Source organism: Chelon labrosus, assembly GCF_963514085.1.
Source record: "Chelon labrosus genome assembly, chromosome: 22".
NCBI lineage: Eukaryota > Metazoa > Chordata > Actinopteri > Mugiliformes > Mugilidae > Chelon > Chelon labrosus.
The window spans coordinates 23,285,079-23,411,442 of NC_140355.1; the positions used below are offsets into that span (position 1 = coordinate 23,285,079).

At 44.7% G+C, this 126,364-nt stretch overlaps 1 protein-coding gene across 1 annotated transcript; it reads right to left on the reverse strand.

The window, feature by feature from the left end:
- Positions 1-52,244: 52,244 nt before the first annotated feature.
- Positions 52,245-115,602, reverse strand: gfra2b (GDNF family receptor alpha 2b; the record flags this gene model as incomplete). Its single annotated transcript, XM_084571774.1, has 10 exons — positions 52,245-53,363; positions 54,441-54,488; positions 59,354-59,538; positions 61,196-61,336; positions 61,546-61,655; positions 76,080-76,267; positions 76,721-76,920; positions 93,631-93,708; positions 111,013-111,312; positions 115,533-115,602. 10 exons carry the CDS (start codon positions 115,600-115,602, stop codon positions 53,217-53,219), a joined length of 1,467 nt encoding a protein of 488 aa, XP_084427900.1. The 3' UTR covers positions 52,245-53,216.
- Positions 115,603-126,364: the final 10,762 nt, after the last annotated feature.

Here is a 126,364-nt window from a genome sequence, read left to right on the forward strand (position 1 = left end):
TGACGACACGTCTGTACCGCCGCAGTTGCCGCCGCTGCCGCCGCCGTCCTCCCCGCTCCAGAATAAACTTTAGTAGATGTAAAGTCAGACAGGACTCACACTTTATTGGATTAAAACACTTTAGCATCACTTGCCAGTTCATTAGGTACACCTGTGAAGTCATTCTACTCTGAAGAAGTTAAACTGATGTAGATGGTGAATCAGCTGGATGATGATTGTGGAGGATGGAGGTTGTGGAGCTGTTAAACTGTGTTTCTGTTATTTAGCCTGAACTCAGCTTCATTTATCAGTCTCACGTAAACTTTCTAACCTTCTGTTTAGATTTTGTTGTGGAAAGAACAAACGGAGGAGAAAACTTATTTTAATGAGCCCTCGCTGTGGAATCAAGGCTAACAGGATTAGCGCCGACCTCGTGTGCTTCGGTTTGCATCAGATGAACACGTCGGACGGTCTGATCGCACCTGTCCTCTCATCTATTCAGTTTAATCTCCTCAGGATTTAGAAGTAAACCCAGAAACATGTGGAGATCCAGGACAACAGTTTAACGTCTATGGAGCTCATCCAGTTAAAATGTTGTGTTTTTTACTAAATATTAAACCTGGTGTCCTGAGGAGCAGCCTGATAAAGTCGCTCCATTCATTCTTCCTTCCTTCCTTCCTTTTTCCTCCATTTGTTCCTTTCTTCCTTTCTTCTTTCCTTCCTTTTGTCTTGCATTTGTTCCTTCCTTTCTTCCTTCCTTCCTTTCTTCCTAGATGGACAGGTGAGACCAGGTGAGACCAGGTGTTGATGATCTGATTAGTTGTTTTAATCATCTTCAAGAATAAACGTGGTAAACTCTGAGGACTGTTCATCCTCCTTCTTCATAAGCTCCTTGTCCTTCATGGTCTTTAGTGATTGATCACTGCGTCTCCTATCAGCACTTCCTTCATAATGATCCTCTCTCAGAGCCACGAATATTTATCTGATGCATTTGTGCTACTGAACTCTGAATGTCACAAACTCCAGAGAGGAAAAGCAGAGCTATAATCTGCTGACTGGAGGGAGGGAGGAAGGGCTGCATCCCATTTACCCTCAAATGAATTTGTCAGGACCGACTGATTTCACTGATTGTTGGGCCGACAAAGAGGAGGTTTATTGAATGTGAGACGGAGAGAAGAAGAAGAAGAAGAAGAAGAAGAAAGGAGGATGAGGAGGATGAGGAGGGCGGCGCTGTCAGAGAAAGAGACATCAGTGGCTTTGACAGCTCTGTGAGAGAGACGTTGCAGAAAGAGATGGAGGGAAACAGACACGAGTGGAGCTGACAGGCCGCAATCAGCTTCAGCGTGAAGCAGAGAGCATGCTGGGAAACAGAGCGGCGCAAAGACGCTACTCTGTCAACACGGACAAAACACGAGTCTGCCAACACGCGCCACACACTAATTTGTCTGTCAAAGCAAATACATCAGCTAATTAGGAAGTTCAGTGACGGCGAGTCAACAGGTGCAATACTTGTACTGTCTCGTCTGTTAATACAATTAACACCTCGCTGGGTATTTGACTAAACAGCTCCGTCAGGGAGGCATCACAGCTGATGGTGTGTTTACAGAGATCAGGCTCAACTTTGACAGATCAGAGCAGTGACCCTGAACGCACCGTACGACCAGTTTAACTCTCTATCTGGGATTAGATTCATTTTAACAAACCAGCAATGAACTGATCCAACTAACGAGAACCGACTTCAACCTGATTCAGCTTCTTCCTCTGAGAATCACCTGGGATCACCACTAGCATCATCATTAGCATCGCCATTAGCATCTGCTCTGGAGTCTCTACTGAACGCCTGATGAAGACATCATGACAGCTCCCAGGATCTGACCACCAACCAACAATCAGACTAAACTCTCTGCAGATTAGAACCCTCGCTTTAAACATTTCCATTAGCATCTCCACCATAAACGTCACAATTAGCATCAGCGTTAGCATCACTACTGGCATCGCCATTAGCATCATGAAAAACATCACAATTTTCACGTCCTTCGACATCGCCATTAATGTCACCATTAGCATCATGAAAAAATTCACCATTAGCGTCACTGGTAGCATCTACTTTAGCATCAACTTGATTTACAACAACAACTGCCTTTCAAGTGTCAGTGTCGCTGTTTAATGAAGGGCCCAGATGCATCATTGACGTCATCATTGCAGCCCAAGAACAAACACGTTTCAGATTTAATCATGAGGCAGTTTTAGAGTTTCGAGGTCACGTTGACAAATATTGGAAAATCCAAAGTCATGTTGCCGTAGCTTCAGTAAAACTAAAGTGTTGCATGTTCCAACCAAACAGGTTCCATGGTTTTCCATCATGCATTGTCAACAACTATTACCTCTGCTTATTTGGTGCAACTAAATTGCCCATAAAGGGTCTTATTGTATATGTGGAAGATGCTTCTCTCAAATGAGTAAGAGGATGATTCAGTCTTGTCTTGTTCAGGTTGCTCGTGTCTAATTACGCGTTTTCCTGGTTGTTTGTGGCTTGAAGTCTCTTTGAAGTCATTTTTATATTTCCCTCTAGTTGTTCTCAGTCATGTCTGGTCCTGTATTTCAGTCGGTAATCGACTGGTGGCCCGTTCAGAGATCCCTCCATGGATCTACAGCAGCACCCACATGTGCAGACCCCGGGGCCCTGCAGTCTGAGGCTCTGAGGCTCTGAGAGCGAAGCTTCAAGGTGAAGCCGGTTGGTTTAAATTTGATCCTATTTCCAGATATTCGGCATCTGACTCCTGCACTGCCGCCGCCACCGACTGAACGGTTATCTGCTCATTTCTCTCCTCTGAGTCCGAGCCAGGTGAGCCGGCTTTCTTCTGGCGGGTGGTTCAGGCCGGAGGAGGAAGTTTAAGTTTGGTCGACTTTCCTGTCTCCTACCTGCAGGCTGCCTGGTGTCTCGTTTGACTGCTCTATTTCTGGCTTCAAGGACACAGGGAGGGAGGAGAGGGAGGAGAGGGAGGAGGTAGAGCGGTGTTTGTATGTGCAGCTGCAGCAGGTTGGATGCCGTCACCTGAAATCAGCTTCAGAGTGTTTTCCTGGTCCTGACGTACGAGTTTATTTCAGAGATAAAACTACTGATCGTCCATCTGTTCATCGGCCACTGATTTAAATGACGTGGACAAAATAACAGAAACGCTGTCAGTACTGTGAAGTTTAATGATCCGAATCAACTCTTCATCTGTTTCACTTTATTTGGGGGAAAAAGTTCCTTCTCACCGTGGATGACGTAGTCTGCAGGATGGTGAAGGTCACCTCATCACCATGACGACACATCTGCATCGCCACCGCTGTCCTGGCCAATGAAAGCTCAGCCCTCCAGAAATAGAAGTCGTTCTAATCTAAATAATCTTGAGTTGATGTAGAACCAGAGTCAGAAAGGTGGTGATTCACCTGATGATCATGGTGGAGGATGAGGATGGAGGTTGTGGTTCTGTTAAACTGGATAGATTTAAACTGTTATATAACCTAGCCCACTGACTGCTATGTCAAAATATTAGGAACATGTGTCAGTTCAATAGTTCTACAAAATGAAAACACAGTTGAATCAACATCTCTCTCAGTTATTAGAAACTAAAGCTGAACACCAGAACCTTCATGGAGACTAGATTTAGAGCAGGACTGGTCTCATTGGTGTACCTAATGAAGTGGCCAGTGAGTGTATATATGTTGTCAATTTGTTTTAAAACATGTAAATAACACAAAGGGATTAGGCTTAAGGAAAGGACAAAAACAATCCCTCTACATAATCTTAAAGGTAAAACTAAGAGGATCTTGAACAGAGCCTTGTGAAACTCCAAAAACAGAAGTCTTGTAAACTCAAAGGTTTTTTTTTTTTTTTTTGTTCAGAACAAGTGAATGTGAACATTTTATTTTAGTTTATTAGAAAGCACAAGTTGCTTTAAAAACTTAATTCACAGACTAGAAAACAGCTGAATCAACATCTCTCTCAGTTATTAGAAACTAAAGCTGGAGACAACGAGTGTACCTAATGAAGTGGCCAGTGAGTGTGTGTCTTGGAGCTTGTGGCGCCCCCTTCAGGCCGAATGAAGCCTCAGTTTCAACAGAAACGTTCTGCCGCCTGCTTTCTGTTTTACATCTGCAGGAATCTTAAGGTTAAAGAAAAGACTTCTGCAAAAATAAATTAAAAAACAAAATGAAAACTTTGTTTTTTGGTGTCTTTGTTGTGTAAATTCTCTGCAGATATAATTTGTTACGTCTCTCAAGTCTTAAAGGTTGGTGGAGGTGGAGATAAAGAGCGTGTCTGAACGAGCTGTCGTCTGCTCTCCGTGGTATTTTACAGCTTTTACTTCTTGTCCTTTGGTCGTCGAAGCTTCTGTTTTAACTCCGTGTTCACGGTTTGGTGCTCGAGGGCCGCCGCCACCGCCGCCGCTGCTGCTCTGGCGTCCACGCAGGAGGCCCCCCCATATAAAGCTGTTTAATCCGTCACCTCTGATAATAGCCCCTGTGGGGAATTGTTCAGTTACACTTAACAGGTGACATTTTCACTTCAAATGTCCGCCCGTTCGTCCCCTCCACCTTATTTACCTCAGAACGCCACGGAAGGACGAGCGGCTGCATCATTAGCGTGCCAGCTAGCCGCGAGTTAATTGCCGCCGCTTTGAACTAAGCTGTACAGACAAATGATCAGGTGTGGTGAGGCTCTGTGCATAGGTGGAGGCATTAGTCACAACATCCAGTCAAAGGACGGGAGGAGATAAGAGCAGCAGTAAAGGGCATCAGCAGCCAGCGTCCCGAGTCACGTGTTACTGTTCTTCTTTTTAAAATCACGTTAAACCACAGACACTAAATATAGACGGTGGAACTGCTCCTTTAAAGTGAAGTCAAATCAAGTAGAGCTCCCCCTGGTGGCTGGCTGCAGTATAGGTCATAAGCTCCACCCCCTCCATGTTAGTGGGCGGGACTTGTATCCCCGAGAAAATAGCATCAGTTTGACCAATGACAGGAAGTGGAGACATGTTGTCCATATTTATATACAGTCTATATATTAAAACTGCATCATGCAGTCTCCTCCAACCAATCAGAGACCACATTAAGCCCCGCCCCAAAACAATCTGATTGGTCCATCAGATCTTTGCTGGAGCAGAATCAGTTCCTAACAGAGAGATTCCAGATCAACTTTCCCTGACACAGATTATTAGTAGGTGGCGTCAAGGTTAAATCAGTTTTGTTGAGTTGAAGAGTTTAGCTTTAACGTCTCTGGTGAAGGACACTGATCACATGGTTCATGTTTGTTCTGCAGCTCCTGATCGGGTTTTCCTGTTGGAGCCGGATCAGCTGACGGCCGTGAAGAGACGGGTCGACACTGAGCTGGACCTGGAGTTACAGGTACAACCATAGTTAATAACGTTACCACCATTAATTCATAGTTAACAGAATATTTTACTGATGTGGAAATAAAATCACATCCAGACATGTTCAGAGTTAACCCTGAGGTCGTAGAGTTTCTGTTATATACTTAAAATAATTCTTTATTTTATAAAACGGTCTCACTTTCCGATCACTGATCAGATACCACAGACAAATCAGACATGACTTTGAGTCCTCCTATCCTTTCCTCCCTTCCTTCCTTCCATCCTTCCTTCCTTCCTTCCTTCAATACATTCTTTCTCCCTTTCTTTCCTTCTGTCTTTCCTTCCTCCTTCCCTCTCTTTCTTCCTTCATTTGTTTGTTCCTTCCTTCCTCTCCTCTTTCTATCCTTCCTTCATTCATTTCTTCTTCCCTTCCTTTCCTTCCTTCCTTCCTTCCTTCTTACTTTCCTTCCCTACAGCCTTCCTTCCTTCTTTCTTTCTTTCTTTCTTGCCTCCTCTCCTTCCTCCCTTCCTTTCCTTCTTTCCTTCCTTTCCTTCTTTCCTTTCCTTCCTTCCTTCCTTCCATCTCTAAATAACTACGATCATAAATAAATCAGATCTTAACATGTGAGAGTCTTTCCATCTTGTTCCAACATCTGGATCATGTCTCCAAGTCAACCAGCAGCTGTTGATGGTTCTGATCCAGCGGTAGGTAGAGATCCATTAGAGACAGCAGCTGCTACAATATTCTACTGACCACATGATGGCGCTGCTGATTTACAGACACACAAACTGAGATCAGATCTCAAGTGCTGGCTGGGGACGCATGTGGAGACACATTTAGATTAAGACCAGGTGGAGACACATTTAGATTAAGACCAGGTGGAGACACAGGGACTTAGAGATGGACACATCTGTTGTATTAATTTAATATTTAGATTCTACCAACTAATACATGTCGTCTCCTGGTGGCGTAGATCTCTGTAGATCTCTGTAGATCTCTGTTTTAATGCTACGTTCAGTAAAAACATTTAACTGCAGCTGGTTCGTCCTGGTTTCTCAATGATTCCTCTATATGAACCAAAACGGGCCGAGCTGAAGTGATTATGCTGCGATATCAGGGGACCGTGAGAGGAGACACAGTTCTCGTTAACAGTAAATATAATGTTTGCTCTGTGGAGTTTCATCGGACGCAGGACGATGTTTAAAGCTCCAGAGACTCAGTCTGCACAGGATCACGTCTTCACACGGTCCATGATAAGAATTCATCATCTTAACTCAGAGATGAATCACCTCCATTCTCTGTTTGAAGCTGCAGTAAACAAACAACAGATAGGAGTGAGGAGACCATGGATCCTTTACTTTAACACCAGCTTTGATAACTGGACAGAAACAATTAGAATAAAACGAGTGAAAGTCACCAGAAGGAAGAATCAGAATCAGCTTCTTAAAGAGGAAATAAATACACATTATTATCTAATCATGGAGGGATATTCTAAAAGAAATAGACTGTAAAATAATACTGATCAAGACATGATCCAGATAATAAAGGTCCTGATTCACTGTGGGTCTATGGATAAGAATTTACTAAAAATATTAAGTCTTAAACAATTTCTTTGAAGGATTAATAAAGTATTCTGATTCTGATTCTGAAGTAAAAGTCCCCAAAACAGTCAAAAAAAACCTAAACTGTCCTCATAACTGCTCCAGTTATTGAGGTAACAGTGACTCAGGAACTCCTGCAGGTTTCTGACTTGAGTCTAATAAAAGTTCAACATTTGTGCAACAATTCAAAGAGATGAAAGGCTGCAGACAGATTAGCTACGCGGCTTAGCCAATCAGGTGCTCTACAGACGCAGATCCAAAATGGAGGCGCGTGTCAGGAAGGAGCAGCACAGTGGCTCTGATATGAAGCCTCTCTGCAGCAGATAACTTTCCACTGAGCTCAGCAGTCAGTGATGGAGCATGGGACACGTCCATGAAACATGAAAGTGTTTGTTGTGTTTTCAGGACGTCAAACTGTTCAGAGGAAAAAACAATAGACAGGATAATAACTGGTTGTTATCAGAGCATGAGTCTGGAGGACAGAGCAACTTCCAGGAAAGTTTATCTGGAGTCTCTCTTTTAGGAAATGATCTGTTGGGCCAATCAGATAGTTTTGGGGCGGGGCTTAATGTGGTGATGGACAGAAGAGTAACAGTAGTCATACACGTCATCTGATCACCGTGTTTGAATAGGCGCGTTCGACTTGATGCAGATCTGTCTGAGTCTGACTTGACGTGATGCATGCTGGGTAGAACAAGTTCATTTTAACCAATCATATTCGAGATCTATGAGCATGACAACCCAGCATGCATCACGTCAAGTCAGATCTGCACAGATCTGCATGAAGTCGAACGCGCCTATTATCTTTATGTTACTATAGTTACCTTGTTTAAGCTAACATAGCAGCTAATGCTAACTTGTTTAAGCTAACATAGCAGCTAATGCTAACTTGTTTAGGCTACCATAGCAGCTAATGTTAACTTATTTAGGCCAACATAGCAGCTAATGCTATCTAGTTTATGCTAACATAGCAGCTAATGTTACCTTGTTTAGGCTAACATAGCAGCTAACGTTATCCTGTTTAGGCTAAATAAATGGCTAACATTAGCTTGTTTAGGCTACCATAGCACCTTGTTTAGGCAGCCAGGTATCCCAGAATGCATTTCACCCTTCATCTGGGCTCATCTGACGCTCCAATCCTCCATCATCATGGTGGATCTGGTGGTAGGAACCAAAATGGTAGACGGTGTTTGGTGGAACTCTGTGTTTGAGTCACGTGTCAGTCAACTGGATCAGTGGCTCCCATTGGTCCAGATCAGCTCAGCCTGGTCCCGCCCACTTCACATCTCTTCCTGTGTGGCTACAACGTTAGCCTCAGTGGCTTCTAGATGTCAAACGGTTGCCTAGCGACAAAGTTCTCATGACTTAACGTCAAATATTTCATGTTCCTACGTCGTAACCCTGAGCTCAGAGGTTCTGTTTGTGTTTCTGTTGACATGTACAGACACAGATTGTCTGAAGCTACAGATTAAAGAGTTCCACATGTCTCTAAGGAATACGATGAAAGCACCGAGGGAAGAGGTGGAGACGCTTCAGATGATGCTCTGCATAAATCTAGTAAAGACAGAAAACGAGGCGCTGCTGCTGCTGGTTTTATTTTCATTTCCAGCGTCTCTGACCTCCTGACACGTGTCGGCGGCGAGGACAGCTCATCTGCAGCCGCTCGGACATAAACAGCCGATGTTTGTCCGACCTTGGAAACCCATTAAAGGCTCCCAGAAGAAACACAAGGAACATTTAGTTTCCTCATACAGTATGCAGCCGCTCAGTTTCCCATTATTTCCCATAAATGTGTGGCCGAGCTGTGTTTTTATTTATTTATTTTTTATTTTCCGGCCTGGAGTGTGTTTGAGATTGACCCGAGCCCAACTCTTATCTCAGATTGATCAGTTAGACAATAACCCGCCTGGGCAGCTACAGACCATAATAACACAGCTTTTAACTCTCTCTCTCTCCTTCTCTCAACTTTTCCAGTTTTCTCTGTCTTGTCTTCTTTTTGCCTCCCCCTCCTCCCTCCTCCCTCCTTCCTCCCTGCTCCCTGCCACTCGCCTCCTCTCCTCTCTACTTATTTCTGACAGTTGGACAGGTCTGTAAGATGCTGGAGCATTTCACACAATGATACCCATTTACAGCGAGGAGTGCTCATAATGACTTCAAATCATCGATAATGGTTCATAATAGCCACTTCTATCCTCCTCCTGCAGGCATTTCAAATGTGCACTGTATTTTTTTTTTTTTAAGGGCAAAACTAAATGTGTGTGTTCACGTCTCCAGCTGGTCATGCTATATGGTTAATGTACATAAACTAGGATGGTAAACATTTGACTGAGTTGATCTGGAGCTCTGCTTCCACAAAAAAAAAGGAGATGATGGACTGGAGAAAACACAAAGCTGCTGTCTCTAATGGATCTCTACCTACCGCTGGATCAGAACCATCAACAGCTGCTGGTTGACTTGGAGACATGATCCAGATGTTGGAACAAGACGGAAAGACTCTCACATGTTAAGATCTGATTTATTTATGATGGAAGTTATTTTAGAGAAGGAAGGAAGGAAGGAAGGACGGAAGGAAGGAAGGAAAGGAGGAAAGGTGGAAGGAAGGAAGAAAGGAAGGAAGGATGGAAAGGAGGAAAGAAGGAAGGAAGGAAGGGAGGATGGAAAGGAGGAAAGATGGAAGGAAGGAAGGAAGGAAACAAGGAAGGAAGGAAAGGAAGGAGAGATGGAAGGAAGGAAGGAAGGAAAGAAGGAAGGAAGGAAGGAAGGAAGGAAGAAAGGGAGGATGGAAGGAACGACAGAGGGAAGGAAGGAAGGAAGGACAGATGGAAGGAAGGAAGGAAGGGAGGGAGGAAAGATGGAAGGAACAAAGGAAGGAAGGGAGGATGGAAGGAAGGAAGAAAGAATTGGAGGGATGGAAAGAATGAAGGATGAAAGGAGAAAAGGAAGGAAGGAAATGAGGAAGACAGAAGGAGGGAAGAAAGGGAAAAAGAAGGAAGGAACAAATGAATGAAGGAGAAAAGGAAGGAAGGAAGGAAGAAAGGAAGGAAGGAAAGAAGGAAGGAAGGAAGGAAGGAAGGAAGGGAGGAAGGAAGGAAGGGAGGAAGGAAGAAAGTTTCCACCCTCAGAGTCACTACAGAGAAACAATCGTCTCTGACATTAAAGCTCCTTATTGAGGAGACATCTCTTCCACATTCATCGTCCTTGGTTCTGATGATCGTCTGACTTCAGGTCAGTGTTTGTTCTAAGAGTCCGTCTGTAGAACGTCTGCCTCTAGATAATGAAGGTGTTTAAAGCTCTCAGTTATAGGGTTAGACACTTCTACTAGCAGCAGGATCTAAGAAGCCAGGACTGGAATATAGAAAACATTTAGATGACATTTATTATCTACACAATCACCATGGTTACCTCCAGAGCTGCTTCCTGCTAAAACTTCCTCTGATTTTAACTTTAACAACACGACCGAGCGTCTAGACGTCCAGGAGGTCAACACTGGGTTCATGCTTCAGCAGGAAATGATTTATATCTAATTAAAGATGTCATCCTTCAGAAACACAGAATATTAAACATGGTTCCCAGCTGTTAGCATGCCAACATGCTAGCATGCTAACATCCGTGCATTTTTCTGTTTTTTCAAGTTTAAAACCAGAAAACTAGAAAGAAAAGTTTTGTGTTTTTATTTTTTTATTTTTTTATTTTTAAAAATCAACCTTTGTTTTATTCTGTGGTTTAAACGGAAAAAGAGAAAGTTAATATTAGACTATATTAGATTTTCTTTCCACCACTCACCTCATTATTTTCAAATCCATCTCAGCCTTTTCGATAAAGCTTTAATTTAAACGGTCATCCATCAGCTCTTGTGGGTTTTTCCTCTGGCAGGTGTTCAGCTGAGAGTCTAATCTGTTCTTCATCGTCTCAGAGCTTCATCACTTTCCTCGTGTCTCTACGAGTCGATCCGACGCGAGCAGCAGAGACGTGTCCTCTTTCTTCCAGCAGCGCTAACCCAGAGTACGCCTGTTAGCTTAGCATTTAGCATGAAGACTGGAAACATCTAGTCTCTGTTTCAACTCATGTAGAAAGTGTTAACTTCAAACTATAGACCAGTTTTTAAATTGTGTTGATAGGTCAAGTAAAACTAAACTTATTAAAAATAATCTACGCCAGGATTTCTCCTGAATATTGTCGTCGTGTTTGGTGCAGGAAGAAGTGCTGGAAAGGAAACCTCTAGCAAGTGGAGGGTGCTAGCTGGCTTTTCTTAAAACTAAAGGTTCATGCTGCTTTAAACCGTGCACTGACCATAAACTACATCTCCCACAATGCATGCTGATTTTGTCACCTGTAAACGTGACATCATGCTGCTACTAGACTACAATGAACAATATAAACAAAACTGTCCAAAGAAGAGAAACGTTTCTGCAGGACGACATAGTAGATATGTCTGTTGTCTCATGGGACAGTGTCTGTGGTGAGGGACGACGACATAGGTCTTCACTGAGACACCAAACAAACTAAATATGCTAAACGTAGCCTCCAGCTAACTGTCCAGGAATTAAAAGGCAGCCTGTAAACCTACAGCAGGATGTGATCCAGACGTTCTGAACCATCCCAGCAGCTTCTACCCTGAGCTGGATCAGGTCAGTCCTGGTCCTGGTGCTGTGGTGGATCCTGGTTTCTATTGGTCTTCTACTTAGAGCCTGTACCTCTGCTGTACTTTCAGTCCTCGTCCAACCACTGTCAGGATTTCCTCCGTTCCGTATCCTGCAGAGGTTTGATGCTCCACGTTCTTCTTCTCCTCCTGGGTCTTTGCAGCTCTCTGGTCCTCGGCCTCTGAACTCGTTCTTTCTGGATTCCAGTTATTTTCTACTAAAGCAGCGCTCATCAGTAGAACACAGAGACTTCTCTAAGGAAACCTGAAAAGTATTCCAGCATCTTTTCAGAGTTTGCAGCTTCACCCGTAGCTTCTTCTTCTGATTCTTGGAACCAGTCGTCTTTATGAAATGTGCCGTTTCACGTATTTACTCAAATATTCCAGGTCTCCATGAGGCCTTATGAAATGCAGAATGATTATTATTATTATCCAGGTGGGAGACAGATCTAGGAGAGGGTCATTTTTATGCAGAAATGTAGAAAAATACTTTGAAGTGTCTCTGTAAATATAGACTTATAAGATGTCTGGAGAGATTTATTTAGAGTCACGGTGTCCATGGCCTTCTGCAAAACTCAAGAGAGAGAAGTAGTCCTGCCGCCTGGACCGTTAACCCCTGACGGGTCAGGGGTTAACGGTCCGGGCAGCGTTGTCGTGGGCCTAGCGTTCTCGTCCTGGCGTCCTCGTCCTAGCGTCCTCGTCCTAGCGTCCTCGTCCTAAACAGGTTTACACAGAAGAAGAGAAGCAGGATGAAAGGACGTCAGGCAGCGAGGAGGAGATTGAGGAGGTGTGATGAGCTGCTGAGTTTGGCGGTGTTGGCGGTGTTTGTGTTGTTCATTTCCTCTCTCCTGTATGAGCTCATGCCAGAATAAGCTCATTACCATCACAGGAGCCAGGGCTGGAATTCAGAAATTCATTAGTTGGACGATTTGCATTCACTCTGCTTCCTTCCTCTGCAGCTCTGTGTGTTGTCTCTCCTCGCTGCAGGCTCTCCAGCCCTCTCCTACCTGCTACCCCCCCCCGTCATGGTTTCTCTTGTGTGGCTGAATTAAAATGCCCCCCCCATCCACATTTCCTCGCTCTGCTGAAGGTTTGAGCTCCGGCGCGATTCATGTTCAAAGAACTCCGGTCTGAGAAGCAGCGGCTGACAATTACTGCAACAAAGGCATGACCGACAGGGAGAGGAGCTTTAATTGAGTTAAAATTGAGTTTCTGAATAGATCATTGTGTTAATTTTAGAATAAATACACTTCTCTCTTCTTCAGCAGCCTGTGCTCCGGCGCAGGAGAGTGGAGAGATGAAATCGTTTCTTTCACTCCTCTCATTCTGTTTCTTAGCCGTGATAATCAGCTGAGAGGAAACGATACGATCCACAGACCGGTCTGAGTCTGACTGATCAGCTGATCCTGGTCTGAGTCAGACTGTGATCAGCTGATCCTGGTCTGAGTCAGACTGTGATCAGCTGATCCTGGTCTGAGTCAGACTGTGATCAGCTGATCCTGGTCTGAGTCAGACTGTGATCAGCTGATCCTGGTCTGAGTCAGACTGTGATCAGCTGATCCTGGTCTGAGTCTGACTGTGATCAGCTGATCCTGGTCTGAGTCTGACTGTGATCAGCTGATCCTGGTCTGAGTCTGACTGTGATCAGCTGATCCATCAGTGAACGGGAATAAATCTACTGGAGCAGATTATAAGAAAGGGCCGCGTTCCATTTAGATCAAGACTCGTTATGGTACCTGGTGTTAGCGTCAGTCACAACATCACTAATTATAACCTCCTTCCTTCCTTGTGTCCTTCCTTCTTTCCTTCCTGCTCTCCTTCCTTTCTTCCTTCTTTTCTTACTTCCATCCTTCCTTCCTTCCTTCTTTCCTTCCTTCCATCCTTCCTTCCTTCTCTCCTGGTCTCCTTCCTTCCTTCCTTCCTTCCTTCCTTCCTTCCTTCTTTCCTTCCTTCCATCCTTCCTTCCTTCCTTCCTTCCTTCCTTCTTTCCTTCCTTCCATCCTTCCTTCCTTCTCTCCTGGTCTCCTTCCTTCCTTCCTTCCTTCCTTTTTTACTTCTTTTCTTCCTTCCTTCCTTCCTTCTTTCCTTCCTTCCTTCCATCCTTCCTTCCTTCTCTCCTGGTCTCCTTCCTTCCTTCCTTCCTTCTTTCCTTCCTTCCATCCTTCCTTCCTTCTCTCCTGGTCTCCTTCCTTCCTTCCTTCTTTCCTTCCTTCCATCCTTCCTTCCTTCCTTCCTTCCTTCTTTCCTTCTTTTCTTCCTTCCTTCCTTCCTTGTCCTTCTCTCCTTCCTTCCCTCTTTCCTTCCCTCTTTCCTTCCTTCCGTCATGTTAGCATGCCAACAGGTGAGCTCGTTAGCATTTAGCATGGCCGTTTTACATCCTGGGACCTCTGTGTGTTTCTGGTTTTGTCTCTCAGATTTGGGACGGGAGCTCACGTCCTCCTGCTCAGATAGAGGAGGTGATGGTCAGACCCGTCCTGACTGACTGCAGCAGGTGTGGATGTATCTGCAGCTGTTTCTCAGCATGAATCAGGGATCCTCCTCTCGCTCTGTACATCCCTACCTCACCCCCCGTCCCTCACCCCCCGTCACTCACCCCTCATCCCTCACCCCTCATCCCTCACCCCTCGTCCCACCTGCCTCCTCCTTATCGGCGGCTCAGAGCTGCCGTGGCGTCGTCTCTGCTCTGAGTTCTTGTCTCTTTCTGCCTTTGTTCTCCGTCCCATCTCCGTCAGACAGGATTCTGTGTCTAATCACTTTCACCCTCCCCGACCCGTCTCTTCTTAATACCCCCCGCCCCCCCCCCCCCCGCACCTCCCTCAGTCTGGCGTTGTCTTAAAACCTGCCCCTGCCAGACTCTGCTCTGCATGGCTCCTGTATTTGTGGGAGTTGTCATTGAGAAGATAATTAAAGTGAAAAGGTGACGTGTTTTCATGGCCTCCTGCTGGAAGTTTCTGTTAACAGAACTAATGAAGAGTTATTTAAAACAGAGAGGAGGGAGCGGCGCATTAGTCCAGGAGGGGGCGCTGGTGTTTCTGTTGAAGGTGAAGCTACATTCATCAAGATGTTAGTGTTTAAGTTCTGACCTCAAAGACTTCAGCATCAGTAAACTTTACTGGCCGGCGCTAGCAGGTTAGCATGCTCACTCACTTTCTAGGTTCAATGGTGGAGGTCCTAGCGGTTCTTTAAAAGGTTCTAGTGGCAAGTTTGAATGTTCTACTATGCGGTCCCTAGTAGCCCAACATGTTCTAAAATGTTGCAGTGGTTCTTTAAGATGTTCTAGAAAGCTAGATGAAGTTGGTTTGCTATAAAGTGGCCCTTTAAAAGAACCATTCTGTGGTCCCTGAGAGGGTACAGCAGGTTCTTTAGAAGGTTCTTGTGGTTCTGTATGGGGCCCTAGTCCAGATAATGATGTATTGTGGGTAAAAGTAGCTGTTGTTTATGTTCTGCAGGTTCATCCCAAGGTCATATTTGTTCTCTAAGAGCTTTCGTGATGTTTTGTTTATGATGTTCTAAGGAGAATCACTGGTCACTGAGGAGGCCCTATCGGTTCTTCAGGAAGTTCTAGAGATCATTCTGGACGCTATGCAGGAACCCCTAGAAGTTGATGAGGTCCAACATGTTCATTAAGGTTGCACTGATGCTTTAAGATGTTCTAGGAGTCTAGATGACATTTATGTGATACCCTACGCATTATCTAAAAGACTCTGTTGGTTCTTCGGGGGGTTTCTTAAAGTCCACAGGACGTCTGTTAGCAGGACGTGTCCTTCTGATCATACTCAATGAGGGTATACTGTGGTTTTGTCCCAACTACAAAATAAGACTCAATTAGTGATCAAACCGTTGAAACTCTGTGTTGTTTCTTATTTAGACGTAAACACACGACAGACTCACGTGCGTCTCTCTCAGATAATCTAGGAAGTTCATTCATAACGAAGGACGAGATAATCCACGTCCTCTGTTTATCTGAGCGTTACAATGCCGCCGTAATTACCTCGTTTCTGCACATGTCAGCAGAGGGAGTTCAGCGTTTGGGTAACACAGCTCATTAGCAGGCGGCCGCTGCACTAGCTACCATGTGTCCGGGCTATTACTGCAGCTACGCTACCTGCTACACAACGGCCAGTCATTTCCCACCGCAAAACAGGAATATGATTGCATCCTGTCACAGCGGCGATTCAGATTAACTCCTGCTGTGTGGCTCAATAAATGCCCAGAGAACAATTTCATACCTGTGGAATACATTTTATAGAAAAAAATAATAATGTATATACAGAGTGAAACTGCTCATGGGAGGGACTGCTGCCTTCCACCAGATACTGGAACCATCTGTTCCAGCTTCAAGCAGCGGAATAATTTCCATTTAATGTCAGAACATTGCATGTGTTTAACATCTTACTGTTAATTATGTTTTAGTTAATCTTTCAGAATATTTTAATTCTACTGGAGCCAGAACTGCAGCGTTGAGAATTTAAATAAATAAGGTTGTAAAAGTCATGAAAGTCTAGAAAACAAACCAACCAACAAACTAACCAGTGTGTGTTGTGGTCGTATCTTAAAGACCTCATTGTACCAGATCATCCCAACAGATCACTTCCATCTCAAAGGTCAGGCCTGCTTGTGGTTCCTAGAGGTTCTAAAGTAGAATGGGAGGTAGAACCTTCAGCTATCAGGCTCCTCTCCTGTGGAACCAGCTCAGTTTGGGTTCAGGAGGCAGACACCCTCTCTACTTTTAAGGCCAGGACTAAGACTTTTAGATCAAGCTTATAGTTAGGGCTGGACTGAACCATCCCTTAGTGATGCTGCTATAGGCCTAGGCTGCTGGGGGTCACGTAGAACGTCCTCTGCTCTGAGATAAAAATATTCTGTTCAACTGTTGCTGCAAACAGGTGATTATCAGACGTCTGGTTTGTTAATCAGAGCTGCTGATAAATGTTCCTCTGTAAACTAACAGCAGCTCTGATCAATAAAACATGTTCTTCAGTTCTGTTTGAACGGAACATGAACCTCTTCCTCTGCACGGCGCTGAGGGCTGCAGATGAGAATCTAATAAAAGGCAGCGGAGAAAATGTCTCAGCGTCTCTGTGTAATACACGGAGGTTAAACGGGAAGGAATTGGCTTTAGATTGAAGTGATTTGTGTGTTTTTAGCCTCAAGTTCCGCCGCCGCCGCTGCAATAATTCAATTACTTCAAAAAATCAGACCAGACTGAAGCAATTCCCGCTCAGGACACTCTCTCCACGCTCAGGCCTTTCTGGGGAGACGTGTCCCCCCCTTCATCTCTTTCATGAGCGAGAGACTTCGGAGGATAAGCGTGAGATCAAACACAGTACCGGTTAAACCGCAGCAATTACACTATCCACCTGAGGGAGGGAGGGGAAGAGGGAGAGGGGAGGAGGGGGGAGAGAGGGGGGAGAGGGGGGAGGACAGATAAAGACGGGAGTGTGTGAGAATAAGTGTAATGAGAACAGATTGGAGATCAGGAATTCAGAGCAGCTGCATTAAATGGTTCTGGGAGACAGGGACGGTTCAGGTGACGTGTTCTAATAAGATGTGATTGGATGGAGCCTCAGCTGGGTCTGGACGCAACCAGGCAACACGGCAATGCAGCAACATGGCAACATGGCAACAGCAACATGTCAGCAACACAGCAACATGGCAACATAACGGCAATACAGCAACACAGCAACAACGCGGCAACACAGCAACATGGCAACACAGCAGCAACACAGCAACATGGCAACATAACGGCAACACAGCAACACAGCAACAACGCAGCAACAACGCAGCAACACAGCAACCACACAGCAACACGAGAAAACACAGCAACACAATAATACAACAATACATCGGCAACATATCAACCACGCAACAACACAGAAACACGGCAACATAACGGCAACACAGCAACACAACAACCGCACAGCAACCACACAGCAACACAGCAACAACCATAAACAACACAACATAGCAAATGCGCAACACAGCAACCACAAACCTTCCCCCCTCCCTTCCTTCCTTCCTTCCTTCCTTCCTTCCTTCCTTCCTCCTCTACTTCCATCCTTTCCTCCTTTCCTCCTTCCTTCCTTCCCTCCCTCCTCCCTTCTTTTCTGATGTCCATGGTTGCCGTCAGTCTCATCTTGATGTTTAATCATGAGCTGGACACGGAGGAGGACACGGAGGAGGACACGGAGGAGGACATGGAGGAGGAGATGGAGGAGGACATGGAGGAGGAGATGGAGGAGGACATTGAGGAGGAGGACATTGAGGAGGACATGGAGGAGAAGATGGAGGAGGACATTGAGGAGGACACGGAGGAGGACATGGGGGAGAAGATGGAGGAGGACATTCAGGAGGACATGGATGAGGACATACTACTACTTCTTCTCCTTCTGAACACAATAATCACCTCCACTCTGTTGACTAACAGTGGTGAAGTCTGGTAAGTCTCTCCTCCTCCTCCTCCTCCTCCTCCTCCTCCTCCTCCTTCTTCTTCTTCTGTTGTATTTCCAGTAGATGTATAAACTTGTGCAGAGGCCTCAGAGTGAGTGTCTAAACCCAGTAATCTCCTCTTCCTCCTCCTCCTCCTCCTCCTCCTCTCTCTGTTGATGGTAGATGATTACAGGTTGGCAGGGATTTAAAGTCAGGAGATGTGGAGTAATGACACAGGAGGAGACTGCTCCTGGAGGAGGTGAAGTACATGAAGAACTAACTGATCACAACTGCTCCTCCTCAGACCTGCTCCTCCTCAGACCTGTTCCTCCTCAGACCTGCTCCTCCTCAGACCTGCTCCTCCTCAGACCTGATTCCAGATTTCTTCAGCAGAGTAAAGTTGGAGGAGATGCAATGACTTCATGCTAAATACACTTCACAATGGTTAGTTCATTTACACAGACCTCCTTCTCCTCCTCCTCCTCCTCCTCCTCCTCCTCTTTCTTCTCTTCTCTTCCTCCTCCTCCTTTTTGTCCCCCTCTTCTTCCTTCCTTCTTCTTCTCCTCCTCTTCCTTCTTGTACTCCTTGTAGTCCTCCTCCTCCTCCTTTTCCTCCTTGTTCTCCTCCTCCTCCTCCTTCTCTCCTATTTCCAGTAGATGTGCTGCTTAGACGTGAGCACATGTAGTTTATGTGGTCTCCATGGTAACAGCTGATCAGGCCCGGAGACGTAATAACCTCGGGCGTCTCCGTCCTATTAGCTGTAATGATTTACATGGTGGGGACGCCTTTGTGTCCCTGGAGGAGGACGAGTCCCCACGTTGTGTTTGTGTCAACACATTTACGTCCCCACATCATAAATAATAGAGACGTGGCTCCACAACAAATACCCAGAACCATCCCTCATGCTCCCAAACAGCCGCTGCTGTCTCTAGACACACATATATATACAGCATATATATAAATATATATATAAATATATATATACAGTCATGTGGTTGTGTCCAGTGTCCTTGACCATTAATTATTGTGTCCTCTTGTGGCTCAGTGACGTCTCAGAGTCCAGAGTATTTCTCTTTATAAGCACATTTTCAGTTTAGAGATTAAAATAAATATTAAAAACTACAGAGAGGAGGAGGAGGAGGAAACTAAACGTTATAAAGTCAGACCTGGAGGATGAATGATGATGGACATGAAGAGAGATGAGAGAGACAAACAACGAAGAGAACATGGTGGAAGACAAGGAAGAGAAGAAGAAAGAGAAAAAGAACAAAAAGGAGGAAGTGAAGGAGAAGAGGGAGGAGGAGGAGGAGGAGGAGAAGGATAAAAAGAAAGAGGAGATGAAGTGAATGAGGAGAAGAAGAAAAAACAGGAGGAGGAGGAGGTTGAAAGAGAATGACTAGGACATGGAGGAGAAGAATAAGGTAGAAGAGAAGAGAAGAAGGAGAAGAAAGATGAGGAGGACATAGAGGATGAAGAAGAAAAGAAGAAGAAGGAGTAGGAAGAGGTAGAAGAAGAAAGGGGGTGAGGAGGATGTGGAGGAAGAGGAGAACAAGGTGAAAAAGGAAGAGAAGAGGAAGGAGACAAAGAATGAGGAGAAAAAGAAGAAAGAGGAGGAAGTGGATGAAGGAAAGAAGAAAATAGGAGTAGGAGGAGGTACAAGAAGAAAGACAGGAGGGTCAGGAGAAGAAGAAGGAGAAGGAACTGAAGCAGTACAAGAAGGAGGAGACTAAAAACGACCATGGAAGTGACCATGGAGAGTTTGGGAGGAGGAGCTAATGATCAGTGAACTTCCTCATTGAACTTTGACCTTGACCAGCTCCTGCAGTGATGTCCTCATCCCTCAGAAAATGGTCATGGAGTTTGACCCAACGTGCCACAACTTAACCCCCCCAACACAACCTCCTCCCTTCCCTCCTCCCCTCCTCCCTCCCCCATTAACGGCCTCACCAGAGAAGTCATCTCCACCTCTCCCTCCAGCGTTACACTGGTTTGTTTCTGGTTAGCTCTCATGCAGCTTGGGTTCAGCCTCATGCTTCCTTCATGTTTCCTCTGAGTCTTTTAGCAGTATTTTAATTTTTCTAATCGTCAGGATCTCAGAGTGTTTGGGTGGAGAAGTGGGTCGAGGGTGTTGGTGCTACGGGATGAAACGTGTCTGGTGGTACTTGGTAACGAGGCAGCTCCAGTAACGAGCCCCAGATTTCACTAACGACTGTTCTGGGATGTAATATATTCACAGCAGCCTCCTCTGTCTTACTTGTCTTTGACTGAAGAATAGTTTAGCTCGACTTTACTGGAAACTTCTCTCCCGGCCGTCACGTAGTCTGTTTGTTCTTTTCTAATTGGATCAGTCTGAACATGTGGACGCAGCGCAGAATATTTCTCTAATTAGCAAACAACCATTTGTTCATTTGTTTATTCCTTTTCTCTGAGGCGTCACTGCTGAAACGCTCTGTTAGACATGTTGTTACTGAAAGTTCCTGCAGAATATTTAAAGATGTTCTACTGCTAGAACCAAGAGAGGTTTTACTGCTGGGGATCAAATTAAACAAGTCCTCTTCCTCAGGTTTAACAGTTTATCTTTAATTTCTAACTTGTCAGAAGTATTTTTATGCTGCTGCTTCTGTATTATGATCTGAATCCTTCACCTACCACTGGGACAACTACCCTCCCTGGCCACTTTATTAGGTACACCAGTGAAGTCATTCTAATCTAAATAATAAGGTGCTGTTAAACTGGACTGATTTAAACTGTTATTTAGCCTAGCCCACTGACTAATATGTCAAAATATTAGGAACACATGTCAGTTCAATAGTTCTACAAAATGAAAACAGAGTTGATTCAACATCTCTCTTAGTTATTAGAAACTAAAGCTGAACACCAGAATGGAGCCTGGATTTAGAGCAGGACTGGTCTCACTGGTGTACCTAATGAAGTGGCCAGGGAGTGTATGTTGTCAGTTTGTCATAAAACATGTGAATAATAAAAGTTAGGAATCAGGAAATTAACTGACAGAAAAAAAACTCCCTCTACATAATCTTAAAGCTAAGAGGATCTCAAATAGAGCCTTGTGGAACTCCAAATAACAGAAGTCTAGTAAATTTTGAATTTTTCTAACTTACAAACATTTTACAGTGACGTAACTTCAAAGGTTTGTTTTTTAAACTGAATCAGATTCAGAACAAGTGAATGTGAACATTTTATTTTAGTTTATTAGAAAGCAGGAGTTGCTTTAAAAACTCAACTCACGGACTGGAAAACAGTTGAATCAGCATCTCGACAGTTATTAGAAACTAAAGCTGGAGACCACGAGTGTACCTAATGAAGTGGCTAGGGAGTTTGTCATAAAACATGTGAATAATAAGAGATTAGGTTTAAGGAAATTAACTGACAGAAAAAAAAAAACCTCCCTCTACATAATCTTAAAGGTAAAAGTAAGAGGATCTCAAATAGAGCCTTGTGGAACTTCAAAAAACAGAAGTCTTGTAAATTTTGAATTTTTCTAACTTACAAACATTTTACAGCGACATCACTTCAAAGGTTTGTTTTTTAGACTGACCCAGATTCAGAACAAGTAAATGTGAACATTTATTTTAGTTTATTAGAAAGCAGGAATTACTTTAAAAACTCAAAACAGTTGAATCAACATCTCAACAGTTATGAGAAACTAAAGCTGGAGACCACGAGTGTACCTAATAAAATGGACAGTGAGTGTATATATGTTGTAGTTTGTCATAAAATGTGTAAATAATACAAAGGGATTAGGTTTAAGGTAAGAAACTAGCAGAAAAATCCTCTGCTTTTTTTTTTTTTTTTTTTTTTTCAGTTTTCATTACAAACTTGAAATGCAAAAAAATGCACGGACCCAGAAATGCATTTATAATTCATTGGAAGCTGCAGCACTAAAGTTATCCTGAACCACAGAAGCTTTAAATTCATTCCTGCTGTTCCTCCAGCCGTCAGTGAGTACAGGCGTTTATTACTTTTCATTGTTATTCATAGTTTCATTTGATTAAACGTGTCTCTCTCCTGGTTCAGTCTCGAGTCCTCTCCACTGGACAAATTTAGACGGTCATTCATATTCAGCTCATTTGTGTCGACACATATGCAAATGTTCATGTGTTAGTGTTAATTTGTGTTTGAGGATCTCAGCTCATCTCAGCACTCTGTGAATTCAGATCATGAACAAAATGAAGAAGAACTGTTTTCTTTATTTTCATTTATTTCTTTTTTCTCCTGCCGCTGCTCAGAGATGATGAATCTTGAATGTGACGAGAGATGAAATTCATTTGTCGAGTCGTAACCAACACAATAAGGTCACAGCTCGCCCCCCCGCTCTCCTTCTCTCTCTCTCCCTCACTGTGTGGTCGAGTAAATCCCAGCTCTCAGTCAGCTTTATAAATATGTATTCAGAATACTACAGGTTCTGTTTGTCTGCCCCGTATTCAATCTGGGAACTATTAGGAGCATTGTTATCCTGTAATACATTTATTAATGTAGCTCATATCTGTACAGGAAGCGCGAGTAGGATCCGTCCTGCATGTCGTCGTATATACATTTAAAAAAACATTAATTAATTAATCAAACGAATTCATAGAAAACGTCAGAAACATCTTCATCAACATGATAAACACTTCAGATCAAGAGAAGATCAAACTGTTGTCTTCTCTGAGAATGTGCGAATATATAATCTAGAATATTTAATCACTAGTTAAAATAATGAAGAGTCCAGGTTAAACAGGTCCAGGTGTGAACACTGATCTGGTCTCTAGAGTCCAGGTTAAACAGGTCCAGGTGTGAACACTGATCTGGTCTCTAGAGTCCAGGTTAAACAGGTCCAGGTGTGAACACTGATCTGGTCTCTAGAGTCCAGGTTTAACAGGTCCAGGTGTGAACACTGATCTGGTCTCTAGAGTCCAGGTTAAACAGGTCCACGTGTGAACACTGATCTGGTCTCTAGAGTCCAGGTTAAACAGGTCCAGGTGTGAACACTGATCTGGTCTCTAGAGTCCAGGTTTAACAGGTCCAGGTATGAACACTGATCTGGTCTCTAGAGTCCAGGTTAAACAGGTACAGGTATGAACACTGATCTGGTCTAACCTAACCTCTCCTTCATCATTCCTCCCCTTCCTTCTCCTGGTCTCACCTCCTTCTTGTTTCCTCCTCCACTTTCCTCACCTCCTTGTCCACCACTTGTTTCCTCCACCTTTCCCCTCTCCTCTTCCCTCTCAGTTCTCTTAAAGCTTTTGACACTTTACTGCTCCACTCTCCTCCTCCTCCTCCTCCTCCTCCCGTCCTCGCTCTGTCTCTTAGCTTTCAAAACAACGCCGACCTTTATCCTCTCCGACTCACCTGAGACGGGGACAGAGGGACGAGCAGACGTCAAACACTAATGGCTTGTCGACTTTATTAGGATGCACAAACACACAGCGAGGAAAACAGTCTGCGTTTCCATGGAGAGAGAGAGAGAGAGAGAGAGAGAGAGAGGAGGAGGAGGTGCTGACAAATATGCAAGCTGCAGATAAACATAGAGGTGAAGAAGAGCAGGAGAGGAGGAGGAGGAGGAGGAGGACTAAAACTACAAACACAACTTTAAAGCAGAGAGCTGGACAGATCCAGGAAATAGAATAGAACTGAATGTTTTTAATGTCATGTGCAGTTCGTGATAAAATATATATAAACATGTTAAAGGAAGGAAGTTTCTTTACAAGTCTTCCTTCCTTCCTTTCTTCTTACATAATAAAATATATTATAACGCCCACCGATCAGCCACAACATTATGACCACTGACAGTGAATAACATTACCATCTTGTGACAGTTCAGTGTTCTGCTGGGAAACTTCTGGACCTGGCATTCATTGGTGTGGATGTTCCTTAGACATGTAGCACCCACCTAGACCAGACCAGGCACCCCCCCATCCCATAGCAATGACACTCCTTGATGGCAGCAGCCATCCCCAGCAGGATGCAGCCTGACACAGACACACACACAAAAACACTTTAGGAACAACTAAAAAAAAAAACATGAAGAACAGCACAAGGTGTTGACCTGGCCTCCAAATTCACTAGATCCCAGACTGATCAAGTATCTGTGGGATGATCCTCAGAGGCCCAGTGTGAGGATTTTGTGACAAGGGTGCAATGAGTCCTCTAGTATATTTGGGTTTTCCTGAGGCAGCCTGAGCTCCAGTGAGGGGTGAGGTCAGTCTGGGGCTCAGTGGACGGCCTTTATTAACCCCTGGAAGGATTTCCACTGTGCTTATGTGCAAACAGTATATCATGATGCTCTCTACTCTCTAATACTTGGTCATGAATCAGACTCAGAGCTCCAGCCCTGCAGCCCTGATGCTGATGAACCCTCCAGAACAATCTTCTTCTCTCATCTCTGAGCTGATTATCAGAATCAGATGCTCTCTGGGAGCGTTCTCTGTGATTCTCCACGCTGGACGGCTTCAGGGAGGTCGACGGCATCACTAACTTTACAGTCTGCTTTTACTGCACGCTGCTGAAGTTCATCAGCTAATTAGATCTCTTTGTTTCTCAGAGTTTCCTCTCCATCTCCTAAATGGCAGCTTCCACGCCTCTCAGCGACAACACGTCTGATCAGAATATCACCTTCAGTTCAGCCTCAGCTTTTGTTACTGAGGTCAAATATTCCCAGAGCTGAATGTCCTGATCGAAGCGACTCAGTCTGATTCCAGAGACACGAATAAATGCTGCAAAATATTTAGAACAGACAGCCAATCAGATAGCTTCTCTGGTTCAGAGCATCCAATCAGAGGAGATATCTATGTTGTTGGCAGTGACTTAAATTAAAAGTATTGTTTTATTGTTGTTCTGTCGCGAGTCATGAAGTAGAATTTGTTGGATGAATTTAACACAAAGACATAAAATAAACTCTAAGTATGATGTGTTGGAGTTTCTCTTCCTGTAAACACCTGGATCTCACGTTCATTTGTCTTCGCCAGCAGGTGAAACCTCGAGCGTTTCAAGCTGGGACTGTTTCAAGGAACAAATCAGCTTTGGACCAGTTTCTCCACGACAGCGTTGTTGCCCAGAGTGAAAATGAAAGCAGACCCCCCCCCCCCCCCCCCCCCCCCCCCCCCCCCCCCCCCCCCCCCACCCCCCCCCCCCCCCCCCCCCCTTCTCCGACGGTGATTGCCTTCTAATCCGTCTTGTGTCCAACATGTGGTTCACAGATGAAACGGTTCAATCTGCTGCTGGAGACCAGTCTGAGCCAAACACTGAGTGCTGCGTTCAAGGACAGTTTGAAGATATTCTGTCTGAGACGTTTATGAGGATTTATATTCAGAGGTTTGATCCATGATCCTGGTCATCTGCCCCCTGGTGGATTTAACCAGGCTCTGCAGTCACTAGCTTTTGGCAGCCATTTCCAAAATGGCCGCCTTCATGGATTTTGCCTTTTTTTTCCCTTCCTTCCATCTTCCCTCTTTCCTTCCGTTCTTCCTAAACGTTTCATGTGAGCCACAGGATGGTTACCTGTTTAAATATAATCAGATTTTACTGGTGATTGTTTGAATTAGTAGAAATGATGTTGGGACGGGTTGAACGTTGAAAAAGAGACAAAGAGACAAAGAGACAAAGAGACAATATTTAACTCCAGCGTTTCTGTGATGAACCTCCTGGCTGAGATGAAGGCTGCTCACAAAGAGCCAGACGAGCTGTGAAATAAGACTCTTCCTCTTCCTCTTCCTCCACAACAACCAGGACGGACCCCAGCTACATCCTGCTGCTCCATTGTCCCTCTGCTGCCAGGGGCCCCACATTCACCCACATTCACCCTCACACTATTTACATGTTGTCATCTGTCAGCGACAATAACACGACGCACAATAGACACAACCAGATCAGCCCGAGAGGGAGAGGAGAGAGAGGGAGAGGGAGGGAGGACAGAGGGGGAGAAAGAGAACTGATTTAAATGGAATTAGGAAAGACTGCACACAAACACACTACACACATCTACACAAAGACACAACACACCTATATAGACACACACTACACACACATAGAAACACACACACATATACACAGTGTGTGTAGGAACGTGATAAGAAATGCAGAATCATTCATCTGCTCCCTGGAAGTCTTTTCTCCCCCGTCCTCCCCCGTCCTCCCCCCTCCCTGCAGCCGAGGCTGGACGCTCTGTTCTGGTCCGGTCCTTTCACGTCCAGCCAGACTCCAGGTGTGTTCCAGGCACCTGTTTGTGTTTTAAAAAGCCTGAAAGCGTTTGGCTGCCTCAGATAAACACTGACATGCTAACATTAGCATTTAGCTCAGAGCACCACAGGCTCACTAAGCTGTGAAGGTTTCATCAAACAGAGACCACGAAGAGGGCGACATCTACCGTTGGATCGGGACCAAGAACAGCTGCTGCCTCTGATAGGTCTCTATCCTCTGTTGGCTCAGAACCACAAACAGCTGCTGTCTCTGATGAATCTCTACTTACTGTTGAATCAGAACCACAAACAGCTGCTGTCTCTAATGGATCTCTACCTACTGTTGGATCATAACCAAGAACAGCTGATGTGTCTGATAGATCTCTACCTACCGTTGGCTCAGAACCACAAACAGCTGCTGTCTCTAATGGATCTCTACCTACTGTTGGCTCAGAACTACAAACAGCTGCGTCTCTGATGGATCTCTACCTACCGCTGGATCAGAGCCATGAACAGCTGCTCTCTCTGATAGATCTCTACCTACTGTTGGCTCAGAACCACAAACAGCTGCTGTCTCTGATAGATCTCTAGTTACTGCTGGATCAGAACCATGAACAGCTGCTGTCTCTAATGGATCTCTACCTACCACTGGATCAGAACCATCAACAGCTGCTTGTTGACTTGGAGACATGATCCAGATGTTGGAACAAGATGGAAAGACTCTCACATGTTAAGATCTGATTTATTTTAGAGACAAAGCTCAGATTAGACCTGAACCCTGGAAGCTTTGGTGCCACCCTCACCTTCCTGCTGTGAGGTTACTGTGCTCCACCAATAACACGACTGTACCAGTTTTATAAAAGCATAAACTGTCAGAACTACTGACGGCCACATGAACTGAGAAGAAAAGACGTCAGAACAAAGAGAAATGAATGTCGACAGAAAAACGTTCAATATTTTCGTCTCTCTACCTGTTTACCCCCCCGGCTCTCTCTTCCTCTTTCAGCCTCTCTGATGTGAGGCTATTCACTCTTTGTTGCTCTCTGTTTAGCTGCTTTCCTTCCTCAGGTGATTCATAAATACTTCTTTCAGCTGCAGCCAAACCCTTCTTTTTGTTTGTTAATCTTCACCTTCAAACTCTCTTTTAACTCGCTCTCTCCTTCTTCCTCGTTCTGTCTGTCCTCCACCCTCCCTGTCTGTTGTTGCAAATCAATACAGCTTAACCTTTACCTTCCTGTCTTTAACCTTTTCAACTTGGTCGTCGTGCAGGTGTATAATGTGATTACTCACAGCTGGGCTCAGTGTGAAATGAAAGAGGAGACTCTGATCGGACTTATCTCGCTGGGTAGCAGGTGGATGTTCACGCTGGAAGTGGAAGTAAGCATTTTTTTTCTTTGCTGCTGCTGTTAGGTGCTTTTAAGAAAAAAAACATTCATAGCTTTGAAGTTCAGGGAGGAAAACATAAATTAAAGGAACATCGCTGCAATGAGAGGGAGCAGAAATTTGACTGTACGAAGCAGAAATTGGGTCCTGCAGGGAGTTTTAGTTTCATTTGCAGCGTCAAAGCTTTTGTGAAGAGAGATGTAGGGCAGGCTGATTGTCTTCTTCTGCATCTTCTCATAAAATCTCCTACAAAGAGACTTCAGGATGCCGACCACTAAAAGTCAAATGAACTTATTTCAGAAGTAAAAGTCTGCTATTGGCGTGTGACGGCCTCAAATCTATCGTCCCACGCTTGAACCTTGTCAGAGCGTTGTTGTGTTTAGCTGTGACTAAGCAGACGGACTGAACATTAGCAGTTATTAGACAGAAGGAAAAAACTCAATGACATTAAAAGGTGGAAACACATTCACTGTTACTTCCTGTTTGTTTTCTGAAGGCCGTCAGTCTCGTTTTCATTTAGTCTGTTTAGTTTTATGAAAATCCTTCTGCCTTTCAGCAGCAAAACAGATGCAGTTCATCTGACGTCCTCTAGAGGCTCCACCAAAGAGTCACGGATAGAAAGAAGGATGAAAGGAAGATATGAAAGATGGATGAAAAGAAGGAAGGATGGAAGGAAGGATGGGGAAAGAAAGAAGGAAGAAAAGAAGGAAACGTGAAAGGATGGAAGAAAGGATGGTGGAAAGAAGGAAGGGAAGGAGGAAGGAAAGAAGGAAGGAAGGAAGGAAGGAAGCGTTGAGTTCCTTTTTATTTTTTTAATTCAATTTAAAAAGCAGTTTGCATTTAGTAAATAAATAAATAATTTGTGTTTGTCAAAGAGACTAGAACGTCATTGTCCTCATCTGGTTGCTGCAGGCCAATAGTCCCCGGTTAGTACTCTAATTGTACATATAGTGTGTGTGTCTGTGTGTGTGGTGTGTGTGTTGTGTGTGGTGTGTGTGTGTGTGTGGTGTGTGTGGTGTGTGTGTGTGTGTGATCACCGATAGTGAATCCAATGAATTGTGTTTTGTGAAGCGTGGGAAAGCTCTGCTGATTTGGCCAATTATACCACGGCTAACAAAAGGTCATCATTTCATTACAGCACAACACAACACTGCCAGAGTCCTCCCGACACACAGGGAGACAAAGAGGCAACAGAGTTCAACACAAACACAACAAAATATTCAGAGAGGCGTGAGCATCAGAAGAAATGTCAGCCTCCGTCGTCCTCGGAGGAAACTCTCATGTTTACTGCTCATACAGCTCGTACAGATGTGGCAGCAGTTACTGTCATTACAGAGTCACAGTTGTTCTTCCTGTTGGAAGTCTCTTTATGTCAACACATCAGACTCTTCACCTGGAACCTTCTGTCAGACTCAATTAGCTAAATATTGCTTCAACGTCTTCTTCCCCCGCACGTTAATGATTTGTCACACTGGGAAACCTCTGCTTTATTGTCAAGGCATCAAGCCGACTTCAAGGAGTTATCATGTTGCCTCTTGTCTGCTAGCTGGGAGGCTAGGAAACTAGGAAGAGCTACAGTTAGCTGGGAGGCTAGGAAGCTAGGAAGAGCTACAGTTAGCTGGGAGGCTAGGAAACTAGGAAGAGCTACAGTTAGCTGGGAGGCTAGGAAGCTAGGAAGAGCTACTGTTAGCTGGAAGGCTAGGAAGAACTACTGTTAGCTGGGAGGCTAGGAAACTAGGAAGAGCTACTATTAGCTGGGAGGCTAGGAAACTAGGAAGAGCTACTGTTAGCTGGGAGGCTAGGAAGCTAGGAAGAGCTACTGTTAGCTGTGAAGATATGAAGCTAGGAAGAACTACTGTTAGCTGGGAGGCTAGGAAGCTAGGAAGAGCTAGTCTTCCAACCTAGCTGGGAGGCTAGGAAACCAGGAAGAGCTACTGTTAGCTGGGAGGCTAGGAAGCTAGGAAGAGCTACTGTTAGCTGTGAGGATATGAAGCTAGGAAGAACTACTGTTAGCTGGGAGGATAGGAAGCTAGGAAGAGCTACTGTTAGCTGGGAGGCTAGGAAGCTAGGAAGAGCTACTGTTAGCTGGCCTTTCCTGAATCATGCTGAACACCAACACTAGTTAGTGACGCTCATTGGCAGCCTGACGCCTTGTGTCTCGACCCTTAATGATATAAAGATTATTTTTTATTTAGGCACGTATTTGGTATCCATATCGACTCATAAAAACATCTGATCGATTTTTAAAATATCTGCCACTTCCTCTGGTCAGAACTCTGGATTAGAAGCTCCAGCTCTGAGAGCAGCGTCAGGATTTAAAACGTCTGAGGACAAAGAAGAGCTGGACTAGATGGAGGAGACACCACAATAAAACTGTTTTTAAAACCAAAATACGTTGAAATGAACTGCTACTGAATCGATTCAGGATCTGACGGCAGCACTAAGGCGTGTTTGTGCATGTGTTGAAGCAGCGACACCGTGTATAAATCCACCTGCCTCGCTCTGAGTCTGTGCAGAGCTTTGTGGGAAAGAAAAAGAGCCTGCGTGAACAGAATGTGAGTATTAGCTGTTCAGGTATTAGTCCACAGAGACTCCGGGTCAGAGGCAACATTCATCTCTCAGCCATTTTTCTGCTGAGCTGTAACATCGTTCTTTCTCTTCTACACTCACTACATCTACACTCTGTAGACATACAGGCGCTGTCCGGGCTTTAGCTTTGAACACAGCTCGCTGTACACTCAGGAATCTGGTGTTAAACAGAAACTGCAAGAAGCCGGATGAATGCTTGGTATCATCCGAGGAAAAAAAAGCAAAGATAGAAGGACAAAAAATAAAAAAATAAAAAAATAAATAAAAGCACTTACCGCTGACCTTCTGTTCATTTCAGAGCGGCTGTGAAAGCCAACTAATAACAGCTTACAGGCAGCTCCTTTACTTTAGTCCAGGAGAATTACTGCATCTACACTTTAACACAGGTTTCTGCAAATACCTCCATCCACATTTAAACTCCAAAATAGGGGGTTCTCCTCCCACTGAGCCTTCACAGAAGACACATGGGCAAAAAAAACACGGAAGAAGAAGAAGAAGAAGAAGGATTCTTGCTGCATTGATCGCGTTGTTTTTTGCAAACAGATATAAAGCGTTGTCCTTTATCAGATGAATTGATGGTACTCTCAGAACCAGATCAGCCTCAGATCAGAAGAGACTGTAAGCTGCAGTTCAGACAAACTAGCACAGGTTAAAAACACCACGGCTGTCAAAGGTTGTCTCCCAACTACTATTCTAGAAAATTTGTCATTCACTGCTTTTAAATAAGAGCTCAGAAAATGGTTAAAAACAAATCAAACCTGTGAACATGTACATAGTAGCCCCGCAATACAAAGCGTTGGATGCAGTGGTGTAAAGCAGCCACCACTGGACTCTATGGATGGATGAATCTGGGTTTGGTGGTTGCCATGAGAACGGTACTTGTCTGACTGCATTGAGCCAAGTGTGAAGTGAAGTTTGGTGGAGGGGGGGGGGGGGGGGGGGGGTTATGGTGTGGGGGTGTTCTTCAGGAGCTGGGCTTGGCCCCTTAGTTCCAGTGAAAGGAACTCTGAATGCTTCAGCAGACCAAGAGATTCTGGACAATTCCGTGTAATTCCCAACTTTGTGGGAACAGTTTGGGGACGGACCCGTCCTGTTCCAACATGACTGAGCACCAGAGCACAAAGCAAGGTCCATAAAGACATGGAGGAGAGAGTTTGGTGAGGAAGAACTAGACTGGCCTGCACAGAGTCCTGACCTCAACCTGATAGAACACCTTTAGGATGAATGAGAGTGAAGACTGAGAGCCAGGCCTTCTAGTCCAACATCAGTGTCTGACCTCACTAATGAGCTTCTAGAAGAATGGTCAGAAATATAAAGACACTCCTGAACCTTGTGGAAAGCCTTCCTAGAAGAGTTGAAGCTGTTATAGCTGTAAAGGGTGGACCCACGTCATATTAAACCCTCTGGATTAAGAATGGGACGTCACTTAAGTTCATATGTGTCTAAAGGCAGATGAGTGAATACTTTTGGCAGTATAGTGTATTTGTTATAATTTCCAACATGAACCAAAGTTTGATGTTTAGCTGAACCATCCATCTGCCCCGACCTCCTCCCTACTTCTGCCTTTCACAGACGCTAAAAACTAGTTCATGTTGACGTCTTTTTGCAGTTTATCTCAACCTGTTCATGACTGAGTCAGACCAGTATCTTGCTAACTAACATAAACAGATCCAGATCTAGCCAGCTAATTTATATCTGATAAATTTAAAGTGATTCACGTAAAAAAAATCTTTTCATTATAAAGGAGCTGATATACTTTCCCTGAATCTGTTGAGCAGAGACGGAGAAAGCATCGCTGGCCTCAGGTAATACTGAAGTATCACCGTCGTGTTTGTGGCTGAGAACACGTTCAATTATGTAGCTCAAAGGTAATTTAGCTGAAATTAGCAGCACACAGAAATATAAAGATAACCTTGAGGAGACAGAGCTGTGGAATCGGTTTAATTTCCTCTGATTCTCCTGTTTGTCACAGACACAGAGTGAAATACATTCATTACTGAACTCACTGCATCTGACGAAGGAAAGAACAGAAAAGAGTCGGGTTGTTCTGTGTGACCCAGCAGAAGGAGAAGGAGTCGGGGCGGGAGCAGAGATAGGCAGAGATTTAGCTGAAATGGAAAAAGGAATAGACTGTTGATGTGTTGTTGTTGCTGTGGCTGGGTCAGGATGGATGTAATGTCATCATCTGGAGAGAGAGAGAGAGAGAGAGAGAGAGAGAGGAACCTGAAATTGAAAAAATCATGGAGCAGATTCTCTGTTCACTCTGAGACCATCTGCAAATGGTTTCTACGCGTTTAGATGATCAGACATTTAACCTCTAAACACCTTCAGACTCAGATCGACCCCTCACATTCATCTGGTGACCCTCTGAGAGGACCTGCAGACATAGTTTGGACACCACTGGACTAAACCCCTTCACCGTGTATAAAACAAATACTTTGCTTTCGATCATTTAAACAAATTTTTACTTAAAATGAATATTGATCATGAGGGAATCTGGAGTAGCGCTGCAGTTATCACTTCATTATGTTTAATGTTTACTCTGTGTGTTAGTGTAGATCATGTGTACGATCAAGGCTTTTCTATTTCTATTTCTATTTCTATTTCTAAGTGATTTTTTGTTGTTGTTTTTTTTTAATTGAGTCCAGAGATGACAGAGGAGGGAGAGCCGACAGAAGTCTGTGTGTTTTATTGGACTAATTACCAGTGTTTGCTCATTTAATTTCCCAGGGTGCCTCTGTGCAGATGGTCAGCGTAAACTGTTCAATGAGCTCAGCTGTTCAGCCGCCGTTAGCTCGCTCTGTGTGCACACACTCACACCCAGGTCACTGTTCATCGTCCATCACCCTCCTCCTCCTCCTCCTCCTCCTCCTCCTCCTCCTCCTCCTCCTTGTGTTTCTAGAAGTTTCTTGAGTTTGTGTTTCTCTTATTCTGAGGCGAGCGGCGGCGTCTGCAGCAGGAACAGACCTGATCCACTCTAACTCCTCCTCCATCAGATCTCCTCTCTTTTCATTTCCATCTCTGGCTCTGGTCGTGCTCGGCTCATGAATGTGATGGCAGAGTGGAAGGGTTAGTCGTTCGTGTGATTATTTCAGTCAGGAACACTGTGGTACAAGATGAAACCGTTTAACGTTCGCAGCTCTGCAGCCAGACGCTCGCTGCTTAGCCAGCAAGCTCGCTGCAGGAATCCACAGAGAGCAGAGCCAGGGCTGCAGCTCTGAGCCGTATGATCACTTTAACAGACCATAATAATCCCGGTGGCCCCTGGTGGAGCCGGTGGATTTCAGACCGGATGTATCAGCAGTTCGGTGTCGCTGTGCTGATATTTAGCTGATCTGTGAGAAGCACAGAACAAACCAACTGATCTAGAGTCGTTGATCCGTTATTCTTCAAATGATCAGAAAGAAACCCCTCAGATTTATCTGGTGACCCCGAGAGGGCCCTGAACCATAGTCTGGGAACCAGTGGATGAAACTACTTCACTGTTTATGACACAGATACTTTACTTTTTACCATTTAAACACATTTTACTGCAGGTTTAATGTAAAGTTTAACTGGAGTCTCTCTGTTAGGAAACTGATTCTGCTCCAGCAAAGATGTGTCAGACCAATCATATCCTTTGGGGGTGTGGCTTAATGTGGTGATGGACAGAAGAGTGACAGTAGTCATAGACGTCATCTCATTCCTCCTGACAGAAGCATGAACATGTGTTGATGGTCTGTATCTCAGTGGACCGTCCTTTAGTTTACTCTAAATGTTTTTCCATCACTGATAGACGATCCTCAAAGAAATAAATCAGATATCGTCTATTTAATATGGACTAGAGGCTGCTGCAGGGTCCCAGTCTGTGAAGACTCTGGATCAGGACCAGGACCAGGACCAGGATGAGTCCAGTGTGTTCAGATAGATGTGGTTAAAGAGAGGACTGAGTGTAGAGAGAGATTCTCAGCAAACATCAGAGAGTGAAGCTGAAACTGTGCCAGTCGCTCAGTCACTGCCAAGAACCAGGAAGTTTTCTAAACTGACAAACTGAACATATGGTGAGAGGAGGCCTCCATGAAAACACTGGGAACGGTCTGTGGTCACATGACTCCAGCATGGGATCAAGTCTCCTGAGGAAGAAGAAGAAGAAGAGGATGGATGGAGATTAGAAAGATTGATCCTAATTCCTCCTGACTCCCAACTGGTTCAACACAGGTCAAAGAGTAGAGCATTAGTGGAGACCAGAACTGGTTTAGAACCAGAAACATCACGATTTAACCTGAAGGACGCTTAACTTCCTTCCTTCCTTCCTTTTATTCCTTCCTTTCCTTGCTTTCCACCCTTTCTTTCCTTCCTTTTATCCTTCCTTCCTTCCTTCCTCCCTTTCTTTCCTTCCCTCCTCCTTTCCTTCCTTCATTTCTTTCTTTCTTTCTTCCTTCCTTCCTTCCTTCCTCCCCGCCTTCCTTCCTTCCTCCCTGCCTTCCATCCTTCCTTCCATCCTTCCTTCCCTCCATCCTTCCTTCCTTCCCTCCTTCCCTCCTTCCTCCTTCCTTCCCTCCTTCCTCCTTCCTTCCTTTCATTATTCTTGTATATTTCAGCTGCTTCAGTGTTTAATAAAGAATCTTCCTCCTTGATGCCGATCATCTGAGAGGAGGAGTGATTAGAGGAGGCCGGTGTCTCTCCTTAATCTCTCCGTGGTTCCTCAACCTTTAAATTAAACCTGCTCCTGTGGTCCTCCTCCTGCTGACTGCTCCGGTTCTCCTGGTTCTAATTTTTCTCCAAGGACTAGATGGATATGTACCTGCTGAAGACCTGCTTAGATCTGATCACCACCTGGTTGTGGACTTTCTCTGTTCTAGAATAATAATAATAAAAAACACACCGGCGGTCGACCAATTAGGTTCCTCCTCTGCTCCGTGGTCTCCCTGGACCTCCTCGTCTCCTCCTCGTTCAGACGGGGAGCAGCTTGGGGCCCCGCTGGTTTTAGAGCAACCTACTTACCAATGTCAGAGCGTCAGAGCGCCTCAGTATTTAGGTGAAGACACGACCAATTTATTTTGCAGCGATTACAGTCAGCCTCAGCTCCCTCCTCACCCGCTGTCTGTTCCTCCTCACCCGCTCATTAATTCTCCTCTCTAGACGTTCTGTTGCCTCACGCTGCTATTTGTGTCGCTGATAAAACCCAACGCCGTGCACACGAGAACACACGAGAACGCTTCACTGCAAAAACATTAAAACACTTCATCTGACGACGTCCTAAATTTAATTTAAATATTATTCATTAATATTCTTTTAATCTAATGATTTGAACAGAAATAGAGAAAAGTTTAGACATTGATTCATGGTCGCCAGAGGATGAACCCTGCAGACACTCGCTCTGCGTTTAGTTTATTAAAATAGTCTGTGATGAAACTGAACCTAACGTTGATCCTCTGAGTTTAGATTAGCTCCAGATTAGCTCCAGATTAGCTCCAGATTAGATTCATGCTCCCCTCAGGATGAACATTTGAAACCTTTTCCTTTCATTGAGACCTGAGTGTGTTGGAGATTAACTGTTTCCATGGAGACCAGATCAGAGACATGTTTTTTAAACTTTACTGATGAGGAGGAGCATCAATAGAACAAGAGGAGGAGGAGGAGGAGAAAAAAGATGGACGATGAGGAGAAGAATGAGAAGAATGATGAGTAGACAAAGTTAAAGAGATGATGAAGAGGCAAGAGGAGGAGAAAAAGGAGGAGGAGGAGGAAAAAAGGAACAAGAAGAAGAAGAAGGTGAAGAAGGAGGAAAAGAAGGAGTAAGAGAAGAAAAAGGAGGACAAGGAATCAGGGAGAAAGATGGAAGATGAGGAGAAGACAAAGCTGAAGAAATGATGAAGAGGCAGGAGGAGGAGAAGGAAAGATGGAGAAGTAGTAGTAGTATTAGTGTCTCCTCCATGTCCTCCTCCATGTCCTCCTCCTCCATGTCCTCCTCCATGTCCTCTACCATGTCCTCCATCTCCTCCTCCATGTCCTCCTCCTCCATGTCCTCCTCCTCCATGTCCTCCTCCATGTCCTCCTCCTCCATGTCCTCCTCCTCCATGTCCTCCTCCATGTCCTCCTCCTCCATGTCCTCCTCCAGTCCTGAATGTGTAGAGTCTTAGAAGACGACCAAGATGTCTCCACGTCTCCATCGTCTCTGTCCACATTGATTCCATCTTGGTTCATCTTGTTTTTCTACCTCCATGTTTCTGTCCCTCACCTGATGATGATTAGTAGAGGTTACCATGGTTACCACAACCACCTCCTCCTCCTCCTCCTCCTCCTCCAGGAGGGGTACAGTAGTATGGATGTGTTTTCTAGATATAAACATGATTTCCTGTGATATTTGAACCTCATCAGAAGTTGTTCCTTTTAACCGATGAGTCCTCAGAGGAGCCGCTGGTCTGGAATCAGTTTGAGTCGTAGTGAGGATGAAGATGTTCAGATCCTTGTTGATGAAGTGTGTGTGTGTGTCTGGAGCTGGAGGCCGTGAAGCTGTGTTAGTCATGACTCTGAATGAACTGAATGGTCCATCTCTGAGCCTGTGTGGCTCTCTGGGCTGAAGGCTGACTCAATTCCTCCTGATTTGTTGTTTCAAACACAGCTCTGTGATAATCGCTGTGAAATTAAACCGCTGACTGTGTTAAAGAGTTGTGACGCGGTGTCTGGGGGCCGGGCCGGGCCGGGCCGGGCTGGAGGAGGACGGGGTGCAGATATCAGTGTGATCAGAGCTGGATGCTTCTGCTGCTGCTGCTGCTGCTGCTCGGGGGCCAGATTACCATCGTGCTGAGCCTGGTGTCCCATTAAATCCTCCGTGTGCCTCACATACAGCTGGCGTCCCGTTGAAGGCCGCTGGTGGGAAATAACGGAGCGGTAACGTGACGGCGCTCGTCCTGAAATAGCTCCCAAACAGAGACAGCAGTGGTGCAGCGTGTCCCCCTGAGGACAGGGACGTGGTTAGAGGAGCTTTAGCCTGTTCACATAGAAGTGCTTGTGTTGTGCCTTTGAGGCTCCGTGTCAGAGACTCATTTAACGGCAAAAGCAAACGTCAGAGACATTAGAAGAGGAAACCAGACCCCCCAGAACCCCACGGCCCCCCCAAGCCCCACGAGCCCCCCCGCCGCTCTGATAAAGGTTAGCATTCTGCTTAGCATAAAAGAAAGTGAAGCCTCAGTAATGGGACCAAGACTCAGGCAAAAAACACTCATCACTAATCAGCTCAGATAGGAGGAAGAGGAGGAGGAGGAGGAGGAGGAGGAGGAGGAAGAGCAGCAGCAGGAGGAGGAGGACGGGGAAGAGCAGCAGCAGGAGGAGGAGGAGGAGGAGGAGGAGAAGGAGGAGCAGGAGGAAGAGCAGGAGGAGGAGGTGTCCAAGGACCTGACCTGTCAAAGTTGGTGCTAAACATTCACAGATTCTTTTCCAGACGTCTCTGAGAGTTAAAGTTGATCATCATCATCATCATCATCATCATCATCACTGAGCTCTGCTTTAACCTGGAGTGTTTTTAATCTGTGTTCTTTACAGACATTATTCCATCTTCCTGCAGCAGCTGTTTACAACCATCTGGTTAATGACTCCTCATCTCATCAACATCAAGACGAGAAATAAATAAATTAAATTAAAACATATAAATCTATCCCCGTTAAGATAGATCGTCAAAGTGACTCTACTAATGCAGCATCTGCATCCATCAGATCAGTTTTCTACATTTCTGCGTAAAAATAATTAAAAACGTCCTGAAAGAGAACAAAGAGAACAAAGAGAACCTGATCAGACACAAATATTATTCAACTGGGTTGGTTTATTGTTTGTTCATATCTGTGGGTTGTTTCCAGATATGTAATATTGGTTCATTATCCTGAATAAATCAGAAACCCTAATATCAGCCTCTTACAAATAAACTAATTCCCAAAGAGAGAAAACTGATGATGATGATGATGATGATACAGTTTATTAGACCTTCAATGACCTCCAACCTCATCCACCTCTTAATACGATGGTTATGACTCCACTGCTATAGAAACCATCAACATCATCCAGATACAACAAAACAGGACGTAGCATCGTAGACAGGTGTCTCATATAGATGAATGTCATTACTACACTACACATACGTCAAATCCAGCAGAAGCTTCAATGTCGACCCAATAAAATGACAGAAATATACATAACAGATGTAAATATTATTCATTTAACTCACCAGAACTTTAGAAACTATTTAGAGTTCTCCTCAGAGCCTGTCAATCAAGGGTAGCGCTCATAGTTGCTGACCTGGGTCAGGCTAGCTAGCTCCAGGGTTGGGCGGCCTTTCCTCACAATATCCAGCTTTTCCGCCGTGAAAATGTCTTTCTAAGAAGATCTGCAACCAAATGGATAGCCTCTCCTGGCTTCAACAGATGAAGTTGCTATGTTTCTATAATTATTATGTGATCAGACTGAGCAGGATGTTAACAGAAGGTCTGGTCTGATTTCAGTCAAAGCTTAAAATGAAAAGTCATCAACAGATGGACTGATTGATTCATTCATTCAGATATAAACCTGCTGTCAACTCTTCAGGACACCCTGGTCCCCCGTCCCAGAGAGGCAGGGGAACTCTCTGTGACATCGTCTGTGACATCATCTGTGACATCATCTGTGTTAATCGCCGTCCTCATCATCAGTAGTCAGATCAGATTTCATCTCAGTGTGATCGACACTGAAAACATCCTCTGGCAAAGGTTTAGCTGCGTCCAGCGTGGAACCGTCTGGTCTGAAGGTGACACTGAGCTGGTCTGACGGGACGGACAACACTTTATTACTACAGAGGACAGAGCTGCTGCACTGGAGGATTCATTCTGTTAAAGTATCATAACATAGAGCATCTGAAACAAGCATTAAAACATGTCCAGTGTGTGGGCGGAGCCAACTCTTCTTCTTCTTCACGCTCCAGTCCTCATCATCATCAGGATCTGGTGGTAGGAACCAAGATGGTGGACAGTGGAGAACTCAATCACCTGGATCGGACGCTCCCATTGGTCCAGATCAGTTCAGCTTGGTCCCGCCCACTTCCTGTTTCCAGAGGTTTCCATCTTTTCCTCCTTCCTTCCTTCCTCCGTTGCTTCCTTCTTTCAATCTTTCTTTCTTCCCTTCCTTCCTTCCTTCCTTCCTTCCCTTCTTTCCTTTTTTCCTTCCTTCCTTCCTTCCCTTCTTTCCTTTTTTCCTTCCTTCCTTCCTTCCTTCCCTTCTTTCCTTTTTTCCTTCCTTCCTTCCTTCCCTTCTTTCCTTCCAAACAAAGCCTCCTGATGGCGTTCACTGATGGACCCATGGAGCACTGCTCCTCTGCTCTTAGCATTATATTTTTATTTTTGTATTTCATTATATTACATTTTTATTTTTTATTTATTTATTTTTTAAAGTATCTTATTTTTCTATTTGTTATTTAATTATATTATATTATTATATTATTCCATATTTATTTTATTTCCATTTATTTTATTATGTATTTATTATATTACTTTGTTCATAAATTCTATTTTTTATTAAATTTATTATTTATTTATTTATTATATTATCTTATTTTTCTATTTGTTATTTAATTATATTATATTATTCCTTATTTATTTTATTTCTATTTATTTTCTACTTGCTTTCAATCTTTCCTTCCTTTCTTCCCTCACAAGGAACAGAATGATGTAAATAAGGAGCGTCTAGAGATAATCCCTGTGTTCCTGATGAATGTTTGTAGATTAAAGTAGTGTGGAGGTGTGATCTGATCTTTTTGTACCTTCAGAGCTGTATTATCTCTGTTTAAAGGTCCTGGTGGAGGGAATAAGAGGATCCGTCACCCACATGATGAATATCTGCTGCATGAGAGCGGAGCCAGGAGGAGGAGGAGGTGAGGAGGAGGTGAGGAGGAGGAGGAGGAAACCCAGAGAGGAGGAGAACGAATGGAGGCGTGAAGAAGAAAACACAGCGTAGAGAAATGACTCTGTGTCGGAGACGTTCTACAAATGAAGACCACATTACTCCTCGAAGCTCAGAGCAGATCGTCCTCAAGGGAACATCTGTCCCGTCCTCTGTTCCAGATGTTACTCCACATGTCGGCATCATTTACTTTATTATACGTTAGAACTTATTTACTGTGAGAGCAGAAGGTTCCTACTTGTTGAATAATGTTCAATCTGCTTTAACAGTTTATACAGATTATTGCCTTGAGAAGTAATTAAAGCTGATTTAATCATTTATATTTATTTGTTTTTATTTATATTAAGAACCAAAGCAGCAACGACCAGATCTGAAACAGGAAGCGCCATAGACCTCCATGTCTGAAGGAAGGAAGGAAGGAAGGAAGGAAGGAAGGAAGGAAGGAAGGAAGCTCAGCTGATTAAATCAGATCAAGGATTAAAGATCTGATGAGTTGAGGGGGCGTGGCTTCTATGATTGATATGGGTGTCCTCCCAGGTAGCTATCTTTAGCTCCACCTCTTTGACAAGTGTTGAATCAGCTGGGAGTCAGGAGGAGTTAGGAGGAGTCAGGAGGAGTCAGGAGGAGTTAGGAGGAGTCAGGAGGAGTCAGGAGGAGTCAGACCAAGATGGAGACACCACACTGAGCTTCAAGGTTCTTCCTCCTTTAGAAACCTTTAAGAGTCTTGTTTCTTGTTAGTTGTGTTCCTACAGTCTCGTTAGTGTTCTTCCTAAACTTCAGCTGAAAACAGGTTTTTATTTTTTCTCAGATAAATACATGAGGAGCATGTCTCCTCTCTTACTGCCTGGTGGAGGTGAAGAGGAGGTGAAGAGGAGGTGAAGAGGAGACGAGAGGCTGGGACACTGTTGTTGTTTCAGGAAATGAACAGAGAGAGAGAAGACTTCCTCTCTTCATCACCTCCTCATCCTCTCACTGTGAAAATGGATTTAACACAAAAACAATCCGTCACCCAGAGGAAGCTGCTACAGGTGGAGGAGGAGGAGGAGGAGGAAGGATCTGCAGCTAGGACGAAGAAGATCAGGCCAGGATAACAACACCACATCTGAATGTGAATGAAGAAGAGGAAGGAAGGAAGGAAGGAAGGAAGGAAGGAAGTTAGGTCCTCCAGGTTAAATGATGATGTTTCTGGTTCTAAACTAGTTCTAGTCTCTAGAGATAATTCCTCATGATGAATGTTTGTAGATTAAAGTTGTGTGGAGGTGGAATCTGATCTTTTTATACATTCAGCTTGTTGATAACACACACACACACACACACACACCCACACACACACACCCACACACACACACACACACACACACACACACACACACACACACACACACACTAACAGCCTGGATGCTGAAACATATTTGTGTTGTGGTGTTTTTTAATGTCACCTTTAAACAGGATGAAGATGTTTAGTCCTGAAGCAGACGCTTTGAAGGAAGATGAAAAGAAACAAAAGGAGTTTAAACTGAAAGAAGAACGTCCCTGGTTCACATCCATCCAGTCAGACGGGACTGGAAGAGCAGCCTCGCCCCCCCCCCCCCCCCCAGGCCTCGTCCTGGTCCTCTGAGTAATGTCTGTGGTCAGTGGAGGGGGGTTGGGGGGGGGTTGGATTTGTTGCTGATTGTCTTTCAGCTGGTTTTTATGTGACTTGTTATCAGAAACCAAGGAGAGCAGCTGAACGTCTGGATTAAAGCTCCAGCTGGAGGTGGTTCTGGATTTATTCCTCCAAACATCACACCTGGAACAAACATCACTCCTCAGCACGACTTCTAAAAATAAACTCAGTGAACCCAACGTTTCCTGGAGCTCAGAGTTAGTGACGGTTAATTAACTGGAAATAAGAGATTCAGCTTCAGCTCAAGATACAGAACAAGAAATAAGATCTATCTATCTATCTATCTATCTATCTGTCTATCTATCCGTCTATCTATCTATCTATCTATCTATCTATCTATCTATCTATCTATCTATCTATCCATCTATCCATCTATCTATCATCAGAGGTTGGTTCTTGGTTCTTGGTCTTGGACCCGTTGACCTTTGCTCTCTGCCATCATTCAGGACTGAAGCTGCTCCAGTTCTCTGTGACCTCCAGAGGCCCTCGTCCTGTCCCGTTCATGTGTTCACGTGGAGCAGCAGTGATCTCAGCTCAGAGCTCTTCATGCTGTCACTCTGTCTCTCTGTCATCAGCTGATCATGTTTCATGTCATTTCCTGTTCCAGTTATTTTTAGCGTCTGCTCCCACATCACATTTCACAGTCTCACTGCTGCTTTACCTTTACATTACATGGACGGGCCCCAGGGACACGCTTGGAAGAGATCCCTGGATCATAAGAGCAAGACGCCAGATTATTAGGAACGGTGTTCACCTTGTGTCTGTTCTCTGTTGGTTTACAGCTCTCTCTCTCTCTCTCTCTCTCTCTCTCTGTTTTCTAGTCTCAGCTGATGCTGGAGTCGTTCTGTGTTCTTCTTCTTGTCTCTGGCTGGTTCTGCTCAAACAGAGCGTCTCTCCACCAGGTTTAAGCCGTAGAAGCAGAAACAAGGTCTCAGGTTCACGTGTCAGATCTCTCCACAGTTCATGTATTCACCTGCATTCAGTCATTAGATGAGCAGCTCTGTGTGGAGACTCATTTAAATGTCCCAGTGTTGATGGTTTCCAGACTGAAGCCTCTACATCTTCCTCCAAAACCTCCCAACACTAGGATCCATATTTCCTTTCATACTTTAACCACTCAGTCTGTCCGTCGTTAAAATCAATCAAGTCTGAGCAAAGAAATCATCCAGTAACCAACCACAGCAGTGACTCCTCACATCCAGCAACGAAGCCTCCTGATGGAGTTCACTGATAGACGCATGGAGCACTGCTCCTCTGCTCCTCTGCTCCTCTGCTCTTAGCTTTATATGACTGTTTAATGCCTTCATTAGTTTTATTATAGTCATTATTTTCTTATTTATTTATTATTTCATTTTTCTATGTCATTATATAAAATTTTTATTTTATGTATTTTATTTTTTATTCATTTTATTTTATTTTAGTACTTGGTATTTAATTTATTATTTATCAATTGATCAATTTGAATTTTTTATTCATTTTATTAATTATTTATTTTATTATATTACTTTGTTATTTGTCTTTTTCTATTTATGTTATTTAATTATATTATCCCTTATTTATTTTATTTTATTTCATTACATTACTTTTTATAATTTAAATTTGTCTTTATTTAATTTCATCTGTTACACTCCTCTGCTCCTCCTCTGGCTGTGCAAGTGTCTTTGTCTTGTGCTTAATCACCTTAACCTGTCACACCTGAGACGACTGAACACAGAGCTGCAGAGGCTCGTCATGTCTGACCTCTGTTCTTTTTGTCTTTCTTTTAATTAAATAAAACCTTACTGTTCCAACTCCGTCATGTGTCTTCACTTTATGTTGCGCCTCTCGAGCCAGGTCGTAACACGTTCTTTAACTTAATATTTGTTTTATTTTACAATTATTTTATTTTATTATATTATGTTGTTATTTATCTTGTTTTTTTAATTTATGTTATTTAATTTATTCTTTATTTATTTCAGTTTTTTATTCATTATATTTTATTATATTTCTTATTTTAGTTTAGTTTTTTTTACTTATGTTCTTTAAATATAATATTTTTTATTTTTATATATGTATTCATTTTATTTGATTTTATTACCTTTTTAATTATTTTACTTTTTATTTATGTTTTTAATTATATTATTTTTTATTCATTATATTTCTTATATTATTTTTTTAATTTTTTTATTCATGTTCTTTAAATATATCTTTTATTTATTACATTCTGTTATATTTCTTATTTTATTTTATTTTATTTATTTTGTTCTTTAAAGATATTATTTTTATTTATTATATTTTTTATTCATTTTATTTGATTATATAACTTTTTCATTTATGTTATTTAATTCTATTCTTTTTTATTCATTATATTTTATTACATCCAGTCCATCCTCCTCTCTCTGTCCAATTAATTAAGTTTAGAAGGAGGCAGCTCAGATAACGCTGCTGCTTGTAAATGAAAGACTCTGATGATGATACAGGAGGCGTCTTCCTCTTCCTCTTCCTCTTCCTCATCAGTGCAGAAGCAGAATGTGTGAGATCAGACTCTGACGTCTGCAGCAGAAAGAGAGAAGAAATAAAATAAAACTAAAACAAGAGAATTAAAGTCAGAGCCACAGATCTGGTTTGTTTCTCTGATGAAGTCGACTCTTCCAGGTTCTGATTGATTCTGAGGTTTCTCTTCATCACAGCAGCTCCCTGTGACCTGTCACCTCCTCCTGGACGCCTCCTCCTGGATGCCTCCCTGTGACCTGTCACCTCCTCCTGGACGCCTCCCTGTGACCTGTCACCTCCTCCTGGACGCCTCCTCCTGGATGCCTCCCTGTGACCTGTCACCTCCTCCTGGACGCCTCCCTGTGACCTGTGACCTCCTCCTGGACGCCTCCCTGTGACCTGTCACCTCCTCCTGGACGCCTCCTCCTGGATGCCTCCCTGTGACCTGTCACCTCCTCCTGGACGCCTCCCTGTGACCTGTCACCTCCTCCTGGACGCCTCCCTGTGACCTGTGACCTCCTCCTGGACGCCTCCTCCTGGACGCCTCCCTGTGACCTGTCACCTCCTCCTGGACGCCTCCCTGTGACCTCCTCCTGGACGCCTCCCTGTGTCCTCCTCCAGGAGGAGCAGGGACTTCACTATTCATCAGTTAAATTCATTCAGGTTTCAGAATCACAACGAGACAGAATGAGGAGCACCAGGACATGGAGGAGGTCGGGGTGGATGGATGGATCAACCAAACATCTTCTCTCAGCCATAAACCAACGAGACTAATCCTTTTGATCCCTAGAGAGGAACAGAAACTATAAATGTAAAAAAAACTGTTTTTAGTTTAAATGGAACTCAGATCGGAAATGTTATCAGGAGAATACATTTATTTTTTGATGATCAGAATAAAATAGAACAGATAGAAAAATCAATCTTTAGTTTTCAGGCTCAAGTTTTCTGTTTTCATTTTATTTATTTTTTAATAAACTGAACAAATATTTTCCAGAGTTAAATCCCCAGATGAACATTTCCAGTCCAGCAGACTCTCTGACTCTGACCACAGATAAACGGTGACGTAATGAAGCGTGAGATGAACTGGTCGATGGTGTGTTTGTGTTTCAGAGGTTTCATTTATTCTGGTTTTATTTTTAGACGTTGTTCCTGCATCACGTCTCACAGCGTGGGGGGGGGGGGGGGGGACCAGTGCCAGTGCATCGTGGGTAATGTCACCGTGGAGCTGGTGTATAAACGACCTTCCTCTCCACGCGTCGCCGTCGGTGTGATGAGTGTCTGTCAGAGATGTGGTGATTGCTGCTGACATGTTCAGAGGTCCTCCACGGCCCCGTCACCTCCGAGGGCCCACAGCTACTGTCGGCGTCCAATCAGAGCGCAGTAGGTCCTGGTCCTGATCATCAGTGTGGGGGCGTGTTTGATCTCCTCGTCTTCACTCAGGCCATCACTTCCTCCAGTCTCTGTGTCTCTGTGTCTCTGTGCTGGATCAGCTTTGAACCATCGACGCCATGACGGCTCCTCAGAGCAGGTGGAGCTGCTGCTGTCTGGCTGCAGCATAGGTCATAAGCCCCGCCCCATGGAGGCATGGCAGGGGGCGGGGCTAAAGGACACGTCACATATATTTTAGCTAGTTAATATAAAGCTACTGAATGAGTAACTGACCTGTCATTAGCTAGCTAGCTACATTAGCTCTGTGTGGAGTTAGCGTTTACACAGTGTGAATCCATGATGGAGCTGGATTTAAATGTTAACGGATCAGCCAGAACCTGGATCCAGTTCTAGTCTCAGTTTGACCAATGGGAGGAGGAGGAGGAGAAGTGGCGTCCATCTTGGCTCTACAGTCTCTGGTTGAAACCTGTTCAGATCTGGTTTCAGGGTTAATGAATACATTATGTCTATAGAAGGTCCTCACAAGGATAGAAAGAGGAGGTTGTGTGTAAAGGAACTTCTCCTCCGCCTCCTCCTCCTCCTCCTCCTCCTCCTCCTCCCGTCACCTCCTTCCCGTCTAGTTTCTATTTCCAACCTTTTAATCCTCTCCTCCTCCTCCTTTCAGATTTCACAGAGTCAATGTAGAGGCCAAAATAAAGTCTGTAAACTACAGAAGCTTCTTTTAAATTATTAAAACTACTGTTTGTTTCTGTTTGAGTCAGGAATGAATTAAAATGTGTGCTGGGGGCCAACAGGGGTCCATCAAACTCTGTAACATGTCACAGTCTGGATTAGTTGCTGCTCTTTAAACCTCATTGTTCTCTCTTTAACCGTCTCATTATTAGTCATTTAAAGAAATAAAGTCACAGAGAAGCCTGGTCTGCTCTGTCTGAGGCGTCATCAGATCATCTGAAGCTGGACCTGCTCTCATTCTGTCTGTTTATTATTTATTTTGCGTTCGTCCTCTTCCTCTTCCTCTTCCTCTTCCTCATCCTCGTGTCTTCGTCTCTGATTGGCTCACGACAGCGTGAAGAACAGACCAACTGTCGGTTAATGAGGCAGGAGAGCTGGAGTCGCCCCCCCCCCCCATAGACTTGTTGCTATAGCGACAGAGAGACAGTGTGTGCCTCCACACATTAACGGGACGAGCTTGTTCATCATTTATCTCCAGTTTTTACAGTTTTATTTTTTCTGGATCATAACAGTCCGGTCTACAGCAGGAGGCTGGGTTCAGGTTCAGGTTCAGGTTCAGGACTCAGACGACGCCACAGACACCACCATTCAGACCAGGTTTATTTCTACAGCGTCTAAAACTAAACCAGAGCCTGAAACCTAGAGAGGAGGAACGTCTCGTGGACCAGTGGAGAAAGAAGAAGAGAAACATGTGACTGGACTAGAGAAGATAGAACTGGATCAGTTTTTAAACTCATGTAAAGTTGAAGGAGACTGAAGCTCAGGCCAGAGGGAACAAGAACGAGATGCACAGCAACATAAATCAGCTGAGATCTGGAGGCAGCTCTGGGTTAGGGTTAATTCCTGAAAAGGTCTGACTGGATGAGTTCTGGTTCTTTATTCTATAGACGACAGCAGAGTCAGCAGAACGTCTGCTTAAAGCACTGAACGGAATATTAACAGAGTTTAGGTTTCATGTTGGTCGCTGAACAGTTTTCAGGCTGGAACTGAAGCCACAGAGAGAACCTGGTGGAGAGAACCCAGCATTAGTAGAACCCAGCTGTAGAACCCAGCAGTAGAACCCAGCAGTAGTAGAACCCAGCTGTAGAACCCAGCAGTAGAACCCAGCAGTAGAAGAACCCAGCTGCTGCAGAGATGCACTGACGTCTTAAACAGGGATTTACTTTATTTTCAAAGCTTCAGAAAGGAACAGCTTCTCTGACTCTGACACACTCTCAAATAAACACGATTAAATGTGTGAAAGCTGACGGCCTCGTTGGGCTGCACAGATACCCCCCCCCCCCCCCCCCCCCCACACACACACACACACACACACACTCACACACTCACACACACACTCCAGTGTACCTCTGTGTTTGGAGGTGAGTCGTTTGTGGGCCGGGGTGTCAGCTCTCATTAACCCGCCGTCCGGACGTCCTCCCTGCAGCCTCGCCCCCACTCACCTGACCTCATCTGGTGGCTGATTATGCCTTCACCCCCCCCCTCCTCCTGTGTCCTGGTGGAAACAAGGAGGACCAGTGACACTGTCGCTGTGAGCTGAACTGACATTAATCATTCTAGTAAACGTCCAACACGGTTAAACTCTGAGCAACAACCTGCTCTGAGCCACAGGACACAGGACGGAGGCTCCTCCCATCAACCATCCATCAACCATCCATCACAGATATTTGATCAAATCAATTAGAAAGCTTTTCTCTTTAACGTGCATAAACAGGAAGTAGTAAACCAGTCCATCCATTGATTTCTATTCTGATAAATTTAAACGTCTCTGAATATTGAATCATGTTCCGTCTCTGTGACCTGGAGCTGGAGGTCTTCAGGTATCATGAACCAGAATCCTGATGGTCCTGTTGGTTCTGCTGTGAGGAAGAGGTTTTACATTCTGAGGCTGCAGAGGGTGGAGGTCGGGGCGGATGGAGGGATCAACAAAGATTTAAAAATAAAACATGCAAGTCAATGGTTCCCTGAGATTTTGCTGTATTTTTTCATCATTAAATTTTCCCTGATAAACAGAAACTATGAACAGTTATTAGAGCGTGACGGTGTTTGTCTGTCGGTGAAGACATGATTAAAGAAACTGACTAATAATAATAATAATAATAATAATAAAGAGAGGGGAGAGACAGAGTGATTAGGGACGGAGGACGGTTCCTTACAACCTGCTATCAGTGTCGTCTGAATCCAGCGGAGAGAATCAGTCGGTGGATTAAAGACGTGAGGACACGTCCCACTCACATGTCCAGATTCTGTTATTGTCTTTGTTCACTCGTCTCATTGTTACTGTACGTGGACGGTTTCTCTTTATCTCAATAGTCACGACTAGTTCATGATATTCAACTAAGTTTTATGAATTTTAAAAAATTCTAATTAACCCATTTATGATTTCTGTGTTCATTTAACTCATGTCTCTAAGTTTTGAGTTGAAACAAGAAAATAGGGAAGAGGAGGAAGAGGAGGAGGAGGAAGAGGAGGAGGTGTGACATGATATAAATACTGGGAAATAAATATAGAGCCTTCTGGTATTTTTGCATTTTTTTAATTAGACAGAACTATTTCTATAAAGTGGTGATACCTTTAGAACATGTCTCCATAAATCACAGAACCACAACGTCAACAAAAACTGAGCGATGCATTTCAAAGTGAATCTTTTCTTAATGTCCTCGTCTCGTACGGCGTAAAGCGAGGACCTTGTTTCAAACACCAACCGTTCTACATCCTGTCACGGTATTTTAAAATAATCTGACTGAAGTTTTAATGAATCACCTGTAACTGTGTGACCGTGTTCATGAAGGAAACAAAAGTGAAAAGACGGAGACGTCACCAGCTGTTGTTACAGATGTCGTTTTTATTTAGATCTCCAGACACATATTACGCTGCTGTAGCGCTGTTGAAGTTTACAGATAGATCAGCAAATTTACAACTTCACCGTCACCTTTGTCCTCCACTCGTGAGCCTCCGTCCCGCCCCCGTGATCGTGACGACACAAAGCCCCGCTAGCGCCCCCTACATGCTGCAGTACCTCAGACAGCAGCTGGGTAGTAAAGGTCTTTGTGAATCCGCTTTAATTCATGGACATTAAATGAACTCTGCTCTTAGTGAATCGTTGTCGTGGCTCAAACGGTACATGTGGTGTTCCACAGGGATCTATTGTTGAGCCTCTTTAATTCCTCATCTAGATTCACAATTAGATAAATACTACTGACAAAAACAAACTGTTAGAGTTTTGATGTTTTTTTCTGATAGTTTGTCTGAGGCTGATGTTTGAATTTTTCCTCTGGGGACCATGAATATTGACTTGTCTGACTTGTCTGTGGCGCTAATGAAACTTTAAGGGGATTAGAAAAACACATTAGGCACAATCCTCTGGAGAACCTGAATAGTCTTTTAATTGTGCAAGAGGATATTTGATAGTCTTATATCTTCTGGAGAGCAGGAATGAGATTAGTATTTATTGCATACTAACAAATTTAGAGGGCACCATAGGGTACCCATAAACATTTCTCCTCTGGGGACCACAAATATCGACACTTTACTGACTTGTCGTTGGCGCAAGTGAAACTTTTAGGGGATTAAGAACACATTAGGGACAATCCTCTGGGGAATCTGAGTAGCTAAAGTAAACTTAATCTATTTTATCTTCTGGAGAGCAGGAATGAAATGAATGAACATTTATTTCAAACACAAACTTAAATCTGGACTAAAATATTAAACTATGATTACGGCACCAGAGAGGGATTAGGGTGAGCGTAAACATTCATCCTCTGGGGACCATGAATATCGACATTTTACTGACTTGTTGGTGGCACTAATGAAACTTTTAGGGGATTAAGGAACATATTAGGGGTTATCCTCTGGGGATCCCAAATAGCTACAGTAAATTTTCTGTCTTTAATTGTGAGTAGTCTTTATCTTCTGGAGAGCACGAATGAGATTAGGATATATTGCAAACAAATTTAGATCATCTGGAAACTGAAAGAAAGAATCTAGTATATTGTTGATCAACTTTAAATCTGGATTCAAACATGAAACTATGATTGTGGCACTAAAGTGATGTATGGGTCAACATATCTCCTCTGGGGACCATGAATTGACTAACCTTCTTGCCATGGGAGATTTGGTGGAGAAATTTGAGATCTTTAAAAATTCAGAGGATCAAAAATAAAATTGGGATTCAACCTCTGGGGATCCTGAATGGTCACTGATGGCTAACGTGGCTGTACTGTCATAGAGTGAAGTGAGGCCACACCAGAACACCAGAGACTCTTCGCTCTGTGTCGTCCGGCTCGTGGAGGACGACGGTAGGTGACGGCGAACTCCAGCCGCCTGAACTGGCGGCCGTCGTACAGCACAACAGGTTCATGGTCCGCGTCGTGGTAGCTTCTATGAAACATAAAAAACACCCCACAGAGTGGCCAGAGGTAAAGTACACACTGAGAAACACACACTCCCACACACATGCGCACTCACAGGTTAAAACACGTTTATGGAAGCAACGCCAACAGGACGAGATCAGGAAACAGCTGATTTTATAGCTCTGGGTTATTTAAAGTGGTTTGAAGTCCAGCGCTGACATACAGGAGTTCATCTACAGTCTAACCTGCCTCTTAAATAAACTGATTGGTCCAAAACTTTCTTACACTGTAATGTAAATGTCGTCAATAGATTCAAATATTTAATCACGCTTAATAGCATGACTTTCATAGTTAATGCATATTAATCGCACTTTTCTTTTTAAATCTGTTGTGAATAAACCTGAAGAGATATTTGTACAGTTTTTATTCCTCTCATCAACATCTGAGCTGCTCAGTTCATAAAGATAAATTCTACTACAACTGCACTTTAGATTCTGCTTTCTTTCCACAGCGTTTATCACTTCCTGGTGTCTACAGTCTGACTGTGTGAACAGCATCAGTAGCAGATAAATTGAAATGTGAATATATTCAACTATCTGGGTACTTCTTCTTGTATTCTGTAAATATTTGATGTGACAGAGTTAAAAGACAGAGAAACTAAACCAGAGGCTTTGAGCCAGTTTCATTTCATCTGTCGTCAGACTGAGTGTAACTCATCCAGAACCACCAGGCTCTGATCCAGAACTCTGCTCCAGTTGGTTTGAATTATTTTAATAGTTTATAAAGCGTTATGTGGCTCAGACCCAGCTCGTACTGTAGAGCTACTAAAACAACGTCCCAGCCTCTGGTCTGCCAGCATCCGTCCCCAAAAAACGTCTCTGGATCCAGTTGTCTCACATGTCTCACAGCAGTGGACCGTGGAGGCTGAACACGACAAAATAAAACATGAGTTACATTTTTTAGTTTGATCAAATATTTAACTATTTCCAGTGGGTTCAGTGGGCGGGACAGTGGGCGGGGCCAAACTACAACACTAAAATACACGTCAAATCATTTTCAAAGATGGTTTCTGTTATTTTAGGTAGTTAATATAATGTTGATGAATGTTCAAGGGTCAGTTTTTGGATAAGTTTTATTTTAGTTATTTGACGCTATAGAAACAAGATGTGACATAATGGTGACTACCAGTTGCCATGCCAACTACTCTGTGGTCTTGCGTGACCATGAGAGTTGGAATGAATAAATACATAAATAAATAAACTAGTCCAGTGTATAATCCATCATGTCCTTGTACCAGGTGGAGGTAGAGCAGAGCGTAGTATTAATTAAACTAAAACATGAGTGAGTCTGGAGGAAGTGTGGGCGGGGCATCAATATCACGGCTCCACGTGGCTCCGCCCTCAGACCGTACTGATCAGACTCTGGATCCAAACTCACAAGATGGCGCCGCCCGTATCCCCGGGAACATAGAGTCAGTTTGACCAATGAGAGGAAGAGGAGACGTGGTGTCCATATTTATATACAGACTATGCTCTTAAACCTAAAGGTGACTCAGAACTTAAATCCAGCAGGACGAGACTCTAACGAGCAGCAGGAGAATCAAACCACCTGGATCACTGAGGATCCTGTCTGATCACGTTTCAGCTGATTCTAAGATTCAGATCCTTGGTTTGCTTCCACACACAGATACACACTCAGACACTCATGCACAAACACACATACACACTCTTGCGCTCACACAACTTTACATTTACATATGTGAAATATACACTCTTCCATTGAAACTGCGCTGGATGGGATTCTCTTTTCTTTTTTTTTTGTTTTCATATTCCACATTAAATGAAGTTTGTACAGAATGTCGACAACAAAATTCAGATAAAGACCCGCGATAAGCACACTGACCGGTGTAGGACATGAGTGTCCATGTGGGGACCCTGTTTACCCGCTGACGAGGTCTGAGGGGACGTGACTGACTGTGTGGACGGTGTTTGTGCTTCGTTTGGATGTGGGTTAGTCCAGAGAGGGATGGACTGAGCTCCGTCTCTCTCTTCAGACTGGTTGTCCACGGTTGTGTGTGTTGTGTGTTAGTGTGTGTTTGTGTGTGTGCAGTCTGAGCCGGTGTCCCTGTGTCTTCCAGCCCAGTCGTCTCAGATCCAGTTATCTGGAGGCAGTGAGTCCGAGCTGAGCTGCACAGAAAGGTCCTCGACCTGCAGACACCAAGAGATGGAGATGAAACCCAGAGAGTCTGTCTGAGGTGTACCCTCCCTCCGTCCTCCTCCGTCCTCCTCCAGCTTTGTCCCTCTTCGTCCATCTTTGTCCTCCCTCCTCCTCCTCCATGCTGGGTGAGTGTGGTGCAGAGACACAGTTAATCTGAACGTCCTCCAGATACTTTTCCTCCTCTGAAAGGCCGTCGTTGTTTTTGTTGTTTGTGCGTCTGTTGGTTGACATTTAACAGTGTGTGTGTTTGTGTTAGTGTGTGTATATGTATATATATGTGTGCGTGTGTGTGTGTGTGTGTGTGTGTGTGTGTGTGTGCATATGAGTTCACATTTATGAGACGTAGCGTAGAAACGTTGGCAGGACGAACACACACACAGTCATGGAGATGTGGTGGAGGAGGGGAGCTGATCGCCGGCTGCTGCTGTTCTCTGGCCCCGCGGAGTCCTGGGAGTCCATCGACCCCTGGGACAGCAGAGCCTGGACAGAGACAGGGACAGGGACACAGGTGAAGGTTTAAGTTTCAAGGTCTGAACTATTTACTGAGAACTTCATGTTTCAGACTTTCATGGGAATATTTGAATAACTGGTTTTTAGGACGTTGTGAGGAAACGTTTAGTCAGAAACACGAGGGACAGTGGATTTCTTTTGGTTTTGCAAAACCAGAAACAAAAACGGGACAAACGACTGTTATCAGGATCAGAACCAGAACCAGGACCAGAATACCTTTCTTTTACTCTGCAGTCTAAAACCAAAGAGATAAAGTTAATATTAGACTTAATTCTCTTTCTACTAACGTGATTTATAAACTAAAACTATTCTCCTTGAACCAGGAAGTAGAACCTACATGTGGAGGCTGACGGAGGCTGGTGGAGCTGCAGCTCAGCATGGATCTACTTTCAGATGTGTGTGTAGTTCAGAGTTCAGGTTTCATCTACTGATGGTTTGTGTTTTACTCAGAGTATAATCATCATGAATTAACGTCCAGCAGCGTCGCCGTCTGCAGAGGTGAACGGAGCTCAACAGATTTTATTCTGCTTTAATATTTAAAACTTTATCAGCCAATTATTTTGCTTTATGTGCTGAGCAGCTAATAAAACATTTAGCTCCATGAATGTTTTATTTTCTAATGACTGGATTTATTAAACCCTGACTCCTCGTCGTCCTGGAGACGCTCGGTGTTTCCTCCTCCTTCCTCCTCCTTCCTCCCCCGTTCAGTTACGTAATAAAACATTAATGAAAACATCTGGATCATAAAGAGATAACAGGTTCACCTGGATGAGGAGGAGGAGGAGGAGGAGGAGGAGAAGGAAAACGAGGAGGAGGAGAGGGAGACGAACCAGAAGGGGAAGGAGAAGGAGAAGAAGGACGAGGATAAGAAGCAGAAGGAGAAGGAGAATAACCAGAAGGGGAAGGAGAAGGAGGTAAAGAAGAAGAAGGAGAAGGAGAAGGAAAAGAAAGAGAGGGAGGAGGAGGTGGAGGAGAAGGAGAAGTGGGTCACTGATCCACTTCCTGTTGCGCCTCCTCTCAGGTCTAATAGGAGTGAAAGCTGCTCACCTCCTCACACTCAAAGTCGTCAGAGGAGACGCACTTCTGTCCTCCGTCCTGTAAAACAAGAAGCATCAGGTCAGAGACATCGTTACTCCTCGTTACCTCCGCTTCACTAACGAGACATTTACTGTCGACTGTCGCCATGACAACACCTGAGACTGACTGAGGCTAAGCTACAGCATCAGTCCAGGTGAGAAAAAAACACTATGGGATGGAAAGAAGGAGGAGGAGGAGGAGGAGGAGGAGAAGAAGAATGAGAGGAAGACATAGAAGAGGAGAAGAGAAGTAGAAGAAGAAAAAAGAATGAGGACGAGGAGAAGGATGAGAAGGAGAGGAAGATGAAGAAGGAGAACCAGGAGACAGAAAGACAGAGGAGGAGAAGTAGAAGAAGGAGGAAGATAAAGAGAGGAACACAAAGAAGAAGAAGGAGAAGGAGGAGGATGAAGGAGGAGGATGAAGGAGGAGGATGAAGAGAAGAAGTGTTTAACTGACTCAGACTCATTCCTTCCTCTGAACTCTGAGTTAGTTTTTATCTGAAGCTTCAGAACCTTTGGACACGTCCCAGATCCTGGTTCCTTTCATTTCCTGTTAATTCACAGAACCCAGGTTCCATTAGTAACCACTCATTCCTACTGTAGGTTACTCCGCCTGTGTCGGTTGTTGCTCTGCGTCCACAGGCCGAGGACGTCGTCTCTAAGTGTCCACTGACCGAGGACGTCATCACTAAGTGTCCACCGGCCGAGGACGTCATCACTAAGTGTCCACTGACCGAGGACGTCGTCTCTAAGTGTCCACCGGCCGAGGACGTCATCACTAAGTGTCCACCGGCCGAGGACGTCATCACCAAGTGTCCACCGGCCGAGGACGTCATCACTAAGTGTCCACCGGCCGAGGACGTCATAAACTGAACCCTGTGATTCGTCAAACCTTCTGAGGAGCTGTTAACACGACACAGGTTCATATCAAAGGTTTAACAGAGTTCTTTCACCGTTTGTTTGACATCAGTCACGCGTAATAAACCACAGAGACTCAGATCAGTGAATGTCTACTGTCTATGTGTGGTGAAGACATAAGTCCATGAGGACCCATCACATCAAATCCTCCCAGCGTCTCTGTCTTCATGAGGATTTTACTCTAACAGAACAAACAGTGAGGAGGAGCCACGTGGGAATGGAAGCGTTCTGAGAGGAAACTGAAGATAGATCAGTGTGTTGAAGAGTTTCAACCGTTAGAAGACGACGACGTCCCAAAGCTACGTCAAGAACAGCTTCAAAATGTTGCTGACGTACAACAAAGAGCAGCTAGGGCTGTGTAGCTAGAGATGATAAAAGACAGACGTCATGACGAAGAAACAGAGACTAAAAGTTAATGGATGAAGACACTGGATTAGAGTAAATATCTGACTTTGATGTTCAGCTGTTGGTGACGTCGTAGATTTACTTTAAATCAGAGACTTTCAGTTGTTGTTGTTTTGTTCAGTTAAAACCTCGTACAGACCTCACATTAATGTCCTCTAACGTGTCCACTGAGGACATGTCCAGTCACGTGGAGGTGGTCTGGGACACATTAGAGTGATCTGGTCTCTAGTGTCCAGGTTCTTTCTTTCTTCCCTTCTTTCCTTCCTTCCTTCCTTCCTTCCTTCCTTCTCTAAATAACTACGATCATAAATAAATCAGATCTTAACATGTGAGAGTCTTTCCATCTTGTTCCAACATCTGGATCATGTCTCCAAGTCAACCAGCAGCTGTTGATGGTTCTGATCCAGCGGTAGGTAGAGATCCATTAGAGACAGCAGCTGCTACAATATTCTACTGACCACATGATGGCGCTGCTGATTTACAGACACACAAACTGAGATCAGATCTCAAGTGCTGGCTGGGGACGCATGTGGAGACACATTTAGATTAAGACCAGGTAGATGGACAGGTGAGACCAGGTAGATGGACAGGTCACTTCTTCTTCTGTGGTGTTAAACACGTCCAGACATACTGTACCACTGATACTGCTAGAAGCTGGAGCTGGCTGTAGAGCGGAGGCTGGATGTGTTTGTTTCTCTGGTCATTAAGGCTCAGTCAGGCCTCCTGTCTCCTGTGGCTCCTCAACACAAACACAATCTCCACTATCATTGAAACGCTCCACAGTAATGATGACACTCACACACATTTATCTCCATCTTCCATCATCTGCCTCTTTGTGAGCGCTTCATTAGCATATCTCCTCCCGTCGCCTGGGTGGGAGAGCCAATCAGATCTTATCGCCCAACGAGGAGGAAAAATATTCTTTTCATGGACTGAGGAACCGTCGAGAGCGGCCTGGAAACGCTGCACGCCGGATCGTTATCGAGTCCCCCGAGATATACGCATGCAAATCCACAAATATGCATCTGTGTGCAAACACACAACAGTGTTCATGGAGATCATTAGAGCGCGCAGATAGAGGCTGTTACCGCGGTAACCTCCTCCGACACCGGAACGCCTCTGCAGGTCTGCAAACTACAAACTGGCTGCTCAGCACGGCTCACAGGGAGATGACAGCTCTGCTCATGTACTTTAGGAAAATAACACAAGTCACAAAACAAATCCACAACAGCCTGCGACGGCGGCACGCAGCATCCACAGGGACACGCATCCTCCTCCATCTGATCTGTATCCGTCTGTTTCATTTGTCAGATGTAACTCCATCTGTGCTGCTGTGTGACCGTGGAGGCTTCACATTCACCAGGTATTTAGAAAGAGCTGACGGAGAGGCTTCTACCTGGAGCAGCTGACGGAGGAGTCATGCTGTCACACGCTTCTAACGCTCTGCTTAGTTTTATTTTGGAGTTCAACTAAAGTCTGAGTCAAATAAATGCAGCTCTCAGCAACAGCATCATCAGGCACCAAAATATAAAGCTTCATCAAAATAATAAGAGAAGAAAGTAAAACGCTGCTGTGACTGTAAATGCTGATTCTGCTGAGAGCAGGTTCTGTGGTTCATGGTCGTTTTCTAAACCAAAATATCTTTAAATGATGGACTGAGGAACCAGCCCCAGTCTGACTGAGGTATCTCCATGGAAACCTCTGTCCTGAAGCGTCTTGGTCTCCGGTCAAGGTACAGGGGCCCAGTGGCTCGTTGGTCTAGAGGTATGATTCTCGCTTTGGGTACGAGAGGTCCCGGGTTCAAATCACGGACGAGCCCGAAAAAGGGTCGTGGTTAGAGGTGCAGCTTGTGATTGAAGGGTCCCAGGTTTGCAGCCCACTGCTCCAACTGTACACACTACTGTGTGAACAAAGAGGTTAAAGCAGGGACATAATTTCCCTTTGGTGATCAGTATTAATTATTATTATGCATGTAGCGTACGTACATATATATTGAATAAGCAGCAGTAACCTGTGCCATCTTGTTTCAGGCTGCAGCAGAAACAGGTCCTGCTGAGGTTCTGTGTAATTACTGCACAAACAGCCAATAATATTACTTCCATCCATCTCTGTCTGAAATGAAACGACTGGCTCCTCTCTGGTAAACATCTGCACCGCCTCAGTCTCGTCATGTGAAGGGAAGCCAGCAGATAAAACTGGCCCCAGACAAGGATGCTGCGAGGATGTCTGGGAGCTGGACATAAAGAGAAGCGCCATCGACCCTGAGGCTGAGTTTAGACAAGCATCACAACGAGAAGCTGCAGCTCCAGCTCCTCTGTACTCAGACGTGTGATGAAACAACATCTAACACATCATTAGATGTTTGTCCACGTTCTCCCCAGCAGTGAAAGGAAACACGTCGTCTGTAACTCCTCCAGTGAACTAGGATGAGTCTGAACGTCGTCCTCTGCAGGGTTCAACTAAATCTGACTGGTGCCGGCAACAAACCACGAGAAGAGCAACATGTTTACAGTCACGGGTTTCTGGCAATGTCACTGTTTAACCACCAGAACTGTCCACCATGTCCCCCACACATGTCCCTTTGGTAAGGTTCAAGTCTCTGGACATTAATGGACCATCAGAGAACCACTGACTGGAGACAGGATCACAACAGGGTTCTCCAGGACCAGGACCAGGACTAGGACCAGGACCAGGACTAGGACCAGGTCCAGGACCAGGACCAGGACCAGGACCAGGTCCAGGACCAGGACCAGGTCCACCCTCTGCAGCCTCAGTAGCTCTATCAGAATGTAAAACCTCTTCCAGCCAGCATCAGGGATTCTGTTACCAGGAGGGATGTCCCAGTTTAATTTAAAAAAGTTAATTTAATTCAATAACAGATAACATTTGCATATATATATTATATATACTATACATGATTCTATATTTAGAGACGTTTTTCATGGACAGCTGAACGGTAGAGAAAGAGAAAAAAGATTTTCTAGACCTGCTCTTTAGTTTCAGTCAAAAGATTGTTAAAGAAAAAACTAAACTTATTGGAACAGAAGTGGATGTCTGAGCTGAAGCTCTGGAAACAACAGACACGACTCCGTACATAAGAACCTTTATTCTCTGTCTCTGCCTGAAAACATCAATAAAAACTAAACAGTGCAGATTGTCCATTATGTCCGAGACACATGACAGATGAGACGATGGAGGAGACACCTCAAACCTCTGGAACCAAAGAGGACGGTAGATTTAGTTTGAGGTAAAACAGATTTTAAACTTTCAGGTCAGCAGCTATGAGCTACCCTTGGTTGACAGGCTCTGAGGAGAACTCTGAATAGTTTCTAAAGTTCTGGTGATTAAATGAATTCTATTTACATCTGTTATGTATATTTTTGTCATTATATTTGGTCGACATTGATGCTTCTGCTGGATTTGACGTATGTGTAGTGTAGTAATGACATTCATCTCTATGAGACACCTGTCTACGATGCTATGTCCTGTTTTATTGTATCTGGATGATGTTGATGGTTTCTATAGCAGTGGAGTCATAACGAGGTACATATAAGTACTCACCTGCAGGTTGGCACAGGTGGAGAACATACAAGCACTGTCCATGGGTTTGATTGCGTTCCCGTGCAGAGAGGGGGCGGGTTTGGAGATGATTGGCGGCTGGGCGGGGGGCAGGAAGGTGGACGCCGGCTCAGTCACAAGGAGAGTCCCTCCCTCTGAGCCGTAACCGAAAGACTGGATGGCGTTTTCTAAAAGAGAGAGGGGAGACGGAGGAAGGAGGTCAGAGGGAGGAGGAGGAGGAGGAGGAGGAGGAGGAGCAGAGGGAGGAGGAGGAGCAGAGGGAGCTCCTGTCTGCTTCTCCTCTAATAGCAGATTAATTAATTCATTTACTGTACGACTGTTTATTATGTAGATATCTACGTTTCATTTATTCTCTTGATCTACATTAATTAATAGATTTACACCACTATCAGTCTGTCCTGGACAGTCAGTATTAATTTATTCATTATCAAATAAATAATAATAATAATAATGTATCCCAGTAAAGGCCTCACTAGAGGATAAATATTTCTTATTAATAATTTTATTTTTATTATTTACAGCTAAGTGTCTGCAGGTAGCAGCGTCCTGAATGAGACATTAGTAATGAACTCATTAACTGATCATTGTTTTATAGAGGGAAGAATTCATTGATTAATCATGTGTTCATTGTCTCCGTCTCCGTCTCCGTCTCCGTCTCCGTCCTCCGTCCTCTGTCCTCCGTCCTCCATCCCGTGCAGCATTCAGTGACGTTACATAACAACAACAACAGTAATAATAATGATGGAGACATCCAGGTTCCTCTTTGCCACGGGGCGCATCGTGATCATGGTTATACATGTTCATGTTGGAGTCAGGAAGAAGAGGAGGAGGAGGAGGAGGAAGAGGAGGAGGAAGAGGAGGAGGAGGAGGAGAGAGGAGGAGGAGGAGGAGGAGGAGGAGCAGAGGTGATGTTGTAGCTGGGTCAGTGTTCGTCTCCACTTTACAGTGAGCCGTGGAGACGTTAAAATAAATCTATGAAAGTCTTTGATTATGACGTGATGATGCAACATGTAATAAAGATCAGCTGATCAATGGACTGATTAATAACAGAGTCCTTCTAGACAAACTGTCATTTATTAATATCTGTGACATAAGTCATGTTTACATGTGATTTACACACACACACACACACACACACACACACACACACACACACACACACACACACACACACACACACACACACACATACACACACACACTTGTTTCTATTCTATTTAATTTAGTTTGTTTTTCTTCCTTATTTCATGTTTATGTATTTTAACTCATGTCTTATCCCTGAACTCTGAATTTACCTCTGTGGGCTAAATAAATGACAGTCTAGTGTAGTCGGGTCTAGTCTAGTCTAGTTTACTCTAGTCTAGTCTAGTCTTATTTTATCTAGTCTAGGCCTAACCCTAGTCCTAGTCTAGTCTAGTCCTAGTCCTAGTGTAGTCTAGTTTAGTCTACGCTAGTGTAGTCTAGTCTAGTGTAGTTTTATTTTGTCTAGTCTTATATATCTAGTCTAGTCTAGTTTACTGTAGTCAAGTCAAGTCTAGTCTAGTCTAGTCTAGTCTTATGTAACTTGAATGTGTGCAGGTATGTGAATATGTTGAAACACAGTAAACTGAGATAATTAGTTTATTGATCCATCAGTTAATTAATGAACTCCATCAGCTGATTGACAGAAAACCAATCAGTGATTATTCGTTAAATGTGAAACATTATCAGTCGTTCTCTGTGGACTGACAGACCTGATGAGCTCCTCTTAATTACCAGAGGAGATAAGCTGCAGAATAATAACCAGGCTGTGATTGGTTGGGGGTGTGTGTGGGGGGGGCTCACTGAGGCAGGTGTTGTGGGTGAAGTCTCGGTGGAAGGCGTCACACTCCTGCTCCAGGTGGCCGGTGGCCCTGCAGCTGCACCACAGGCCGATGGTGATGTTGGAGGGGCTGCTGTCGCTGTAGTTGGGCGTCACATCTGAGCCTGACGTGGAGGAGGGAAGCACAACGGAATGACAATGAGGCTGGAGATTAGCCGGCAACAAGGTGGAGAGGATTTATTTCTGCAAACTGGGAATTCAATCACGGGCCGACTTCCAGAGAAGAAACCAGAGAGAGAGAGATTCACACATGAACAGCCTCTGATTAATGGAGGAGGAAAAAGGTTTGGAGTTAATAATCTGTCAGACGTACCGATGAGGCCCACGTAGGACATGAGGCAGCCGTGGTAGTTATCATGAGGACAGCTGGTGACGGTGTGAGACGTCATCTGGCAGTTCATGTGGAAATCAGCCAGTCGAGACCTAGGACAGGACGGAGACAAGATGGACAACGTCACGGGACAAAGGTTTGACGGGATCCGATCTCTGGCTGTCTGGAAAAAAGGAGCAGAGGAAGGAAGGAAGGAAGGAAGGAAGGAAGGAAGGAAAGGAAGGAAGGAAGGAAGGAAGGAAGGAAAAGGAAGGAAGGAAGGAAGAATGGAAGGAAGGAAGGAAGGAAGGAAGTTAAGATGGAAAGAAGGAAGAAAGAAAGGAAGGAAAAGGAAGGAAGGAAGGAAGAATGGAAGGAAGGAAGACAGAAAGAAGGAAGGAAGGAAGGAAGGGAAAAAAAGAAGGAAGGAGGGGAAGGAAAGAAGGAAGGAAGGAAGGAAGGAAGAATGGAAGGAAAGAAGGAAGGAAGAAAGAATGGAGGGATGGAAGGATGGAAGGAAAGGAAAGAAGGAAGGAAGGAGGGGAAGGAAAGAAGGAATGAAGTAAGAAAGGAAGGAATGGGAAGACAGAAGGAAGGAAGGAAGGAAGGAAGGACAGGAAGGAAGGGAGGAAGGAAGGGAGGAAGAAAGGAAGGAAAGGAAGGAAGGGCAGGAAGGAAGGAGGGAAGGAAGGAAGGAAAGAAGGAAGGACAGAAGGAAGGAAAGGAAATGAAGGAAAGAAGGAAGGACAGGAAGGAAAGGAAAGAATGAAAGGAAGGAAGGAAGGAAGGAAGGAAGGAAAGGAAAGAAGGAAGGAAGAAAGGAAGGAGGGGAAGTAAGAAAGGAAGGAAGGAAGGAAGGAAGGAAGAAAGAATGGAGGGATGGAAGGATGGAAGGAAAGGAAAGAAGGAAGGAAGGAGGGGAAGGAAAGAAGGAAGGAAGGAAGGAAGGAAGAATGGAAGGAAAGAAGGAAGGAAGAAAGAATGGAGGGATGGAAGGATGGAAGGAAAGGAAAGAAGGAAGGAAGGAGGGGAAGGAAAGAAGGAAGGAAGAAAGGAAGGAAGGAACGAAGGACAGGAAGAAGGGATACAACAAGGGAAGGAAGAAAGGAAGTAAATAAGGAAGGAAGGAAGGAAGGAAGGAAGGAAGGAAGGAAGTGAAGCCAGCATCAATGAGCAGATAATAAATTCTACTAACTTCCTGTTTTGTTGAAGCTAATCTGATCAGACTCTGTAGACGTCTGTGACTTCTTTATTGTTTAGTTTAAACCATAAATATTAAATGTTTTGTTGACCCGTCCATCAGCTCTTAGTTGTTGTCACAGCAACCCCAGCCAGTGGAGTCATGTTTACAATAAAATATAACGTCTGTGGTTTAATGAACAAATGAATTCTGTTTAGGAGACGAAGAAGAAAAGCACCATGAGATGATCTCATTAAAACCTCCAACCTGTTAGAGAACATTACAGCTGTTTGTTTCCTCCTCTGACTCCAGTGACATGTCAGCTCAGCTCTATACAGCATCTATACTGTATAGAGTATTTATATGTATATTTATATATATTTATGTATATCCGTCCAGCAGTGAGAGCAGTAATGAACACCGTCCTCCAGGAAGGAAACAGGAACTCAAGCAGACTGAGCAGATGCACAGAGTCTCCCCTGAGAGCAGCCAAGCCGTGTGGAAATAAAAGGCTGATTCACGGCGTAGTTTGGGAGATTATCTGCATCTCCAGCGAGCGTGTCCTGCACTATCCACTACATCATGCATATGTTAATGCACAACAAGGCTGTCACAGACAATAACTGTGAAGCTGCTGAGCTTAATCTACCGCTTGTCCTACTTCTGTGTTCTCCATCCTTCCTCTCTCCTCCTCCTCTGTACTTCCTCTCTGCTGCGTCTTTCCTTCTTCCATCTTGAACGTGAGGAAGGAAACAGCCACGGCGACGGGGAGGTGGATCACAGACGTCTGATCCTGTGTCCTCTCACGTCCATCTCTGCCCCGTCCAAGGAGCTTTATGGACTCAGGACATTTACTTCAGGTTGAAAGTAGCATGAAACACGTCTGAGTGCATCGCTGCATCAAATGTATGTGAAGGCGTCTGATGATGTTTGACAGCTGGTCACACAGAGGTCAGGGTTTGTGTCTATACAGCCCACGACATGAGTCATTACAGGTTAAATATTCTAAACTGGTGACCTGAGGAGTGATATAAGTGAAGTTCATTAAAAACTAAAACCACTAAAGGAGTCGGTGCTCAGAAACATTTAGTAACAGCTCTGCAGAGGAAGATGAAGCTGATGATGATGATGATGAGGAACTAGTTGTTAGTTTTAGAGCAGAACCAGACGATGACACAGACTGATGATGAATCTACAAACACAGCTGTAGCAGCTAACCTCTGACCTCTGACCTCTGACCTCCAACCAATCAGAGACATTCACCTGTAAACTGATTCATCTCCACGGTGCTCAGATGATGAGTACAACATGTTCAATTGTGTAAACTGAAATAGGACAATGTTAGCCACTTAATTAGCCTAAACTAGCTCATAAACATATCCGATTCAATTCCACGATGCTCAGATGACATGTATGACTACTAAGCCCCGCCCTCAAATGATCTGATTGGTCCAGCAGATCTTTGCTGGAGCAGAATCAGTTCCCATCAGAGAGACTCCAGATAAACTTTCCTCTGCTATGCCTGAGTATTCATGTCGGCCGAAACATGTTAGCAGCTTTGTTAGCCATTTACTAAACAAGATAACACTTGCTGCTACATTAGCCTAAACAAGCTAATGGTAACGCCATAAAGGTATATGATTCAACTCCTGTTACTGTTCTGTCCATCATCACATTAAGCCCCGCCTCCACAATCTGATTGGTCCATCAGATCAGAGCAGGAGCAGAATCAGTTCCCAAAGGAGAGACTCCAGATAAACTTGTGGATGTGGAAGTTTTTCTGGTCTCAAACTCAGCCGGAAACAAGTCTCTAGAAGTTTTTGGTTTGTCCAGAATCAGAACGTCCGTCTGTCCTCTGTCCTCTGTCCTCCTCTGAACCGAGGAGCTGTGATCAGTGATTACTGAGGACCAGTCTGGTTTGTTGGTGTCACTCTGTGAAGCTACCTGATATCCATCAGTCTGACTCATATTCATTATTTAGAAAGAACAGTGGAAGCTGCTGCAGTGTCCTCTGAAGCGGACGTGTCCTGAGTCATCCTGACAACAATGTCCATCCTGCACGAAAGACACAACCCTAATACACACCGACAACACACACACACACACAGCTTATACTACCTTAGTGAGGACACTCTTTGACACTGGCCCTCACAGAGATGGACATGGCAGCACTTAAACACACACACATGTGGTGACACCTTCACCCTTGGCTTGTCGGGGCAGATTCATGGGGGGGGGGGGGGGGGGGGACTCAGACGGCCCAACAGTCCTGTTTGTGTTTGGCAGCTATTTATTTCAAAGAAACACGAGGAGAGCGTTTCCAGACACTCGTGACTGACTTTTAAAGGACAGCGCTGTAACGCTGGCATCGATCAGCTGTTTCACTTCACGCTGTTCTAGTCCCGTCAGTCATTTCAGAGCAACGTCTCTGAGAATCACATGTTACTGTCACCAGAGCTCCATCAGGCTCATTTTATTATCTCTGACTATTTCAAGTTTGGTTTTAGACTTACAAATAACAGACAAAAATGCTAAACAAGTAAATTCACCATTTGATGATGAAGAAGAAGAACTAGAATGAGAAGAACTAGAAGGAGAAGAACTAGCAGAAGAAGAAGAACTAGAAGAAGAAGAACTAGAAGGAGAAGAAGAGAAGCAGAAGAAATATAAGAAGAACTAGAAGGAGAAGAACTAGCAGAAGAAGAACTACAAGAAAAAGAACTAGAAAAATAAGAATAAGAAGAACTAGAATGAGAAGAACTAAAAGAAGAACTAGAAGAAGAATAACTAGAAGAAAAAGAACTAGAAGGAGAAAAAGAGAAGTAGAAGAAGAAGAACTAGAAGGAGAAGAAGAGAAGCAGAAGAAGAAATATAAGAAGAACTAGAAGAAGAACTAGAAGGAGAAGAACTAGAAGGAGAAGAACTAGAAGGAGAAGAATAACTAGAAGGAGAAGAAGAACTAGAAGACTCAAGTGCTGGCTGATGACACATGTGGAGACACATTTTAATTAAGACCAGGTGTGAACACAGTGACTTTGATGGACAGGTGAGACCAGGATGTTGATGTGAGGTCTGAACAGGTCTGAACAGGTCTGAACGGGTCTGAACAGGACCTGGATGTGTTGAGTCTGAGGGTGTATTCACACCTGCCTTGTTTAGTTCGATTAAAACGAACTCAAGTTCGTTTCCTTGCTTGGTTCGGACCTTTTTGACTGGTGTGAATACAATCACTCGAACTCTGGTGTGGACCAAACAAGCGGACCGAGACCCAGCTGAGGAGGTGGTCTCGGAGCGGTTCCTACCGAACCCTGGTGCGGTTCCTTTATGGTGTGAAAGCAGCCCGACCTCGATCCGACCCAAGTTGCAAAAATCTACCTTTTCGGATTTGACGAGCTCCCGTAGTTTCCCGTAGTTTTCGCGCATTATGGGAAATGTAGGATAGCCCAGTGACACACACAACAGAGAGACACGTGAAGCAAACAAACGCAGGTAGGTTAGGTAGAGATGAGCCGTTGCAAAATAACGAGCATGATATGGTTAAACTCATGTTGCAACGGTCTTGACGCTCGAGCACAAGCTGTAAGTTTATAAACCATATTGCTAGCATAATAACAAGTAGACCTACAGTACGCAAAGTCTCCATTGTAGCCTATTTACGTGGGACATTTGGCTTCCTTCTTTACCCCGCCTATACGTTTACCAGCCAATGGCTGAACGACCTTAGCACATGTGTTTTTGTTTATAAATTCTGGTCCGGTTGCAATTAATCACAGTGTGAAAGCGAACCGCACTAAAAAAAAAAAAAGAAAAAAATAATTGGTCCGGACCAAAGCAAGTGAACTAACGGACCTTCCTGGTGTGAATACGCCCTCAGACTTGAGTCTAATTAACGTTGAGTACTTTTCCTGCAGACTGGATGTAAACCTGAGAGCAGGACTTCCTGTCCTCTGTGGACGCTACGACCCAGAATAGTAAAACGATATCAAAGTTTCATCTGTAGCTTGTAACTGTGAATATTTCATGACGTATTTTAATATTTGATCACACATTATAATTAATCTCATTACTGAATGACTCTGACTGAAACACTGTGGGACTCAAACTCATCTCTGGACCGGTGACCTGAGTGTCAACTGCTCCAGGGACATGTTCCCTCTGAGACCAGGACAACACACCAATCTGGTCTTTAACAACTCTAACTGACGTCCACTTAGAGCCGGTGACGTATGAAGGTCAGAGACGGAGATGATTAGAGCCAAACACACCAGAGATGCAGCCCAGTGCTTCAGAACGCTGCTGATCAGATCCCGCCTGAGCTGGCCTTCATTTCCTCACAGGCCTCGTTAAAGATTCATCTAAACTAACGAACCAAGGCAGAGAGCGTACTGTACTCTCCCTGACCCGACCGTGTTCCCTCTGCTCGTAATAAGAGAGAAAAACATGAAAAAATAAACAGATGTAGATAAGACATGGTGAGGTTACAGCTCTGATGCAGGGAGACGTTCATGTGTTCGATGTGTAGTTCATTTAAAGGACCGGCCCTGTGTTTGGTGACTACACTGATCACTGGTTCTCTCTGGATCTGGACCCAGATTGAGCCCAGACTGTCTGATAATTAAAATCCATCTGTGATAAGTGGGATTTAAACTCTGGTTGATTACATCTGTGCTTCTGTTTCTTAAAGGTCTACAGATACAGTTTGTGGTAAACAGAAGGTCAGTTAGTTAACTCCCTCCTTGTTCTTTAATCCTTCTTTAATTAAACTTTAAAAGGAGCTGAATAAACTATCAGCAGCGACCCCCACAGAAACACAGAGGACTCTCCTTTTCTTCCTTTCTTCGATGGACACCAGAGATAATTTGCCGTCGTCCTGACATTTCCTGCTGCAGCGGCTGGAACGATGCTCTCCGTTACGCCTGTGAGTCCACGAGAAGGTGAAGGATATTAAAAATGAAATTACAGCCAGGCGGAGTGCGTCTAAATGCCCTCATTACCGACTGCCAGGCGCCGCTGGAGCAGACTCGTCCAATTATCTCCGGCGTAAATACAAACACATTTAAAGCGTTGACGGTGCTCGTATGTACGCATGTATGAACAGGGCCGTCTGTTTGACCCGGACTCATCAGTCACAGCGTTATTCAATTATCATGTCTGCAAATAACTGGAACAAACATTTACTCTCCCCGTTTCATTCACTGTGTAACACTGAGGTGTTCTGTAGATTTATAACAGGCTGACAGAAGGACTGCTCATAGAAACCATACCTCCACAGTTTTTAATACCGGCTCACAGCTTGGGATAAAAACAGATTTCCAGGTGTGTGTGGGCGGAAGCTGGGCCAGAGGTTAAATAAAAATAAAATAAAAACCATCCAAATTGGTGGAGAACCAACTAAGAGCAGAGAGCAGAGTTTCCTGGTGCTCCTCAGAGCTTTAAGGAAGATGGAAGTATGTGGATCGATACGAGCCTCAGGTCAGATGAACCATGTGGTCCCGTCAGGTTAGAACCAGGAGGCACATGGAAGAAAACTTTCAAAACATTTGAAATCGAAGAGGATGTGTTCAACCTCCACTCAGTGAAGAAACTGGATCAGTGGAGAGAACGAGGTGATTTGAGTTGTGACAACAAACTCCTTCAAATGTTGTTTCTAAGCTGAAGAACAGTTCCCAGAAAAGAGGAGGAAATAAAATAGGTTTTCTCTGGAGTCTGAATTGAATATCGAGTTGACAGAAATGTAATACTCCGGTTAGAAGAGAATCCAGAAGGAGAACAAACCGTGTGACCTCTTCCAGCTCAGACAGGGAGGATGAAAACTCTCCTCGGTCTAATGACCAGAGCAGGGAGAGGATGAAAGTGAGAAGAGACAAAACATTTGTTGTTTCTTCCTGTGTTCAACTGTTCTGCCAGCAAATCCACACAGAAAATAAAAGTCTGTGCTTTAGTGTCTGCAGACAAACTCTAACAAGTGTCCATGAGTCTGTGATGATGGTGACATGTCGGCAGCGTCAAGAAAACGATGGAACAGGAGAGTTATCTATTCTATTTCTGTTCGCCCAGATATGATCCTGATATTAGAGACATGTCCAGAAATAACTGATGGATCTTCACGTCCACGTCTGAAGTGTTCCTGAAATATTCCAGGACCAAAAAATAACTATCACAAGGACGTAACGGGACACACTGTATGATACGACACCACTCTCTGAGGTACATGTTGGTAAAATAAATGAGAGCAGCAGAGTGTCCCTGGTAATATGTACACGATTTAAATGAGATGAGATGAAACGAGATTAATCAGAAAAGTGTCCCTCATTTAGATGAGATGAGATGAGATGAGATGAGATAAAGTAAATCAGAGCAGTGTCCCAGTGACTGACACAACTGAGATCAGTTGAGATGGGATGAAACAGAATAACATCATTTAGAGCAATTATTCTGAAAAAATGAGAAGATATTAAATAAAAGAGATGAGACGAGATGAGGCAGCATAAAAGAATTCAATTATTTTGTGAGATGAGATGAGATGAAAGAGATTAGATGAAATAAAATCAGAGCAGAAAAAGTGTCACTCATGACTGAAACAATTGAGATGAGATGAGATGAGATGTGTTGATGGTAAAATGATTGGAGAACATTTTCAGAAGCAGTCAGTGGATCATAGTTTGACACAATTATATTGTTAAAAATAAAGAACATTAAAATCTTCTTCTATGAAACGTTCTAACGCTGGATGAGGAATCTGAGGTTCTAGTTCATCTGAGAATCAATCATATTTCATTGATTTTGTTAAATGACTGTAATGAAATGAAAATCAACAGACGTAATCATTTCATTCCAGTAGATGGAGTTTCACAGTTGAGTCGTCACATTATTCTCAGTACCTGTGTTGTTCAGCTACAGGACGCCTCTACACCGTCCCAGCAGCTCGTGTCTAGAGACTGGAACACAAGTAAAGGATTTCTGCCCTCCAGGAAAAACACTTTCTACTTTAGTAATCTGTGTGAAGCCACCCGTTAAGACCTTGGCCAGGGTCACACTCCTTATAGACTAGTTTCCATCAGGACACATCTGGTACTTTAGAGATGTATGTGCATCAGGTTGCTCATACCTGCTGTAATCAGCGTGGTATGTATGCAAACACATACATGTGCAGTGAGGCGAGCTGAGCTGCTTCTCCAAAGCCGACTGCGGCGGCGGCGGCAGCAGCAGCAGCTCCAGCTGAGTGGTGTTTTAAGGCGAGGGAGCCAATCTATCGACGGCAGCGCTCCATTACACGGTCAGCGAGGTGAGGTGGTGGCGTGATGGAAATAGCTGCCTCCTTTGTGTAGGTCACAGAGGACGGCGGCATCGCAGCAGGCCCGCTCGCTTTCACTCCGGCTGTGTGTGCGTGAGTTTACACAGAAAGCATCCCCTGATTCATCTCATTTCCTCGGCGCTCGTCTGAAAGCGTCCGCTTGGTTTACAGGACAGACGAGAAGCGGGGAATGAGTCTTTAAAAGGAAATCAGGGCGAGCTAACCCGGCGGAGATGGAGCAGGAAGCAATATAACCAGAGGTGTGACCAAGGGCAAGCTATCGTGATGCTGAGCGAGAGCGGCAACCGGCGACTCATCAGCAATGCAAATATGGAAATATGCAAATGAGCCGTCCCACTCAGGGACTGTTAATTAAAGAGAACATCAAGACAAAACAAAGCAGCTAATCACCAAACACAGACAGATGTACGCACACACACGGAAAAAAAGCAGAGATGAGGAAACTAATCACATGAGCAGCGAGGTTAAACAAAACCTTCAGAGCCAACGTCACAGCAGCACCGACGCCTCAGTTCATCTCCATTAATCACAGAGCAGCCTGCTACCTGCTGCTCAGCCTCACGCCACAAACACATGGGCTGTGTTTACACGACTTAATGAGACGCAAAGAGAGACTCCTCCGAGGGTCACGAACAATCACACGACCACGACATGACGGGTCATCTTTTACTAAACTCTCTCAGACATTAACAAACAACGTCTGTCTCATCTCTTCTGGTAATCAAAGAGCAGCAAATACCTGGAGCACATCAGTGTCCTCTATCTGTGAGGTAACACCAGGTAAGATGAGATGAGATACAACCCAACACAAGATGAGTTGAGATAAGAGAAGATCAGATGAGGTGAGGTACAATGCCCGGGTAAGTTAAGAAGAGAAGAGATGAGATGAGATAAGGAACAACAATGAGATAACATGAGATAACATGAGATGAATGAGATGAGACGAGACGTATTTCATCTTGTCTTGCCAAGATACAATGAAATAGTGAGTTGAGATAAGAGAAGATGAGATGAGGAACAACGACAAGATGAGACGAGACAAGATGGGATACAGCAAGATATAACGAGATAAGAAGAGATGAGTTGAGATAAGAGAAGATGAGATAAGTTACAACGTCGAGATAAGATGAGACGAGATGAGATGAGATGAGATACAATGAGACAGAATGAGATAGGACGAGATGAGACAAGATGAGATGAGGTACAATGGCGAGATAACATGACATGAATGAGAGGAGATGAGATACGAGATACAACAAGATAAGAGAAGATCACATGAGGTGCAATGAGATGAGATGAGATGAGATTCAGTCAGATAAGAAGAAATGAGGTGTGATGAGATGAGATAAGACGAGATACAATGAAGTAGGAAGAGATGAAGTGAGATGAGACGAGATGAGACAAGATGAGAAAAGATGAGATGATGTACAATGAGATACGACGAGATAAGAAGAGGTGAGGTGAGATGAGATAGTTGAGATAAGGTACAACGACGAGATAAAATGAGATGAATGAGATGAGATTTTACTTAAACAGAGTGTGTGTGGTGCTGCTAGCCTGTCAGCCTGTTAGCGTGCTAGCTAACATACTGGTGTGAAGGAGGAGCAGCCTCTAGTTCTGTGGCCTGATAGAAAAGGCTGAAGGTTTCATTAGTGCGTCACTCCACATGTGTTTTTAAAGTTTAGTTCCTTGAAGTATAAAAGTGACAATAAAGACCGACCCTGAACGTTTTTATTAGCTCCGTATAAAGAAGAATAAAATGAACATGTGTCTCAGCTACTTGTTCACTTGAAACTGAAAAACTTTGACAAAGGACTTTGTGTGAACATTTGAGTTCTTTGGGTTCTCATTGAACTCTAACTGTAGGTGTGACTGCACTCTTTTTGAAATGCTAATAAAGTTCTTTAAAAAGCAGAGCCTCAGTCCAAAGACCCTCTGGAGCTCTCCGTAGGCTTCCTGAGCATTACTCGTGGCAAAGACTGTATTTAATTACTGTTTCTGTCAATCAGAGCCGTCCCCTCAGCGGTCGCTTCCTCCTGCCGGCTCTCAGCCTCAGCGGGAGACCAGGCGCCCTCCGACGCCGTCAAGACCCAGAGGACCCGTGGGGTTCTGGTGATTATGTAGCAGCTCTCCGCTCTGCGTCTGAGAACGGTGGCAGCTAATAGAAAAGGAAGGAGGCTACTCTGGATTCATTTTACAGGCAATCAAACATGATTCACGCTCCACCAGTGATGGCGGAGAGAAGCCGTTAACCTGCCGCAGAGCACATTGTTGTCTGACTGATGGAAGGATTGAGGGAGCTGAGATGGAGCTCGTTTGGATTCTCTTCTTCTGTGTCCACTAACTCCCTCTTATAGATTAATACTGACTCATACAGTCATCTGAGCTACTTCTGTTCTCTTCTGGATGTCACATGTTCTCGCCATCAGAACAAGAAACACCTCCAACAAACCGGAAACCTGCAGCTCTCTAACAGGAGACGATTATCTGAGACTGGAGGGACACGGTGGGTTTGGACTGTGAACTGTGGATGTCCTGGTCGCTATCAGAGACAGTCCACAAGCTTCAAGCCTGATCCTTTCTATTTACATGTTTTAGGTCTACCATAAACCAAAACCACGTCCCTGTAGCATCAAAACATTTTCTCCTCCTTCTTCTTCTTCTGTTTTAATGGCGGTTGGCTAGCGACAAAGCTAGTCAGAGCTAGTTAGTTCTTCTTCTGCTGTTTAAATTGTGTTTGACTAGCTTTGTCACAAGCCAACCACCATTAAAACAGAAGAAGAAGAAGAACTAGTTTAGTCAGTAACTAGTGTAATGTGGATGTGTGGTGAGGTGGTAGTAGTTGATGATCTAAACAGAATCCATGGAGTCCACTCAGTCAAAGGCTGCACCCAAGCAACAACAACAAACACTGAACGTTTAAAAGAAGAGAAAAGTTTCCTGGAGACAGCGTCAAGGAGAAACATCTTCCAGAGAGGGTTAGGGAGTTTATGGCAGCGTTGGATGACCAGAACATTTCTGGAGTAGAGAACACAAGGTACCAGCTACCCTCTCCACACTACATTAACTTTGACTGAAAGATTTATTGGACTGAATCCAGTCCACTCTAGGAGAAGACAAGGAAGACAAGGACAGACTTTAGGAAGCTACAGGAGACCACCTCTAGGAGAAGACAAGGAAGACAAGGACAGACTTTAGGAAGACACAGGAGACCAACTCTAGGAGAAGACAAGGAAGACAAGGACAGACTTTAGGACGCTACAGGAGACCAACTCTTGGAGAAGACAAGGAAGACAAGGACAGACTTTAGGAAGACACAGGAGACCAACTCTAGGAGAAGACAAGGAAGACAAGGACAGACTTTAGGAAGCTACAGGAGACCAACTCTAGGAGAAGACAAGGAAGACAAGGACAGACTTCAGGAAGCTACAGGAGACCAACCCTAGGAGAAGACAAGGAAGACAAGGACAGACTTTAGGAAGCTACAGGAGACCAACTCTAGGAGAAGACAAGGAAGACAAGGACAGACTTTAGGAAGACACAGGAGACCAACCCTAGGAGAAGACAAGGAAGACAAGGACAGACTTTAGGAAGCTACAGGAGACCAACTCTAGGAGAAGACAAGGAAGACAAGGACAGACTTTAGGAAGACACAGGAGACCAACTCTAGGAGAAGACAAGGAAGACAAGGACAGACTTCAGGAAGCTACAGGAGACCAACTCTAGGAGAAGACAAGGCAGACAAGGACAGACTTTAGGAAGCTACAGGAGACCAACCCTAGGAGAAGACAAGGAAGACAAGGACAGACTTTAGGAAGCTACAGGAGACCAACTCTAGGAGAAGACAAGGAAGACGAGGACAGACTTCAGGAAGCTACAGGAGACCAACTCTAGGAGAAGACAAGGAAGACAAGGACAGACTTCAGGAAGCTACAGGAGACCAACTCTAGGAGAAGACAAGGCAGACAATGACAGACTTTAGGAAGACACAGGAGACCAACTCTAGGACATTTAGGATCAGGACTCAGTGTTAAAGCAGAGCCTCCAGCTGCTGTTCCAGATGTTAAAAACCCCCTGAGATTATTAATAAAGCATGAAACCATGAACCCTGCAGCAGGACTTTCTCTTCAAATATTCGTTCAAATGAAATGAAACTACTTTCAGCCTCTGACCAAATATAAATATGTTGTGTTTTAATGTGAACCCTGCTGCCTCCACATCCTCATTAAGTCAACCAGATAAACCTCCTCCACCTCTGTGACCTCTGGTCTCCTGACTGAGCACTAAACTGAACTCATCAATAAAATCTAGACTAGAGAGTAAAGATGTCTAATAATAATAATAATCCTCAAAAAGACTAAAATCTCATTTTATACCTTCTGTAAAAATGAACTCTCTTCTCAGTAGGAGTCTATTCTTTTATCTCCGTCTTTCTCTTCCTGGATTCGTCTTGAACTTTTATCAACTTTCTACAGAAACTCATCTGATACTGATGTTGAACAGTCTTAGTATTTCTCAGCTGCCGGTGTGTAAATGTCACTTAGAGCTGTCCAACATCAGGCAGCAAGTCTCCTGTTGATGCTCATTCTGCAGAGGACGGAAACTCTGGTGTCCAAGAACAGAAACAACATCCTATATAGAGATATACGACAACAAGAGGAAGGAAAATATGAGACAGGTGTTGAGAACAGATCTTTAGAGTCCAGGTGTGAACACTGATCTGGTCTCTAGAGTCCAGGTTAAACAGGTCCAGGTGTGAACACTGATCTGGTGTCAGTCCACATGTGGAGGTGGTCTGGGACACATGTGACCTCCTTCCTTTGGTAGTGTGAACACACAATGAGTCCTGGGTCACATTAAAGACCACCTACTCAACAGGGCTGATCTGAGGAAGAGGAGTTTAACTCCTTCATTCAACCACTAGTAGAAATGTGTGAGAGTCTTTCCATCTTGTTCCAACATCTGGATCATGTCTCCAAGTCAACCAGCAGCTGTTGATGGTTCTGATCCAGCGGTAGGTAGAGATCCATTAGAGACAGCAGCTGGTACAATATTCTACTGACCACATGATGGCGCTGCTGATTTACAGACACACACACTGAGATCAGATCTCAAGTGCTGGCTGGGGACGCATGTGGAGACACATTTAGATTAAGACCAGGTGTGAACCTGTAGGGAGCTGAGACACTAAATGCTAAAGAACCGTCCTCTGTCTCATAACACCTGTTTCATGTGCGTGGTTTGATTTTACGTCCTACTGAGCATGCTCAGTGAGTCCTAAACGTCTTCCTCCAGATAACCAAGACTGAACCCGTCTCCCTGCAGCAGATTGTTGTTTCTCCAGATGGTACTCAGAGTCTTTGAGGATTCTGGATATACCTCCAGAATGTGGTTCAGTGTCACAGGACCACCTCAGAGGATTTAAAGGTCAGCTGGTGTTTATATTCTCAGAATGTAAATGTTGTCCTCGTGTCGTTGACGTCCTGCTCTGCCAACTCCTTCTGTCTCCTGTCCTACGGGTCAGTTTGACTTTTGGTCTGTGTCCAGCTTCATGACTATTCATAGCTATTCATCATGAAACACGTCAGACCTTTAGTTCATTCATTCATTACAACCTTCTTTCTTTCTTTTTCTTTCTTTCCTTCTTCTCTTCTTACCTTCATTCCTTACTTCCTACTTTCCTTCCTTCCTTAGTTTCCTTCCTTCCTTAGTTTCTTTCCTTCTTTCCTTGATTCGTTTCCTTCCTTCTATCTCACAGTAGACATCTAGGAGGACAGGTCTTGATGAATCTCCAGAGGATGAACTTCAGGACATTTACCATCAGATCAGGAGGCGTTAGCTGCTTCCTGCTCTCACTGAGGGAGTCTAACCTTTACAGCCAGTTATCAATCAAATGTGTAATTTCGACCTCAGATGTCAGATTTCTTTCTAATTACGCTCTTGAGCAGCTGATTTCACTGATTACTTCCTCCCATGGCTCCATCATAATCAGCGCATCAGGCCCAACACTCCTGCAGAGCCAACGCCGCGGCGGCCGCTCACCTGCACAGGGCGTCCGACCGACAGATGTGTCTCAGCTCCAGACAGGTGGGTTTGTGCCTCTCCTGGTGGGAGCAGGACGGGACGATGGTGCGGCGGCGGCGCTCGGCACACGCCTGGTCGGGACAGGAGCAGAACAGCAGAGGGTAGCTGAGCTCCCATGACACCCGGTCGAAGAACTGACGCAGAGCCTGAGACGGAAAAGATTAGAGTCTGATCAGGAAGTTAAAAGTTTGACTGGAGGAAACTACAGCTGGTCCTCGTGAAGACAAAGTGTGGACGCTGTGATCATTACTAAAAGATCCTGTTTGTATTTTATTACAGCACTCAGTCTGTTTCCTGCATCTTAATGGATATGGATCAATATGTTAACACGTTTCAGAGGGATGTTGTGTAACGAGGATGTCACGTCAATCGATGCGTGTTTTAATGATCCCAGCGTGGAGGCTGCAGGGTCTGGAGATCCTGGACAGTAAGAACAACGTGGGACTACATCTCTGTGTGGTTTTTAAGTTCAGCAGATATCATCATGAACTTCCTCTGGTCTACATAGAGGACCAACAAAGACTCAGTTTAAACATCTAAACGCCACATGTGCATTTGAAAAACAAACATTTTCTTAATTTATAAAACTCTGCACCGACCTTCTGACACCTCTTCCTGCTGCACGGCTCCTGATTGGCCACAGAGGGCTGCGGGGGCGTGGCCTTGCTGCAGATGGAGTTGTAGGCGGATCGCAGACGTTTGCACGTCTCGTTCAGGTTGCACGCCTTCGCCGCGTCCAGGCAGGGGTTACAGGGTTTCCCCGCCTCAGAGCAGGGGCCCATCTTAGACAGAGACGAATCTGAACAAAAAATAAAAAATAAAATATGAAGATGATTTAAGGTGACCTACAGAGTCACCTCCAGAGGTTCTGGAGTCACGGTGAGCTGTAATAGGAACTTTAATTCCTCTAGAAGAATCCTGTTGGACCAGAAGAAGTAAAAATAAGACGTAAAATGACCACAGATGGATCGATATAAGCACAAAAATGATAAATTTCCAACCACAGACTCAACGTCATCATCATAGAGTCTAGAGCTGTTCTGTTATTAGAGGAACAGAAACACATTTCAGATGTAATTAAGGACAGATTTATGACTTTAAACTGATTCAGAGACACACAAGTTAAGAATCAAACTGAGATTTCTCTGAACTGGTGCAACAAAGAGTTAAAACTCATTTAGTTAAACTCTTTTAGTAAAACGGTTCAATTACACAGTGATGGTGTTAAAATATCTCCTCAGATATTTAAAAGGAAAGGATTCAGGAAAGTAGAGACTTAATGAAAAGTCTTCTCCTGAGGGGAACAGATTCATGGCTCTATGAAACGGACTAAACAAACAAATACAGGAATAAAGATGAGAATGTGTTTACACTTAAACACAGACCCTGACTAAAGTCTTATCCAAGCTGTAGGAACAAATAATAACTTGACTTAGTAGTTGATCAACTGGAATCAGAAATGTTTTATATGAGGCCTCTAGATTAGACTAGTTATACCAAAATAAAGTCTCATCATTCATTGATTTTTATCATTGAATTAGGACAGAAAGGTCAGATTATGCTTGGACATACACAAAGAATGTACGGTAGACATTATACTTTATCTACACAAACAGGCTACAATAACATCAGAACATAAAGTCATGGTGTCTTGGGGAAAAGAATTAATATCCTGTATGAGGACTGCATCCATACGTCACAGCAATGACTCAAAGAACTTATTGATGAAGTCATCAGGAATGGCAGAGGAAGCAGTGTTACAGGACTCCCAGAGTTCATCAGGACTCTGTGGTCTCATCTTCAAAGCCTCCTCCTTCATGCTCTATAATGTTCACATCTGGCAGCCGTGGCCTACTGGTTAGCGCTTTGGGCTTGTGACCGGTTCAAACCCCCGGCCGGTAGAAAGCGGCTGAAGTGCCCTTGAGCAAGGCACCTAACCCCTCACTGCTCCCCGAGTGCCGCTGTAGCATGGCAGCTCACTGCTCCGGGTTAGTGTGTGCTTCACCTCACTGTGTGCTTTGTGTGTTCACTAATTCACGGATGGGATAAATGCAGAGACCAAATTCCTTGTATACACAAGTATACTTGGCTGAGAGACCTTAATCTAAATCTAAATCTAATCTAAATCTAATCTGGTGACTGGGCTGGCCAATCCTGGAGCACCTTGACCTTCTTCACTTTCAGGAACTTTGATGTGGAGGCTGAAGCATGAGAAGGAGCGACATCCTGCTGAAGAAGGTGCCTTCTCTTGTGGTTTGGAACGTAATGGGCAGCAAGAACTTCTTGCTTGATGTTTCCATCCACTCTGCAGACCCCCTCCCCCCCCCCCCCCCCGCCCCCCATACTTGATGTGACCTGAAACCATGATCTTTTTCTTCCACCAAACTTGATTGTTTTCTGGGTGAATCTTGGGTCCATGAAGGTTCCAACGGTTCTTCTGCAGTATCTGTGGCGATTAGGATGCAGTTCAACAGATGATTCATCAGACAAATCAACCTTCTGCCACTGGTCCACTGCCCATCCTTTCTGCAGCCAATTTTGTAGTTGTCTTCTGTTTAATGTTGGTCTGTGAGGACTAATTCAGCCGTGGAGAGTTTGTCAAACTGTTCTTGTAGATAGAGGGGTTTGAATGATTAGTAATAAAGTCATATGCCATTTTAAGTTACTATGTCCTTATGTGACAAGACTCTTGTGAGGGACTGTGAACTGATTCTCTGGTCATTCATGTCTTTGTACAGGACAGTTGGTGTCTAGTGGACGTCCCAGGTCATGGTAACCCTCTTGTGTATTTCCCAGTGAAAAGAGAAGTACTTAAACATCTGTCATGTTTGCGGTGAACACAGTCAGTGAAAAACTTTCGGTGGGTGGTGGAAGTCGGGCTGGTTCTTCTTCTTCTAAGCCGCTATCATCATGGTGGATCTGGTGGTAGGAACCAAAATGGTGGACGGTGTTTCCTTCAGACGCTCCCATTGGTCCAGATCAGATTAGTTTCTCCTCTCATCACTACAGCTCTCTGACATCTCTCCTTTCTTTCCTTTCCCCATAAAGAAAAGCTTTGTTGGAATCAAACTGAGGCTTGTTCCTAGCGCAGGTTGACGTTGCAGAGATAGGACCAACGTCTCAGATGCACCACTCTGACCCGGAGCAGCTGATCTGAAGCCGTGGACATGTGAGCGCTGGCTGATAACGAGCCGCCGCCACCGAGAGCCGATAAAATCTTAAGTGGATCTTAAGTGGATCGTAATAAACGTCTAACAGGTCTCTGCTCACGGCCTGAAACACATCAGAGGGACAGATATCAGCTAACGAGCTCCTCTTTCAGGATAGAAGACACGTCCACAGCGTTTATTAAGGCGTCTACTTTACTAGATGTTGAAGGTGTGTGATGTTCACATCAAGTCCCATTTAAAACCTTTCATTTAGTTGCTGGTTTATTTGTAAGAGACAGTGAAACGGGTGCAGAAGCAGCGTCTGGCATCCTGTTAGCATGTAGCATGTAGCCTCCACCCTGAGCTAGAAGTGAGACGGCGTCTGCCACCTTCACCTCTTCCTCTGATCACACCACAGTGTGAACACACATGCACAAGGACACCACCCAAACACGTCCAATTATACGACTCTAATGAGACAGACTCCTGTAACCTGGGACCAGGACAATCAGTCCACACCTTCAGATTAATGCTAATGAGAGTCAAAGGATTCCTGCAGGGACTAAACCTGTCAGGACGCTGAAGACTAAAAGAAACAGAGCCTCTGAACTCAAAAAACACAGAAAAAAGAAATGTGTTGAAAAACCTCAGTTTAGCTTAAAATCTCACGGGTCCATTTCTGTGGACACGTCCTGCTCAGTCTGAGGCTGAACGCTGCAGTGCTTTTAAAAATGTTAAATTAATGTTGTTCCTCATCACAGAGAAGCTCCAGGACGTGAAGAGAGAGGGTGACACAGAGGCCACCGCTGAGAGCTGTCATCACCTCCAACTGATGTCCCAAACAATTAAATATGAACACGACCACAATTAACACGTGTGTGTGTGCGCACGTGTAGGTGTGTGTGTGTGTGTGTGTGTGTGTGTGACCTACCGCTGACAGCATCACCTCTAACTCCAACCATCACTCACATGTTCAACTGAAGCTGGTGATATGAAGCAACAAGTTGACGTCTGACACTTGATACTAGGTGACGAACGAGATACAACTTTTTTTTGTCACTCCTCTGTTGAGGTGACGCATCAACCAATCATATATCAGATGAAGCTTTAATGTTGCTTGCAGTCTGAACCATAGTCTGCACAACCAGGGGACAGCTTTACAGCATGTGGAGCTCCCCCTGGTGTCTGCCTGCAGCATAGGTCATATAAGCCCCGCCCCCTTCATGTTAGTGGGCGGGACTTGGACTAAACTAAAACACTAAAGTACACGTCACATATAGTTTAGCTACCTAATATAATGATGTTTGTTCAAGACTCAATTTTTCTGAAAAGTTTTGTTTTAGTGATGTGATGCTAAAAACAGGAAGTGACATCATGATGATTGACAGTTGTCATTGACAACCGCTCCATTTGAATTGGTGGTGTAGGGACGTGAGAGTAGGAACAATAACAATAATAATGATAATGAGTTCAGTGTATAATCCAACATTAGTTAGATATCAGGGAGCGGGGGTGTCAAACATACGGCTCAGGGGCCAAAACCAGCCCACCAGAGGGTCCAATCAGGCCCTGAATTATCTTTATCAGGGATGAATCATCGGGGATGAATTATCTGGGATGAATTATCGGGGATGAATTATCGAGGATGAATTATCTGGGATGAATTATCTGGGATGAATTATCGAGGATGAATTATCTGGGAGAATTATCGGGGATGAATTATCGGGGATGAATTATCGGGGATGAATTATCGAGGATGAATTATCGGGGATGAATTATCTGGGATGAATTATCGAGGATGAATTATCTGGGATGAATTATCTGGGATGAATTATCGAGGATGAATTATCTGGGATGAATTATCTGGGATGAATTATCGAGGATGAATTATCTGGGAGAATTATCGGGGATGAATTATCGGGGATGAATTATCTGGGATGAATTATCTGTGATGAATTATCTGTGATGAATTATCGGGGATGAATTATCGGGGATGAATTATGTGGGATGAATTATCGAGGATGAATTATCTGGGATGAATTATCTGGGATGAATTATCTGGGATGAATTATCTGGGATGAAATTCATCACATCTGACCAGTTTCCTCAAAGTGTTTTAGTTGTGTGATTACAGAACTTTAAACCATAAAACCTGAGCTGGTTCTGGGGCCCCCACAAAGACAACATGGCCCCACGATGTTAGCATTAGCAGCGGTTCATCCCCCGCAGCGTAATAAAAACAAGAAGCACACACAGACAGAGTCAGTGTCTCAGTGTGTAGGAGTTTACAGGACGGGATGTACTGTAGAGCCTTACAGCGTTTTATCATCACTGACAAAGTCCGCTCTAATGGAACATGTTTTCTCTTCAAACTCAAACATCTACTGGCAGTTTACCCTCCACACACACACACACACTATAACACACACTATAACACACACTATAAGACACACAGCCCTGAGCGCTACAGATAAACTGCAGCCGTGTGTTTCCAGGAAAGCCGGAGCTCGTATTGAGCCGCTGTGAATGAAACCAGATACCGAGCGTTTCTTCAGCGGCTCAGAGTAAAAATAGAGAAAGCACCCTCGTGATGTTCGACACCTACACATCCTTCAGCAAAACACATTCATTCGTGTTTCAACACTGTCCTCTGGTGTGTTTACAGACGTTTCTGACGGTCGACAAAATCCCAGGAGCGAGTCCTGTACGAAGAATGTGAACCCTACGGCTGGTTTACGGCAGAAACAATCAGCTGTTTAATCAAACTAACGACTAAAACCGAGTCCACAAGATGAAGGATGATGATCGTACCTTCAGAGGTACTATTGGTTTTACAAAAAGACAATTTTAATTACAGTAAAAGTGGAGACATCCCAAAACTAAAACCTGGAGCTACAGGGGACACACAGGGTTCATTCACAGGCGACTGAAATTAAATGAATAGCACAGAGAAAACGGTTCAGTGGAGACCAGAGAATCTCACATTTGTCAGATCTATGGTTCCAGTCAGTTTGTCCAGAGGAAGCAGGGCAGATATCTGGGAGACGTGAGTAATGACATCTTATGTACCTGACCTAGCTCACCGCTAACCGTCCTAGACTGTTCACAAAACATAAACAACTCTTAGAGGAATCAACCGGCGTCTAATTCTAATACTTTCTCAAAGAAACTTCATCCATGAACAAACCTCTGCATCGTTCAGAGTCTGGACGTGGCGCTAGCAGCAGACGATGAAAACTTTTCACTTTATCCTTCCGAGCAGAAAACGTCTGACAGACAAGAGGCCGGACTAAATCACGTCTGAGCTGTAATTTGGTTTGTCTCAGACGGTAAACTCTGATCAGAGCCGCCGGCCGCCGGCGTCTCCTGACGGCAGCTCCTTCTACCCTCAGATCAGACGGATCGGATGAGCCCGACCTTGTCTGTCGGCGTTTGGGAGCCCGCCCAGGTGATCAAAGACGGAGGAGACGGCCGCCCAATCCAATCACAGCATCAGTCAGGTTTACTGCAGCTCCACTTTAGATAATGTGAGTACAAGGAAGACCACAGCGGCCGGACAAGCTGACAGGAAGAGTGTTGACTCTGGATGTTGTTGGGAAATACTATAAGACACAGGAGGATGGGTTAAAGGGTTCTGGAAGGAAAGGAAGAGGCTGTGATAACATACACAAACTATTGTAAGAATGTGTGAAGCCTTAGAAATGAGATTTGTAAAAATCATCTGGACATAGCCGTGAGGCTACGGGTGCGGAAAGAAAAAATCCACCTACAAATGTTTTTCATTAAAAGTAGGTGGAAACATAAAAGCTGGATTCATTTCATCCCTAACCCTAACCCTTTCATCCTGGTAGATGCCGTATGAAGACGTCTTTAAGCCTGTTTATGTCTCTGTCTGTTTGCTGAAGAGCGTTGGACTCAGAGGAATCCTACTGGGAGATGATTCATTGAAATGTTTCTCAGCACCAGAACTAATCAGAGGGAGTTCTGCTCCATCGATGTTCAGTCTCTTTGTCTCTTTTCTGAGAAGAACCTTTCAGTTTCTGCAGAGACTACAGTTTCTGTGGAGGACCAGGAACCCTGAGAAGCTCCTGCAGAGTTTATTCCACCTGAATCAAAGCGTAGTGACTCAGGTCTGTTTGTTTTCACCACATCATCTTCTCTGAGGTCCTAGAAAGACTCTGGAGATGTTTGTTTGGTCCGACCTGGTCGCTCTCTGCAGACTGTGAAAGACATTTCCTCCAGAACCGAGCAGAACATGTCAGAGTTGTTGTTGGAACATGACATGAGAGGTAGAGGTTTTACAAGGCTTCAGTGAAAATGACTTTAATGTCTCAGAGATTCATTTAACCTGTGCGGTGATAAAAGCCACGGCTGTCAGCAGCTGGAGCTCTGTCTCTACAGGCTGCTTTAGAGAGAACATGACATCTATTAAAATCAGACACAGGATGAACAGAGCTCCTAACCTGACGCAGCCTTACCCAACAGAAACACTGGCTTTGGTCACGTGACACAGACGCTGAGGTAGAAAACTCAGACTGGGTCAGGACGTGGAAATAGAGCCAGAGTCTCCTGTTCTGGGCACGTCCCAACCAGACAGGTAAAGGTGTTGAATATCTGACTTAAAGAGACTCTGACATGATAAGATCTGATTCATTTATGATGGTAGTTATTTTAGAGAAGGAAGGAAGGAAGGAAGGAAGGAAGGAAGGAGGGAAGGAGGGAAGGAAGCAAGGAAGGAAGGAAGGAAGGAAGGAAAGATGATGAGATGAGATGATAGATGTTGAACTAGAGGAACCAGAGAAGAGGAGTATATCTGAGGAGACGTTGTCGTAGTTTCATTAAGTCCTAAAGTTGCTGTCTCTGCTGCAGAGTTACATTAATGTGTGACTGGTTGTGTGTTAGTGACGAGTTAAAACTAATAAATATGTCATCTCTTCTCTGTAATCTGTTCAGTGGTCTACCCCACTGGGATAGGCCCCCTAGAATGAATGAATGAATGAATGAATGTAATCTCTCATGACTCTTTCCTTCCAGCTGATCAGGAGGAAGCTTGACGTCCTCCTCCTCCACAGACGGCTCAGATAAAGCCTCCGTGTGCTGATGCTCATACAGGACGTCCCGTGACGTCCTCCTCCTCTTCATCCAGACACGGGCCGTCTTTGAAGTGGGACAATACATCCAGAGAACACGCACGAGGCTTTAACAGCTCATGTCCATGAATTTAAATGCAGGTATCTCTCTGAAGCCCTCGTTACGATGCGTTCAGGAACACACAGGAAACCCGTGCTTCCAGCCCATGAATAATTTGTCCAGTTAATGTCGTGCACTCAGTTAAATGAGCATGTTTGGTCTCTGAGGAGCCGCTAACGCCTCCTCACATCCAGGGTATTGATTCAGTGAGCGCAGGCAGGCCTCCTCTGCTGGAGGCTGACTTGGCTGAACGCTCTCTGCAGCTCGCTGCACATACAGTTAGAGGCTCCACTTAATGAGCACAGAATAAAGACTTCACAGCAGCTGCAGCTGCTCCCCACTGTGCAGGTTAATAGGAGGATCTGGGCCTGGCATCGCTCTGCAGCACTCGGTTTATTTGGTTTATTGTTTCCAGGAGGCTGTAGCTCCTGTTAATGCTCCAGCTCCTTATTGGAAACCTGACACTAAACACCTCAATGTTTCACTGCAAATACACAAAGGAGAGACTTGAATGAGCTGCTGCTGCTGTTCTGGAGACCATTTACAAACCTCTACTTAATAACGTCTCATGTAAACATCACAGAACCGTAGTTACTGGATCAAAGTGGAAAAAATAAGAGAACATGAGCAAATAGATCTAGAATAGAACCCTACCTCCACCACCTCTAGTTCAACATCTATCACCTCCAACAACAATAATTATAGAACGATGACGACACTCCAGTAGGAACATTAACAACCATGACGACCAGTCAAGAAATAAAGAACTAAACTTATGTTCCACAGTTCAGGGAGCACGCAGAGCAAACAGAGCAAACAGAGCATGTTCATGGTCCTGAAACAACAGGAGCTAGTGACAGACTGTTCTGAGGAAACAGCTGTTTGGGTGTTTGGTTGTTGATATCAAGAGAGAACATTAACGGTGAGAGATGATCCAGCTGGTTCCAAACTCTGGATCATCTCTCATTTCCTCCTTCCTTCCTTCCTTCCTTCCTTCCATCCTTCCTTCCTACCTCCCTTCATTATTTCCTTCCTTCCTTCTCTACACATTTATATTAAGACCAGGTAGATGGACAGGTGAGACCAGGTGAGACCAGGTGAGACCAGGTGGATGGACAGGTGAGACCAGGTGAGACCAGGTGAGACCAGGTGAGACCAGGTGAGACCAGGAGAGATCAGGAGAGACCAGGAGAGACCAGGTAGATGGACAGGTGAGACCAGGTGAGACCAGGTGAGACCAGGTGAGACCAGGTGGATGGACAGGTGAGACCAGGTGAGACCAGGTGAGACCAGGAGAGATCAGGAGAGACCAGGTAGATGGACAGGTGAGACCAGGTGAGACCAGGTGAGACCAGGTGGATGGACAGGTGAGACCAGGTGAGACCAGGTGTTGATGTTAAAGGACGTTTCATGTCTTGTTTCAGTTTGTTTTTCAGTTTTAACCATTCAGATCTAACGTCAGGTTGCTGTAACACCACTGAGGACACTATGAGACACTTTTTGTCCTGCAGCTCTTTTAATTTAAAACTTTTAATTTCACATATTTCTAATTTATAAATAAACTCTGAGAGCTGCTTTCATCTGTTGAACACTTTAGTTCCAGTTAATGAGCAGCTTGTTGTCATTTAAATCTGTGGTCCTCACAACAGGAGGTGGATTCAGTGTTAAGTTATATTTTACTGTGATTGCGAACAAAAAGAAAAACATTATGTTTTAAATTAAAGATATTTTCTCTTAATCAGGACGAAGCTTTAAATCCTCCACGCTGCAAACAGGAATGAAGCTCTAATGGAGTCAGAGCAGAGCCGTCTCCTCTTGGTTTGGTCACGCTCTTTAACCTGAGGCATCATCTCTGAGCTCCCCTCCTCCTCCTCCACCTCCTCCTCCTCCTCCTCCTCCTCCTCCTCCTCCACCTCCACCTCCTCCTCCTCCTCCTCCTCCTCCTCCACCTCCTCCTCCTCCACCTCCACCTCACCTCGACGCATCGCCTGGCTCACATTACCTTCCAGCGGAGATGAGGAAGGAGCAGGAGGAGAGCAGCGTTTGAAAGGGAGCAGATATATATAGAGAGAAAGAGAGCAAGTATCCAGGGCAAGAGTGCGGGCCAATTAGAGAGTTGCCCCAGGACGTCCTGTTATCTTTGTCACACACAGCCGCAACGGGAAACGCACATAAAGGCCTGGCCTGGGGTAGACGCACACACACACACACACACACACACACACACACACACACACACACACACACACACACAAAATGTTTCATTAAAACCTGTGTGCTCCACATAAATGTACATATATAAATATATAAAACACATATATTTGATATGTATAGACGACACAGACGTGATCTAACGAGGTCAATGGAACTGGAGGGAGAAAGGAGGTACAGGAGGTAGAGAGGGGGAGGAGGGGGGTAAAGGGGTGAGACGGAGAGAGAGAAACTAAAAAGAAGGAGTGGAGGCAGCAGACGCTCTGAGTGGTTCATTATAGAGACGACGTTCACACCTCATCAGTACAGGTTAGACTGGAACAGGTGTGAACACTGAACCTTCCTTCTTTCCTTCCTTTCTTCCTCCATCATTTCCTTTCTTCCCTCTTTCTTCCTTCCTTCCTTCCCTCCTTCCTTCATCCATCATTTCCTTCCTTCTTTCTTTCCTTCCTTCCTCCCTCCCTCCTTCCCTCCCTCCTTCCTTCTGTGAAACAACTAACATCATACATAAAGACGTCATCATGAGCCCCAGTCATGATGCACATACAAGAGCTGTCCATGGTTCTGAAACAGCAGCTGTTCTAGTTCTAGTAGTTCTAGTTCTACTGCGTCCCAGATGATGTTGTGTTAATTTGCATAAAGAGTCCAAAGCAGAGATCAGATCTCAAGTGTTGGCTGAGGACACATGTGGAGACACATTTTAATACCAGGTATTTAGAGACGGACAGGTGAGATGGGACAGCCCAGGACGGACGTCAATGGTCTGAAACGGGCCTGAGTCACATTTTAAACACCAGCGCCGACAGCATGGTTCTGTCTGAAGAAGGTTTGACACCTGCAGTCGGGTTCGTTCTAAAAGACAAAGCTGTTAATATATTTTAGTTTACGTAATGTGAAGTCAGAGGTAGTTTACTGATTAGAGTTTAATCTGGACCCTGGAGAAAACAAGACGTAGAAAAAGAGCTATGACTGAGAGGACGTGGTCCTGGAGGACCTGGAGAAACTGGACAGTAACAACATGTGAGACGACTAGAAGCTCAAAGACCGTCTGGAAGTTTAGTTTTAGAGGTTGATATGAGCAGAGACACAAATGCTAGCCATTAGCATCGCCATTAGCATCTGTTCTGTTGAGTCCTTGTTGTGTCTAGGAGAGACTGCTGCTCTGCTCTAGAGTCTCCATGTCTCTACTGATTCTGCTCCAGATCTGACGGGCCAATCAGGTCACTTGGGGGCGTGGCTTAATGTGGTCATACACAAAAGTCATGTAATTTGAAGGAGAGGTTGTGAAAGTCTTCGAGGTGTTAGTGAAGTGAAGTATGAACCAGGTCTGTGTGTCGTCACCTTCCTGCTCAGAAGTTAACTCTTCACTGATTCATAGAAAACAGTTTGTTGTCTGTTAATTTAGTTTCTGATGGTCTCCTCTCTGTCTCTCTCTGTCTCTCTCTGTCTCTGTCTGTCTGTCTGTCTCTGTCTGTCTCTGTCTGTCTCTCCCAGTGATCTCCAAAGAAAGAAAACATAATTGCGTTGAGCTGAAAGTGAATTCTGCTGCATGGTGTAGCACCAGGCTAATCCTCATCTCAGCAGAAATCCTAATGCCCCTGTTAATCCCGGTCTAGCCCATTAAAGACACAATCAAACAGCTCCCAGTGATTATCTCAACTCCAGTTTGTTCTGTTGTCTCTAATTTGACCTCAGAACGTAAAAACACATTTATATTTTAATTCCTTCAAATCTCTCTACGATCCATCAGGTTAGAGGAAGCTAACTTTGGAGAGTTTTAGTGTTTGGAAACAATAGAGAAACTGAAGAGACATTTACTAATGATGTTTAAATGGCAGCTTTATTGGACATTTCAATTTTTTTGAAATGTCCAATGAAGTGAACACAACAAAAGCAGCTGATGAATGAAGGAATGTCAGCTGACGAGTGAGAGGTGAAGCAGTTAAAATGACAGGAGATGAACCGATGGACGCACTGAAAGCAGCAGAGAAAAGATCTGAGGTTATTGAACTAGAAGCAGAACAGACGTCAAAATGAAAGCAGTCAAAGATGAAAGGAAAAGCTAAGAACCTGGCGACGCTAATCACTCACGACATCTGCCTACGATCTCTTAAGATGAACCACAGACTGAATAAAGATGGACGGAGGAACTGCTCCTCTAAAGTGAAGCCAAAGCAAGTAGAGCTCCCCCTGGTGTCTGGCTGCAGTACAGGTCATAAGCTCCACCCCCTCCATGTTAGTGGGCGGGGCTTGGGCCAAATTAAAACACTAAAATACACGTCAAATAATTTTTTTTTCCAAGGATGGTTTCAGTCATTTTGGGTAGTTAATATAATGTTGATGAATGTTCAAGAGTCAAACTTTTGGATAAGTTTCATTACAGTTATTTGACGCTATAGAAACAGGATGTGACATAATGGCGACTACTGGTTGCCATGCCAACCACTCAGTAAAGCAGTCCAATGGGACTTTGAGAGTTACAAAAAAGTAAGTCCAGTGTATAATCCAACATGTCCTTGTAACAGGTGGAGGTAGAGCAGAGCGTCGTATTAATTAAACTAAAATATGAGTGAGTCTGGAGGAAGTGTGGGCGGGGCATCAATATCACGGCTCCACGTGGCTCCGCCCTCAGACCGTACTGATCAGACTCTGGATCCAAACTCACAAGATGGCGCCGCCCGTATCCCCGGGAACATAGAGTCAGTTTGACCAATGAGAGGAAGAGGAGACGTGGTGTCCATGTTTATATACAGACTATGCTCTGATCATTCTTATCCAGCCTCTCCAGTCACTAGCTTTTGGCAGCCGTTTCCAAAATGGCCGCCTTCAAAGACTTTCTAGTTTATGTTACGAATATTATTAATGTTATGTCATAACAGGATCCTGTTCTGGAATAAACCAACAGGAGGGTTTGAACTGTTCCAGATCCAAGCAGCTGTTTTATTATTTCTGTTGTTAAATGTTAACTATTGAGGTCAGTAAATTTCCATCAAAGCTCGAAGCTTCAAACATGAGACGAAATAAAATCCTGTGTGAAAATCCTTATCAGCTCCTCAATGGACAGATTATCTCCTCTGTCTCTCTGAGCTCGTCTCTCGTTTCCTCTCCTCCTTTAATTGTCCCTCACGCCTCCTCTTGTCTCTCCTTTTTCTTGATTTCTCCTCCTCCTCTCATTTATCATTGATCCTCAGCTCGTCTCCTTGTTTCTTCTCCTTTTGTTGTCTCTCTGCTCCACAACTCTTTAGTATGTTAATCCTTTCCTCTCCTCCTTCTCGTCTCCCTTCATCTCCTCCTGCCTCCAGGTTACTAACTGATATCAACATGTTGAACTAAAGACATCAGTTCATCAGTTCATCAGTTCATCCTTTACAGTGTCCTCATGGACGTTTGGACGTTTGGACATTTGGACAGCCTCAGCCCTTCCTCCAGTGGAGCTAAAGGAGACACATGCTGTCTATAATGGATTCAGATTAGCATCTTGAATCAGATGAAGGCGATGATGATGATGATGAAGACGATGAGGAGCTGTTTATTTAGATGAGCGTTGATGAGCCTTCAGCTCCACAGTGATTGGCTCTGATTAAGAGAGCGTCTCTGGACACCACCGAAGAAGAAACAAACAACCCTGACATCCACATCACATGAATTTAGATCCATTCATTCAACGTTAGAGCTGAAATGCACCCTGGGAGTCGTAGTTGTCTCCTCTCCACAGCTTCCTCTGGTCTTTGACTCTTCACAGAGGAATCAAACGTTTTCTAAATGAACTCCTGAACCAACAGAGATTCATTCAAACACTTTAAAGTCTCACCTCCACAGCGTCTTCACTTCTACGCAGCGCTACGTCCTCAGGAAGTCAACACATTTGACTACTTCTCCCAAACTGGCTGCAGGTTCATTTTAACAAGTAATTAAAATATCTGCCACTTTATTAAAGAGCTTTGTTTAACAATGAACCTCAGTCTGACAGCAGCCTCAGGACGTCTCTACAGTCTCTGGATCACCTGTCAGCGTCCACTGTACTTCCTGTTTCACCGTACACATGGCTTCAGGTTAAATTAGTGTTTTAACTCTTTAAGGGTTTCCTTTAACTGTCATGAATGAAACCTGCCTTAAAAAAACACACGATCCAGTCTTAAATCAGACGGTGCTGATGGATGATGGATGATCCACTAATCAGCATTAAAGTACCAGTAGAAGATATAAAATAAGATCAACACACATATGTTGTGTTCCTCTGACCTGAGGCTAAACCACAGCGTTTAGGGGGTCATTTACTAAAACGGATAAAGAAACTTTTAGAAGAACGTGGATGTGAACAGAGCTGGAGCTTTCTGAGCAGATCAGATGCTGAGAAGAGGAACTTGAATAATATCACTTCCTGCCTCAATTCAATTCAAAACTGATTAATCACGACTAAATATTATTAATCTATCAACAGGCCTGTATGAGTCAGTTACTGACTCTGTCAGACTGGATGAATCCGTCCATGGAAGACTCAAACACTGTTAAACTCTCTATGTACCCCCCCCCCCCCCCCCCCCCCCCCCCATCCACCATCACATCTCCATATCCACAAACACTCCTTCACGCCCAGCCTTCTCCTCCAATCAATTTTCAACACTCTAGTCTGAAACACACTTTAATGTTCCAGTGCTCTTTCTTCTGCCACTGCCATTTAACACACTTCTACATTATCCTCTTATCTCTCTCTCCCTCCATCTCTCCCTCCATCTTATCTGCCTTCAGCATTCAGACTCTATGGATCAGGATCTGGACGTCGTGTCTTCAGACTGCAGCTCTCAGCTGATCTGACTGGAAACACGTACGGAGGTAGATGTTTGCTGCTGGAGCCACGGCTCAGAAACAACTGGAATGATGATCAGCACCTGAACATGGCATGTGTTCATGTGTCTGAGAGAAAGAAAGAAAGAAAGAAAGAAAGAAAGAGGGAGGGAGAATGACAGAAGGAAAGAAGGAAGGAAGAAACGATTGAAGGAAGAGAAGAAAGAAGAAAGAAAGAAAGATTGTGACAGAGAGTGTTTCTGAAGTCTCATTGGCTGCAGCTCTCCTCTGACCGTGTGTTTGTACTTGTGTTAATCTGAGAGAGCAGAAGCCAATTTACAGAACTCAGTCTATTTCACAGCTGTTTGACCACACACACACACACACACACACACACACACGCACACACACACACACACACACAGAAAGTGTGGTAAATGACGATGTATTGCTCGGGGCGTCTGACATTTAAACACTCCTCTGAAACATGTGTGAAGCTGAGCAGCCGCTTTAACACAGAACAAACAATCAGAGGACTGATGATGGAGAGAGAGAGAGAGAGAGAGAGAGAGAGAGAGAGAGAGATGAGAGAGAGAGAGAGAGAGAGAGAGAGAGAGAGAGAGAGAGAGAGTCACCATAAATCATTTAATTCTGCTGGAGTGTATGTATATGTGTGTGTTGCTGTTGTTATTGTCGTTGTTGGTTGAGTGTGTTGCAGCAGGGATCCTGTGGTGATAAAACTGAGTCATCAGCAGACGATGATTCTGACTCTGAGGAAGGAAACATCGTCTGTTACTGAGACCAGTGTCTGAACACAACCGTCCACTGGTCCAGGATGTTTAGGAGAAACATAGTCTGTATATAAACATGGACACCACGTCTCCTCCTCCTCTCATTGGTCAAACTGACTCTATGTTCCCGGGGATACGGGCGGCGCCATCTTGTGAGTTTGGATCCAGAGTCTGATCAGTACGGTCTGAGGGCGGAGCCACGTGGAGCCGTGATATTGATGCCCCGCCCACACTTCCTCCAGACTCACTCATGTTTTAGTTAAATTAATACTACGCTCTGCTCTACCTCCACCTGGTACAAGGACATGATGGATTATACACTGGACTAGTTTATTTTAATTTATTTACCACGGGACCGCTTTACAGAGTGGTTGGCATGGCAACTGGTAGTCGCCATTATGTCACATCCTGTTTCTATAGCGTCAAATAACTAAAACGAAACATATCCAACAAATTGAACTCTTCCTAAACCTGAATCCTCTCTCCACTGGTGAGTCTGGTTGGTGGTCAGAGTCTGGGAGGAAAGAACTCAGCAGAGACTCCAGAGCAGATGCTAGTGGTGATGCTAGTGGGGATGCTAATGGTGATGCTAGTGGCAATGCTAAAAGCTAGCATGTCAGCTCTGCTCTCCATCAGTGTGTCTCTGCTCATATCGACCTCTAAAACTAAACCAGGTAGATTTCCAGTAGCGTTCTGCTCTGAGTGCTAAGTGTTAGCAACCGTTAGCAGATGAATAATTAAACCAGACTCAACTCTATGGATGAGAACTAACGACAGAATGCAGGAAACAACGTATTTCCTGTTTACACTGAATAAATCTGAACTCTGTGATCAATCGTTTGACTCTTCATTCAGAGGTTTCATGCTAAATGATGTTATCAGGACAAAGTGTTGATCATTAATCAGGTATGTGGTGACGTGCTGCTGGTACTTCCTGCTACTTGTTGGTAGATTCTTTGATCAGTGTTTTTAGTCACTGTAACTGAGTTTAAAGGCGCCCGCTTCGCTTCACATTTGGAGAATTTTCTGACCTTTAATGGACTAAAAGATCCACCAGTTAATTAAAAACTAATCCACAGATTAATCCAGAGTGGAAATAACCATCAGCCTTCAGCAGATTCCTGCCGACACATCTGAGCCGACGCTATGAAACAGTCTGTGATGAGGACAGGACCAGAGGTTATCACTCTGCCCTTTAAACAACGAGAACACTACGCTGTGCTCAGACTCTGTTTTCTGGAAGCGCTGCTTCAGCTCGGTCTCTAAGACACGCATTCATTCACACGTTCACAGATGGAGAGAGAGCAGTTCATCTCAGATATCTGCTCCTCCACCCACCAACACCGGTCTCTTCAATCTGCTGCTGCAGCAAACAAACATTACCTGAGATGATGGAGGCGTGTCTGAACTCCTCAGAGAAGTGGATGGGCTCGTACGGAGACGTCTCGTAAAACTCTTCACCTGAAAGACAGAAAACAGGAGAGGGATGAGAAGATACACACTGGACTATCTGGATCTGGATCTGGATCTGGATGTGGACCTGGGTTTGGGTCTCGGTCTGGATCTGGATCTGCCTCCAAACCAGAGGGTAGAGCTAAAATGTACAGAGCATGTGCAGTAGTGACTCCCCCGCAGTCCTGGTATTTGAAGTTTGGTTTTAGACTAATATCAGAAGAAGGAAGGAAGGAAGGAAGGAAGAAAGGAAGGAAGGAAGGAACTAAAATCCTTTGACTGTCTTCTGTGTGATGAAGTGTGTGAAATTCATGCAGGTCAAACCAGGAACCAGGTCCACGAGGCTCATCCCACTTAGAGGACAAATCCAGTTTATTCTAACCCCCTTAATGTTCCCCATTAACCATCATCAGAGAGTTCATGGAGGCTTGATTCCTCTCAGTCACTAAAAACCTTTTAAATGATTGAATCTGACTCCAGTCAAAGTTAACGTGACCTTAGTGGACGCAGAGAAAACATTACTGGACGTACGGCAGCGTTTATTAAAGCAGAGCAGCTCAGACAGAGAAGAAACATGAATCAACATCTAATAGACACATAATATTAACACATAAACGTCAGATCCAGTCCTAGGACAGTAACATCAGACAGCAGCAAGAGTAAAAGAAAAGATCATTTCAGTCTGATTGTCACCAAAATAAAAAACAACTTTTATTCCTAAAACCATCTGGATTAAATATGAGTTGGATGATGTCCGAGGTCAGAGAGAACAGCTGTGAGACGAAGAATCTGAGGCTGTAATGAGCAGAAGATGTTTCACCATTTAAACAGAAATAAAACTAAAAGCTTATCCACCAGCACAGCTTGCTTTTCCTCCAGATGGTTTGAAGTGTTGGTGTCAAACTGACTTCTGGCTCTTTGAAAGGTCGGCTACTACTTTTATATATTTATATATTTTTACTACTTGTTTTTCTGAAATGTGACGCCTCGGAGGCCAGAAGCCGGCGCTGCATTAAATGCCACCTCCATTATTTAGTGGATTTATTTGAGGGAAAAGTCACTTCCTGTTGTGGATGGTACTTCCTGATGTGATGCAGATAAAAAGGTTTAATTCACAGACGTGGATTCATCCGTTCACTCATCATCATCAGTTTATCTGAGGTCGCTCTGACACTCACACCTACGGCCAATATGAACCTAACCAGCATGTCTTTGGACGGTGGGAGGAAGCTGGAGAACCTGGAGAGAACCCACGCAGACACAGGGAGAACATGAGAACTACACACAGAAAGGAACCAGTCGGCCTGGATTAGAACCCAGAACCCAGAACCTTCTGGCTGGGAGGCATCAGTGATAACCAACACACCACTGAGCCCCGCCCACCATAAATGTTAAAGAAAGGAAACTGGACTCAGTTTTTGTGGGATATTTCCTCCAAATCCTCGTTGGTTCCAGAGGTTTGTGGTGTCTCCTCCATCTTTAGTCCAGCTCTTCTCTGTCCTCAGACTTTTTAAATCCTGACTCTGCTCTCAGAGCTGGAGCTTCTGTCCTGATCTGGATCGAACATTTATCACCAGAGCTTCTTATTTCAAATCAAGATGGATTTAAATCTATTTTTTAAGGTCTCTAGACCCTGACGGCCACACATCAGGGTTTGCTGCTGAAGAACTTCACTAGATCCACATAAATCCTCGTCTCAGAAGAAACTTGCATTAATATTATTTGTAAGTCTTTGTTATTCTAAAGGATCATCTGATTTTATCTCTTATCTGTATCTTAATTCATCTTCATCTCCATAAAACACACACATGGTGCAGAAACAATGAGGGATCAATCTAAACCCTGGTCCAGTGCAAAACATGCTCAAGGCTTCGCTCAAAACTGTAGAGGTTCAACGTGGTGGAGAAGATGTGGAGCATTCAATCATCTCCACGTCACTGAAGTTAAAACCATCTGGGATCCTCACATGATGAAGTAGAACATCATCAGTGTTTAAATGTAAAGGTGTTCAGTCTGGACCTCCCTCCATCCATCCATCCATCCATCCATCCCTCCCTCCATCCATCCGAGGTCAGAGCGCTCACATTTCCCACAGTGCTGATCTCTCCACCATAACCCAGCACTAAGCCTTCTACCCCCACTGGTTCCCATCATGCTCGGAGGCGTGTGACGGTGGAGAGGGTGTTAAATTTCATCCTTTCATCCCGTGTGGTATTTAAAAGGTCCTGGTGTGAAACCTGCTCCGTGAGACAGAGACGAGCTGCCGGTGACGGGCCGACGGCCAAACAATCGGTACAACCCGCCCACCTCACGTCAGGCCGTGCATGTGTCGGTGTAGGAGGGAACACGCAGATTAAAAGCTCAGGTACAAATATAGAAACGCTGCCAAGGCACAAATAGGCACCGTGTTAAGTTTGGCAACGGTAACGTTCCACACATTCAACGATGAGCTTCTTATTGTTCATCTCCAGCAGAGAGAGAGAGAGAGAGAGAGAGAGAGAGAGACGAACATCTGATTCAAACAAACGTTTAAATAAACCAGATAAAAGTTGACGTCCTCTTTCTGCAGATAAAGATGGAAACACTAACGCTACCTCTGGATTGTTCCTTGTTGCCGTGGATTGTCTGGAGATTTTCTTAGTCACTGAGAGAATCTGTTAAACCTGATTAGAACACAGATTATTAATCCTGAGCAGCAACAGATTAAACATGAAGCTACAGAAACAATGAGTCTGTCACCTCTGAAAGGGCTCTGTTCTCTAGAGATAGTTAGGAGAGAAGGAAGGAAGGAAGGAAGGAAGGAAGGAGAGAAGGAAGGAAGGAAGGAAGGAAGGGAGAGAAGGAAGGAAGGAAGGAAGGAAGGAAGGAAGGAAGGAAGGAGAGAAGGAAGGAAGGAGAGAAAGGAGAGAAGGAAGGAAGGAGACAAAGGAGGAAGAGGTAAAGGAGAGAGGGAAGGAAGGGAAGGAAGGAAAGGACAGAAAGGAGAGATGAAAAACAGGAGGGAATGAAGGAAGAGAGGAAGGAAGGAGAGAGGGAAGGAACTTCCTCGTAAGGAAGGAAGGAAGAAAGGAAGGATGTGAGGGAGGAAGAGCTGATCGTTGATCAAAGCCTTGTTTTGTTTGAGGAGGAGGAGGACAGAGGAGGACAGAGGAGGACAGAGGAGGAGGACAGAGGAGGACAGAGGAGGAGGACAGAGGAGGAGGACAGAGGAGGACAGAGGAGGACAGAGGAGGAGGACAGAGGAGGAGGACAGAGGAGTACAGAGGAGGACAGAGGAGGAGGACAGAGGAGGAGGACAGAGGAGGACAGAGGAGTACAGAGGAGGACAGAGGAGGAGGACAGAGGAGGATTAGTGGTCCTCCTCCAGGTAAACACTCAGCAGAGTCTGGATTCTTCTCTGAGCTTCAATCCATCCTGGTTTGTCTTTAATCTCTGAGCCACATTAACATCATCCACATTCTCTCCATCCGTGTCCACACTGTCCTCAATTCTCTCACCAATCATCTACCCCCCCCCCCCCCAGCCTGTAGCCACAGAGCTGACATCATCATTTCCTGGGGAGTTTCAGCTAATTTATCCTCTCAGAGACAGGAACCATGTTGTTGACGTGTTGCAGCAGTGAGTCCATGAAGGAGGACGAGTTCAAGGGGGACAGTCTCATGTCCACAGACTGATGCTGAGGACAGATGAAAGGAGAGCTGAAGGACTGGACAAAGTAGAGCATCCTCAGAGACAGGAGACGGGACGATGAATGATCAGGATCAGACTGGATGGAAGTTAAATATCCAGGAAGTATGGATGAGTTAGGAACGCTGGGAATAGGCTGAGACAAGGAAGGAAGGAAGGATGTGTCATTATATAATTATTATTCTAATCAGACTCCTCCTCCATCTCGTCTCTCTCTCCACCAATAAAAGTCAGATGTGTAAATATGAGCAGAGAATGAAGTGATGATGGTCCAGATGATCTGAGATGCTGTCAGTCTGGAGGTCAATAATCAGACGTGTCAGTGTGTATGTTATATTATATGAACAGAACAGCTGTTTATGTCTGAAGACAGTTCAGCCTGCAGGCAACACACACACACACACACACACACACTCCTACCTGGTGGTTCAGAGGTGTGAATGATCTCATGAATAAGTCTTTTTTCTTTATTGCTGGTACTGAGTAAACATTTACAGCAGAGTGTCTCAGAGACTGGAGGAATATTCAGCTACGACTCAAACCTCTCAGATCTTTCTAACTCTCTCTAACTGTTAACGTCTCAGATAAACATGTCAGAACCAAACACACCTGGTGTTTCTCTATGTGCCACTATCTATATCCCATATATCACTGGACTCTACCGTCTTGATAAAAGCATCTAATCATCATCCTAGCCCAAATAATGAAACCTATTACTGAAATAAGATCATGTGTTTTATATCAGTCCGTCTTAAATGACCAGAATAAATGTTGTTTAGTGACAAACAGCAGCAGCAGCATCATCATCCTACACACAAGCTGTTGAGTCGTGGTATTCTATGGATAAACGTTTGTAAGATTAAATAAAGTATCAGCAAATAAATCTACTTCATAGTAAACACATGACTTTCTATCTAACTTTGCTAGCTAGCTCTTATAAAGCTAAGCTAGTTCACGCTACATCCAGAGTCGTTTTAACTATAGACAGTATAAATCAAGTAGAGCTCCCCCTGGTGGCTGGCTGCAGTATAGGTCATAAGCTCCACCCCCTCCATGTTAGTGGGCGGGGCTTGAGCCAAACTAAAACACTAAAATACACGTCACATATTTTTTTCTTTCTGATTCATGACAAGAAAATAATCAGTTCCATTGTCCTCTGATGTTTCTAGTCTCTCTGATGTTTCTAGTCTCCTCTGATGTTTCTAGTCTCCTCTGATGTTTCTAGTCTCCTCTGATGTTTCTAGTCTCCTCTGATGTTTCTAGTCTCCTCTGATGTTTCTAGTCTGCTCTGATGTGACTCTACAACAAACATCTACTGTTCATGTGGCCGCTGTGTCACCGTCTGACAGAATTAGTGCTGAGCTGCACTGGATCTCAGCTTTCACCCCATCCTTTAATTATTACTGAGAGAGGGGGAGGAGGAGAGGTGGGGGGGGGGGGCGGGGGGGGGACGAACAGGAGAGAGAGGGGAGGAGGAGAAGGAGAAGGAAGAGGTCTTTACTGTACATCTTCTATTTTGTGTCAGATTCTTCATCAGTCGACTCCTTTAAAAGACGGAACGCTAACAGACTAAAGCTAACAGACTAAAGCTAGCAGACTAAAGCTAGCAGCTAGCATTCAGGATTGAATCAAGATTGAATCAGGCTTGAATCAGGCTTGAGTCAGGATTGGATCAGGATTAAATCAGGCTTGAGTCAGGATTGGATCAGGGTTGAATCAAGATTGAATCAGGCTTGAATCAGGCTTGGATCAGGATTAAATCAGGATTGAATGAGGATTAAATCACGATTGAATCAGGATTAAATCAGGATTGGATCAGGATTGAGTCAGGATTAAATAGTCTGATATTGATTTATAATTTAAAGTCCTGTGGTCAGAAGTCTAACGCTAAATGAAGGTGATTCATTAACCCTGGATGAACACTTTCTCTTTACCGTCAGACGTTTATTTTTCACGTATCAAACTGTTTTCCTCATCAGTAAAGTGAAGTCCTGTAGCAGCTCTTTATTTATTGTCGTGGTGTGATAAAGGCTGGTTTAGATTTAAATATAGACGTGAGGTGTGAGCTTCACTTAGCGTCTGATCCAGCATCATTTACACCTTCCACAGATACCAGCGTCCAATAAGAGCTTAAAAGACCTGATCATGATTTAATGACTTGTATAAATAATGTCCTCAGGTCTCGTCTCATTCACGTCCTCATGGTCCAGGTTCATGGATCCTCTTTACTCTGAATGTCAGCTGGCTGCTGAGGATGAGACGAGTAAACAGCAAACAGCGTCGTCTCTCTGTGGAGCGATGCTAATCAGCCTCCAGCTCCCTCATTAGCCCACATGCTAAATACCTCCCTCATTAGCCTGCATGCTAAACACATCAGTCATTAGTCAGACTGCTAAATTAGCCGTTTATTTGACTGCGTGCTAAATACCAGCGTCGCTGTTAAATGTGTAATTCAGCCGGCTGAACTCTGAGCACCTCTGTGATTAGGTTCTGGCACGGGACGGTCACCGGACACAATCCTCATTAGCATTCATGCTAAAGAGCTCCAGTCAATACTAAGTGCCCTGATCTATTAGCTAAAGGATTTGGAAATCTAGTCGGAGCAATTACTTAAACACCAGCCGGTCACAGCGCCTCAACCACAGCCGCTGAGAACCCGCCCCCTCCCGTCCCCTCCCGTCCCCTCCCGTCCCCCTCCCCAGCCGTCTTCACAGAAACGTGGTGACATTTGGACGTTTAAGGCGGCGCTGCTATCAAAACACTGCAGACATACAATACATACTAATTAGAACTGGGTTTAAAATAAATCTATTTCCACATCTCCTCTTACACTCCTGCATCCTCTTCTTGCTGCACGACTGGTTTCATACGACAAATCTCTCACCAGACCTCGGCACCAGATCCAGTATCACTCCCCCAGGACATAAACAACACCACAGTTCCTCTTTACAGCCGGATTCATTCACCGTGACAGAGTCAGGAGTCACTGGCTGCTGCACAGGACCAGGAGACAACCCGTCCATAAAACACTCAACTAGATCACATCTACTCCAGTATTTACTTCAAGGAGTTAAACTTCTACGTCTTCACACGTCTTCTTGACTGTGCAACACATTAAATATCAATAAATATGAACGTATTCATTCATTCATTCATTCATTCATTCATACACAAACATGTAAAACAGCGACATGCACACGAGATCAGGACAGAAGCTTCAACTCTGAGAGCAGCGTCAGGATTTAAAAAGTCTGAAGACTAAAGTAAAGACACATGAAAGACGAGAGGACGGAGGAGACACCACAAACCTCTGGAACCAATGAGGACGTTAGATTTGGAGGAAATATCTTTTAGAACAAAGAGAAACTTTAGAAGCTGAAACATATTGAACTGAATCTGGACCGTGTTCATCATCTCAGGACGATGAAGTGTAATAAATGAGTCTAAAGTCTAAAAAATGATCGCTCACAGTCTGAGGTTTAAATCCTCCTTTATGATCCTAAACAAAGTGGAGCTACGATCTATCACCACAGGGTCGTCAGTGGGACGTCCCGATGGGTGTGATCTTTTAACCAGGCCCCTGTAGCTTCAGAACTTCTTCGTCTTCCTCATCTAAGATAATAAAATCATAATAAAAGAAGATGACCTGATAATATCTGAGGATGTATCCCAGAATATATTTCCTCCTCAGATAATCCTGTTTTGTAGTTTTTCTATCTCTTATCACGTCCTCTATTATTCCCTCCTGACACCTCGTCATATGTTTCAGAGATTAACTGATCTGTGGTGTCAAACAGGCCTCACCCTGACCCCCCCGCCCCGCCCCGCCATGCTGCTGGGGGGCACGTTTCCTGCCTCCTGTGTTGATAAGAGCAAACAGCCTGGAAGCTGGAGGCGGTTGTGTCGGTCGTGTTTGTGCTTCGGCGCCGTCGTCCTCTTCGTTAGCGTCGGTTAACAAACTGCAGCTGGTGGTGGAGCAAACAGCTGAGATTAAATAAATAGCAGAGGAGCACCAGGTGAACCACTTCCACCTGTGAGAGGCTGCAGCTGCATCCTCATCACGGTCCACTTATACTCTACACACTTATAGGGAGGACGAATGTGCATTAACAGAAGAGGAAGAAGAAGTTGTGAAGCTACAGGGGCCTGGAGATCGTAGCTCCACTTCGTTTAGGAGGATTTAATATGAGGGGGGGGGGGTTCTAGAGGCGTCCAGTCGACGACCAGACGATGAAAGAAGAGTATTTTTCCACAGTGTTTGTCTTTGTGTCTGTGGACATGTTGTCCTTGTGTCTCTGGTCCAATCAGAGCAGAGCCTTGCTCCACGGAGCAACAACTGAAGTCTGATTGAAGTGTTAGAGCAGAACAATGAGCTTCATCAGAGCTATAATACACACTGATTTAATTTATATGATGAGGAACACTAGAGAGGAAGGAAGAGAGGAAGGAAGAGAGGAAGAGAAGAAGAGAGGAAGAGAGGAAGAGAGGAAGGAAGAGAGGAAGAGAGGAAGAGAGGAAGAGAGGAAGGAAGAGAGGAAGGAAGAGAGGAAGAGAGGAAGAGAGGAAGGAAGAGAGGAAGAGAGGAAGGAAGGAAGAGAGGAAGAGAGGAAGAGAGGAAGGAAGAGAGGAAGAGAGGAAGGAAGAGAGGAAGAGAGGAAGAGAGGAAGGAAGAGAGGAAGAGAGGAAGGAAGAGAGGAAGGAAGAGAGGAAGGAAGAGAGGAAGAGAGGAAGGAAGAGAGGAAGAGAGGAAGGAAGGAAGAGAGGAAGAGAGGAAGAGAGGAAGAGAGGAAGGAAGAGAGGAAGAGAGGAAGGAAGAGAGGAAGAAAGAGAGGAAGAGAGGAAGAGAGGAAGGAAGAGAGGAAGAGAGGAAGAGAGGAAGGAAGAGAGGACGAGAGGAAGGAAGAGAGGAAGGAAGAGAGGAAGAGAGGAAGGAAGAGAGGAAGAGAGGAAGGAAGAGAGGAAGAGAGGAAGGAAGAGAGGAAGAAAGAGAGGAAGAGAGGAAGAGAGGAAGGAAGAGAGGAAGAGAGGAAGAGAGGAAGGAAGAGAGGACGAGAGGAAGGAAGAGAGGAAGGAAGAGAGGAAGAGAGGAAGGAAGAGAGGAAGGAAGGAAGGAAGAGAGGAAGGAAGAGAGGAAGGAAGGAAGGAAGAGAGGAAGAGAGGAAGGAAGAGAGGAAGAGAGGAAGAGAGGAAGGAAGAGAGGAAGAGAGGAAGGAAGAGAGGAAGGAGGGAAGGAAGGAAGGAATGGAGGGAGCGATGAAGGAAGAAAACAATTAAGGAAGGAAGGAAGGAAGGAGGAAACAATTAAAGGAAGGAATGAAAGAGGGAAGTAACAATTAACAGGAGGAAACAATTGAACAAAGGAAAGGAGGAAGAAAGGAAAGAAAGAAAGAATGCAGAAGGTAGAGGAAAGAAAGGAAAAGAATCGAGGAAGGAAGGAAACAATAAACAATTATTAGGAAGGAAGGAAGGAAGGAAGGAAGGAAGGAAGGTAAGCGTCCTCCAGGTTAAATGATCATGTTTCTGGTTCTCAACCAGTTCTGGTCTCTGGTGATGAGTTGAGGGGGCGTGGCCTCTTTGACAGGTGACACTGTCTGGTTATCGTTGTAGGTGTAGTCAGGTTAAAGATGTCTGCTCTCAGAGGAAGTCTCTGGTGTTTGACCCCCCCCCCCGACCCCTTTGGTCTCAGCAGGAGATCAGAGCTGAGGTGAAGAGACCACCAAGCCATGCAGAGAGCCCCCCATGACTAATGCTGCCTCCTGCTGGGTGGGCCCTGGGCCCTGGGGGGGATGGGGGGCAGCTTAGACCGGTCCCTGTGCAGATTAGTCCAAAGCTCCAGCAGAGGATCAGTAGAGGACTGTTTGTCTGTGTGTAGTCTGATCTGTTCAAACACTCTGAAACATCATCTGGAGGAAGGACTGAAAACCTATCAGAGGATTTCAATCATTTTAATCAAATGTCTACATGGATCAAATCGATTTAAGGAGGAGTCAGGAATCAGCTGTGAGTCAGCTGATCACTCTTCATCTACCTGAACGTCTGTCAGCACCTGAATAACTACCATCACAGCTAACAGCAGGAGGAGGAGGAGGAGGAGGAGGAGGAGGAGGATGGAGGAGGAGGGAGGAGGAGGATGGATGAGGAGGAGGAGGAGGAAGAGGAGGAGGATGGAGGAGGATGGAGGAGGAGGATGGATGAGGAGGAGGAGGAGGAAGAGGAGGAGGAGGAGGAGGAGGAGGAGGATGGAGGAGGATGGAGGAGGATGGAGGAGGAGGAGGATGGAGGAGGATGGAGGAGGATGGAGGAGGAGGAGGATGGAGGAGGAGGGAGGAGGAGGATGGATGAGGAGGAGGAGGAGGAAGAGGAGGAGGAGGAGGATGGAGGAGGATGGAGGAGGATATATTAGACTAACTAATAACTTCCCAGTTTAAATGTTTTATTTCCTTTCTCTTTCTTTACAAATGTAAAATGGTTCAAATGTATATTATTATAATTATTAATTTTATATCTGTCTATCACATATAATGAGTTTATTATTATTATTATTTACAGTCTGTGACGTCTCCAGTAAACTCATCATCATACTGAGGTTTATTCAACGTTCCATCTGGAGGATCCACATGTTGCAGCAGGAAGACGCTGGTTTAACCTCCTCTAATGAACACAGCATGTCAGGGAGCAGATAAATGGAGGTTCAACCCTCCACCTCCACCCCCACCTCCACCTCCACCTCCACCCAGCCTATCTGATCTCATCTTTCTGATCTCTCCTCTCTCCTCCATTTCCTCCCCTCTCTGTTCACCCGTCCACAAATTGCCTCTCCCTCCGTCATCTGCTGTCATCACACTTTCATCTAATTCTCTGGACATCAGTCTTTGATCTGCTCTGATCCTCCGTTACCCCCGCCGTCCTCCGTCCTCTGTCCTCCGTCCCTCCACCCATCACACCAACGCTGCAGCTTCATCAGCGTCTCGTTTCCTTCACGCAGCCTAAAGACTCAGTGACTGCAGACAGCTGAGAGCATTAATCTGCTGTCAAACACAATTAAGAACAGATTTAACCACCATCATCATCATCATCATCATCCAGCATCTGGAACCACTGACGGAGCAGATATTATACAGGAGCCTCTGGACTCATGCTGTGTTACTGGGCTGCACCTGGGCCTCAGGTATAGAACAGCACTCATCCTTTATATCTGTTGGTTTAGTAAGATGATGAAGATGAAGATGATCCAGAACCCAGGGGAACTTCTAAGCAGCTAAAGGCCTCTCTCATCAGATGAAGACTGAGAACGCAACACAAGTTAGGATGGATGATGAGATTTACAGCGTCTGGACGTAGAGCTGCACAACGTAGAGCTGCACAACGTAGAGCTGCACACGATAAGATCTATGTTAGAATACAGAGAGTTTATCAGAGTGTAGTTTAAAGTAGGGCAGCAGAGAGGAGGAGAGAGGAGAGAGGAGAGAGGAGAGAGGAGAGGAGCGTCTCACGCCTCCTAATTGAGATGTCATAGATTCAGTGTTTACCTCACCGTACTGCAGCAGCTGAGAGACGTCCGTGTTAACGTCCGTGTTAACGTCCGTGTTACGCTGGAGGCCACGTATCCAGAATTAAAAACATCTTTCAGATCCAACAACAACTGAATCTCTTCAAGCAAGGACGACACCGAGACTCACGGTTCATCACTGATTCATTCATTCAGCTAGAACACAGACTGCTCTACGTTCTCTACTCAGCTGAAAATTAAACTTAAAGGCAGATTCTACGTCCTGACAGAGTGAGTCAGAGTCCACCATCTATGAGACGCCTCTACTGATGACCAGGAGCAGCTAAAGACAAACATCTGATGGTAACATCCTAAAGACCCCAACGTCCATGAAACATTCAATCAGACTTTCTGCAGCCAACAGTTCTCCAGGAGGTGAGATCTTCTGGTTCATAGCAGCAGCAGAGTCAAGGCCACAACCTCCATGCTGGGATGCTAACCAACTGGAACTGTATTAGCTTTAGAGGTCTATATGAGCAGAAGCAGCACTGACATGCTAGCTGTTAGCATCACTTTCAACATCCCCATTGGCGTTTCCATTAGCATCATAATTAGCTTCAACATTACCATCACCGCTACACGACGCTCTGCAGAGAGTTTTATGTTTGGTCATAATTCTGCAGGAGAAACTGGACTTCAGGACATAATAGAGAGCCGAAGTCCCGCCCCCTCTACTTCCGGGTTATGGGACCTATCTTTCGAAAAAATATGAACGGCAGTCTATGGCGAAAGATAAATTATTTTCTGGTCCCGATCGACTTGTGCCTTGGATTATACATATGTTGTTTTTCAGAATAAAAAATGATTTTACATGTCAAGAATGTCACAGTTTGTCGCAAGATAGTTCAGTAAAACGCTATGGAAAATACGTAATTAAACGAACTACAAGTCCCGCATGCTGGCGCGTACAGAACCGACCAAAACTCCCTTCGTGTAACTACAGCTCTGGACATGACCCGATTTATAATGATTTTCACCTCGTTTGATGCTTCTGCCTTCGTCCTGGAAGAAGACGGTAAAGCTCAACAAGGAGACAGACATAGTTCTCTAGGGATCTCTAGAGAGATGTAGTTCACTAAGCGATCTCATACAAAACCTAATGTTGTTCAGCTTATTTACGTCAAATAATTTATCTCTTGACGTGAAAAATTATCTTTTAAATTCACACACATCATATGTGAAATTCATGCCACAATTCGATCGGGACCAGAAAATAATTATGATCTCTCCATAGACTGCCGTTCATATTTTTTCGAAAGATAGGTCCCATAACCCGGAAGTAGAGGGGGCGGGACTTCGCCTCTCTATGTGTCTACGATGAGCCCAGAGCTGTGATTGGACGGTTAATCAACCCTCTTAACTTTGCTTCCTGCTGTTTCTCCACAGCTACAGGTGGCCGGCAGCGTTAAAACAAAAAGAGAACCTGAGGAAAAGGTTTCAGGAACGACTCCAGACTCGTCTCTCTCCCACCCCCACCCTACTTCCTGTCCCTCAGCTCATTAGTCATCTCCACCCTCCACCTCCACGCCATCCAGCCGCCTGTCAATCACAGCAGCTTCATAAAGGTTTTATTCATCTTTCTTCTAAGAGTTTATTTGGTGTAAAACATTTTAAATAAACTGTGTTATTATTAATATCGTCTTGACTCTGACCACAGCTCTGGACGTCCTGACTTTAATCCTCCTCCTAAATCCAAACTGCTGCTTCTTCCACCTGCTCCGCTTCAACACATCCTCAACCTGAATTATTTCAGTCTCACCTGTCCTCCTGCCTCGGCTCTATTAGAAGTTTTAAGCTGAAAAGCCAACAAATCCTCTCCTCCTGGTTAAATATTCACGCACGGACGAGACAGACAGAAGAAAAATCAGGAGAAACTCTTTGTTCATTGTCACATGAAAGAAGTGAAATATTGCCGGAAACTAAAACCGCCGCGGCACCGTTTCCAGCCGACCATCAGCAGAGTGATGTAATTAAGCAAACAGCGTTTTAAAGCCTCTTTGTAGTCAGACAGAGGAATTGTGCATTTGACGGTTGAAATGATTTGTGGGAGGTTTTCAGATTGGTGACTGAAGGCTGCATCAAACATAAAGCCGTTTAGCTGTACCCTTGAAAGCCTGGCCGCTAACCACAGAGCAACAACACCGCTTCATTTCGGCCTGTTCAAGGTTTGGAAGAGAAACGTCCAATTAGACAGCTCCATGAGCAGCGGCCGTCCCGTCTCTAAACACACGGCTAAATAAATAAAGCTACTCGTCAAACTGGGAATCCACAACAACAAAAACATTAAAGTCACTAATGTCTCCAGGGAAACAGTTCATGAGGAGAGATAAACAGGATAAAAAGGTTTTCTAGGAGAGTTTGTGACATCGTAGCAGCAGCAGAAACGAGGCACACAAACATAATGCTGTGATGCTAACTAATGCTAAAGGTTGCTAACACTTAGAGCAGAACGTTGATGGAAATCTACCTGGTTTAGTTTTAGACGTCGATATGAACAGAGACAAACTGATGGAGCACTGACATGCTAGCTGTTAGCATCGTCACCAGCGACACAACTAGCATCCCCAACAGTATCACCAAAGCCTCAACATTAGCACTGCTATTAGCATCACCACCAGCATACCCAATAGCGTTCCATTCGCATCATAATTAGCCTCAAAATTACCACTGCCGCTAGCGTCACAGATAGCATCTCCATTAGCATCTCTGTTAGCGTCTGCAACTACCAACCAACAACCAGAGTAAACTCAATAGTTCAGATACTCAGCTACAGTGGAGAGTGGATTCAGTTTTAGGCATAGACTGTATATAAATATGGACGTCTTGTGAGTTTGGAGCCAGAGTTTGATCAGTACGGTCTGGTAAGTCGCAATGATGTCACCATGATGTCACATCCTGTTTCTATAGCGTCAAATAACTAAAATGAAGCTTAACCCAACACACTGATGCTTCAGCATTCATCAACATTATATTAACGACTTAAAATGACGGAAACCATCCTTGAAAAACGTGTATTTTAGTGTTTTAGTTTGACCCAAGCCCCGCCCACTAACATGGAGGGGGTGGAGCTTATGACCTATACTGCAAAAATACTGTAGGATTAATAACGACGTCAGTGTCTGAATTTCTTCTGACGTTTCAGGTTCCTCAGTAAACAGGTAAATATTAATAATAAATATTAAGTAGTTTGGTGCATTTAAAGGTTTTCTTTAAAGCTTTGCAGTTTTTAAATTCTGTGAGGAGAAGAATTTTTTGGCGAAACATTTCACGTTCACCACTGACACTAATCTGCACGTAGGCAGCGTGTTTCTGAATATTTTCATCCTGTGACAAACATCTGCTGCTGTGAAAGTCTGTCCAACAATTCATTAAATATAAAAAGCTCCTAATAGAGCGAGCTCACATCAGGAAGTCCTCGCAGCGTCCTGTTGTGTACACAGATAACGAGGCAAAACATTTCACAAGCGCCACTTTAAATGGTTCACAAATGCGACATTAACGCCGACGGGGACGCACACAAACACACTGCAGCACAAATACACCTGTACACAACCACACACAGTACTACACACACCAACACACTGCAGCACAGACACACCTGTACACAACCACACACAGTACTACACACACCAACACAACGCGCTGAACGTCCCTGAAGTTATTGCGTTGGCGACGAGTGTTGCAGGAGACTGAGACGATACGTTTGTGTTTCTGCATCTTTGTCTGGTTTGTATGCACGTCCTGTGTGTGGTCAAGTGTGTGTGTGTGTTTGCTTTTGTGTATGCATGGGTGTGTGTGTGTGTGTGTGTGTGTTGCAGGGGCTTTGCAAGCGTTACTGGCACTACAGAGACACCCTTAGTGGAATGGAGAACAAAGAGAGAGGCTCTTAATGAGCTCTGCCACTGCTGAGACCCAAACTAGGCCAGCCAACGGGCCGTGTGTGTGTGTGTTAGTGTGTGTGTGTGTATTGGTGTGTGTGTGTGTGTGTGTTGACTGCTGACACACAGAACCCGAGTGCAGGACCAGCAGTGGGATCTGAACCAGCCACCAGCGCCGGGCAGGTGACTGAGAACACAGAGCTGGTTTGTTTGGTTCAGATTCCCACAGACGCAGCCAAACAGCTGTTAGAGGGTCCACTATGAAAACACCAAAACCAGTTTTAGTTCCCTCTATAGATGCATCAACCCTCCAACCAACACGCTCCTGTTTACACTGTGAAATCAATGAGAAGGCTTGGACGGGCAGAGCTGGTAAATCTGACAAACATTAGCTGTAAAGCTGCAAAGAGAAAAACACACGGAGCGTTTATTCATCTGGGTTTAAACATCGTCAGTCTCTGCTCCAGAACCACGTGACCAAGGACAGTCCACATACCTGGACATGTTCTGACTCCTTTTATCAAGGATGAATCAGGAGTGGACTTGGTTCAGCCAGGTATCCCAGAATGCATTTCAACTATCTAACTGTTCCAATACCAGAATGACCCACACCTGTGTCCTCCAGAATCTATTGAGAATTCTTCTTCTGTTTTAATGGTGGTTGGTGAGTGTCAAAGCCATTAAAACAGAAGAAGAACTAGTTTAGTCAGTAACTAGTGTACTGTGGATGTGTGGTGAGGTGGTAGTAGTTGATCATCTAAACAGAATCCATGGAGTCCACTCAGTCAAAGGCTGCACCCAAACAACAACAACAAACACTGAACGTTTAAAAGAAGAGAAAAGTTTCCTGGAGACAGCGTCAAGGAGAAACATCTTCCAGAGAGGGTTAGGGAGTTTATGGCAGCGTTGGATGACCAGAACATTTCTGGAGTAGAGAACACAAGGTACCAGCTACCCTCTCCACACTACATTAACTTTGACTGAAAGATTTATTGGACTGAATCCAGTCCACTCTAGGAGAAGACAAGGAAGACAAGGACAGACTTTAGGAAGACACAGGAGACCAACTCTAGGAGAAGACAAGGAAGACAAGGACAGACTTTAGGAAGACACAGGAGACCACCTCTAGGAGAAGACAAGGAAGACAAGGACAGACTTTAGGAAGACACAGGAGACCAACTCTAGGAGAAGACAAGGAAGACAAGGACAGACTTTAGGAAGACACAGGAGACCAACTCTAGGAGAAGACAAGGAAGACAAGGACAGACTTTAGGAAGACACAGGAGACCAACTCTAGGAGAAGACAAGGAAGACAAGGACAGACTTTAGGAAGACACAGGAGACCAACTCTAGGAGAAGACAAGGAAGATAAGGACAGACTTTAGGAAGACACAGGAGACCAACTCTAGGACATTTAACACTGGTAAAAACTAGATCTACTTAATGTCGCTCACTTCCTGAATCCATCTTATTCATTATTAGTTTTAGTTAAGACACTGTCCTCCTTGGTTCCAGAGGTTTGTGGTGTCTCCTCCATCTTTAGTCCAGCTCTTCTCTGTCCTCAGACTTTTTAAATCCTGACTCTGCTCTCAGAGCTGGAGCTTCTGTCTTGATCTGGATCTAAGATTTATCACCGGAGGACGGAGGAGATCTAAAGAAATCAAGATGCCTTTTAAAGCAAGCCCTTTTAATATCAGACAGCTGATCCAGGTCAAAGTTCACTGAATAATCAACATCACAACTGAAAATCTGTCCAACACATGGAATCATCCACTGAGAAGAACCTGCCTGAGAAGCATCATCTTTCACTGACAGTCATTCAACACACGACTTTCTTGTGAAAACGTTTCATACAAGCAAAGAAGAAGAAGAAGAAGAAGAAGAAGAAGAAAGATAAAGAAACTTCCTTTGGTCATATTTAAACTCTCCAGGCGTCTGATTTGATGCAGGTTGTTTTCATCTGTTTGTTGTCGGGACAATCACTTTAAAAAGAAGAGTAAAATCAGCTGCAGTGTTTCTCTGCCTCTTTGCACTTCAGGCAAAATCTAAAGTAGCCCCCACACAACAATCAGTGCAGAGCATCTCTGACCTCAGCACAGACAGACGGAGACGTTGTCTCATCTGCCAAGTCAAACCACAGAGGACAAATCAACAGGAGGCTTAATTAGGTCTGGACCGGGTACAGGGTTGGAGGCTTACCCTCAGTCAGGCCCATGTGGATGCTCCAGTAGTTCTGCAGACACTGCAGCTCTTTCTTCATGCCTCTCTTGCAGCGGCAGTGGTAGAGGGGCGAGTCCTGCAGCACCTCCAGCGCCCCCTGGCACTCCTTGGAGGCCAGCATGGTGCTGCGCTCCTTGTCCCCACCGGACAGGCACTGCCGCATGATCCGGTAACGTGAGCTGCACTGGCTGTTCTGGTTGCAGAGCTCGGAGGCTCGGACGCAGTCCAGAGGTTCCCTCCAGCCGGGGGGGCCCAGCTCCGAGTCGCCCACACAAACATCTGCAGCACAAACAGAGGAACGACATGTTAAGAGTCCAGCAGGAAGGCTTCATTCAACAGGCTGCCACAGACATGAACGTTCACTCATTCACTCATTCATATTATTACATCATTCAACACGTAGTATCTGGGTTGTGTTTCATTTCCCATGAACATCCAGATAAGTTCAGAGTTTTCTTTCTTTCCTCTGACTCACCCTGATTCTGAAGGTGGTAGCTTCACTTCCTGCTTCTTCTCCTCTCACCTGTCACAGGTTAAACCAAGTACAGGAGCAGGGGGGGGGTGGTCAACCTTCTATGTCATAGCTAGCTGATTAGTTTGATTTGCAGAGTTTGTGTTGAGTGAGTTGTGTTCAGATAAAAGTTGATCTAGAATCTCTTTGTGGTTGGTTTGTGTCTGTTTTAGGTTGTTAGTCATATTTCTGTGGATAATTTGTAACGTCTGTGGTTGATTAACATCTGTTTTGGTTGGTTTCCATCTGTTTGTGTTTAGCTAGCATCTGTGGTTGCTATGTTCCTCTTTATGGCTGTTTTGTATCTTTTTCTCGTTGTGTTATTTGTGCTTCTTTGTGTTTGTTTTCTATCTCTTATTTGTTGCTTTGCGTCTCTTTGTTAGTCTGAATCTGTCTGTGGTTGTTTTGTGTCTCTGTTGTTGGAGTTGATGACACTGTGATGTGTTCAGGTGAGTTTTCCTGGTGGCCTGTGGCTGAACTGGACTCTGACTGCGCTGTCGAGCCTCCAGTCGACTGCAGTGTGTGTCTGAATGTGACCTTTGCCGTTTGCAGTTCAACAGCTTCCATTACAGCAGAGACAATAACGTTCAGGTGAAATCCAATTAACTGAGCGTCACGGGGACAAGATAAGAGCACTCTGTGGGCTCTGATATGAATGTTTACCTGTCCACAGCTCTGCAGCCGCCTGGTGTGTTCAGGACGTTTGGAGGGTTTCAGATACGACGTCCTAAACACTTTAAATCCTCCCAGACCAATAAGAAAGAGACGTAAAGGAGACCGAGGGGTTTGTGTCTTTGTCTGACTGAAACATTATTCATCAAAAAACACTAAAACATTATGGTTCAGTCAACATCTTTAGACAACTAAACGCCTGACACTAGTTGCATCTCTACCTTGTTGTGTTGCATCTATCTCGTTGTTGCATTGCATCTCTGTTTTTTTTGCATTGCATCTCTATCTTGATGTTGTGTTGCATCTCTATCTTGATGTTGCGTTGCATCTCTATCTTGATGTTGCGTTGCATCTCTATCTTGATGTTGCGTTGCATCTCTATCTTGATGTTGTGTTGCATCTCTATCTTGATGTTGCGTTGCATCTCTATCTTGTTACATTGCATCTCTATCTAAACCTCCACGTTCTCTACATTTAAGCACCAGTAGATATTTGAACAGAACCATTAGTGTTCTAGTGTCTAGATTGGACAAACATGTCTAAGCTGATACGCTGTAATCATGTCAGTTTCATGTAAAGCGTCTCTTAGACTGAAGACATGTAGCTGCAGCTTGTTCTTCAGTCCTGACTGTATCAGTAGACACCTTAACAACAACAACACCTGACAGACAAAGTCCAGGGTAACAATGATTGGTTTGGTTCTGTCTCCACAGATTCATCACCAATCAACACTTCTGACTCTACACTCTCTTCTCCTTCAGGTTAAACTCTGATGTCTCTACACCTGGAAACTCGCTGCCGTTCACCGTTGATGAGAAAGAACAGCAGCAGCAACGTGTTCCTTGTTTTCTGCAAAAATCAAACCGGCACCAACGCAACAATCACTGAGAGCATCTTTGACCTCTACCTTCTCTGAGACTCAGGACGTCAACAGGAGGCTGAAAATCACATGAGTTCACCTCTAGTGATGCTGCTGCTGCAAACAGGCTACAACCATTAATGGTCAGATGAGATTATTGATTCCACCAACAACCAGCAGCCACTTGGAGATTTCCTTATTCTCCTTCATCATCATCCTCTCCGTTGTCCAGGATGCTAACCTGCTAACTAGCTTCAGGAGGATAACTGATGAATGAGTCTACTGGTGGTTTTATTTTGAGGCTGTACAGGTGTCAGGCAGCCAGCGCCCTCTGCTGGACCACGTGGTCACGTCAGAAACCAGCTGACTAATGAACTATGAAGAGAAAACACATCATCCACATAAACACTACTGACTTCAAATCACAAGCTCAGCAATGGAAACGGCTGCTGGTAGATACGATACAATATGTACAATAATAGATGATGAGATGAGATTCAGTAGAACACAATGAGACAGATGAGATATGATATGATGAGATACGACAAAATATGATGAAATGACCCAATACAACACGATACGATGAGATAAATGAGATGAGATACGATGAAATATGATTAGGTGAGATACAATACAACACGATGAGATAAGACACGATACAATGAGAGATGATACGATGAGATAAATGAGATTAAATGAGATATAATATGATGAGATAGGATACAATGAGAGACGAGGAGATACGATCAGATGAGATATAACATGATGAGAAAAATGACATGAAATGAGATATATGATGAGATATGAAAAAATACGATGAAATGAGATACAATACAATGATACATGATATAATACAATGAGGTGAGATGAGATGTGATGACATGCCACACGATAGGATGAAATATGATGAGATACGATGAGACTTCAAAATAAATCCTCAGTTTTCCATTTTTAACCTAAACTGAAATAAAAACAGAAATAAACTGAGAAAATGTCAATGAAATGTCAACATGAGCAACTCAACAGCTGAGCCACCAGTACCTGCTGTATATAGACAGAGACCAACACCTGGACAGAGTCAAAGTAGGAGACACCTCAGAAGGTAGAGGACAAAGAGCAAGATGAGATCCTGTGGGACGTCCAGCTACAGACTGAGGTGATGGATGCAGTGACCCAGAGAGAGATGAGAGATAGCAGCAACAGGAAGAAGGAACATGAGAAGGAGAAGACAACGACTAAGATATGGTGCAGGACCCTCAGGCTCCCAGGCCCCTGGTAGAGGACCCCAAACAAAGACCACCCCCTACAGGTGAGTTGGGGGGGGGGGGGGGGGGGTAACATCCCCTGAACTGATATAGAATGAACCCTAGTGAGAGGTTATCTGTCTCATCCTCTAGAGACGAGGGGAGGGCTACACCCTGGACAGGTCCCCAGTCTGTCACAGGACCAACACATCCACACCTTCCACCAATTAACCCTAACGAGGACGTCCTACGACTGTAGGAGGGGGACGGAGAAGACCAGGGAGATTACTGTAATGGACACTAATAATCTATATAACCTTCTATGTCCTTATTGTTCAGCTTGAGACGAGGACGGACCCGTACGGAGACGGGGTCTGAGTGGGACCGTCAGGACAGACTGGATTAGAGGGACCTGATTAACTGTTAACGATCTGAGGCGTCCATGAACCCGTCCGTCCTGATGAAGCTGTGGACTCTGTGGTCCCGCAGTAAAACCTCCAGAATGAGACGTCAGTGCTGCACAGACACTTTATACATGAATAGAAATACATTTAGAAAACCTGGTTACTGTCAGCGTGGGGCGGGGGGGTGCAGGGGGGTGCAGGGTGGTGCAGGGTGGGGCGGGGTGGTGCAGTAGTTAGTACTGAGCAAAGTACACAAGGTGAAATATGCAGTAATAGTGTAACTTGATATAAAGGTATAAAGACAGAGGCTCTGAGTCAGAGAGCTGATATGGATTAATGATACATTAAATATGTAAATTAGATGAACCTACTGTAAACACACACTTATATATAAATATATAAAATAAATATATAAAATAAATGAGCTCCTTGTTATGATCAGACTGACATGGAGAACTTTAATGTGTAGTAGTACCTGATATAGTACTGTAGTTTATCATTAGGAGGTTTCATGTAGTGATGTTGTGGCTATTGATCAGAGTGAATGTATGAGGAAACTACACACACACATTAACACACATTAACACACACACACACACACACACACATTAACCCTGGTACGGATCCAGAACCATCTGGATCAGGTCCAGGTCTGGGGTCAGCTCCGCTGAACACAGGGACACTTCTGTTCTGATGACCCTTTGACCTTAGAGCCAGTACCTGTGCGCGTGCATGTGAGTGCGTGTGCACGCGCGTGTGTGCAATATGCGTGCGTGTGAGCGCGTGTGCGTGCGTGTGCGTGGACTCACCCAGCAGGAGCAGCACAGAGAGGACGTGGATGAGGATCATGTCTGGTCCAGATGTAATCCCACGGGTCATGATGGATCGGTGCTCGGTCTCTGTCCGGTCCTCCTCTCTCTCTCTCTCTCTCTCTCTCTCTCTCTCGGTGTCTCTCACTCTCTCTCTCTCTTTCTGGAAACCGGAGAAACTGCCACCGACATGGTGAAGCGCGTGAATGCCGCTGGAGACGGTGGTGGTGGTGGGGAGGGGGGGGGGGGGGGGACCTGGACCCCCGAGCCCCGGGGACTCAGACGAGCACGGAGGGAGGCGGGTAGTCAGAGTCCGTTAAGGACCGCATGTTCCGGTGCCGTGACCCTTGTATCCAGCTCGGTCCATGCGGCAGACTCACACTTTCCCCGGTGTTTCGGTGGCTGTTTGTCTCCCGGTAAACATCCACGAGCTCCGTTCGCTCCGCGCCTCCTTCCCGTAACTTTCCCCCCGGTGGTCGCCGTGAGACCGGAGCCGGAGTTTGGACCTCTGTGTGCTCCTCCTCCTCCTCCTCCTCCGCCTCCTCCTCCTGCTCACATTAACGGCTCTGACAGCGGTAACGGGGCTTAAACCGGTTAACTACTCCACACCGGAGCGGAGCGATGCGTAATGGCACGCGCGTCTCCCGGGTAATATCCACAACGGCTGCCTCGTGCGTCCGCTCGCGCCTCGTTCAGCCAAGACTGAGGAAAACCTGGAAACCGTCCCCCGTCCTCCTCCCCCTCCTCCCCCTCACACACTCAAGGAGGCTCCGGTATTACCGACTCTCTCTCTCTCTCTCTCTCTCTCAGGTGTCTAACAAGCAACACGCACGCGCACTGACTCCATATAATGAGCCGTGCGCGCTCAGCACATTTATTTACAGCTCATTATTATTAGTGACGTTTATTTACGGTTTAATTATTCATTCTTTATCATTAATATCATCCTATTAATATTAAATATTCATAACTTAGTTTTTATTTTTATTTATTGTCTTTATTATTTGTTATCATTTCATTTCAGCTCATTATTAATTAATTATTATATAATTATGTGTTATTTCTATGTTTATTTCTTTATTTTATTATCTTTATTATTTAATATCATCTTCCTACTTTAAGTGTCACCTTTTATTATTTTTTTAACTAATTAAAACATATTAACAGATGTTTTAAAGTAATTTTATTTCTTATTTAATGTGTTGATCTGATGGTTGGTGGTTGCTGGTGTCCAGCGTCATGTCTGAGCGTTGACACAGCGCCATCAGGACGACGTCTTCCTGCTGCTCTTTTATTTATTTTGAAACATTTCTTTTCTCACCAGTTGAACGATGGTCACGTCTCAGCCTGAACAGATGGAGACGAGGACACAGTCGGTCTTTCTGGTCCCAGGATGAGACGTTTGAATCCACAGTCTGGACGTGTCCCCGTGTCTCAGGAGAAGAAGAAACAGACGTTCCTCCACATCAAGGACGTCCTGGAGACATCAGCTCTGTCTTCATGTTCTGATTTATTCTGAAAGAAAAGAAGCTCAGTGTTAAACTGTCTCTGACCAGATAAACCAAACGGACCAATGACAACACGACAAAACACTGCACCCAAACGCACCACAAAGACTACAGCAAACAACCAGAGTTACTGTTAGCTAGGTGGCTAGGAGGCTGGGAGGCTAGGAGGCTAGGAGGTTAGAAGGCTAGGAGGCTGGGAGGCTAGGAGGCTGGGAGGGTGGGAGGCTAGGTGGCTAGGAGGCGGGGAGGCGGGGAGGCTGGGAGGCTAGGAGGCTAGGAGTCTGGGAGGCTAGGAGGCTAGGAGGCTGAGGCTAGGAGGCTGGGAGGCTAAGAGGCTGGGTGGCTAGGAGGCTGGGAGGCTAGGAGGCTAGGAGGCTGAGAGGCTAGGAGGCTAGGAGGCTGAGAGGCTAGGAGGCTAGGAGGCGGGGAGGCTAGGTGGCTGGGAGGCTAGGAGGCTAGGTGGCTAGGAGGCTGGGAGGCTAGGAGGCTAGGAGGCGAGGAGGCTAGGTGGCTGGGAGGCTGGGAGGCTAGGTGGCTAGGAGGCTAGGAGGCCAGGAGGCTAGGTAGAGCACCTTCACTTGGGTTCTATTTTCATCTACTTTCAGGACTTGTGTGATAATCTGTTTTTTCTGGAGGAATCTTTTCGTTGACTCTGTAAACGACCTGACGTCTTCTCTAAAGGTTCAGTAAAGTTTTTAATCTCTAACTGTACGTTGGTGCCGTTTTGTGAATAAATTCCTAAACTTCCTTCCTTCTCCTCCTGAGTCAGAGCTGCTGTGACTCAGTCAGAGCTGCCGTTCTACTCATATTTTTAGCTGCTAAATTGCTGCTAATTTAGCGATCAAATAATTGTGAGGGACGTCAGCGGGTCCACCTGGACGCCACGCTCGCCTCTAATTAGCTGCCCATTCAACAAAGCTAACATGGTGCCACCGGCTGAAAGACTCTGTCGCTCATTAAATCTGGACACAAACGAACGTTAAACTAGTTCAGCTCTGTGTTTGCTAGAAAACATCAGTCTGACTGAAGTGTTCCTGGACGGGCTCCGTGCTACACACTGATCAGGTTTAAAGCAGAACAGCATCGTGTGGTGAGCTATGGGCTTCAGACCGTAGGGTTACTGGTTCAGATCCCAGTGCATTGATTAATGGTTGAAGCTCCAGTTGTTCCTCTGCTCTCTGGACACATGACATGGATGTCGACAGCTGAGGTTAAACTGCAGGATTAGTTTCACTTCCTGTTTCTCTGAGTCTGGTTCAAAGTCTCCTGGAAGTCCTTCAGCTGCAGAAAAGGAAAGAGGATCCAGTCTTTGGCTTTAGACCCCCACCCCCCTTCCCCTTTGTAGATAAGAATATTTATAATTAATTCTATAATTAATCATTTTTACACTGATCAGCTCTACAGCCGACCTTTTATGAGGCGAGCTGAGCGTCAGAAGACACAGATGCAGCTTTTAGAAACAGATTCTGTTTTGTCCTGTCTCGTCCTCATGATCTGGACGTGATGTCTCTGAGTCGTGTCCTAACTTGTTCAAACTGTCAGAATCTAATATTTTCAGACACACAGCTCAGTGTGGTGCCTCCTCGTTACTCAACGCTGAGCTGGTGAAACTCATCATATTTACTTTTCTTGTCTTTGGAAGGTGAAGAAACGAAGACTGGTCCTGTGCTGTACCTGTAGCTGCAGCTAGCCGCTCCATGCTACGCTAGCAGGACTGAAGACAGCCTCATTCAACTGCCTGTAACAAAGCGTCTGATAGGTTGAGTTTGAGTCGTGTTCATCCAGCCTGCAGACTGCCACTAAGGGCAGCACGCGGCCTCCTCATTATGTCAAATTTGCCGACACAGATCAAAGGAGCTGCAGCAGGAAGTCTCTGAGCTCTGGAAGAAATACGACTCATTTAGACGAGAGAGAGACGAGAGAGAGACGAGAGAGAGACGAGCAAACAACCAACGACCAGGACGACGTCTGACAGTCCTGGAGGGAAGCAGGTCTGTCTGTCTGACTCTTCACCTCACTCAGTCAAATCTAATCTAACCTAATCTAATCTAATCTAATCGATCTTTTTTGTCACTTTGACTCATATACAACTGTAAAACAGAAACAACAAGATTCTGTTTCTCTCTGAGATCTGTCCACATTTAGTAAAACCAGCTAAAAGACTCAGATATATCACATCATAACCTGTCAGCCCTCTGCATGTTCACCACCACCCTAACTCATCCTGGTCTGTTTACTAGTTATTGTTACTCTCTGTTCTCTGTAACGGCTTTTTATAGGTGCATCACCTCCCAAGTGTTCTGCACCATTTACACTGTCTCTACTGTCTCTACTGTCTCGTATTGTCTGCATCAGTTTGCACATACACTCTTCATTCTCAGTCCCTTGTCTTACTCTTAGTCCTGTGTCTCCACTATGTGCTGAACCTGCTATATATTATATATATTGTTGTCATGACAATAAAAACCTCTTTGACCTTTGACCCCTCCATCTGGTCCTGATGAACCTCAGGTGACGTTTATAACGTGACGCTGGAGCCTGGAGGGAGGAGGACAGTCAGGAGACATCTAGCTCCTCCTGACGCTGAATATGAAACTCATCGTGATGAAGATCATCAATCACCTGTTACCATGGAGACCAGATCTAATGATGTGATGTGATCAGACACACGTGTTTACATCAGAACATCACATCTACTGGAAATAGGACAGGAGAAGAAGTAGAGGAAGAAGGCAAATGAGGAGGAGGAGGAGCAAGAGGAGAAGAAAGAGGACGAAGAAGAAGATGGAGGCAAAGCAACAGTGGAGGGAGGAGAAGAAGAAGAAGGAGGAGAAGTAGTAGTATGTCCTCCTCCATGTCCTCCTCCATGTCCTCCTCCATGTCCTCCTCCTCCATGTCCTCCTCCATGTCCTCCTCCTCCATGTCCTCCTCATCCATCTCCTCCTCCATGTCCTCCTCCATGTCCTTAGAAGACGACCAAGATGTCTCCACGTCTCCATCGTCTCTGTCTACATTGATTCCATCTTGGTTCATCTTGTTTTTCTACCTCCATGCTTCTGTCCCTCACCTGATGATGATTAGTAGAGGTTACCATGGTTTCCACCACCACCTCTACTCCTCACCCATCAGGTCTGAGGAACAACTGGAGTCCATGTCCCAGTTGACTGGTCCAGGTCGAGGAGATCCAGACAGATGTGGATCTTTCTGTGTTTAAAGTTTAGAACATCAGCTTCTCAGATCATCTGGAGCTGATGGCGTCGTTCACATCTTCAGATCAGTCTCTACATTCATCTGCATTTCTACAGTTTCAGCGTGAACATGGAGCCATGAAATAAAATCAAATAAAATGATTCTACATGAAACCACCATGAACCACGTTGATGAGAGCATGGTATAATATTAGAGCTGGAGACCTTTAGACCAACAGAAATGTTTTTAAATCAATGACTGATGGAAACTTCTTCTTCTTCTTCACCTACAAAAACATCAGATTTTCTATGAATCTAATAATCTCACTGGTTTCTCCTTTTCTTCTCTGGTTTCTTTTTCATTTCATTTATTAAACGACCAAAGGTAAATTTACTCATTGAGGAAACTCTTTTCTATTAATTTAAAGTCTAAAACCAAACTTGACCTACCAGAAAGAACACGGACCTTTTCCATCCAACCGTAGATGAATGTTTAAACTAATTTAAAAATATGGAGTAGGAGTTTGAGGTGATAAAAGAACCACAATCTGAGCTCAAAGTGTGAGAAAGAAAATGGAAAACATGATGAATATACACTATACTGCCATAAGTATTCACTCACCATCCAGATAATCTAATCCAGGTGTTCCAATCACTTCCATGTCTGCTTCCATAAACATTAGTGAATGAATGGGTCGCTGTCAGGAGCTCAGTGGATTCCATCGTGGTGCTGTGATAGGATGACACCTGAGCAACAAGTCCAGTCAGGAACTTTCCTTTCTGCAGGGTCAATCTCTACAGACCTCCAAACTTCATGTTTCCTTCAGATCAGCTCTAGAACAGTAGAGAGCTTCATGGAATGGGTTTCCATGGCCGAGCAGCTGCATCCAAGCCGTACATTACCAAGTACAATGCAAAGCGTCGGATACAGTGGTGTAAAGCAGCCACCACTGGACTCTAGAGCAGTGGAGACGTGTTCTCTGGAGGGATGAATCACACTTCTCCATCTGGTAATCTGATGGATGAATCTGGGTTTGGTGGTTGCCAGGAGAACGGTCCTTGTCTGACTGCATTGAGCCAAGTGTGAAGTTTGGTGGAGGGGGGGTTATGGTGTGGGGGTGTTCTTCAGGAGCTGGGCTTGGCCCCTTAGACCCCTGACCAAGAGATTCCCCAGCTCTAAACTCACCTTTAATCTGGGTTTATGTGAACCTTTGTGTTGTTAAAGAGCTCAGATCACAGTCGCTGCCTCTTTGTGCTGATGGGAGGAGAGTGGAGGTGGTTTGGGCTTCAGATCAGGATCTAACTGGGTAACTTCCCCCGGTAGGAGACCCGGGGGTAGACCCAGAACACCAGGGAGGGATTAGAAACCTCACCTGGAGCAGGAAGACCCTGGATCCCTCGGAGGAGCTGGAGAACTTTGGAGCATCGACGTCTCGTCTTGAAACAAGCAGCTGGCTCTGATAACCGGTTCTTTAGGATTCAGCGCCGTGTTGAAGTTCTGACTTTGTGAAATCATCTCCGCCTGCAGCCGAGCGGCGACTGAAGCCAGATCTTAAACGCTGCTGGAGTTGTTTTTTTTTTGTTTTTTGTTTTTGGTTTTGGCTACGACACAATCGGCCTCACATCACGAGACACAAGAGGACGTTTGAGATAACGGCTCGTCCACCAAGACCCGTTTTATTTGTGCATCTCTAATTAAAGAGAGAGAAGAAGAAACTCTTATTATTAGTAGAACTAGAACTGATCTGTGTCCTCACAATCAGGACAGAGACGTGAAGAGAAACTCAGATACGTCTGTCTGCTCAGAAACTCTCAGGATTAGTCCGTCATGATTTCCCCCTCACCATCATCACCATCAACTTCCTCCTCCTTACATGTCCTCCACACTTTCTTCCTGTTTTGAACTTCATCATCTTCCTGATTGCTCCTCTCTCTCTCTCTCTCTCTCTCTCTCTCTCTCCCTCTCTCTCTCTCTCTCCTGTGATGCTGACCTCTTTTACCTTGGTCTCCTGGCACTAATTCAATTACAGCAACCACTAGAAAAGGCAATTATAATTAACACTGATTAATGAGGTGAAGACAGAGGATACATCAGTGATAGAGTGATTGGACAACATTAGCAGAGGGACAATTACAGGGCCCGGGACCGGGGTGGATCACACCCACGTCTGCTGGAGGACCAATCAGAGCTGGTGGAGGTGGTGGAGGAGGTGGTGGAGAAGGAGGTGGGGACGGTCCTGGTAAACACCGGCTCCAAATCAGAGACACAGTCCTTCTCCTTCCTCAGCATCAACGTGGGACTCAGGACGAGATTTCTTCACAAGGTGAGTCACAAAGTTAATCAGAGGAGGAGACGACAAAGTTAATGAGAATAAACTGATCATGGAGACATTAACCAATCAGACGGATGCTGAAACTGAAGCTCAGCGTAACACCTCCATCTCTCTCTAACTCCTCCTGACTCCTCCTGACTCCCAGCTGATTCAAGATGGTCAAAGAGGTGTCAATCAAAGAGGCCACGCCCCCTCAACTCATCAGAACTTTAATCCTTGATCTGATTTAATCAGGTGAGTTCTAGAAACATGATGATTTAAGGTGGAGGAGGCTGGTGGAGCCTCTAGAGGACGTTAGAGGAACTACAGCTGTTGATCAACCTCGATTCAGGTCTGGAGACTTCTTCTTCTTCTTCTTCTACTTCTACTACTCCTTGTTCTTGTTTTTCTCCTCTCCTTCTACTAGTCTTCCTTTGCTGTCTCCTACTTTCTCCTTCTACTCTTCTTCCTTCTTCTAGTCCTCCTTCTCCTCCTTCTTATCCTCCTAGTCTTTCTCTTTTTTGCCTTACTTCTTTTTCTACTCTTCCTCTTCTTTTCCATCTTCTTCTTCTACTCTTGCTCCTTGTTCTCCCCTTTCTCCTCTTCTTCTCCTCCTTCTGCTAATCTTCTTTTTTCTCCTTCTCCTCCTCCTTCTCCTGCCTTCTCCATTTTCTCTTCCTCCTCCTCCTCCTTCTTCTTGTTTTTCTCCTGGACCTGGACCTGGACCTGGACCTGGATCTGTACCTGCATCTAGATCTGGCCCTGGCCCTGGCCCTGGCCCTGGAGCTGGAGCTGGAGCTGGACCTGTGTCCTCTCTGTCCCCGTCTCTCCTCACAGCTTTGTTCATTTAATAAAGACATGGTCTTATCTGGAGACACAGACGTCCTCTGGGCTCTCGTGTCTCATCACGCTGCTGAAATCAAATCTACTTCAAACTGAGTCTGAAATTAAATCTGAGATCAAGTTCAATCAAATTCAGATCAACAATTTATGTCGAGTTAGAACAGTAGACGGAGCTGGTTTGGTTCTCCTCCTGGAAGAAAGGGGTTTATCTGGGTGTAGAGGAGGAGGAGGAGGAGGAAGAGGAGATGGAGGAGGTGTGCAGGCCTCTGAGGCTGGTGTCCTGTGGTGAAGCTGTCAGAGCACTGATCTCCTCCTTCCATCGTCTCTCACTCTGCTGCCCTGCTCCTCTTCCTCCTCCGCTTCCTTCTCCTTCTTCTCCTCCCATCTTCATCCTCTCTCCATCTTCATCCTCTCTCCTTCTCCTCTCTCCTCCTTCTCCTCCTCCCGTCTGTGATTATCTCCTCTCCGCTGACATTTAGCATCTGATGCTGGATGTGTTTATAGCGGCGGCGTCTCCTCCATCATCTGTCACGATCCTGCTGTGTCCGGTGTTTACTCTCAGCAGGAGCTGCTCTTTGGTATTCAGCGGCGGCGGCGGCGGCGGCGGCGGTGGCGTGATTTCAGTCGGTGGGCTGTCACTTGAGCTCGTCCCAGCGGCTGTAATCTGCCGTCAGAAGCGCTGACCGTACAGACGCTGACATGTTCTAAAGATAAGACGTCGACTGGTCGTATGAGACGACAGGAAGACGACAGAGTCTGAGACACAAAGAAATAAAAGATGAAGATTAAAACAGAGTCACAGAGAAGAAGAAGAAGAAGAAGACATGAAACCAACTGAATGCAAACGTTCTCTGTGACCAGGTTTTCCTTGTGTTTCCTGTTTTTATTTTGTAAACTTCTTCCTTGTTGTTTCACTTCCTGTCTGTGTTCTCCTCTCCTCTGATTGGTTGATTGGTTTCACCTGTGTCTCATTAACCTCCAGCTCCTGTGTCTTGATTAAATCAGCATTAGGCCCCGTTTACACGTACATGGTTATTTTGAAAAACGGAGACATTTACCTTCATTTGAGCCCTTCGTTTACACGCAAACGGAGAATTCGCCTCTGAAAACGATGCTTTCTAAAAACTCCAGCCAGAGTGGATATTTTGGAAAACTTCGGTTGCACGTTTGCATGTAAACTGACAAAAACGAAGGTTTAGGCAGCCGACGTCACAGTATGCGCCTGAATGTGCACCTGCATGCTCCAAAAGTGCGACCTATGTTTATGTTTATTCGTCGCTTGCTTTCTATTTTCAGGATTCTGATTGGCTAACGTGGGCTTGAGCTTCTCGTTACACTGCCACCTACAGGGTTGGCATGCTCTTGACGGCATATATACACGGGTTCGTGTAAACGAAAACTTTTCTGAAAACTGATAGGTGTGCACGATGTTATTTTTGAAAACGGAGAGGGTGAAATGTCCGTTTATGAAAATAATCGGCCACGTGTAAACGTAGTCTTAAACTGAAGGTTCCTTCCTGAGTCCAAGCCTCTGGAGCTAAATGAAGGATCAGTGTGAGAGTTTCACCTGCAGCAGCGTCGCCGTCAGTGTCATGAAATCAGTTCAACTGCTCTGATGTTTTTATTTTCATTTGAGGCTGAAACATGAACTGGAGTCTGAACAGTTTAGATCAGAGAAAGCTCAGAACATGATGGAGGAGGAAGAAGTGGAGGCTGCAGCTGCTGCACAGAACAAGATTAATTAAAGAAATACAAGAGACGGAGGGAAAGTAATAAAAGAGTTTAATATACAACACAATGAAATCAAACGTCAGAGCGACGCTGGAGCTCAACGAGAGCAGGAGGCTGCTCCTCAAACTCAGACAGTTACAACGAAGATCATTCTGTGTCCTTACAAACTCCAGGAGGCAGCAGGAAGTCTGAACTATCACTAATGTATTTTTCTGTTCTTCTACCGCTGACACTGTGTCTTCCTGCATCTTAAAGAACTAGATTTAATCTGGATTAGAAGAACTAAGAGACAGATTGTCTTCTGTCCATCCAGAGTCAAACAGATCGTCTCCAGAGAACAGAAGATGCTTCCTCCTCATTCTCCTCCGTCTTTCTCTGGGCTCGCTCGTTTTTTTTTCTAAATCTTCTTTTTTCTTCTGTGACCAGATCTGAACGTCAGCGGCGCCCTCTAAAGTCCCAGAATGCACTGCAGCGCGTTGTCGTATTCTAAACATTCTGCTGCTGCTTCCTCTCTCAGATATCATCTGTGACAGAGACGTATCATTGGCTCCTTCTAAACCACATTAAAACCACAAATACTTCATTTGTCTTTTCACCGTTTGTCGACAGAAAACCGAAGGTTGAAAAAAGTCTGAAAGTTTGTGAGGAAAGATTTTATCAGCGTGTTTTAACCTTTAAATGAGACGTTTCAGTCTTTGAGCATCAGGAATAAGTTCATCTGTGAATATTTGTCTTGACGGTTTTGCTGACACCCTCCTCTCAGCTCACTGTTCAGATCAGAGATGTGTTTAATATTTTACAGTTCCACAGCGTGGACCAGCTGATTATCTGCTGCCAGCTTTCCTCCCTCATATTTTTAATCTTTACATAACAGGACGCAGTGGAAACACTGACTCCGACCTCAGGAGGTGCAATTTAACCAAACAACCGTCCCGACTCTCCAAAATAAAGGTCTGAGAGCTCGGCGCTGCGCTCTCGCCAGGTCTCTCCACAGATCTAGTGGATGCATTTGAAGTATTCACAGATAAAAGCCACAGAGCAGCTATTGCTTTTATTGTCTGCCTCCCGCCTGTCAACTATAATTATAGAGCAGTCACAGCATCAGTCCTGGGCTCTCAGGAACACATTTAAAAGCTGGACTGTATCCATAACTACCACCCAGACCGTGTTTGTCAGGAAATATTTATGTGTGCGGGTGAAATAGCTGCTGTCAGGACTGCTGCTCCAGATAAAGGTGAAAAATAATGTGC